This window comes from Lepidochelys kempii, chromosome 11 (genome assembly GCF_965140265.1).
Source record: "Lepidochelys kempii isolate rLepKem1 chromosome 11, rLepKem1.hap2, whole genome shotgun sequence".
In the NCBI taxonomy this organism is placed as follows: Eukaryota; Metazoa; Chordata; order Testudines; family Cheloniidae; genus Lepidochelys; species Lepidochelys kempii.
The window spans coordinates 864366-1001552 of record NC_133266.1 but is presented as its reverse complement, the minus strand read 5'-3'; the positions used below and the strand labels follow the sequence as shown (position 1 = coordinate 1001552).

Below are 137187 nucleotides of genomic sequence, written 5' to 3'. Positions count from 1 at the left end.
ACCGTGGCTAAACAACAAAGTAAAAGAAGCAGGGAGAGGCAAAAAGGCATCCTTTAAGAAGTGGAAGTTAAATCCTAATGAGGAAAATAGAAAGGAGCACAAACTCTGGCAAATGAAATGTAAAAGTATAATTAGGAAGGCCAAAAAAGAATTTGAAGAACAACTAGCCAAAGACTCAAAAAGTAATAGCAAAAAACATTTTAAGTACATCAGAAGCAAGAAGCCTACTAAACAGCCAGTGGGGCCACTGGACGATCAAGGTGCTAAAGGAGCACTCAAAGACAATAAGGTCATTGCGGAGAAACTAAATGAATTCTTTGCATTGATCTTCACGGCTGAGGATGTGAGGGAGATTCCCAAACTTGAGCCATTCTTTTTAGGTGATAAATCTGAGGAACTGTCCCAGATTGAGGGGTCAGTGAGAGGTGGTTTTGGAACAAACTGATAAACTAATCAGTAATAAGTCACCAGGACCAGATGGGGTTCACTTAACAGTTCTGAAGGAGTTCAGATATGAAATTGCAGGAAGACTAATTGTCATCTGTAACCGATAATTTAAATCGGCTTCTGTACCAAATGGCTGGACGATAGCTAATGTGACGCCAATTTTTAAAAATGGCTCCAGAGGCGACCCTGGCAATTACAGGCCGGTAAGCCTGACTTCAGTACCGGGCAAACTGGTTGAAACTAAAGAACAAAATTGTCAGACACAGAGATGAACGTAATTTGTTGGGGGGAATCAAAATAGTTTTTGTAAAGGGAAATCAGGCCTCACCAATCTACTAGAATTCTTTGAGGGGGTCAACATGCATGTGGACAAGGGGGGGATATAGTGTACTTAGATTTTCAGAAAATGGCCACTGTTGGAAGACGGGATACTGGGCCAGATGGACCTTTGGTCTGACCCCGTGCGGCTGTTCTTATGAGGACTTAGGTACCATGTGTCTGCATCCACAACAGCCTCAGCCACATGTTTCCCTGGCCTCCCTCCACAACTGGGCAGGGACCTCCCAGCTCTGGGCCTAAAGCCACCTGCCTCCTTATTCGGCCCCCTCCTTCCGGCGGCGTGTTGGTGCAGATTGGTATTACTATCTGTACCGATGCCGAAACAGAGGGGCCATGCGACTACCGTACTGTAACCCCATCAGTCCTTGCCCCCACCCCTCGGCGCCCCCGTCCTTTGGGCAGAAACCACAGCTGCCTGCCTCTCCAGTAAGGCACCTGTCGTAGACTCACCATAGTAGAGCACCTCCTTGTGGCGAGAGCCAGCGTCACAGTCCCTCTGCCTCTTGCTCCCGACCCTGCAGTGAGTTCCCCTCCAGGGTATGTTGACTCCGCAGCCGGGGGAGGGCTCCCCGGCCCAGACAGCCACTAGCTTTGCTGAAGGCCGCATCCTAAAGCGAGCAGCCTAGCCGGGGGCAGCACAAGCTAGCTGTTTGCGTACATGCCCAGGGCGTCCGTGTCACTTTGTACGCAGGTGGATTGCCCCAGTACCTGCCCACGATGCTACCCTAGCAACACTGCTGTTCTTAGCACCTGAGCTCAAGCTGGGAAGCACAGGCCCGGGGCAGTACAGATCCGCTCTCAGAGCCCTGCCCCCTCTGAGGTGACAACATCCCAACTGAGAGGAATGAAAACACTCCCTCCCTTCCTGGGCTCCGTCCGCCAGTCCTCTCCTGGCCTCTGCAAACTTCCCCCTCGCTCTGCTACCCAGCCCTGCCCCCACGGCTCTCTCCCCAGCACCTCCCAAGCCACCCACCCTCAGGGCTTCTCCCCCACTGTCTTTCTCCTTCTCCCTTTAGAGACAGTCCCAGTGTACAGCCACCTTCCCAAACACCCCTTTGGGTTCCTGTCCTAGAGAGAGAACTAGGACTCCCCACCCCATGGCCCTCAGTCCTTCCTTTATAGGAACCAGCCAGGCTGGTTCTCTCCAGCTGGATCTAACCCTTAATTAAGGGCTAATTGGCCTTTCCTTTTACCCTCTCACTGTCAGTGTGGCTGAGGTTTATACACCCTGGTGCAGTGTCTCGGACACTGTGATTTGCTCTAACATACTGTAATAACGCTGCAGAGTTGGGAGGACAGTGCAGAGGGGCGGGGTGGGGCGCATCAGTGAGAGGTGCCATTCGGGGGCTGCACCAAGCGGCAGGGGGGTGAGAGAGTCACAGGTGGATTTCTGAACAGTGGCTGGGTTGAGGTCAGAACCTGTGTGAGCTGGACAAATGGACAAGGACTTGGGACAGACGGACCATACAGGCTCGGTTAGGATGGTGCGGGTAAGAGAGAACAGAGGGATCTGGCCGAGGTCGTCTGCTCAACGTGAGGTACGGGCTGCAGCAGGTCTGAGTGAGGAGGTGGCTCACTCTGGGACCTGCAGGCTGGCCGTTCTTCTCAGTGCCATTCATTGCCTTTCCCCCCTAGATTCCCTGCTGGCCTCGGCACAGGACCCCACCCACCATGGTGGAGTACTATGAAGCCCTGGGCATTCCCCGCAGCGCCTCCTCTGACGACATAAAGAAGGCGTAAGTCCCGCTTCCTTGGAGCAACTGCAGCCCCATCCCTACACATCCCGATGGCACCGTTCCTCTGTGCTTGCCCGCGCTGTCCCCCAGGGGCTCTGGACTTAGGGCGTCTAGCGAGCTCTGTGGCCCACAAAGGAAGAAGGCAGCACTGAGTCCCACTGTCACGTAACAGAACCATGGACATACAGTCTTCGCTACAGGGACCATGCCGCCCTGTCGGGAAAGGGGGCAGTTCTCGGCCTGTGCCCTGCAGGGCTCAGACTAGATGGTCCCAACGGGCCTTGGAATCTAGGAATCGATGCTGAGGTGGCTGCAGGGCCAGGAGGGCGGTGGAGGTGGAGAGGGGGTGTCTGCCAGTGTGTGGTGTGAGCCGGGACACGTGGTGGGGTGGGAGTGGCTGGGAGCTGGCTCCTCTGTAGTACCCTGTGCTGTGCCTAGGTATCCCGTTAGGGGCTGCTCTTTCCCCACTGAGCTGTGATAGAGACAGGGAGGGCGATGGGAGGGCAAAGGTGACCAGACCCCCTGCAGTTGGAGTTACCATGGGAGCCCTGCCTTTGACCTCGAGCCTGCTGCTCCTGAAATCAGGGTCCAAACACCCGTCAGTGGGAGCAGGCAAGGCCCTCTGCAGCAGGGCTGTGGTTCCACCTAGCCACCATTCGCTCACCGCCACGCTGGGCCCTGAGATCCCATCATTACCGTGGCCCGGGGTTGTAGAAAGCCACGTGAGGAGACTGACACGTGTTTGAGGGGAGAGGGCCCTCCTTCCTGGGCAGATCCTCCCGTGGTGTCCAGCACGAACCATCCCTGGTCCCTGCTGGGGTGCCGTAGCATGGCAGAGTTATTGTCATTCCTTAAAGCAGAGGTTCTCAAACTGGGGGGCTGTTTTGGCTTGTGTGAGAAGCTTTAGGGAAAAAACAAACAAACCCTTACTGCGCACATTTTGCTCACAGCAATCAACAGGCATCTACTTAAATCGCGGAGAAATCACACATTTTTTGCAGGTTGGTCAGGGGGTAAAGAGCCAGTTTCGCGGCTGTGTTCCTACAGTTGTATGTTCCATGCCACCCTGACTTCTACGCTGCGGCTGGCGGGGCGCTGCCTTCAGAGTTGGGTGCCTGGCCAGCAGCTGCCGCTCTCCCACCGCTCAGCTCTGAAGGCTGTGCAGAAGTAAGGGTGGCAATACCGCGACCCCCCTACAATTGGGTTGCGACCCCTTTTGGGTCGGGACCCGCAGTTTGAGAAATGCTACTCTAGAAGGCCCTGTGCGTTTTGATGGATTTCTGTTAAGCTTGCACAGCATTATACGAAGTTGTTGCCATCGGTATGTTAATCCGTTTGCTGTGAGGTGCTGTGCACATTTCGTTGTAAGCATGGACCACAAGCACAGTTTTACTTGTGCTGTTATTACAATGGATCGTTGGCTCATTCGTGCAACAGAAAAGAACAAAACAAAAAAACTAGCTCAAGTGAAAAACAAAGAAGCCAAAACAGATCCAAGTGAAGCCCCGCTGCGGGTGGGAGATATTGAGAAGCGAGCCACACAAACAGTGAAGCGTGGTACAGATAAGGCTGTGACATGTGTAGTCCGTTGGGGGAGTGGCCCCTCTCTCTCCAAGTCTGTGGGTGGCCAATCCACCCCACTGTGTCTCCAGGGGTCGCCCAGCGTGGGGAATCAGCGGGCGTCGGGAGATGTGGGTGCAGGTCTGTGATCGGGGCTGAATGACAAACATGGTTACAGAGTCCAGCCCCTGGTCAGGGCGGGGCAGTGAAGAATCTCTGGCTCAGGCTGGCCCACAGGCTGGGCAGCAAACAGTCGGGCCCCCTAGATCTGGCGGGGGGCCGACAAGTGCAGGCGTCTTGCCTAAGGGAGGGGGAGGCTGCCCCCCACGGCTGGGAGTGGCAGGGGGGATGCAGGCCCACCCACTCCACTGCGTCCTGGCCCAGAGTCCTAGCAGTGGGAGAGCGGTCTGGCGCTGGGTCACGGGGATCCTGACTGTAACATGCTGACTCAGAGTCGGCTACCCCTGGGCCACTTCCCAGCTCCCCCTCTGGGCGTAGCTGCCTCGGGAGAGGGTCATCCTAGTCGTTGGGGAAGAGGGTCTGTAAATGGCCCTGGCCAGTCCTCGGCTCCCTCATTGTCTGCAGCAGCCTCCCGGCTCAGGAGCTCACAGGAGGCATCTGACATCTCCGGCGGCTGCCTCCCAACTGAGTTCTCTGGCACACCTTTTATACTTCTAGTCCCGCCCACTGACTTCTGGTGGGAGGGTTGAGCGAGGTGTGGCTCCGCCCACCAGGGTTCAGTGAGGGGTCCCTTGCCCTCCGGGTCTGTGGGCGGCCAATCCGCCTCACTACACATGGCATAAAGTCAAGTGGAGGAAATACCGAGAGGAATACACACAATACGGCTTCCCCCACTTGCTGATTGGAAATGTGGCGCACCCACGGTGTGTTCTGTGCTCAGAAGAGCTTGCACAAGATAGCTTAAAACTCGTAAAGCTGCAGCAGCATCTGCAGCCTAAAGACGCCACGCATGCCGATAAGCCAACAATGCATTTCCAGCGGAAAGAATGAGACCTTAAAGGTTGATGGGATGTTATGAACAACCAACCAACCCCAGAAAAAGCACAAATGGCTTCCCACAGTTTCCTACCTAATTGTTAAATGTAAAAAAGCCCCACACAGTGGGCGAATCATCATTCTCCGGTCGCAGTAGCAATGTGTTGCATTATGCACAGTGACAAATTTGCAACTCCACTTCTAGCCCTTCCGTTGTCCAATGATACAGTGGCATGTCGCACTGATGATATTGCTAACGACATGAAGGTTCAGCTGATCGAATGGTTTAAACATAGCCCCAAATACGCCTTACAACTCGATGGGTCTACAGGCATCTCTAATCCAGCTCAGCTGCTTGTGTACGTCAGTTACTGCTGCAACAGGAAGCTGTAAGAAGATTTATTATTTTGCAATTCTCTTCAAGGAGAGACAATGGGACAAGAAGTATTTTGCAATCTTGACAACTTCATGCATGAAGAAGGACTGGAGTGGTTATGCTGAGTTGGTGTATGTACAGATGGGGCCCGTGCTATGGGGGGAAAAGTTGGAGTAAAAGCAAGTTTGGGGATTGGTGCCGCATGTTATTTTCACGCAGTATGTACACGCAGGGAAACTCTGGCTTCCAAGACACTCAAACCAGAACTTGATTGTGTTCTGCTAACTGCAATCAAAATAGTGAACTTTGTTAAGTCTTGTTCCCTGAACTTGAGATTGTTCTCAAGTTTATGTAGAGATGGGGTCAGAACAGGAGAAATCTGGGGGCTACCTTGAGAAAAGATCCTGATGCGTGTATTTGAGCTGATAGATGAACTCCACTTGTTCCTTCTTGATGCCGGCTCACCTTACGCAGAACTTCTGTCTGATTCCAAATGGCTTTCAAACCTAGCATATTTAGCAGACATTTCTGAGGAGCTGAATGTTTCACTTCAAGGTGCCACCTTGAACCTTCTGCTATTAAATGATAAAATTGACGACTTCTTGAAGAAATGTACTCACTGGAAGGAGTGCCTGGAAGGTGGGATGGCAGAAATGTTTCCAGTGTTGGCAGAGTTTTGGGAGGAGAACGAGCTTGAACTTGAAACAGTAAAACCAATCACGGCTCGTCATCTCGCAGGCTCAATAGCTCCTTTCAGAAATGTTTTGAGGATTTGACTCTCGATCAATATGACCGGGTTTGACAACCTTGTCAGGTGACCCATCACTGAAGACAATATTTGCTTCCACCCCACTAAGTGAGTTCTGGCCATCAATCGCCGGGGTATCCAGTGTTACCCGAAGCTGCAATGAATCTCTTAATTCCTTTCACATCAACCTGCTAATATGAAACAGCCTTTTCTGCCCTAGCTTACGTCAAAAACAAAGCCCAATCTCGGCTCCAGGTAGAAGGGAACCCTCCGGATTGGTCTCAGTCACCCAGCCCAGGAGGGAATTGATCTGCTCCAAAAAGCCCCCAGCACACTAGTGACAACAGTGTGATGCCCCTAAGCAGGAGTAACATTTCCATGACTCTCTACTTCAGTGGCTCTGTCTGAGCCAATGCCTTACGGGTTTTAATAGTTAGTGAGAATCGCATATTGATTTGGTTTATCGGTATATGTACTGATGTGGTGGGGTGGGGGATACAAACACCTACAGACACAAAGAAGGGGGGTGCAATCAAAGAAGTTTGAGAACTACTGCCTTAAAGGGTGCTTGTGCCCCTCCTGGCACTTCAGGGAAAAACCCACGACCACCATCAAAGGGCAGCTTGTCCGAACAAACCCCAGGGCGGGAAACATGTCCAGAGCAGGGAGTCATAGCCAGGAGACACTGCCTGCCCCCCGAGCCAGGAAGCACCCTGGTGTCTCCGACCAGCACTGCTGTCCGGGCCGTTAAAAGTCCGGTCGGCGGTGCAGCAGGGCTAAGGCAGGCTCCCTGCCTGCCCTAGCTCCACACACCTCCTGGAAGCAGTGGCATGTCTCTGTGGCCCCTAGGTGCAGAGGTGGCCAGGGAGGCTCTGTGCGCTGCCCCCGCCCTGAGCGCCGGCTCTGCAGCTCCCATTGGCTGGGAACTGTGGCCAATGGAAGCTGCAGGGGCAGTGCCCTCGGGTGCAGGCAGCACGCAGAGCCCCCTGGCTGCCCCTACGTCTAGGAACTGGACATATCAGCTGCTCCTGGGAGCTGGCTGAGGTAAGCACTGCCTGACCAGAGCCTGCACTCCGAACCCCCTGCCCCAGCCCTGAGGCCCTTCCCACACCCCAACCCCAGCCCTGACCCCCCTCCCGCACCCCAACCCCTGCCCCAGCCCTGAGCCCCCTCCCACACCCAAACTCCCTCCCAGAGCCCCCACCCCAACCCCCTGCCCCAGCCCTGAGCCCCCTCCCACACCCAAACTCCCTCCCAGAGCCTGCACCCCAACCCCCTCCCCAGCCCAGAGCCCCCTCCCACATCCTGAACCCCTCATTTGTGGCTCCATCCTGGAGCCTGCCCCTCCTTCCAGAGCCCTCACCCACTCCCAATCCCAGCCCTGTTAAAGTGGTGGAGGGTGGGGGAGGGTGAGCGATGGAGGGAGGACGAATGGTGTGAGCAGGAGGCGGGGCCTCAGAGAAGAGGCTGGGCAGGGGCGGGGCCTCGGGGCAGGGGGGCGCAGGGGGTGGGGCAAGGGTGTTCGGTAGCCGCTCTGGATCCCGTGAGGAGTCACAGCAGGAAGAAAGTCGTCCCCCGTGTCCAAATGGAGCAGAGGTGACGTCCATGGGGTTGATCCGGACGCACGGATCAGGCTGGGCAAGGCCTGACTGGAGACGTGGGGCAGCCTAAGGGACCGGGGCACTGCTGCGCTTGCCGGGGCATCTCCAGAGCCGAACCCGGCTCTCTAGGAAGATCCAGCCCTGCTTTCTGGTGGAGCAGAGCTTTGGGGAAGGAGGGGACAAGGGGATGATTCGACAGGGCGCAGCCCCTGGTGACCAGCACACTCAGGGATCACTGCTTACTGCTGTCTCTCTGGACCTGTGCAGGTACAGGAAGGCGGCACTGAAATGGCATCCGGATAAGAACCCGGGGAACAAGGAACACGCCGAGCGGAAGTTCAAAGAGATCGCGGAGGCCTACGAAGTGCTGTCGGACAGTAAGGGGCCGGCGTCTCCCCTCCCTGCGGGCTCAGTGTGGGTCCTGGCAGAGGGGGCCGGCGTCTCCCCTCCCTGCGGGCTCAGTGTGGGTCCTGGCAGAGGGGGCCGGTGTCTCCCCTTCCTCCGGGCTCAGTGTGGGTCCTGGCAGAGGGGGCCGGCGTCTCCCCTCCCTGCGGGCTCAGTGTGGGTCCTGGCAGTGGGGGCCGGCGTCTCCCCTCCTTCCGGGCTCAGTGTGGGTCCTGGCAGTGGGGGCCGGCGTCTCCCCTCCCTCCGGGCTCAGTGTGGGTCCTGGCAGTGAGGGCCGGCGTCTCCCCTCCCTGCGGACTCAGTGTGGGTCCAGGCAGTGGGGGCACACTCCCTGCACAGGGCAGGGTGGCCATGGGTCAGAGCAGGCTCTCACGTCCTCTTGCTGCGCTTGGAAGAAGGGTTTGTTCTCTCTGTTGCCCGCTGGGTTGCTTCCAGCGCTGTGTGTCTCACCCGTAGACGGGACAACTGTGTTACCCAGTGGCCCAGTGTGCCGCTGTCCTCTCACCAGCCGCCCCAGTCGCTGGCTGCCAGGTGCTTCCAAGCCTGCAGGGCCTGGGGAGAGTCTAGTCACTAGTTCTAGCTATGGGTCTAAAGGGCGCACTCCAGGGCCCAGACCTCTCATCCAGCTTCTTCCCACCACTGTCCAGCCATCCTAGACCTCAAAATCCATGTCTGAGCCCTCCGGAACCCCCCAGTGCTCATTTGCCCTCCCGCCGAGCTCCACGGGGGCTGCGGGCACTCTTGCCTTCCCATTCAGCCCCCTTGGGGACAACGTGGCAAGAAAGCAAAGAACCCAGACGGTGCAGGCGAGGTTCCTAACTCCAGTGACATCAGCCTTAGAGCCTTCGAGAGTCACAGATCCCTAAAAACTACGAAAGCCGTGAGACACCCGCTGCCCCGGGCTGAGCTAATCTGAGGTTCATCAGCGTTTCCGGCTGGACAGCGTCCCCGCTCTCTCCCCAAGCCCTTTGCTCCTGGGGTGAACCCCCTGCACAGAGCCAGACCCCGCACCCACAGCGGGCCCGGGGCTCTGCACCGTGTGCACAGGCTGGGAAGATCCAGCTCCACCAGGCAGGCTTGCCCTCCCTTTGCGGCCTCTGTGTAGAAAGGCCATTGTCCTGGGGGGCTCGGCCAGCTCCCCCCTATAAATGCCGCAGCGAAATGGCTGTAGCATGGACACTTGCTATCGCCACAGAAGGGGGTTTCCCATCGCTGTGTAAATCCACACCCGTCCCCCGAGGGGCGGGAGCTGGGTCAATGGAATCGTTCTACCGTTGATCCTACGCCGGGGCTGAGACTGGCTTAACTCCATCTCGCTGGGCCGACCCAGGCTGTGGGTGTGGACCAGTCAGTCCGAGGCGATTCCAGGCAGCTTGACAGCTGTCAGTGATGGCCCTTCAGTGAGGTGTCCACTGCCTGGCCCCGGCGGGGCAGCTGCCTGGAATGCAGCACAACAGGCTGCCCTGGGCCCGCCAAGCTCCTGCGCCAGGCTGCCAACATTTCAACACAGGCACTCAACAGAGACTCCGTAATCTACCGTCGCCCGCTGCTCCAGCTGGGCCCTCAGGCGTCCCGTGGCTCTCCCTCTGCCATCACCTCTCCTGCGTAGCTGCCGCCCCTAGGACGGGGCAAGGTGCCGTTTGCCAGGCTGGGACGGTAGAAGGGAAGCCTGGTGGAGCAATGCCTCCTGCCTCCTCTCTGCCCCCGGCCCAGGAGTCCCATGCAGGAATCCGTCTGGCTACTGTGGTGCCCCTGATCCCATGCTGAGCAGGGGCTGGGAGCCTGGAGCCCTGTGATGACCCCTGAGGTGCAGGATTGCTCCCCTCTGAACATGCCCACATGTAATGCCCCAAAGGTGGGGGCTCCCACCCCTCGCCCTGGGGACAGTTCCAGAGCCCAGCCCCTCCCTCAGACAGGAGCTGCTTCCGGATAGTCAGCCTCCATCTTCTCCCCTTGTGCCCTAGTCACAGCCCTGGCACACCCTAAATCCCTGTCCCTTCCCAGCAGCCGCACCCTCCCCATAGCTGCCGGCTTTGGGCAAGTCCCTCGTTAGCTGTCTTTGGGCTGAGCTAGGATGAAGCCCCATTAACCCTTCTTCAGGATCCCCAGGCTGGTCTCCACTGAAAACTGAGGTCAGCGTGTGAAAAATCCACCCCCCGGAGAGACGTCGCTGTGCCGAGCTCACCCTCCGGTTGCCAGCGCTGGCCGATGGAAGTTCTTCCGTCAACCTTGCTGTCGCCTCCGGGGCGGTGGGTTAGCGACTGCGAAGGGAGCCCCCCGCCGTGTCTGCACTGACGTGGGGCAGCAGTTTCAGTGCAGACATAGCCCAGTCCCCGGATGGTTCCTATTGTGCAGCTCCGAGTCCCCTGGGGTTTGCCCTGGAGCTCTCCAAAGCAGGCCCGGGCGGGAGTCGCCATGTTCTGGGCAGGAGGTGGTCTGCAAGGACAGGAACGCCAGCGTCATTTGGCTGTTTGGTGATTTCATTCCCCGGCAGAGATCGGGACATTTAACTTCCCCGCACGCACCGAGCACCGGGGCTGGGAGACTGGTCTCGTTCTACAGTCCTGCGGGGTGGCAGCGTGTACCTGTGGGTTTTCCCGTGTCGGTCATGCCCGTGTGTGCTGCCATCTTCTCTCAGCATCACCAGCCCGTCTGTTCCACAGCCCAGCCTCATCCCTGGCTGGTACCTGACACTACCCAAACTGTCCCGCCTTTTGCTCACCCAACAGCCTGTCAGCTCCCTCCTGTCCCGGCGTCCCCGGGCGATGCTCTGGAACTGCTCCCTATGAAGCCAGGCAGGACTCTGAGGTAGTCGCCTTTCTGTGAGCAGACTGTCCCCAGGACACACAGCTCACCCGGCTTCCACCTTCCTGGGTCTGACCTCGGAGCATTCAGCATCCTCTGCCCCTCCGTGCGCTTTCCACCATGAGTTCACCCAGGCGGGGTCCTGGGAAAGCCAGAGGGTCCTGCACCCCAACTTCGCAGTCAGATGGGACTCTCAGCCAGCCAGCAAAACAGAAGGTTTATTAGACAGTCTAACACAGAGCTTGTAGGTACAGAGAACAGGACTCCTCAGCGGGGTCCATTTTGGGGGGCAGTGAGCCAGACAACCCTGTCTGCACTTCACTCCATGTCCCCAGCCCCAAACTGAAACTCTCCAGCCACTCCTCCTCTGGGCTTTGTCCCTTTCCCGGGCCAGGAGGTCACCGGATTCCTTTGTTCTCCAACCCTTTAGCTCTCACCTTGCAGGGGGGAAGAGCCAGGCCATCAGTTGCCAGGAGACAGAGCATTGGCCATTTATGTACCCTGGCCCTTTGCTCTGCAACAATTACACCCACTTATTCCACCCCCCAGAGACTTAAGAAATGCCTAGGGGAAACTGAGGCACCCCTACAGTATTCAGAGGAAATATTAAGAACAGTCCCACTTCGTCACACCTCCTCTGCCAGTCTGGGTTCTGCTTGGTGTGTTCACCGGTTCCCTCCGCTGCCAGTCTGGGTTCTGCCTGGTGCGCTCACCGCCTTACAGGCCTGCATGGCTCCCTTGATGCCAAGGCTGCCTCGCTGTCCCAAGCCGCGGACTCCGGGGTCACACAGGTCAGAGGAGCAGGCCCTCCCCAGGTGAAGTTGAGAACTGATCACTGTTTCTGCAGCCCCCTGGGGATCCTCTGGAAACCTGCTCTCCCGTCCCTTACTAGATGGGCAGGGAGCCCTGACATAGGCACTGGCCCAGGCAAGCCTGTGGCAGTCCCATGTCTGTTCCTCTGGCTGCTTCCCCATTTGCGGGCAGGCACCCTCTGGCCCTTTGCTGGGGCTGAGGGTCAGCCTGGTGAAAGGGCCACTGTGTCTGCAATGAGACCCGCACTTGGCTGAAGATGGGCTGGGTGACCTCTTGCTCCTTCTTCTTTCCAGAGAGCAAGCGCGACCTCTACGACCGCTACGGCAAGGACGGGCTCACGGGGGCAGGTGAGTGACCCACTCAAGAGAAGTGGCCTTTCCCGCGGACCAGCACTGGATTCCAAGGGACTGGTCTATCCGTGGGTGCGGTTCTCCAGCCCGGGGTCTGTATGCACGCCCTGGCTTAGGGGGCCTCCTTCCTGGTTCGGCATGAAGCACCTGTCACGGAGTCCCCGGGCAATGCTCTGGAACTGCTCCCTATGAAGCCAGGCAGGACTCTGGGGAAGTCTCCTCTCGGGGAGCAGCCTGTCTGCAGGACACACAGCTCACCCGGCTTCCACCTTCCTGGGTCTGACCTCGGAGCATTCAGCCTCCTCTGCCCCTCTGTGCGCTTCCCACAGCGAGTCCGCCCAGGCAGGGTCCTGGGGAAGCCAGAGGGTCCTGCCCCCCAGCTCCGCAGTCAGACGGGACTCTCAGCCAGCCAGTAAAACAGAAGGTTTATTAGACGACAGGAACATGGTCTAAAACAGAGTTTGTAGGTACAGAGAACAGGACCCCTCAGCTGGGTCCATTTTAGGGGGCAGTGAGCCAGACAAGCCCGTCTGCCCTTCACTCCATGTCCCCAGGCAGCCCCAAACTGACTCCCACTCCAGCCCCTCCTCCTCTGGGCTTTGTCCCTTTCCTGGGCACCGGATTCCTTTGTTCTCCAACCCTTTAGCTCTCATCTTGCAGAGGGAACGGCCCAGGCCATCAGTTGCCAGGAGACAGAGTGTCAGCCATTTATATACCCAGGCCCTTTGCTCTGCAACAATTACACCCCCTTATCCCACCCCCTAGAGACTTAAGAAATGCCTAGGGGAAACTGAGGCACCCCTACAATATTCAGAGGAAACATTAAGAACAGTCCCACCTCGTCACAGCACTCTTGGTGCCCTGCCCCAGCCATTCCTCTGAAAAAGCCTCCCGAGGTACAGCATGGTCCTGAGACTGCAGCTACCATTTTAGTGGGGCACACAGAAAAAATCTGAGCTCTCCCTTACCTGGTGCGAATTTAGTGGAGTCACTTAATTCTTCCTGGAGCTGGGCCCAGCCCCACCAGCCTCCTCGGAGACACTGGTGCTCAGACAGCGGAGTGTGGGGGCAGGGGCGGATGGCTCCAGACCCCCTGGGAGATTCTCCCCATGGGCGTTAAGGGCTGGGCTGACCCTTTGTATGGTCAGGGAAGCTCTCCCAACCAGAGATCCCCATGGGAACCGCCTCGGACACCGAAGGCATTGCATCCTGAGATCCATAGTGTCCAGAGGCCACAGTTCTGGGTGAAGGTCTTTCCGTCTGGCTACAGAGCTCTGGGGATTCCAGCCTTGCCAGCCCCCAATGACCTCCTGTTCTCCTTCCCTGGGAAGGCAGGTTTGTAATGGCCAGTGTCTGCTTTTCCCCCAGGGACCGGGGATCCCCGGGGTGGTGCCGGAGCTCCGGGCTTCACCTTCACCTTCCGCGGCGCAGACGAGGTCTTCAGAGAGTTCTTTGGGGGCCGAGATCCTTTCGCCGACTTCTTTGGTGAGCATTAGCCCAGTCTGGCCTCCTCCTGAGGTGAGGTGGGCCCAGCCGTCCCCACGGCCCATCTGCTGCCCTGGGGGAGTGAGCTGGGGGCCTGATGTCCTGCCTGCGCAGGTCCTGTCAGCTGGAATACAACCAGACCTGGGAGCGCTGCTGGAACAGCCAGTGGGAGAGCTCATCCCTTCAGCCCCGATGGATCTCGCCCTGGCCCAGCCCCGAGTGTCACGCCCCCTCGGGAGAGCCGGGGGTGACTGGACTCTCCACAGGAGTGGGTGTGACACCCTCCCACCCTGAGATTTCACCCTGCCAGGCTCCAGGTGACTCATGGCTTGGGTCCAGCACCAAACCAGGACTCATGTTACCAGGCAGAAAGGTCTGGCTCAGTAACTCTCCCACCCCTCGGTGCTGAGGGCCAGTGGCAGAGCCCCCAGGCATCGTTGCCGTTGGCGAGATCAGGCTCCGGTACAGAGAGACAGGGCTCATTTCCTCCGGTTCATGTTCCACCACGGAGCTGGGCTGTGGCCCAGCCCAGGCCACGGCCCCGGTCACTGCTCAGGCTGTACATTCCCTGTAGCCCCAGTGGGATGCTCACGGCCTCTGGTCACCCCCCATGGCCCCACACAACCATTCAGCACTTCCCCTTGTAGATTCATAGATACTAAGGTCAGAAGGGACCATTATGATCATCTAGTCTGACCTCCTGCACAACGCAGGCCACAGAATCTCACCCACCCACTCCTGCGAAAAACCTCTCACCTATGTCTGAGCTACTGAAGTCCTCAAATCGTGGTTTAAAGACTTCAAGGAGCAGAGAATCCTCCAGCAAGTGACCCGTGCCCCATGCTACAGAGGAAGGCGAAAAACTTCCAGGGCCTCTTCCAATCTGCCCTGGAGGAAAATTCCTTCCCGACCCCAAATATGGGATCAGCTGAAACCCTGAGCATATGGGCAAGATTCACCAGCCAGATACCCAGGAAAGAATTTTCTGTAGTAACTCAGATCCCACCCCTTGTTTCACCCCTTCCCTGTGTGGTCCCCCCACTTGTCCCCACTCCGAGCTGATGCTCTATCCTGCTTGTGCAGATCATATTAGAAGCGCCTCCAGGCAGGGACCTTGCTTTGTTCCTGTCTGTGCTGCTCTGTATGTCGCCCTAGATAAACGCCACTGTGCTGGGAAGAAATTAGTCAGCAAATCATTGTGAGCTGAGAGATTTCAGGCAGCCAAATCCTGCACCCCCAAACCCCCTTCCCACCTTGGAGCCATCAATCCATGGCCAACTCCTTTCCCTGCCCCATTCCCTTCTCAGGAGCAGGTGCCTTCTCCCCACCCCTAGGCAGCAGTAATGCCTCTTGGGACTGCCCGAACCTGCCCCTCAGCTGCATCCCAGAGACGCAGACAAACACGGCTTTGGCGTTCAGTTCTCAGCACGTGCCCTGCACCCAGAGTCCTCCCGGAACAGGCTCAGCTTTGTACCCGCTCCTGCCCTCAGAACGTCCATGGCATAACCTCGACAAGGGCGCCAGGACGTAACCCACGGGCCCTGTGCAGCGTCGGAGCCTTTCACAGCCATGTGTGGGCACGTTTCCGTGTGCGCTTGGGCTGTGCACGGCAGGGCTGCTTTACCCTCTCGCTCAGCCAGAGTAAGTATCAGCTCCTGGCCCCACAGCGCAGGGTGTGTCTCCGTCGGCCTTGGCAGTCCCTCTTGCTGAGGGCTATCTCCGGGCTGCAGGCCCCCTCTGGCACACTACACGCCTGCTAGCTCGCCCTGGACTGTACAGACCAGAGAGCTGCAGGACAAATGGCGCTTGGAGCTGAGCAGGGAGGAGGAGAGAGGGCTCTGACAGACCCAGCTCCCAGCTGGCTTAGATTCTTGGCAGGGAAGAGCCCAGCTCCCCTGTGGAGTTAGCACCAGACAGAAGATTTGATGGTCCTGGATGACCACAATGGACCTTAGTTTTCACACCATCAGCGACTCTGAACAGCCCCTCAAGTCACTGGAAGAGAAGTACCTACATGGGACCAAGAGCTCAGCTCTCAGAGGCCTCTGTGGTCCTGCCCCCAAAGGCAGAGGGGGATCCACTGGCAAGGGGGGAAGTGAGCTAGATTCAGACTAGCAAGGAAGGTGCAAACGGTGCGGGGAACTAGCCCTGGGGCCAGCTCACCCAGGGATCTCGCTCAGTGTCTTCAGTCCAAGACGGGGCGGCTCCAGGAGACTCTGCAGCCCAGCGGGGAGCGGTGGGTGTGACACGGACATCTCTGGGCTATGCAGGGGGTTGGGCGATGGTCCCTTCTGGCCTTGCAATCCTTGAATGAAATGACCCCCTGCGCCAGCCTGCTGCGCCCGCCCCGTTGCTGGGAGGAGGAGCAGTGCAGCCATCTCCCAGCCGGCACTCGGTCGCCATTCAGCCCTACCTGGCTCATGCCTGCTGGAGCGTGATATTAGTACTGACACAGCGCCCCAAATCTTCAAGAGCACCGAAGCAAGGCCCCTGCCCCACAGAGCCTGGGCTCTCCGTGGACGGGGGCAGGAGCCCCAGGGCTGGAGCGCGGCCTGCAGCAGGAGTCCCAGCAGCTCCATGCTACGGGTTTGGGTGGCTCTGTTGTGTCTGTCCTTGGCGGGCGGGGGCAGAGTTCCAGGCTGTGCTCCCATCACGGCCCCCCCGGAGAGCCCCCTAGTGGCGGTGACCCCTCCCCCTGCCCTTCCCGTTAGCTACCGGGCCGAATTACCCACCCATGTCCTGCTTTCCAGATGATGTGGGCCTGTTCTCAGATCTGCATGCCGGAGGGCCCCGGGGCCACGGACGGGGGGGCCCCTCTGTTGCCTACTCCTTCTGCTCCTATGCCTTTCCAGAGCAGTCAGGTAAGGGGGCAGGGGGTGCCAGCAGACCAGCTTTGGGCTCCCCGTCGCCACGGATTCTTCCTCTGGCTCCAAATTGTAGCCCAGCCCCATTGTCCTCAGCTTCCCCCCCCCCGTCCTTCCTCTGAGTCCTGGCCCTGTCTGAGCCCTGCACATCTAGCGCCATTCCCCTGCTCTGCCCAGCCCAAACCTTCTCCCCTCGGCTCCAGCTCCCCTGCCCGGCCCGGCCCAAACCTCCTCCCCTTAGCTCCAGCTCCCCATCCAGCCCAAACCTCCTCCCCCTAACTCCGGATCCCCTGCCCGGCCCAAACCTCCTCCCCATGCCTCCATTCCCCTGCCCGGCCCGGCCCAAACGACACTCTCGCCCTGCGACTCCTAGACAGATATTTCCTATCCCAGTTTCACACCCGCCCTGCAGTGCATCCCCTGGCTGACCCATTACCACCCCGTCACCCTCTCACACCTGGCCAAGGACCCCCTGTGATCCCGCGGGGCTCCCCGGTGCCTGGCCCAGGCTGGGGGCTCCTGCTGTGAGGTTGTCACCCTGTTTTTCAGATTTCTTCTCCTCGTCCTTCAGCCCTGGCACCGACCCCGGAATTGGCTTCCGCTCAGTTTCCACCTCCACCACCTTCGTCAACGGCAAACGCATCACCACGAAGAGGTAGGGAGGAGCCAGCGCGGACTGGCCAGTGGCCAAGCTAGCCTGTCTCCCAGCAACACGGCAGCTGCTCCAGGGGACCAGATCATGGAGCCCCCAGTCCCGTGTCCCACCACCCACCATGCCAGAGCCCTCCATGGGGCCAGCCAGGCTGGTGTCCTGCTTTCAGCAGTGGCTCCCTGCCCCGTCTCAGGAGTGAACCTGAGCTGAACTCCTGCAGGGTGAGGGGGAGCCCAGCAATCCCCGGAGTCACACAAATGACCCTGACTCTGGATGCATTCCCAGTGCCATTGTCTCATGCTCTGGAGGGCTGGGGGACGGAGGGAGGGTGCAGCAGCTTCCGGGTGCGTGGAACGTGTGAGCTCCCATGGGGCACGGCCCTGAGGGAACGGGGCACAGTATGCTCACAGCTGCGCATTTTGCGAGGTGGGAGGCAGTGCTGGGTGCCCAGGGGTAGCAGCAGCCTCCCCACCTGCTGAGTGTGTGTGGCCAGGGCTGGCGGGTTTCCTTTCCTTGGGGTTCCCACTGCCTGGGGCATGGGGCAAAGTGCTCACGTGCTCAGAGAATCCGGGATCCAGGGGGCCTGTGGCAATGTACAAGCGAAGGGTGTGCGGGCGGGCGGGGGGGGGGGGAGCAGGTGCGTGGGTGTCTCTTAGAGCGGGCCGTGTGGGTGGGAAATGGGGAGGAGGAGTGAGTTTCCTCTCTGCTGGACCCATATGCTCTGTGCCCGGGATGTGCCACACTGACAATGCCACGCTCAGGGCAGGTACACCAGAGCTGGTGGTTTGCTCTGTAACTAGATGCCCCAGGCCCATAACGAAAGCGCTGCATCGAGTCCTCCCCGCCAGTCCCCTCTGCGCAGTCCAGCCCTTGGCTCCCAGCCAGACTACCCGGTCCCATGTAGCGAGGGACGATTGAAAAACCATTTCCCTGTATGTGAGTTTCTACTAATCCCAAAGGGCCAGACACTTACCCCAGGTCAGTATGAATCTCAGATCTTACCCACGTATCACCCTGCCAGCCCATCCTTAGTGAGCTAACGAACGGTTTATTCAGGAAAGAAAAGCAGAGAGTTACAAATGGGTAACAGATCATATACGGACAAGTGATGGCGAAGTCCTTAGACAGGGCTGTAGCAGGGATGCAACAGACGGGTCGCTTGCAAAGTCTCTCTGGCACCTTCCCATAGATTGGCAGGTCTTCGGTCTACATTCAAGATGCTCCTTTGAGTTGTAAATCCACAGTCCATAGAACTAGGACAGGAAAGAGGCAACATGGAGATGTCTCAGGGGTCTTTTATATCCTTTGCCGTGTGCGTGGAAATGTCCTGTCCCAAACAAAGCCCACAGCCCTGATGCATGGAAAGTTACTGCCCAAGATGGAGTCCAGGGGCACATGGGCAGATCACATCCCTCACGTGGCTTGCTGACTCCCAGGGGCTGCCACTGCCCATCTTCTCTCTGAGGGGTCTTCAGGAAAGGCTTACGGTGCAGGATGTGTGTCTTCAACGGCCTGTTGTGAGCCAAGTGTCCTTGATGGGCCATGAACACACAGCTGTCTGGCCCTGCTGTAAACCCATCTGGAGGCATCACCCACGAACAAAACACCGGCTGGAGATACACAGCCCATATTCCTCACTTCCGATACAAATCTGATAGGTGGATTTCACCAGGATAATCGCACTCGATAGATTATAGTGTTTCCATTGACACCGGACATGAGACACTTTGTGCAAGACTTGTTGCAAATGCACCACAGTGATAATATCAGGAATAGAAATGGTCATCTCCACGCATACAGCACCCCCTCCTCTGTTCCCCAGGATCATCGAGAACGGCCAGGAGCGGGTGGAAATCGAGGAGGACGGAGAGCTGAAAGCTACAGAGGTGAATGGTGAGGAGCAGAGCTTCTGGGCCTCCGGATGGGGGTTGCGCAGGGCCGGTAACTTGTGAGGCCATGCTGTGTGCCTACCCTGGCCGGTGCAATTACCAGGGAGACTGGGGGGAAGTCTGACGGGAGAGGGAACTTAGCCCACAGGGGCCTGGAATGTAGAGTCTGCCTGGTGCAGAAAATGGGAACCAGAGCAGTTCAGTAAGTAGCCCGGGCTAGCCCCGCCCAATGCTGGGTGAGCAGACTGGCGTCGGGAGCGTCTGCGGGAGAGGGGAGCGCCCGACGCAGAGACGGGGCTCCTGGGACATGGCCCGACGCTGCATCCCCACCTGGTGCTGCCAGACAGGCAATCTCCCCTCGGCCGTTGGCCCTGGGGGACATGTCCCTCGCACCTGGGGCTAACTGGCCCCTTATTGGCAGTGTCAGCAGAGGGGCGCCAGGGAGCTCCCCCAGCTGGAGGTGGGGTGGGGGGTTCTGGGCAGGGGCTGTGGGGAACTCCACTTGCCCACACTGTGCCCGTCTGAGCACAGAGGAATTCGCTCTCTGGGGCTGTGGATCCCTCTTACCAGAACCTGCAATGCCACACTGGGGCAAGGAGCCGAGGCCCATCTGGACACTGAATCTGGGCCCCTGCTTCCCTGGCTGGGGGCTGGCCCCGGGTCCTGGGGACGCTCTGGCCGGGTCCCTCTCCCGTTACTCTGGTTCGGGTGCTTTTCTTACAGACATAGCCAACAGTGTGGAGCCTCAGGTAGGGCTGCACCGCCAGGAACAGCACGACATCCTGAGCTCTGCGTCCGACTCCCCCACCCCGCAGCGCCCCCCAAGCACGGCCTCCTCCTATGTGCTCCCCGAAGAGGAGGACAAAGATCTGCACCGGGCCATGGCCTACAGCCTGTCGGAGCTGGAGGACATGGGGCAGCATCGAGTGGACGCCCGCGGCTCCAAGAAGAGACGGGTCAGTACGCGGCGGGCCCGCAAGGGGGCCAGCGAGGAGGCGGGCGCTGCCCTGGCGCCTCAGAGCCGGGCCAAGGGAGCAGAGAGCCCCGGCGGAGGAGACAGCGCAAAGGAGGGGGAGGAGAGGGCGGCCGAGCTGCAGAAGGTGGGGAGCATTCCTGGAGCCATGGGGGGCGGGTTGGTGCCAGACGAGAGCGAGTCGGTGCCGGACAAGAGCCGGTTCACGCTCAGCGACCTCAAGTCAGCGCTTGCCGAGATCGAGTCTGCTCCCGACGAGATGGAGTCGGTCGTGTGTGTCCTCCTGTGACGGTGGCCACGGGGAGCCCTCAGCACGCGGGGATCTGCTGGGACTGCACCAGGCAGTGGCTAGTAAAGGTCAACATCAGCGCTCCGAGCCTGCGTCTTTATCATTCACTGAGTCAGGAGCCACTCAGGCAGGGCGAGAGCAAAGCCCGCCGGGCCAGGGTCTGCCTGGTCTCCAGCCCCATTGCCCTGGGAGCTGCTCGGGGCCCCGTGGCCCTGGGGTTGTTTGGCGCTCCCCGTCTCTTTCTCTGGGACCATCTGTCCAGGGTGGAGGCGCAGCGCTTTGGGAGGACCATAGTCCCAGGGCAAGAGAAGGCGCATTGGTTAGTCCCCTCCGGGGGCTTGGGGTTCAGCTGCATGCCCCTTGCTGAGGGGCATCTGTGATCTGCATGCCCAGGTGAGAGGCTTTTCTCAGCTACTCCCTGGAAACCAGTGTCAGAAGGGTGTGCTGTGGGACCCTGGCTAGCAGCATTAGTCCTGGGAGCAGATGGAAGGGGTCAGAGAAGAGCAACAAAAATGATCGAGGGGCTGGAGCAATTGGCTTATGTGGAGACACTAAAGGAGCCAAACCTGCAGCTTGGCCAGAGGAGAGCAGGGTGGACGTGAGAGCTGGCTCCACAGAGCTGGAGGAGGAGCCCCGCTAGTGTTAGCATGTACACGGGGAGTAGTGGGAGTAGCAGAGTGAAACTAACCAGGGAGACGCTCCTTCTGAATAGCAGGGAAAGCTGCCAGCAGGCAGATGGACCAAGCTGGGGGATCCTTTCCCCCAGGGAGGGCGGAAAGCCCGAGACCCCGCCTGCTGCGTGCGAGATGAATCCAGCTGCGAGCACGATCTGTCCATCAGCACACAGAGCTACAGCCAGTCCCTGGCAAGGCTTCCTGCTGCCCCCTCTCTCCTGTGCACAGGAGGCACCAAAGCAAGCCCGTGTGCGTTCCAGAACAAGACCCCACCCAGGAGAGCCCAGGCAGTGGAGAGGAACTCTGTGAGGGGGCTAGAGGGCTGCTCTGCCTCCAATACCCTCTCCCATCCATGGGTCACGTGTGGAGCATCCCACTCCCCAAACATAAGTTGGGGCAGAGTCAACACGACGTTTGTAAGGGAGATCAGGCCTCACCGAGTCATTAGAATTTTCTGAGGGCTCAACAAACATGGACCAGGGGGATCCAGTGGCTATAGGGTACTTGGACTTTCAGAAAGCCTTTGACAAGGTCCCTCACCAAAGGCTCTTCAGCAAAGTAAGCTGTCATGGGGTAAGAGGGAAGGTTCTCTCCTGGACTGATAACTGGCTAAAAGACAGGAAACAAAGGGTAGGAATAAATGGTCGGTTTTCAGAATGGAAAGAGGTAAATAGCAGGGTCCCCCAAGGGTCTGTTGTCACGGAGTCCCTGGGCGATGCTCTGGAACTGCTCCCCATGAAGCCAGTCAGGACTCTGGGGCAGTCGCCTTTTTGTGAGCAGCCTGTCTGCAGGACACACAGCTCACACTGCTTCCACCTCCCTGGGTCTGACCTCGGAGCATTCAGCATCCTCTGCCCCTCCGTGTGCTTCCCCCAGCGAGTCCGCTCAGGCAGGGCTCCTGGGGAAGTCAGAGGGTCCTGCACCCCAACTTCGCAGTCAGACGGGACTCTCAGCCAGCCAGTAAAACAGAAGGTTTATTAGATGACAGGAACATGGTCTAACACAGAGCTTGCAGGTGCAGAGAACAGGACCCCTCAGCTGGGTCCATTTTGGGGGGCAGTGAGCCAGACAACCCCGTCTGCCTTTTACTCCATGTCCCAGCCAGCCCCAAACTGAAACTCCCTCCAGCCCCTCCTCCTCTGGGCTTTGTTCCTTTCCTGGGCCAGGTGGTCACCTGATTCCTTTGTTCTCCAACCCTTCAGCTTTCACCTTGCAGGGGTGGGGGGAAGGGCCCAGGCCATCAGTTGCCAGGAAACAGGGTGTCGGCCAGTCTCTATGTCCAGACCCCTGCACACACCTGCCCTCTAGGGCTCTGCAATGATCATACACCCTTACCCCACCACCTAGATACTTAAGAACTGCATAGGGGAAACTGAGGCACCCCCACAATATTCGGAGGAAACATTAAGAACAGTCCCACTTCGTCACATCTGTACCTGGACCAGCCCTTTTCAACATATTCATAAGTGATCTGGAAAAAGGGGTGAACAGGGAATTTGCAAGCAGATGGTACAAAACTACTCAAGATAGTAAAGACCCAGGCAGATTGCGAAGAGCTACAAAGGGATCTCTCAAAACTCGATGACTGGGCAACACAATGGCAGATGAAATTCAATGTTGATAAATGCAAAGTAATGCACATTGGAAAACAGAATCCCAACTAGACATATACAATGATGGGGTCTAAATTAGCTGTTACCACTCAAGAGAGAGATCTTGGGTCACTGTGGATAGTTCTCTGAAAACATCCACTCAATGGGCAGCGGCAGCCAAAAAAGCCAACAGAATGTTGGGAATCATTAAGAAAGGGAGAGAGAATGAGACAAAAAGATATACTGGAATTGGAAAAAGTACACAGAAGAACAACAAAAATGATTAGGGGATGGAACAGCTTCTGTATGAGGAGAGAGTAAAAAGCAGAGACTGTTTAGCTTGGAAAGGAGATGGGTAATGGGGGAGGATAGGATAGAAGTCTATAAATACATGACTGGTGTGGAGAAAGTGAATAGGGAAGTGTTATTTACCCCTCCACATAAGATAAGAACTAGGGGTCATCCAATGAAATTAATAGGCAGATGGTTTAAAACAAACAGAAGGAAGTATTTCTTCAGACAACGCACAGATAACTTGTGGAACTCATTGCCAGGGGATGTTGTGAAGGCCAAAACTATAACTGGGTTCAAAAAAGAACTAGATACGTTCCTGGAGGATAAGGCCATCAGTGGCTATTAGCCAAGATGGGCAGGGTCAGAACCCCCTGCTCTGGGTGTCCCTAAGCCTCTGACTGCCAGACTCTGGGACTGGACAACAGGGGATGGATCACATGATAATTGCCCTGTGCTGTTCATTCCCCCGGAAGCACCTGGCCCCGGCCACAGTCAGAGACAGGGCACAGGGCCGGAGGGACCCTTGGGCTGACCCAGCCTTGCCGTTCTGTTCCAAACCACCCCTGCCACCTGATGTCCCTTTTCCCTGCCGGCTCGGGACTCCAGTCCCTTGCCTGGCTGGAGCCAGACCCACCAGCCTGATGCAAACACAGACCCAGGTCTGAACCACGTCCCCCACAAGCTGCAGGCTTAACTGAAAACAGCTGAAGAAGTGCTCCTGTCTCCCGCACTCAGATACCCAAACAAATCCGTTTTACCCTGTAGAAAGCTTATACAGGCTAAACTCATAAATTGTTCGCACTCTATAACACTGATAGATATGCCCAGCTGTTCCCCCCCCCCCCAAGTATTAATACATACTCTGGGTTAATTAATAAGTAAAAAGTGATTTTATTAAATATAAAAAGTAGGATTTAAGTGGTTCCAAGTAATAACAGACAGAACAAAGTGAATTACCAAGCAAAATAAAATAAAACACGCAAGTCTAAGGCTAATACAGTAAGAAAATTGAATACAGATAAAATCTCACCCTCAGAGATGTTACAATAAGCTTCTTTCACAGACTGGACGCCTTCCTAGACTGGGCCCAATCTTTTCCCCGGTACAGCCCTTGTTCCAGCTCAGGTGGTAGCTAGGGGATTCCTCATGATTGCAGCCCCCTTTGTCCTGTTCCACCCCCTCACAGAGCTTTTGCACAAGGCGGGAACCCTTTGTCCCTCTCTGGGTTCCCACCCCTCCTTCTCATGGAAAAGCACCAGGTTAAAGATAGGTTTCAGAGGAACAGCCGTGTTAGTCTGTATTCGCAAAAAGAAAAGGAGTACTTAGTCTCTAAGGTGCCACAAGTACTCCTTTTCTTTTTGCAGGTTAAAGATGGATTCCAGGTCAGGTGACATGATCACAAGTCACTGTAAGACTTCATTACCCACTTGCCAGCCCACAGTAGACAGGAAGACTTACAAGTAAACAGATTTCAGAGGAACAGCCGTGTTAGTCTGTATTCGCAAAAAGAAAAGGAGGACTTGTGGCACCTTAGAGACTAACCAATTTATTTGAGCATAAGCTTTCGTGAGCTACAGCTCACTTCATCAGAGGCATTTGCAGTCAATTGTCCTGGTTAATGGGAGCCATCAAGATTCCAAACCACCATTAATGGCCCACACTTTGCATCATTACAATAGGTCCTCAGAGTTATATTTCATATTTCCAGTCTCAGATACGAGAACGATACATTCATACAAATGGGATGACCACACTCAGTAGATTAGAAGCTTTGTAATGACACCTTACAAGCCACCTTTTGCATGAAGCATATTCCAGTTACGTCATATTCACACTCATTAGCATATTTTCATAAAATCATAGAGAGTGCAACCTCACACTCCCCACTGGCCAGGACACCAGGAGCTGGGCCGAGCACAGCACTGGGCTAATTCCCCCCCTCGGTCCCTCTGGGTCCTGGGACTTGCCTCATCCCCACCAGGCTCCCTGCTAGCCATGGTGGGGCCCAACCATAACCCAGCGGGAAAGTGCAGAGTCAGCTCAGCTGGCCCCTCCCTCCGAGCGGCTGCCCCCTCCCTCCGAGCGGCTGCCCTGAGGCGGGGGTCAGCAGTTGCTCTGTGCTCAGCAGCCACCTGATAGCCACAACAGCCACTTTCCAGCATTTGCTGGGGCCTGTCTGCTGACTCTGCCGCTCCCCTCCATGTCTCTCGTTCCTGGACACAGACCGACCCCGCTGGGCCTGGGGAGCCCTGGGCCTGGCACAGCAGTGCCAGGATTCACCGTCTCAGAGCCCAGGCTCTCTGGGCTCCCCAGTATCAGGGTCTCCCTACTGCAATTCCCAGGATTCCCAGGCCCCGAGTGCCGTAGGATCCACCCATGGGGTAACTGCACAGTGCTTACATTCACTGGCCCTTCGATGCACTAGTGCTGCGTTCACACGCCGGCCCTTCGATGCACTAGTGCGGGGTTCACACGCCGGCCCTTCGATGCACTAGTGCAGGGTTCACACGCCGGCCCTTCGATGCACTAGTGCGGGGTTCACACGCCGGCCCTTCGATGCACTAGTCTGCATTCACACGCCGGCCCTTAGATGCACTAGTGCGGGGTTCACACGCCGGCCCTTTGATGCACTAGTGCTGCGTTCACACGCCGGCCCTTCGATGCACTAGTGCGGGGTTCACACGCCGGCCCTTCGATGCACTAGTGCGGGGTTCACACGCCGGCCCTTCGATGCACTAGTGCTGCGTTCACACGCCGGCCCTTAGATGCACTAGTGCGGGGTTCACACGCCGGCCCTTCGGTGCACTAGTGCTGCGTTCACACGCCGGCCCTTTGATGCACTAGTGCTGCGTTCACACGCTGGCCCTTCGATGCACTAGTGCTGCGTTCACACGCCGGCCCTTTGATGCACTAGTGCAGGGTTCACACGCCGGCCCTTCGATGCACTAGTGCGGGGTTCACACGCCGGCCCTTCGATGCACTAGTGCGGAGCTCACACTCCCTGCCCCTGAAGGGCAGTAGAATGCACACCCTGGATCCGTAGTGCAGGGCGCATGCTCTCGGGCTCTGGGTGCCACGGGAAACGCACACCGCCTCTAGGTGGGAGCGGGAGAGGAAGCGACATGGAGCTGGAATCCACGGATCTCCCTGCAGAGGCGAGCCCCGTCAGGGCCGGACAGGCGAGCTCTCCTGACCTCTCATCACCATGGCTGCTGGCTTCTCTTGGGGGATCTCTTGCCAAGGCCAGCCCAGAGCACCTGCCTCGTGGTTTTACGCAGCCCTCCCTCAAGTGGGGCTGTGCCCGCGTAAAGCCCTCCTGGTCTGGCCCAGCCCTCACACTGGGTATGTGGTGCTGCCCCTCAGAGTGGGAGGGGAACGTGGCCGAGGAGCTACCCCCAGCTGCCCCCCAAAGGGTCAGAGGGGTCTAGCACCTGCACAGACCAGACAGGGTCACACAGGCAAACTGCCTTGGGCTCCATGGGCCTGGATCAGCCTTGGTGAGGGGCCATTAGATGATCCGAGCTGCACTGGGGGGGGGGCAGGGGACACCCAGCCCAGCTCATGCACTTGGGACTCAACCCAGTGCTGCATCGGGGCAGCTCACTGCATCGGATGCATCCTGTGGAAAATACAGAAGATGTTTTGTGTTTGGTGTTTTTCCTAAGCTCCCAGCTGCTGGAGTCAGGTGATGCGTTAGGTGGGAATTGCAGCCTTCCTTTAAAAAACCAGCCAATTCCTTGTCCGGGGTGGGGGAGAATGGCGGGAAAAGGGGACCTGAGTGAGCCGCAATGGCTGCAGGCAAGCCTGGAGGGTTGCCAGATGTCTAGTTTTCAACCGAACACCCGTCGAAAAGGGACCCTCCCCAGCCAGGTGAAAAAGGTGAGGGTGGGGGAGAGCGCAAGGGAGTGGGGCGGGGCCTTGGAGAAGGGGCGGGGCAAGGGAGTTCAGTTTTGTTGGGTCACAAAGTTGGCAACCCCCCGCCCCCTGGCTCCTCACCTTTGGGTGCCTGGGGCTGGCTGGACGGGGGAGGCGAGGCGCCCACCTCCAAGCTGCACCCTCCGGCTGGAACCCCAGTGCTGTGAGCTTCCTCGCAGCAGTGCCCTGGCAGCCAGCCTGAACCCCAACCAGGAGTGACCCAGGCCTTGATTTCCATCCACGTGGCCACGCGAGGGGAGCCCCCCGGGGTGGGGGGGCCAGTGGGCGGGGGGCCGTGCCCGGGAGCCCCGGGGGTCGAGGGAGGGGCGGGGCCAAGGGGGGGCGGGGCTCTGAGCTTGTGTTTCGTGACCTCATCAGTTCAGAGTGCAGAGCCCTGACGTCACAATCGGCCCGGGCTCCCCATTGGCGCTAGGCGCTGTCCGTCACACAGCGGAGGGGTGTGACGGGCCGGGAGCGAGTTCATGTCCCGCCCCAGGCCCGCAGCTGCAGCTGGGCTGAGCCGCGCTCGGAGCGTGGGGAGCGGGGCCGCTGCGCCGCGGGGAGGTACGGGGGGGGCCCGGGGGCGGGGCGCTGGGGGGCGCCGTGGGGGGCCCGGGGGCGGGGCGCTGGGGGGCGCCGTGGGGGGCAGGGATCCCCGGGGGGCGCGGGGGGGGCCCGGGGGGCGGGGCGCTGGGGGGCGCAGGGATCCCCGGGGGGCGGGGCGCTGGGGGGCGCCGTGGGGGGCAGGGATCCCCGGGGGGCGCGGTGGGGGGGGCCCGGGGGCGGGGCGCTGGGGGGCGCCGTGGGGGGCAGGGATCCCCGGGGGGCGCGGTGGGGGGGGCCCGGGGGCGGGGCGCTGGGGGGCGCCGTGGGGGGCAGGGATCCCCGGGGGGCGCGGTGGGGGGTGCAGTGGGGCGCAGGGCAGGGATCTCCCCCGGGGGGCGCGGTGGGGAGGCCCGGGGGGCGGGGTGCTGGTGGGTGCAGTGGGGGCGCAGGGCAGGGATCCCGGGGGGCGCGGTGGGGGGGGGCCCAGGGGGCGGGGTGCTGGGGAGTGCAGTGGGGCGCAGGGCAGGGATCCCCGGGGGGCGCGGTGGGGGGGTGCAGTGGGGTGCAGGGCAGGGATCCCCGGGGGGTGCGGTGGGGGGGTGCAGTGGGGTGCAGGGCAGGGATCCCCGGGGGGCGCGGTGGGGGGGGTGCAGTGGGGTGCAGGGCAGGGATCCCCCGGGGGGCGCGGTGGGGGCCGCTCCTGCGGCGGTGTCGGGCCTGGGGAGACCCCCGGGGTCAGGAGGTTGCGGAGCGGCTGGGGCAGGGGTTGGGCCCCGACGGGATCGGGCCCCGGAATCGGGCCCCAGGCCTGGGGGCCGGTGGCTTGCGCCGGGTGTGGCCAGAGGCGGGGGCGGGGCAGGGGCCGGTGTGCGAGGGCCCAGCCCGCCCTGTGCCCCCGATGTGCCCAGGCCGCTCCGCGCCGGGGGCGGGACGCCAGCCTGGGCCCGCGGAGCCTGGGGCTGCTGGTGGCTCAGGGCCCCTCCCGCGCGGGGCTGGGGCCCGGGCACGTCGGGGGCACAGGGCGGGCTGGGCCCTCGCACACCAGACCCCTGCCCACATCTGGCCAGAGATGAGCTCCCTGGGTTGGCAGCAGGACGCCCGGCGCTGCGCCCGGTTTCGAACCCAGGGCCAGGCGCGGGGGAGCAGGGAGCCCTGGGGTCCAGGGGGAGGTGTGACTCGCCTGGTCTCCCTTGCCCTGGGTGTTTGCCCCTCCTCGGGGTCGCCCTGGGTCTGTGCCTGCTCAGCACCCTTGGGCCGGGCTCGGAGCCCCCCCCCCCCCCCCCGGTGCACCCCAGGAAAAGTGAGAATTGAAGTTTGTGTTTTTGCTTTCAAAGGCAGAAAATCACACGCTGGGGTTGCAAAATCCCTTATTTACCAACAGAACCGAGCTGGGGCTCGAGGCGGCCCTGGGAACTGCTGACCACAAGCGGGGGGCGGGGTGGGGGGGAGAGCGAATTAGTGTCCGGCATGTGCTGAATGTGCAGGGGAGGGGAGGGTGCAAAGCAGCCCCCTGGATAAAGGGAACAGAAGAGGGGTGTTGCATGGGGCAGCAGGCGTCCTCCCCACCGTGCTGTCTGCTTCGGGGCCTGTCCCCCCTGAAATGGGAAAGGCCCAGAGAAGGGCAGCAAGCAGGGTGGGGCTGAGAGGGGCAGAGTCAGTGCGCCAGGCGAGGGGCCGGCTGCGGGAGCAGGTGTGGGGGCGGTGGGGGGCCGTGTGAGATGAGCCGGGAGCGGCGAGGGTGTGAAGGCAACGGTGAGGCACCTGGATGTAATGCGTCTGGAAATGGGGAGCCAGTGGAGGAGTTCAGAGGCCGGGGCCGTGACCACGGCAGCTGCAGGTCGAATGGATTCAGGGGTGCAGGAGTGCCAGCCAGGAGGAGGCTGCAGCGTAGAACTAACCTGTGGAACTGGCTGCCGTGGGGAAAGCTCACAGCTGTGACTGAGGCCAGGGCCCCCAAGTAAACAAATGGCCCGATTTCCTGAGGAGCCAGGCGCCCTCCGCTGCCCTCGACCCCGGTGTGGGTCACTGACGGGGGCGGGCAGCCTCCCCTCCCGGCAGAGCTATTCTTACTCCTCCCGGGTGGCGGGTGGCGGCGGGATTAGATGTTCATAGTAGCTGCTAAGCTCCTTAATGCGGACAGGCTGACTAGGGAGGGGCTGGGCCCCGCTCTGTCCCGGGGTGAGATTCCCTGTTCTCTGGTCCCCTGCTCACTGCGCAGTCCCCCCCCCCTCCCTGCCCACATTGACCCCGTCCAGCCGGGGAGGGCATCTGCAGCACCCCCTACGGGCCAAGGCTGAGACTCCCACCTAGGCCTGGCCTCCAGCCCCCCAGCTCCCTCGTTAGGCATCAAGGGCCAGGTTTGTAACGGGATGTCGGTGCCTAACTCCCACTGGGAGTAAACTGCCTGTAAAACCCTGGGCTCTAGAGACTTGCAGAAGGGGGGAGCGATGGGGGCTGGGGGCGCTCGGCCCCTCTGCATAAATCCGGCCACTTCCTCGGGGGCCTGAATGCTGAGCTGGGCGGGCCCCCGTGGTGAGGGGCGGTGTTCTGTGGTGATGGCCCCCGGGGCCCGTCGGGCTGGGCCCTGCCCAGGCACATGGGGAGGGTGGTCCTGGGCTCCCTGGTATGGGTTGACGCCGGCAGTGCCCCCGCGCCCCCCCCCACCGGCTGCGGAGCGGGTTCTAGCAGGGACCCCCCCCTCGTCACCCCCCCAGTGCCGGAGGCCGGGCAGGGTGGGGGCACGTGCTGAGGGGGTGCCCGAATGCCGGCCCCAGAGTTCCCCACCCCAGCTACCCCAGTCATCACCACAGGGAGCTCTCCCGGGCACCTGATTAACATCCCCCCCCACCCCCCTGGGGTGAGACCCTGAGGGCAGCTGGGTGCTTTGAGGGACTGGGGTGGGACAAGCAGCCAGCCTGGTCTCTGCTCCTCCCCTTTGCTGCTCCCTGAAGAGCCGGTGTGGGGTGGCTGGCCCTGGCTGCTGGGGTGTCTCCCTGTGGGCAGGTCAGTGTGGGGGGAGCCCCATGGTGGAGAGGGAGAATGGGGGGGGTCAGACATGAGGGAGAATGGGGGGGGTCAGACATGGAGAGGAGCAGAAGCAAACCTCCCGCGGGGAGGCACCTCCCTTCGGCTCAGCAAGGGCGAGGGACTCGGGTGAGGAGGGGGTGGCCCAGTGGGGCTGAGGTCCTGCAGTTGCATAGGTGGAGCATAGCCCTGCCCCCGAGTGGCTCTGGGAGGGCTGGGACCCTCTGGGGTGCCAAGAGGCAGGGTCCCTTGAAGACTCGGCAGCTGGTGCCGTCCCTGCGCTCGGGCTGTGACAGAGACAAGTGCCCCTGGGGCTCTGGCTGCCGGCGCCTGACGTGGGTGGGGCCTGCCAGCCTCTGTGCCACAAATAACCCCCTTGCATTCCCGCTGCCCGGGCAGGGGCAGAGAGGCTGAGCCCGAGGAGGGGCGGCAGTGTCAAAGTGAGGGGGCGAGCCGGGGGACCCCGTCCTGGCTCAGACACGCTGCTCGGCACGACAGCCCATCGGCTGGGAGGCAGGGACTGAGGGCAGATGGGGCCCAGTGTCCCCACTCTGCCTGCTGCCTGAGCAAAGGGGGTGGGACGTCCCCCTCCGGATCTGGTAGCGCTGTTGGGCCCCAGTGGGTCTCTGCGTTTGCCGGGCTGGCCCTCTCTGGCAGGGGACAGACAGCCCAGTTGCTGCTCTTCGGGACCTGGGGACGGGCGGCTGTTTCTGGCTGATGCTCTGTCCTGAGCAGCCAGCACAGTCCCGGGCCGCTCGCTCTGCTCCCCCGGGCATCTCCAGGTATGCCTGACGTTGCCCTTCCTCCCCAGCTGCACCGCCGGCCCCTGACGGACGGACAGGCGCCATGGTGGAGTACTACGAAGTGCTGGGCGTGCCCCGAAACGCCTCCTCGGACGACATCAAGAAGGCGTAAGTCCTGCCCCCGCCCGAGTCACTTTGCTTTCCACTAGCAGCTGCTGCCCTGCCGGGGCCCCCCTCAGGGTAGAGTGGGGCTGGACGAGCGCTCAAGGGGCAGTGGGGCCTAGTGGGGAGGGCCCTGGGCTCGTGCTCGGGAACCCTGGGATCCGGCCCTGCTCTGCCACTGATCAGCTGCGAGCTTGGCCAAGTCCCTTCCCCTCGGGCCTCGCTTCCACGGCTGGGCGAAGGCGGCGACAGGCCATCCGTGGGCAGTTGGCATTGCACCCCGCCCCCAGCAACCTGCCCCATCTCCCTCCCCGATCTTGCGCTGTGATCACAGGCCCTGCTTGGGGGGGGCAGGGTGAGATGGTGGGGGGCTGTTCAAGGGCAAAGGGAGTGTCCCAGGAGCTAAGAGCAGCTCTCTAAGGAAGCCCCTGGACACCAGGCTGTGCCCGGGTGCTGGCGGGAACCTGGTGCGGTGGGGTCCAGCCTGGCACGGGTGGCTGTGCACCATCGATTGGTCTCGGGGTTGGCTGGCACGGGGGGGGGGGGGAATGGCACCTGCCGACGGCAGAGCTGTGGGGTCACCGACTATCCCTGGGCACTGTGCAGGTACAGGAAGGCGGCGCTGAAATGGCACCCGGATAAGAACCCGGAGAACAAGGAGCACGCCGAGCGGAAGTTCAAAGAGATCGCGGAGGCCTACGAAGTGCTGTCGGACAGTAAGGGGCCGGTGTCTCCCCTCCCGCTTCGTTTCGGGACACCTGGTGCTTGTAGCCATGGGGCTAGAAGGGACCTCAAGGGGTCGCTTAGTTCAGCCCCTGCACCACGGCAGGGCCAAGTGGCCGTAGCCCAGCCCTGACGGGTTTGTTGCTTAAACCTCCAGGGATGGGGGTTCAGTGGCCCCCGGGAAGCCTGCTCCTCAGTGTAGCTCCCCGGAGTGCTGGAAACTTTTCCCGCAATTGCCCCAAGTGCCCCGTGCGGCAGATCAAACCCGGCACTTCCTGTGCAGCCTGCAGTGGACGTGCAGCACGACTGGGGTGTCCACCCTGCAGTGTAGACCCGGGGCTGGGCCGTGGACTCCAGCATCCCCACTGTGCGGCAAACCAGGGCCGGGCCCGGCTCTCTCAGCCAGGCTAAGGCGGCCACACCACACTCTGCAGCCCTTCTGACCCGGGGCTGGGGCTTGTGCTGCGTCCACACTGCAAAGTGACAGGGCTTGGACCTCGCCCAGCAGGGCCCTAGGGCTCCGACTCAGGGACCGAGTGGCTCGGCAGCAGTTCTGCAGAAAAGGACCTAGGGGTGATAGTGGACGAGAAGCTGGATATGAGTCAACAGTGTGCCCTTGTTGCCAAGAAGGCCAATGGCATTTTGGGCTGTATAAGTAGGGGCATAGCGAGCAGATCGAGGGACGTGATCGTTCCCCTCTATTCGACATTGGTGAGGCCTCATCTGGAGTACTGTGTCCAGTTTTGGGCCCCACACTTCAAGAAGGATGTGGATAAATTGGAGAGAGTCCAGCGAAGGGCAACAAAAATGATTAGGGGACTGGAACACATGAGTTATGAGGAGAGGCTGAGGGAGCTGGGATTGTTTAGCCTGCAGAAGAGAAGAATGAGGGGGGATTGATAGCTGCTTTCAACTACCTGAGAGGTGGATCCAAAGAGGATGGTTCTAGACTATTCTCAGCGGTAGAAGATGACAGAACGAGGAGTAATGGTCTCAAGTTGCAGTGGGGGAGGTTTAGGTTGGATATTAGGAAAAACTTTTTCACTAGGAGGGTGGTGAAACACTGGAATGCGTTACCTAGGGAGGTGGTGGAATCTCCTTCCTTAGAAGTTTTTAAGGTCAGGCTTGACAAAGCCCTGGCTGGGATGATTTAATTGGGGATTGGTCCTGCTTTGAGCAGGGGGTTGGACTAGATAACCACCTGAGGTCCCTTCCAACCCTGATATTCTATGATTCTGTGACTCACCCCCTGAGGGTTTGCTGAGCTGTCTGACTGGTGTGTGTGTGGACGGAACGTGGGCTCGAGCCGGGGTCAGAGCCCAGCCTTAGAGTGCAGCATAGACAGACCCTTAATCCCCCTCCTCTAGAGAAGAGCCCTTCACGGACCTGGAGCCTGGTCTCCGTCGTGTTGTCTGCAGACTGAACGCGCCCAGGTATTAACTCTCCCTCACAGGGCAGGTTTCTAAAGCTTTGATCAGGTTTGTTGCTCTCCGACTGGTTCACATCTTCCCTGACGTGCGGTCCCCAGCCCTGCCGCAGCCCTGCTGCTGAGGCCTCCCCAGTGCCGAGCAAAGCGGGCCAATGACCTCCTGTGCCTTACGGATGGCGCTCCCGTTAACACACCCCAGCACGAGCAGCCTTCCCGTAGCCGCGTCCCGTTGTGGACCTAGTCGGCGTGTGATCCATGGGGATCCCCAGATCCTGCCCAGCCGGTTCCCCCATTTGGCGTTTAGGGGAGCTGCTGTGCTCTGTATGGACGGTGTCCCCGTCGCGCCCAGCTGTGTGTGTGCCCCTGGGCTGTAGGCAGGACAGAGCTGCTGCCCTGGTTTCTTGCCCCTTTGCAAGCAGCCTCCAGCCCAGCTGCATCCTGCCCCGGTGCAGGGCAGGGGTGCACAGAGACCGCGGCTGTTCCTACTTGTGGTCAATGGGCCCCTCCCTCTGCCCAGGATCCCCGGCACAGGTGCGCTCTGCCCCACCCCTCCCCCCTGGGCCAGGCCCGGTCCCTGCACTAGGGAACGCTGAGCTTCCGGAGCCCCCTTTGCGCCCCCTGAGCTGCTCAGGGGGAAGGCGGGGGGGGGGAGTCTGGCCAGTCTGCGCCTCTCTACCTCTCTTTGCGGGAGAGGCTCTTGTTAACCCTCTGCTCTCAGAGCCACACGCACCTTTTCGTGTTCCTTTGCCTCTCTCCCTGGGGGCTGTAGTCGGGGTGCGGGGAGGGGTCCCCAGGACTCTCTGGCCATGTCCAGCCCCATGCATTGCGCACGACTCGCTAGATTCGTTCATTCCCCACAGACTCGCTCTTATCCCGGGCGAGCTGTCGGAGCTTGGCCCTCGCTGCTGAGCCCCCAGACCTGGGGTAGCCCCATGCATCCCATGGATCTAGGGGGGCTGGCTTAGATCACATCGCCTGGAGCCGCTGAGATCCGACGCTGCTTAGAGACCCCGTGAGCCTGGAGTGGGACACCTAAAGAGCCGGCCAAGGGACAGCCCCACCCACCCCCCACACCAGCCCCAAGGGTCCCAGAGCAACGACACTAGGTCGAAAATCCCCAGACTTTTCAAAGGAAGTGTTGGGTTCTCATCTGCGCCCTGTGTCTGAGCCCTGGGGGTTGCCGTCCCCCCAGGCTTTGCTCTGCAGCCAGGAAGGGGAGGAAACAGCAGCTGACAGTCTTGCCCCATCCCATGACTCCAAGAGCTGGGGCTTTAGGAGTACTCCCAATGGCACGAGAGCTGGCGATGCCACCTGCCCACGCAGCGGGAGATGCTCCCCCTTAGCTAGGGGCCGCCCCTTCCCCAGCCCAGCCCTGCTGGAGCGGTGGGGGCCGGCTAACTCTTCCTCTTCTCCCCGCAGAGGAGAAGCGTGACATCTACGACCGCTATGGCAAGGAAGGCCTCATGGGAGCAGGTGAGCTGGCCGTGCTGTGGGGGAGGAGCCTGGCCTGGGGGAGCTGAAATCGGGGAGGGAGGGGGACCTTGCTCCTGAAATCTGGGCTGAGGGGAATAAAGTCTGACAATCCCAGCCTCTGCTGTTGCGTGGCGTGTGCCCACAACGGGGTGCTGTCCTGCCAGCTCTCGCCGGGAGCCTAAGGGACAGCCACGCTTCGCCCGCACACCGTGGGCATGAGCAAGACGGCAAAGCCCTACGCGGCCGAGCCCCCCAGGTGCAGCCCCACGGGGCTCGCGGCCCCCCGAGCAGGGCCTCCCACCCTCTGCGCGGCCGAGCCCCCCCAGGTGCGGCCCCCCGGGGCTCGTGCCCCCCCCCGAGCAGGGCCTCCCACTCTCTGCGCGGCCAAGCCCCCCAGGTGCGGCCCCACGGGGCTCGCGGCCCCCCGAAAAGGGCCTCCCACTCTGCACAGCCGAGCCCCCCCAGGTGCGGCCCCACGGGGCTCGCGGCCCCCCGAAAAGGGCCTCCCACTCTGCACGGCCGAGCCCCCCCAGGTGCAGCCCCACGGGGCTCGCGGCCCCCCCGAGCAGGGCCTCCCACCCTCTGCGCGGCCGAGCCCCCCCAGGTGCGGCCCCGCGGGGCTCGCGGCCCCCCGAGCAGGGCTTCCCACCCTCTGCGTGGCCGAGCCCCCCAGGTGCGGCCCCGCGGGGCTCGCGGCCCCCCGAGCAGGGCTTCCCACCCTCTGCGTGGCCGACCCCCCCCAGGTGCGGCCCCCCCGAGCAGGGCCTCCCACCCTCTGCGCGGCCGAGCCCCCCCAGGTGCGGCCCTGCGGGGCTCGCGGCCCCCCCGAGCAGGGCCTCCCACCCTCTGCGCGGCCGAGCCCCCCCAGGTGCGGCCCCGTGGGGCTCGCGGCCCCCCCGGTGTGGTGTGGTGTGTCTGTGCTCCACCCACCCCTCAGAGCTGCAGGCGTTCGGGGTGGAACTTGCCCTGGGCTGGGTGCCGGCTCTTGACCCAGGGGCAAATTGCACCCACTACAAATATTTGCAGGGGAACCCGAGAGAGAGCGGCCCTGGGAGCGCGTCATGTCCTATTGCATGCTGGGACCTGTAGTTTTCACAGCCCCAAGCTAACAGAGCACCTTTAACCTGGCGCGTCTCTCCAGCGGGCGGGGACCCCAGCCTGCTTCTCTCACGCGGTTCAGACTGGGATCTCGGTGATAGCGTCCTGTGTCTGCTTTTCCCCAGCAGGGCCTGGGGGATCAAGAGCCGGCGCAGGAGTCCCCGAATTCACCTTCTCCTTCCGCAGCGCCCACGACGTCTTCCGGGAGTTCTTCGGCGGGCGGGATCCCTTCTCTGAGCTCTTTGGTGAGTTTTGGCCCACAGCTCTCCTGGGGGCCCTGGAGGAGGGAGGGGAGAGTGGGCCCAACCCAGTGCACGTTTTGATTCTTTGTGGCCAGAGAAGTGGGGATTGGTGAGAGACCCCAGAGGCTATGTTGTGTGTCACGGGTCCTGTACTGCTGAAAGCTCATGGAGATTCGCTTTTGACTCAAGTGGCGTGGCCTGGGCTTTTGGCTCGGGAGGGGCTGAGTTTGAACTTCTGGGTGACAGCAGGGGCAGGAGTCGCCAGCCGAGGAGCAGCTGTGACCCCTCCGGTTAGTACGGTGCCTTCCACCGCGTCGGCTCCCTGCCCCACAGCTGGAGCAGCAGCTTCCTCCAGTGCCTGCCGTGCCGGTGGTGCGGAGGCCGGTGACGCCATCCAAGGACTGTCCCACGCTTTCAGCAGGCCCGGTCCAAGCAGACGCTGGTCCCTGTGCCAGAGGACGCAGGGGAGGAGCGAGGGAGGCCGGTAGCTGAAGGAGAGAGGCTGGGAAGTGTTGGTGGTCTGGGCTCGGTCGCTTTGGGGAGGCTTGGCTCCGATGCAGCCGGGGATGACGCTGGGGGAGAGCGTCCATGATGCGGGAGGCAGCCCCGCTTGCTCCTGGGCTGAATACACAGGACAGAAGGATCCGTGCGTGGGAGGGGCTGATCCGTGAGGAAGGGTGAAGAGCCGTGACTGGCGGTGGGTGGTCGACACCGACGACTGATGGAGCTGGCCTAGGTGCTGGGCCCAGGCTTGTGGTAGGAATTGAACTCGAGTCCCAGGGCCGTGCCCTAGCTGCTGGCCCAGGGCTCGCTGCGGGTGCTGGCAGGGGGCGGCTGGAAGCAGCATGCTGCCGTTATGAGGGGGGCAGGTAGGCTGCCTATCGGGAATCCTCTCCCAAGGGCTGCAGGGAGCCTCAGGACACGTGAACTGAGAGAGGCCAGAGCAGTGCCCGCTGGCTGCCAGCCCTCGGCAGCGTGTGGCCCTGTCAGAGCGACTAGCACCCAGGCCCTGCCCCCTGTGTGGGCCTGATCCCTCAGCGCCCGGGGCAGGAGAGCCACTCTAGCCGGGGGCTGCTGGATCTTCAGCTTCTCTTCCTGCAACTCAGCAGCTGGACACACGGAAGAGCCAGCTCCATAGGCCTCCGGAGACCGCCCCCCAGAGCCCCCTTTGGGGCCTGCTGCTCTGGGGCCCATGGGTGTCCTGCCCCCAGGGTGGACTGGCTGCACTCTGGAGTTGTGTGGCTGGCGCGGCCTTGCCTGGCGTCCTGCGAGGGAGAGTCTCGGGCTGTGCTCACGCCACGATCCCTGCCTTCCAGATGAGATGCTGCCGTTCTCAGAACTGCGGGGAGCTGGCCTTGGACACCCCGGACCAGGCTCCTTCTTCTCGTCTTTCCCGGCATCCTCAGGTAGGTGGCAGCCTGCCTGTCGCTGCCAGCACCGTCCTCCCTGGGCACCTGCCGCACGCACCTGTGTGGTCCCAGCTCCAGCTTTCTCCCGAGTCGCTCCTCCTCCCCTCGGTGCCAGATCCCTGGCTGGCCCAAACCACCTCCCCTCGGCTATGGCGATTCAAGAACAGTCTTGCCCTGTGTCACGGAGTCCCCGGGCAACGCTCCGGAGCTGCTCCCTATGAAGCCAGGCAGGACTCTGGGGAAGTCTCCTCTCGGGGAGCAGCCTGTCTGCAGGACACACAGCTCCCCCGGCTCCACCTTCCTGGGTCTGACCTCGGAGCATTCAGCCTCCTCTGCCCCTCTGTGCGCTTCCCACAGCGAGTCCACCCAGGTGGGGACTTGGGGAAGCCAGAGGGTCCTGCCCCCCAACTCCGCAGTCAGACGTGACTCTGAGCCAGTCAGTAAAACAGAAGGTTTATTAGACGACAGGAACATGGTCTAACACAGAGCTTGTAGGTGCAGAGAACAGGACCCCTCAGCTGGGTCCATTTTGGGGGGCCGTGAGCCAGACAACCCCGTCTGCCCTTCACTCCTCGTCCCCAGCCAGCCCCAAACTGAAACTCCCTCCAGCCCCCCCCCTCTGGGCTTTGTCCCTTTCCCGGGCCAGGAGGTCACCTGATTCCTTTGTTCTCCAGCCCTTTAGCTCTCACCTTGAAGGGGGGAAGGGCTCAGGCCATCAGTTGCCAGGAGACAGAGTGTCGCCATTTATGTACCCTGTCCCTTTGTTCTGCAACAATCACATCCCCTTATCCCACCCCCTAGAGACTTAGGAACTGCCTAGGGGAAACTGAGGCACCCTTACAGTATTCAGAGGAAACATTAAGAACAGTCCCACTTCATCACACCCTGTGACTCCTGGACAGACATTTCACTGCAGTGCATCCCCCTGGCTGACCCGTTACCACCCTGTCATCCTCTCACAACTGGCCAAGGACCCCTGTGATCCCTTGAGGCTCCCTGGGGCCTGGCCCAGGCTGGGGGCTCCTGCTGTGAGGTTGTCACCCTGTTTTTCAGATTTCTTCTCCTCGTCCTTCAGCCCTGGCACCGACCCCGGAATCGGCTTCCGCTCGGTTTCCACCTCCACCACCTTCGTCAATGGCAAACGCATCACCACGAAGAGGTAGGGAGGGGCCACTGGGGACTGGGCCATGGCCAAGCCAGCCAGTCTCCCAGCAACACGGCAGCTGCTCCAGGGGACCAGATCATGGGGCCAGCCAGGCTGGTGCCCCACCTTCCCCCATGCCAGAGCCCTCCATGGGGCCAGCCAGGCTGGTGCCTCACCACTCGTCACGCCAGAGCCCTCCATGGGGCCTGCTAGTATGGTGTCCCCCCACACCAGAACTCTCCATGGGGCCAGCCAGTGCCATGTCCCGCCACGCCAGAGCCCACCCTTCCTGGGGCCCAGCTGTGTCCAGGCAGGGTCCCCCCATCTCTGCTGGCTCCTGCAGCAGCTGCTGTTTGACCTGCTGTCAATGGCCAAAGACCCGGCCCGAACAGCGCAGCGTCTGCCCTTCATAACCTCCCAGCCCCTCTGCGGGTGACGCCTCGATCAGCCCCAGCCGGGGAGCCCAGAGTCCTACCAGGAGGCTTTGTTGCTAGGCCACCTGTCGCCGCAGTGCTGGGTGGGGAGAGCACTTTAAATCAACAGCCTGCACCCCGGGAAGCGTAGCTCGTGCCCGAGGTCAGAAGACCAGAATGGAGGTGGCAGCTGCCCCCGACGCACATGGAGCCCGTAGCCTGGCACAGTCCCTAGATGGCACCGCACAGTGCCCCACCCCATCCCGAATCTGCCCCGTGGGGTGCCGCCCTGGCCGGCTGGGTGACTTGTGCTGGCTCTTTCTCTGCAGGATTGTGGAGAACGGGCAGGAGCGGGTGGAGGTGGAAGAGGACGGGCAGCTGAAATCAATCCACGTTAACGGTGAGGAGTGGGGTGGGAGGGGTCTCTGGGGACCAGGGTGCCCCCTGTATGTTGGCTGAGCCCTGCCCCCTGGGAGGCGGTGGGGCAGGGTTCTCCCCAGTTCACAGACAGCGGCACTGAGACCCAGATCAGATGACTGGGCAGACGGGGACAGGCCTAGGAACTGTGTCTCCGGGGGGCACAGCCCCCTCCTCCCACGGCCAGGCCAGGCCCGGGGACAGCGTGCCTGGGGCCTGACCCTTGTGCCTCCTTCCCGTCAGGTGTCCCTGACGACATGGCGCTGGGGCTGGAGCTGAGCCGCCGGGAGCAGCAGGCTCTGCCGGGCCGGGCCTCGCACTCGCCCCCCGCACCGCCGCGGCCCCGCGGCTCGTCCCCGGTCTGCCTGTACACGGACAGCGAGGAGGAGGACGAGGATCTGCAGCTGGCCATGGCCTACAGCCTGTCTGAGATGGAGGCCGCGGGGCAGCACAGAGCAGGTGTGCATGGCGCCAGCAGGCAGCAGGGCGGCGCCCAGCAGGAGGCGCAAGGGGGGAGCCGGTGCAGCGAGGGGAGCCGGACACAGAGCCCGGGGGCAGGGGGCGGGCAGGAGGGGGCAGCGCCCGAGCCAGCAGCGGGGACAGAGCCTGCTTCCAAGCCGAAGCAGCCCCACTGTCGCCTGCTGTGAACCGGGCTGGGGCTGGGGGCCCGGGCAGCTGGAGGATCCCAGCCCCAGGGGAGCAGAGGCGCCGGGCTGCCTGAGAACCCAGCGGGGCCGGGGGGCTCAGTAAAGGGCTGGAGAGGAGCCTCCCTCTGGTGTGTGCCGTTGCAGAGCGAGGAGCTGCCCCCGCAGGGCGCGGACCCAACGCTTCCCCTGGGGCGTCCTGGGGGGGTCGCGTGGGGCCCTGGCACCGTCATACACTCAGCTGCTTGTCCATGCCATGTCCGTCCGTCCCCCCATCCCCCCCGCAGGGGGTGTCCCTCCCCCAGGCCAGCACTGCTCCTGGCTCAGCTGTGTGCGAGGACCTGCCCAGGTTCAGTGGGAGCTGGTCTGCCCCTAGGGTCTCCTCCCAGAACCCCCCTGCTGGTCCAGGCTGTCTGGGAGGGGTGTAGGGGTCACGGCCTGGCAGGGGAGGGCTGCCCAGGGGTGTGGGCTCAGGTCCTTCGCCAGGGCTGCTCTAGAGGAGGCGGGGTAGGGTGTCCCTCGGGGGGCGGGGGATGCTGCAAGGAAGGTAACAGGGGTGTTGGGGGGCAGGGGCTGGGTGCTCGTTCTTGCCCTCACTGTTGCTGCTCTGGATCCTGCTGCTTACCCCACCCCCCACCTCCACTGCTCTGGCTGCAGCCCCTGCCTGACACCCCTGCCCCCCAGGTAACCCCTGTCCCACTTCCACAGGGCCAGGGGCCACCCAGCTGGGGCATCAGGGCCCAGCACCCCTCCCTCCTGCGCCTCAGAGCACCCGGGCTGGCAGGAGCCTCGGGTGAGTCCTGCCCCAGGAATGGGGCTGGAGCCCCCCAGCCCGAGGGGCGCTGGTGCCCTGGCCTGCACGTGCCCTGGCTGTCACGCTCACAAGGCTTGATTCATCCGTGTCGTCCGTCCCCCTCCCCTCTGCTTGTCTCCCCAGGTGTGTTCTGAGGGACGCGCCGCGGGGACCCTGCCATGTGCAGTCGCCCAGGGAGGCTGGTCACACCCGGACATCGCTCTGTTTCCGCACTCCCCCCCTCCCCCCCAGTACCCCCGGGCTGCGTAGTGGGGGGTCTCTCCTGTCACTGTCTGCTGAGCAGTGTGTAGTCGGCTGTAGCTAGTGAGGAGGGGGCACGGCATCTGTGCTGGGGCCTGACGGGGCAATGCCCTGCCCGTGGGGCCCTGACAGCTCTGCAGGGCAGCTGTGCCAGGGGGCCCCGGTGGGAGGGGGGCTGGGGGACAGAGCCCTGGGCACCTCCAGCCCAGTCCTGCTCTGCTGGGGGTTGCAGCTGGAAGAGGGCTGACTGCAGGGATGGAGGCAGCCCAGGGGAAGGAGTAAGGGCCCCCCCAACCCCCATGGGGGAGGGAGCTGCAGCTGGAAGAGATGGAGGATTCTCCTTCAGGGCCTGCACAGGGGGAGGAGACTTACTCCAGCAGCCTCCCCACCCCCCCTTCCCCTTACAGCTGGGCAGGAGCTGCTCTAAGGCTGCGGATGCAGGGGGGTGGAAGGAGGGTGCCTGTGCCCTGCGGGTCCTGCTGTGCAACCCCCTTGCTGCTGTGGGGCTGCGCCAGCCACCAGGGAGCGGACCCTGCTGTCAGTCAATAAACTGTTTGCAATAGAGGCGGTGTGTGAGGGGGGCTCTCTGAGGGGGGAGGGCAGGGGCTGGAGCCCTGTGTGGGGCGGGAGGGTGATTAAGCTCCTACAAGAGGGGCAGGGCAGGCCTGGGAAATTCCGCCCTGGGGGGGCTGGGGCTGGGCCAGTCACCAGGCTGGGTCCCCAGTCTCAAGCAGAGTTTTCCCTGGGGGAGGGTAGGTCCAGGTTGTTCCCATTGGCAGGACTGGTGCAGGGGGGTACCCGGGGCCCCTTGCCTAGCTCTAACCCCCAGCTCTCAGCTGCTGGCGGCGGGGTATGGAGCAAGTTGGCATCTGCTCAAACTGCTGCCTCCCCCACCCTGGGGGGTGGGTGCAGTGAGGGTGTGATGAAGTGAGCCTGTTCTTAAATATGTCAAACTAGAAACTTAAATCTGTTCCTCTCACATGTTTGCCCTCAAGGTGTTTCTTTCCATAATTGCAAATTATCCAAGGACTTGCTCAGGCTGGGGTGCGAAGTGCTACTCCCGAGGGCATTCTGTGCCAAAAAATAAAAATTCTGTGCACAGTTGTCACGGAGTCCCCGGACGATGCTCTGGAGCTGCTCCCCATGAAGCCAGTCAGGACTCTGGGGTAGTCGCCTTTCTGTGAGCAGACTGTCCCCAGGACACACAGCTCACACAGCTTCCACCTTCCTGGGTCTGGCCTCGGAGCATTCAGCCTCCTCTGCCCCTCCGTGCGCTTCCCACAGCGAGTCCGCTCAGGCAGGGCTCCTGGGGAAGCCAGAGGGTCCTGCCCCCCAACTCCGCAGTCAGATGTGACTCTCAGCCAGCCAGTAACACAGAAGGTTTATTAGACGACAGGAACATGGTCTAACACAGAGCTTGTAGGTGCAGAGAACAGGACCCCTCAAAAAGCTGGGTCCATTTTGGGGGGCAGTGAGCCAGACAACCACATCTGCCCTTCACTCCATGTCCCAGCCAGCCCCAAACTGAAACTCTCTCCACTCCCTCCTCCTCTGGGCTTTGTTCCTTTCCTGGGCCAGGAGGTCACCTGATTCCTTTGTTCTCCAACCCTTCAGCTCTCACCTTTGGCGGGGGAAGGGCCCAGGCCATCAGTGGCCAGGAAACTGAGGCACCCCCACACTATTCGGAGGAAACATTAAGAACAGGCCCACTTTGTCACAGAGGGGCACAACCCTGCCCTCAGCACAGTAACCCCCTCCCAGAGACGGTCCTGGCTGGAGGGTGCAGGGAGGGCACAGCCCCAGGCAGGGAACCACCCACAGAGACAGGCCAGGCTGGGCTGCAGCTGCACAAACGCGACACGAGAACTTTATTCACATCAAGATACAAAATTATATTTCTCTAGAAATTTCTCTTCTGCTCAACTGATGCTGATTGACCCACACAGGGGGTGTTGGGGGGAGGGGAGGGTTCCCCCGCCGGGCTGCCACACCCAAGGGCTTGGCTGGGTGGGCCCCTGGCATCAGCAGAGCAGGGGGGCCCTCAGCCCAGCAAGGATTGTTCCAGCTGCATCACCTCTTGCCCTGGGAACGGGGGGGGGGCAGGGGCAGGGACAGGAGCTGGGCAGGTTGGGGCCAGCCTGGCGAGAGCTGCAGGGCCCCCGCCCCCAGAGGAAGGGCGCAGAGCTCCTGGGGGTAGGAGAAGCAAAGGCAGCGGCTGCTCCCAGGCCCCTCCCGGCCCAGCAGCTGCAGGCTCCTGGCAGAGCTCAGAACCGCCCCGTGCTGGGTCAGACCTTCCCTGGCCGTGGGCAGGGCCTGGGTACCTGGGGGGCTGGGCGGGGGCAGCGTGACTAGACACACACACGGGGAGGAGCCCGTGGCAGGGGCAGTGCGTGGGCACCTGTACACAGGAGGCAGGTGGGCACTGGGCATGCAGGGGCAGCTGTGGGGGGGGCAGCATGGTCCCATCTTAACCTCTCGGTGCAGCCCCCGTCCCCCCGCGGGTTCAGGCTGCCTGTGCCTGCTGTCAGCATGAATCCTCCTCCGGGCCCAGCCGCTCCCAGCAGGAGGTGGCAGCCAGACGAGGCCCGGGCAGCCCAGGGGGGCGAGGGCGGACGGGGGAGACGACCAGCATCACAGACACGACGTTACACGGGCGAGCAGCCCCGGCAGGCGGGCGCTCAAAGCACACGGGCGTGAGGGGGCCAGAGGCGAGGTGAGCGGGTCACTGGGGCAGTGCCTTCAGGATGGCATTGACCTCCTCTGCCACGGCCGTCAGCGCAAACTCAAACTGGTCCTGCCGAGGGGAGAGCAGGGTGGTGAGACCCACCCCAGGGGAGCACAGTGCCTGCCCAGTGTGAGGGGGCAGGGCTGTGCCCCCCCCGGCCATCACTCCCCTGTGCTGCCCGCAGCCGCCAGTGCCCACCCAGCTTATGGGCAGGGCCGCCCAGTGCCAGGGCCGCCCAGCGCCAGGGCCCTGCTTCCTGGAGGCTGGCCCCAGCAGAATGGAGGAACCCGCCGCCCTGGGAAGGGGCAGCCCCATTGTGCCCCCCGTGCTGGGAAGGAAGCCAGCGGCCCAGGATCTTTGCCCCCGTTGGGAGCACTAGCCAGTGCCTGGGTGGGGGCACAGCGGCTGTGGGGCCAGGTGCTGTCTGGGTGCAGCGAGCGATGTCAGAGGGGAGAAGGGCTGTATGCCCGCCCGCCACTGCCCCATAGGGGGGCCCTGCCCCTTCCCTGCAGGGGGGCTGGGCTGGCCCCGGGGCTGACCTGCTGTGGGTGCTGGCCTGGGCCTAGCTCGGGGAAGGGGCGCACCTTAGTCTGCACCATGCCGGGCCTCTGGTCGCGGACGTGCTCCAGCGTGGCAGCGATGTCAATCTCCTTCACGCCTAGGGCAGAGCACACGAGGGGTCAGGGGGCCCGCAGCCAGGGCTGGGCCCCGGAGCACATGCGGGGATGTGGAGGGGAGGATGCGGGGCAGAGCAGACGAGGGGCAGAGCTAGGGGACGGCCAGAGGGACAGGTGCCGAGGGCAGGGCAGCATGGGGGGGCCAGGGAGAACGGGGCCGGGGCTGGGCGCCAGGACCAGGCGACATGAGGCTCCAACGCGTGTTGGACGCAGGGGGGCTGGGGGGGCTGGGGGGGCCACGGCCGCACTCACCTTTGGCCATTCGGTTTAATACCATGTCGATGAGGATGTAGGTCCCGGTCCTGCCCGCCCCGTCACTGGAAGAGACACAGACGCAGCTCCAGGGACGCGCCCTCAACCCACTGCACAGGGGGGACACCTGGCTCCCAGCAGTATGGGGGTGGTGGGGGGAGGGGAGAGCCACTGTAGGCTTCTCGGGGGTCCCCACTGTGCTGCATATGCTCTTCCCTCGCCCGCCCTGGCAGGGGAACGGGCCCCAGGCCAGCCTGGGTGGGGCGTCCCACGGAGGGCGGAGGGGGCAGCGTGAGCGAACCCCTGCTAGGATGGAGACTGCCCTAGGCAGGGTGGCAGCCGTGGCCCCCCGGGCAGGGCCGAGCGGCGCTCAACGCGGACGGAGGGGCCGTTACCTGCAGTGCACGATGACAGGGCAGGAGCGACCCCGGTAGCACTTGTTGACCTTCCTGCAAGGACAAGGAGAGAGCAGGTGAGAACAGCCAGCGCCCAGCCAGCCAGCCCTGCCTCCAGACCCCCGCAGCCCAGAGCAGAGCCCTGCCCCGGGGCACACACAGGGCTGGTCAGGGGTCACGTCCTGGGGCCTGGCGACCCAGTGGGAAGGACCCAGAGCCGAGGGCTCTCCATGGTGGGGCCGGCAATGTGCTCTGCCCGCTGCTCAGCCCCAGCCGCCTCACCCCGGGGGCCGTTCCTGCAGCGACGGGCACACTCTCCCCTGCCCCGGCCGGGAGGGCTGGGGTCCCGGCTCCCAACAGGCCTGGCTGGGGCGTCTCTGCAGGAGGCCGCACGCAGCAGAGGGGGCCAGGGCATTCACAGACGGGTGGGGAGGGGAGCCAGCCCCGGCCCTGGGCGCGGATCCTCCAGCCCAGCTCCCTGGAGCACGTGGGCTCTAGCAACCCCCCCCCCCCCCCGCGGTCTCTGCCGGGGAGCAGCCCCGTGGGGCGGGGGCTGGAGACAGGCCCACAGCAGCGTCCCGTGCCCGGCGCTCTGCACCGAAGTGGGGCGCTGGCGGGAGTCCAGGGGCCCGGGCTCCATGCAGCAGACACGGCTGCCAATGCTCACTTTTGTGACTATGCAACTGGACCCAGATTACTAGCTGCAAATCACAAAAATGCCACTGGCAGCTGCACGAGAGAGAGAAGGGGGCAGACCGTGCGCGCGGAGATCCCAGCCGGGCTGTGGGGCCCTGCCCCACAGAGGGGCCCGGGGGCAGCACAGACGGCCACAACCAACATGAGGCTTCAAAACACAGCCCGCCCCCCGCCCCCCCCCGAGGCCAAGGTGGCGCAGCAGCGGGTGCTCCTCTCCGGTCCAGCCCGGTGATGTGGCGCACGCAGACCCCCACGCCTGGCGCTGGGGGGGCCTGGGGAAGACGCGTCTCTGACAGCAGTTAGAGCCAGAGACGGGCTGGCTGCAGACCCCGCCTGGCAGGGAGCCGGTAACACCGTCAGCCCCACGGGACGCCAGGGAGGGGCGGTGCCCGCGACCCGCCCTGCTTCCCCCAGCTCTGAGTGCCGTGGGTTGCGCCCACTCTCCTCCCCACACCCAATGCCACAGCGGGCGCAGGGGGGAACCCATGGCCACAGCCCCCCGCCTGCACTCCTGCCCCAAGCTAACCGAGACGCGCGGCACCGTTCGTCAGCAAGAGGCTGGTACGAGAACCGGGCCTGCTCTCTATGGGGGGAGACATGCCTCAAGCCCAGGTACCCACCAGCCACACCCGCCAGGGCCCAGCCCAGCAGGCAGGGGCTGGAAATCACCTCCCTGCCAGCCTGGAGCGCAGTAACCGTGCCCCACCCGCGGAGACCGGCCCCCCTGCGGGTCTAGCTCTCCTGCAGCGCCCCCCAAGCACTGAGCCAAAGCCCTGGCTGCAGGCCTCCTCTGGCTGCAGGCCTCCTCTGGCCCAGCCCTGGGGCCAGGGCAGGGGTCCTCACAGACCCCCCAGCCATCGGGATCCCAGAGGAGGGCCTGCTCCACTGCACCCCCCCCCAGTCCAGAATCCTCCTTGAGCCCTGGGTCTGGAGAGCCCAGTGTCCTGCCCCCCAGCAATCCCCTCCCCCAGCCATGCAGCCCCCAAGAGGGGACTGCGACCCTCTGGCTGGGGCCAACAAAGCCCAAGAACTCAGGACTCACCTCCCTTCGCTGCAGGGTGGGAGGCCCCTGTGCACGCAGGCCCAGGTCAAACCAGGCTTTGGGCTCCCATCTGCAGTGGGGAACTAGGGTCTCATCCCCTGCCCCCCCAGACTCCCTGTTCCCCCACAGGGCTTCCCGCAGGGAGCAGCTCTCTCTGCCCCAGCTGCAATAGCTGAGCTGGCCCCCACCCTAGTCTTTCCGGGCCCTTCGCCCAGGGCCTGGTTTCTCTGCCAGAACGTTCAGAACTCCTCCCGCTTCCGCATCCCACGCCAACGGCAGGGCAGGGCACCGTCCCCCGCCCGCACTCCCATGCCCTTTGGCCAGAGCCCCATGCTGCTCGGGGGCAGTTTGCCCCAGGACATTCAGGGCCTTTTCCCTCCGCCATTTCCCCATCGCCCACAGGCAGAGACTGGGATGAGGACCATTGTCAGGGTCCCCTCCCCACTTCTCACGGCCGGCCCATGCTGGCCCAGCTCCAGCTCTGCAAGTCGGCACACCCGCTTGTGACAAAGTGGGACTGTTTCCTCTGAACAGTGTGGGGGTGCCTCAGTTTCCCCTAGGCAGTTCTTAAGTATCTAGGGGATAGGGTAAGGGTGTATGATCGTTGCAGAGCCCTAGAGGGCGGGTGTGTGCAGGGGTCTGGACACAGAGAATGGCCGACACCCTGTTTCCTGGCCACTGATGGCCTGGGCCCTTCCCCCCTGCAAGGTGAGAGCTGAAGGGTTGGAGAACAAAGGAATCCGGTGACCTCCTGGCCCGGGAAAGGAACAAAGCCCAGAGGAGGAGGGGCTGGAGAGAGTTTCAGTTTGGGGCTGGCTGGAGACATGGAGTGAAGGGCAGACGGGGTTGTCTGGTTCACTGGCCCCAAAATGGACCCAGTTGAGGGGGTCCTGTTCTCTGCACCTGCAAGCTCTGTGTTAGACCATGTTCCTGTCGTCTAATAAACCTTCTGTTTCCCCGGCTGGCTGAGAGTCCCGTCTGACTGCGGAGTTGGGGGCAGGACCCTCTGGCCCCCCCAGGACCCCGCCTGGGCGGACTGGCTGTGGGAAGCGCAGGGAGGGGCAGAGGAGGCTGAAGGCTCCGAGGTCAGACCCAGGAAGGTGGAGCCGGGTGAGCTGTGTGTCCTGCAGACAGGCTGCTCCCCGAGAGGAGACTTCCCCAGAGCCCTGCCTGGTTTCATGAGGAGCAGGTCCAGAGCATCGCCCGGGGACTCCGTGACACCGCTCCCCAGCCTCCCAGACCCACGGAGCCCCGAGGGACTTACAAGCACAGCCCCCTCCGAGTGGGCATCCACGCGCCCTGGCTGCCCTGATTGCCCCTGGGGCCCCAGCTGACTGGGCATCCTACAGGGCTGAGCACCAGCCCCTCCCAGAGCCACCCCTGGGACCCAGGCCGGTGCTTTCCCTGACGGCTCCCAAAGCAGGCCTGGCTTTGCCAGCCCATCTGCCCTGAGCCTGCGGCCCGGCCCACTCCTAGCCAGGCTGGGAGGAGACTGCCCCTTACCTGCGGAAGTCCAGGAGGGGGCGGGTGGTGGTGGGGATGCCCTCGGCTGGCCAGCTCAGGAAGTGGAACTGGGTCAGAGTGCGGGTCTCCTGCGACTGCACGTTCTTCAGATAGAAGCTGCGCACCAAGAAGTCCTCACACCAGATGTGCTCCGAGACCAGGTTCACCTGCACGGAGAGGCCCAGGGAGTCACGGCCCAGCCAGCCCCAGCTCCGTCCCGGGGGCTGCACGCTCAGCCGGGCCTGCGCTCTGCCCGCTGCACCCCATGGGCCATGCCCCCGCCCACCCCGCCACTTGCCTCGTAGATGTGGTAGAGGGAGGAGCCTTCGTCGGGCCAGTACCGATCGCACTGCTTGACGCTGTCCTCCACCAGCGGGCTCAGCATGACGATCACCGTGCAGCCGTTCTCCCACACCATCTGCACGCAGGGCACATGCCGTCAGCAGCGGGTGCCGGCAGGCCGGGCCCAGGCTCAGGGGTGCTGGCTGAAGGGGCTCTGCTGGGAGAGCCAGTGGGGACTGCGAGGAGCCCAGGGAGGGCAGAGCTCAGCGGCCAAAGCCTGGGGTCCCAGCCTGCACCTGCTGAGCCTGTCCAGAGACTCCTCTGGGTCCTCTTGGCAAGGGGACTGGGCTCTCTTTGGGGGAGCAGCCCCAGCAGGCCCCCAGCAGCCAGCACTGGGCACCTCCCTGCTGCTTCCTGCCCCTGGCTCAGGAAACCGGGGCACCCCAGGGCACAGTAAGGTCCGGCCCAGATGATGCTCACCCGCCATCCTCACACATGCCTGCCTGAGGCCCTGTGACCCAGCGCTCCAGGGAGCCTGCCCACTGACAGGAGGGGGATTCAGAGCCGAGCAAGGGCAGATGCAAGGGGAGCCCCCTGCCAGGCAGTGCCGATGGGACAGGGCCACCGGTCCCTCCAAGCTGTGCGCGTGTGTGCCCACACAGCACCGAAGCCCCGGGCACACGGTGAAACCCCGCACGCACAGACGCACAACAGTTTGCACAGAAGACATTTTGTGTGCACGCGGCCTGCCAAAAATTAGAGGGAACTTTGGACAGCACCCTGCTGTGGGCACCTCTGTGCCCAGCCGGGGCTAACGCCGCAAAGCCAGGGGTGGGGAGGGTCCCGCTCCAGCACCCGGCGGCCAGCACTCACCTGCCAGAAGTCGGCGATGGTGTGCGAGAGGGGCCCCTGCGTGGCGATGTACGCTGGCATCCGCGGGTCGTGCTCAATCTGGGCCAGGAGACAGCGCGTCAGACACTTCCCTCAACAGCACGATGGGGGTGCAGCGGGGGCCCCCCAGGAAACGGACACCTCAGGTGGCACCAGGCGAGCAGGCACACACGAGTGTCGGTACAGGGCGGGGAGAGGGGTGCGTACACGAGTGTAACGGGGAGAACCCCGCTCTGAGGAACACCCCGGTCGCCCCGGGGCAGGCGGGCTGGGGGGCAGGGCCGGCACATGGGGCCCAGGCGAGCTCTCACTTACGATAGGGCTGGCGTTGATGAAGTCGCTGCGGGATGGGTTGCTCTCGGCCTTCAGCTTGATCCGGGCGTGGTCGTCTGGGAAATCACCGCACAAGGGGAGCCGTGAGCGAGCAAGACGGGGCTGGGCCATGGGCCATGCACCCCGGGATCCGCTGGGCCTCAGATCTGCCCGCGGCTCTGCTCCTGGGGGCAGGGGAGAGAACCGGTTCTCCCTGTCCAAGCCATGCCGGTCGGCACACCCCCATGCCCCCGCTGGCTGGGCTCCCCCAGCCTGTATGGCCCCCTCTATCCGTGTCAGACCCCACCATACCCCGAGGACCCTTGGTGCGACACCGGCTGGGCTGGCAGCTCTTTGGGTCACAGCCCGCTGGGAGGGGGGCGCGCCGAGGGGGCAGGGCACTCACAGGGCACGTAGTCGGGGTTGCGGTTCTTCTTGAGGTTGGCTTCGCTCTGGGCGGCAGTGCAGACGCTGGGCTCCGCCTGGTAGGCGCACAGGGCCTGCCACTCCTTGGCCAGCCGGTCCCGGTTCCTCAGGTGGTCTTCCATGTAGGCCTGTGGGGGCGGCTCGCGGGTCAGCGCCGGCTGGGAGCGCAGCCGGGCAGGGCCCACCCAGGCAGGGCGACGGGCCGTGGGGAGGGCAGCCTCCCTGGGGCCGGACGCAGAGAAGAGGCCACACGGGCAGGGGAGGGAGCCCCTGGGGCGGGGACGTTTGGGCCAGCAGCAGGAGGCATCTCCTCCAGCAGGGGGCAGTGCACACACACACGGGGACGGGGACACACACCCCGGGGCTCACCGTCTCCAGCAGGGGGCAGTGCACACACACACGGGGACGGGGACACACACCCCAGGGCTCACCGTCTCCAGCAGGGGGCAGTGCACACACACACGGGGATGGGGGCAGTGCACACACACACCCCGGGGCTCATCTCCTCCAGCAGGGGGCAGTGCACACACACACGGGGATGGGGACACACACCACGGCTCACCGTCTCCAGCAGGGGGCAGTGCACACACACACGGGGATGGGGGCAGTGCACACACACACCCCGGGGCTCATCTCCTCCAGCAGGGGGCAGTGCACACACACACGGGGATGGGGACACACACCACGGCTCACCGTCTCCAGCAGGGGGCAGTGCACACACACACGGGGATGGGGACACACACCCCGGGGCTCATCTCCTCCAGCAGGGGGCAGTGCACACACACACGGGGATGGGGACACACACCCTGGGGCTCACCGTCTCCAGCAGGGGGCAATGCACACACACACGGGGATGGGGACACACACCCCAGGGCTCACCGTCTCCAGCAGGGGGCAGTGCACACACACACGGGGACGGGGACACACACCCCAGGGCTCACCGTCTCCAGCAGGGGGCAGTGCACACGCACCCCAGGGCTCACCGTCTCCAGCAGGGGGCAGTGCACACACACACGGGGACGGGGACACACACCCCGGGGCTCACCGTCTCCAGCAGGGGGCAGTGCACGCCCCCCCCCACGCCCCTCTCCCCCCGCCCCGCCCCGCCCCGCCCCGCAGCTCACCAGGATCATGTGGCCGGTGGAGATGTCCATGTTGGACTGCACTGGCTCCTCGCACCAGGACGGCGTGCTGCTGTGAGAACTGGGGCTGGCCTGGGGGGCGTCGCTGAACTGGGACGAGACGCTGCTGACCCGGGAGTTCTCTGCCGGGGCCGGGGGGGCTTCCGCGCGGCCAAAGAGCGACTTGGCGGCCATGTGCTGCCGGCACAGCTCCTGGGGGGCGGGGGCGAGATCAGTTGCCCCTCGGCACTGAGCCCGCAGCATCCCCCACCCCCCCGCCCAGCCCGCCCCTCCGAGCCAAGCCCCGGCCGTTTCAGGCCCCGAGGACTCGGTCCCCGCTGTGTCCCCCCCCGCCCCCCCCCGGCGCTGCCCGGGCCCTACCTGGTACTCGAAGGTGCTGTCCCCGGTGCCCTCGGGCCCCAGGGCCGCCAGCCGGTCCTTCTCGCGCTGCTTGGCGTGCTGCCGCAGGCAGGCGGCGATGCCGGCGGCGATGCCCACGCCCGCCACGCAGGCCAGGGCCAGGAAGGTGAGCAGCACCGAGTGGAAGGTGTCGCCGAAGTGCGAGGGGTGCGGGAACGGGGCGGCCTCATTGCGCTGGGGGCGGGGGGGCACCGTTAGCGCAGGGGGCCGGGGGTGACCGCGGGGCCCACCGGGCAGCAGTCAGCCCCTGCACCCTGCGCGGCGGGGGGGACCCCCCGAGTCAGGAGACGCCCCGGGGCCAGACAGTGGGAGGAGGGCCCGGGCTCTGCAGAGAGCTCAGGGCCGAGAGCCAGCAAGGGGCAGGCCCTGAGCCCCCCGGCTAGCCCCCCGCAGCTTGCGGGTCTCGAGGCTGCATGCGCCAGCGGGGGAGGAGCAGGGCGGGGGAGCCCCGCCAGGAAGGGGGAGCCCCATTGTCCCTTCTGCTCCGGCCTGGGGAGGTAACCATGGGAACGGGCAGGAGCGCACACAGGCCGGCTCAGCGGGGCACCGGGGAGCAGGCTGGAGTTACCGTGGCAACGGCGCAATGCCAGCTGCAGCGATGCCCGGGGCCGAGGCGGGTGCGGCTGACGCTGGGGAGGGAGCCCCGCGCAGGGACGGCCCCCCCATCCCGGCCCCGGCCCCGGCCCGGAGCACCCCTCCGGGGGACGAGAGCCCGCTGCCAGCAGATGGCCGCAGCTTGGAGTCACTCCAGACCCGGGTGGGAGCCGGCGCCCCCGAGAGGGGACAGGTCCCTGCCCCATTCCCCGCCCCCCCTGAGCCAGCCAGGCCCCAGCCTGGGGCCGGGAGCCAGCGCCCCCGAGAGGGGACAGGTCCCTGCCCCATTCCCCGCCCCCCCTGAGCCAGCCAGGCCCCAGCCTGGGGCCGGGAGCCAGCGCCCCCGAGAGGGGACAGGTCCCTGCCCCATTCCCCGCCCCCCCTGAGCCAGCCAGGCCCCAGGAGCCAGCGCCCCCGAGAGGGGACAGGTCCCTGCCCCATTCCCCGCCCCCCCCTGAGCCAGCCAGGCCCCAGCCTGGGGCTGGGAGCCAGCGCCCCCGAGAGGGGACAGGTCCCTGCCCCATTCCCCGCCCCCCCTGAGCCAGCCAGGCCCCAGCCTGGGGCCGGGAGCCAGCGCCCCCGAGAGGGGACAGGTCCCTGCCCCATTCCCCGCCCCCCCTGAGCCAGCCAGGCCCCAGCCTGGGGCCGGGAGCCAGCGCCCCCGAGAGGGGACAGGTCCCTGCCCCATTCCCCGCCCCCCCTGAGCCAGCCAGGCCCCAGCCTGGGGCCGGGAGCCAGCGCCCCCGAGAGGGGACAGGTCCCTGCCCCATTCCCCGCCCCCCCTGAGCCAGCCAGGCCCCAGCCTGGGGCCGGGAGCCAGCGCCCCCGAGAGGGGACAGGTCCCTGCCCCATTCCCCGCCCCCCCTGAGCCAGCCAGGCCCCAGCCTGGGGCCGGGAGCCAGCGCCCCCGAGAGGGGACAGGTCCCTGCCCCATTCCCCGCCCCCCCTGAGCCAGCCAGGCCCCAGCCTGGGGCCGGGAGCCAGCGCCCCCGAGAGGGGACAGGTCCCTGCCCCATTCCCCGCCCCCCCCTGAGCCAGCCCCCGCATCCGCTCGGCTGTTTCTGTCTCAGGATTCAGGCCCAGCTGATCTGCCCTCCCAGGAGGCGGGGGTGGGGCAGGGTGGGGCAGCAGGAGGGCAGAGGGAGGACCCATGCTGCTGGGCTCCTCTCCCCTGACTCCCTGAGCTTCCAAGTCCCTCTTCTGAGGGCTCCCCCCTCAGCCCCTCCTGTCCACCTCCCCTGCCCACTGTCAGCCCCCAGCGAAATCCGAACCCAGCTCCCCTGCCTCATCACTGCCAGCAACCGCCCCCCTGCCCCCCTCAGGCTTGTGTCATCTGTGCCGAAGCGGGACTGTTCTTAATGTTTCCTCTGAATACTGTAGGGGTGCCTCAGTTTCCCCTGGGCAGTTCTTAAGTCTCTAGGGGGTGGGATAAGGAGGTGTAATTGTTGCAGAGCAAAGGGCCAGGGTACATAAATGTTCCACGCTCTGTCTCCTGACCACTGATGGCCTGGGCCTTCCCCCTGCAAGGTGAGAGCTGAAGGGTTGGAGAACAAAGGAATCAGGTGACCTCCTGGCCCGGGAAAGGGACAAAGCCCAGAGGAGGAGGGAGTGGAGAGAGTTTCAGTTTGGGGCTGGCTGGGACATGGAGTGAAGGGCAGATGTGGTTGTCTGGCTCACTGCCCCCCAAAATGGACCCAGCTGAGGGGTCCCGTTCTCTGCACCTGCAAGCTCTGTGTTAGACCATGTTCCTGTCGTCTAATAAACCTTCTGTTTTACTGGCTGGCTCAGAGTCCCGTCTGACTGCGGAGTTGAGGGGCAGGACCCTCTGGCCCCCCCAGGACCCTGCCTGGGCGGACTCGCTGTGGGAAGCACAGGGAGGGGCAGAGGAGGCTGAATGCTCCGAGGTCAGACCCAGGAAGGTGGAAGCCGGGTGAGCTGTGTGTCCTGCAGACAGGCTGCTCCCCGAGAGGAGACTCCCCCAGAGTCCTGCCTGGCTTCGTAGGGAGCAGCTCCAGAGCATCGCCCGCGTGACAGCATCACACCCTCCCCCCAACCCCCAAGGCCTCGCACATTGCTGTTCCTGCCCCACCTCCGTCACTGCAGCCCCCCTTTAATACACCCCAACCGCAGCCCCTGAGATATCTCCCTGGCCCTAGCACCCAGTCCAGGCTGCCTGTCCTCTCCGCAGCCTGGCATTGCTCCCGTCGCTGGCCCCACCCCACTGGGCCCAGTGGTGAGATGCCAGGTGTGCTGCCCCTGTGCCCAGACAGAGACCAGGCTCCCTGCAGGCAGGGCCCTGCAGCGAGCAATGGAGCGCCCAGCGAGAGGATTCACCCAGAGCTGCTCAGCCCTTGGCAACGAGCCGGCTCTCGTTCCCGGGGCACCATCACCGGAGCACCACAGTGCCCACTCTGGGGCCTTCCCCTCAGGCTGCGCTGGGCAGTGGAGTCCCTGAGACCTGCCCCATTTGGGGAGCTGGGGTGATCCTCGGGCAGCTGATGCACTGCCAAGGTGACAATCCTTGGGGGAAGGGCCCTCTCCCCTCACACCACAGACCCCTTGACGGAGTGGGAATTTTTCATAATATTTTGTTTGAGGACTGTGCATGCCTCAGTTTCCCCTATGTGCTGCACAGTTAACTAGGTAGGGGAAAAAGCTGTCTGGAGTCTGGGCCCAGACCATGGCCTGGCCATTTGGTATCTATCCACTAATGCCGGGGGGCGGGGGGGGCACCAAGCTGGGACTAGTTGGAGAACTAGCCAGCTGGGACTAGATGGAGAACAAAAGGACTAAAGAAGAGGGCCAGGTGACCACGTTCACCCAGAGACACGAAAAAGGAGGGCCCTTTGGGGCTGTTACGTATGGGCCTCTGGAAGCAGGATGCTCTTCCACGGGGACGGGAGAGGGGCTGGAGGGTTCTGGGCTCAGGCTGACCCAGCTGGACGCTGCTGTCACTGTGTTAACCTAAGGACTCTACACTGTGTCCAGACATCCAATAACCTTCCTGGTTGTAGCCCGCTGGCGGAGAGTCACTGCAGAGTCAGGGAGGTGGGGGTGCTTTGCTCCCTCAGGGTGGGCAAGGCTCCCTCAGGTGTTCAACCCAGTAGACTTGCTGAGGGGAGCTCACGGTGTGACCCAGGGGTGCTGAAGGCTCCGACCCAGGAGGCGGGGAAGCCAAGGGGCTGACCCCAGTGAGTGTGACCCTCAGGGGCTGGTGCACTGCAGGGCTCCCACCACCGCTTCCCTAGGAGGGTGGGAGCTAGAGATCCCGATGTCCCACCTCCCACCAGCCAAGGGGCTCACACCCCATCCTCGGCACAGCCTGGGAGCCCTCCAAGCGGCACAGCCCCCAGGACCCAGCCAGGCCAGCTACCCCGCTGCACAAAGCAGGGACGCTCTAGGTCCAAACAGCTACACCCATGTCAGGGCGGGCAGGAGCAGCAGCCAGCTGTCCTGCAGCCTCCTCCAGGGGAGAGCACGGTGGTGTGTGAGCCACCGCCGTGTCATCCCCGGGAGTTGGACTGGATCCTGTTCCCAGCAGCCAGCAGGGACCACGAGATCAGCTGGCCTGAGCTCCTGGACAGCCCTGACCCAAGGATTCCCCCCCAGGCACCCCGTAGTGAGCCCAATAGCCTGGCTGGGGTAAAGCGGCTGCCAGGAAGGCACCAGGCCGGATGTGAAGCCACGGCGAGCTGGAGAAGCCCCCGCTGCCCATGGGAGTTTGTTAATCAGCCGCACTGTTAACAATGGGTGCCTAATTTCTAACCGGAAGTTGTCTGGCTTCAGCTTCTAGCCATTTGCTCTTGTTTGGCCTCTCTCTGGTCTCTGGGGTTCGCGACCCATTCTGTGCAGCTGTAACAGACGGGTTGTGCCAGGGACCCAGATTGAGCCAGGAGCGTCTTTAAAATCCGTGAAGGCAGAAGCTCCTTTCCCTGGGTTCGATGCCCCGGGTTTGTTGCTGGGCATCCCCACACCCAGGTAGTGGCTCTGGTTTGTTTCTCAGAGCACCTGTGAGGCAGGGATTGGTCAGGTTTGTTTCTCAGGGAGAAAGTCTGTATTAGTGTGAAGGTTCCTTCATGGGAAGGAAGCAGCAGGTGCTAACGGATTCGTTAATCTAGTGGAGCCGGGCAGAACAAAAGCCAACAGCTGGAAGCTGAAGCCAGACAAATTCCAAAGGGAAATGAGGTACAACCTGTTAACAGGGCAGGCGATTAACCACTGGACCAAGCGCCCAGGCCACCAGTGGCTTCATGTCCAGCTTCGCTGATGCTTTAGCCAAATCAGTGGCTGGGTAAAAGCAGTAAAGCAGGGCTGGCCCCACCGAGCCTCTAAGCCACGTCCCTCAACACCGTGCCCTGGCCACTCCGACGGATCACCCGCTGTGTGGACCTGGCCTGAGCCCACCGGCGCTCACGCGGGACCGGCGCCCACTCCAACTTCACAGTGTGGAAACAGGGGTAAAGGATTTAAACATAGGCCTCTTGGTTGTAAGAAACAGAGTAACTGTCATGGTAAGTCTTAGCCTAATATCGGGACCTGTAGAAGCAGGACTCACGTCAGAAGCGGGTGGGAAGATAGCAGAGTAAAGTCAGCATGACCCAGCCCTAAAATAGCAATGTTTTAAAAACAAAAGTAAAAAAATACAGGAAGGGGCAGGAGACTGGCCCTTATAACATAAACAAACTGCAAATGTTTTTAATTAATGCATGCCACTAAAACGTATAAATGCTTGTAAGATATTGCTTGTACTTTGAAGAAACCGAGGCAGAGATGCTCTCTGCCCGCTGTATTCTTCCCTTGCAATTGCTCGGATAAAGCGGTCTCTGATTTTGTTGCTTCCAGCCTGAGAATGGAGTCTGTTTTCTTCCACAACAGCAAGCCCCAGGCTGCAGGGCGCTAATCAGGGCCCTTCAGAAACAGCCGGAGCCACATGACGACAACACAGCCCTGAGCGCCAGGCCCTGGCCTCGCAAGGGCAGCACGGAGAGAGCACTCAGCAGGTGGCTGGCTCCATCCCAAAGGAGCCCCCGGGGCCACAGCCCCCAGCCCGGGGCCCCGGGCCAGGAGCGAGATGCAGGGCTGGCTCCAACCACTGACCACACTGACCAGGGCGAAACCCCACCCTGCAGGAATACAGACCCTGCCACCTGGTGCAGAACCGGGCGGGGCCCCTGCCACAGGGACCAGGCCACCCCCCCACACACACACTGCCACCAAGCAGAGCCAGGCCAGTCTCCCAGCCCCCTGTTCACCGCCCCCTGAGCAGAGCGCCACCTCGGCCCAACCCCTCCAGAGGGCACGAGGTGGGTCAGAAACTAACCCCAACCGCAAACAAGACCCACTGCTACGGCATCGCTCCCTTGGCACGACCCCAACCAGGGCGCAAACAGCCCTGCCCCAAAGCAGAATAAGCCCTGGTCTGAGACACTAACGTCCACATCAAAGGCTGCTTGAGATCCCCGCACAGCCCTGCCTGGCCCCAGTGATGCAGGCAGAGCTAGGCTGGGCCAGGGGCAAATTCGCACCACCCACAGAATCAGGGCCCAGGAACCAGGGGTCGGGAATGGGGGAGAGCCAGCAGGCCAGGAGGGGCTGGGGCTGGACAACACAGGAACAGGGCAAGGCCGCCTCGTCCCAGGGATGAGCAGACTGTCGAAAAGCCACAGGTAGAACCAGGCCTGGCAGAAGAGCAGTATCACACCATGGGGCAGGAATGGCCCCGGGGGCTCAAAGCCCACACCCAGGGGGAGGGAACCCCGACAGAGATGGGGTTCTGCCTCAGTGACACCTGGCAGCATGCAGGCAGCTGGCCATGGCAGGGAAGTTTCATTTTAATGTAAGTGATCTGTGCCCCATGGGGTAGGTGCGGATCATCGACATGTATCCCAAGTGCCAGTCTGCCCAGGCCACCCCCTTTGCCATGGCAGCCCCCCCCCGTGCCTCATTTCAGGATATTCTGGCCATTGCTCCAAATCTCTGGCCCCAGGACAGGAGCCTGAGAACTCATCCAGCCCCATCTCCACCCCCACCATCCTGGTGCCCAGAGAGCAAATCCCCCAGGCCCCTCCTTTGAGCCCTCAGCCCACGTGGTGCCCGGTGCGGAGGGGAGCGGTGACGGCAGCCATTCCTCTGCAGGAGACGTCTCTGCGCTGAGATCAGCATCCCCCCAGAAACTGATTCTCCCCCACCCAGCTGGGACATGCACCTCGGCCCCTTCCCTCCCAGCATAAGCCAGGGGTGTTTCCCAGGGCAGGGGCTAGTGGACTCCGTAGTCCGTGCTGCCGCAAGGGAAATTGCCCCGTTCCCCAGAGAGTCAGAGGCTGGCTGGCTGTGCCAGTCACTGCACACACTGCCCCGAGTCCTGCCCCACTCCTCAAGGCTCTGCTGAGGCCAGCCCCCATCCTGTGGGATTTTCACCTCAATCAATGGGGGGGCAGGGCTAGAGCCCTGCTTCAGAGCATGGTGCCAAGCAGAGGGGCCCGGGGTACATCCCGGAGCTCAGCCAGGGCAGGGGGACTGGCTTCATGGCCATGGGACTGTGGGGCTCGCCCCAGCTTCACTTATGAGGGGGCATCTGTACTCCCCCACTCCCAACAGAGCTGAGGGAGGTTTGTGCTGAGAACCGCAAACTCGTGTCACTTATGTTCTAAGAGTGGGTGGGAACAGGGCCACGGGGGATGACGGGAAGAATGGCCCCCTGGAAGGGCACCAGCCCGGTACCCCAGAGACCTGGGCTCAAGTCCCAGCTCCCTGGCTCCAGCCTGTGCAATGGGGCGACAGTGCCGCCCCGCTGCTGGGGGCTGCCAGGCCCTGGCCCTTGGGGGGCCCTGCCCCATGCCAGTCAGGCCTCACCCCTGGGGGCTGGGGTTACCTGTATGCCAGCCCCCGTCGCTGGGGGTGCAAACAGCCCCATCGCAGTCACGAGCGGCTGGGGAAGGGAATTGGGGGCCTCGCGCTGGGGGTCACCGGGAGGGCCGGGGAAGCCAGGCAAGGCCCAGGGCTCCACGGGTTGCTGATGGAGACAGGCTGCCTCCATGGCCAGGGCACCCCCAGCTCAGCCCAAGCAGCCCCACGCTCAGCCCCCCTACGAAGGGGGGCCCGGCTCAGCAGCAGGAAACCCCCTTTCACCTCCTGCTGGAGACCAGCACAAAGGGGCTGGTGAGTGGCCTGGCCCCCAGGCATCCCCCACCCCTCTGCACGCTCAGGGGTGCTCCCAGCTCACACCACACCCCCCTCCCTCCGCCCCGCCCGGGGAGAGCTGGGGCTGGGCCACGGTGGGCAGGAGCCAGCTCCATGCCTCCGAATGCCCCACCAGGGGCTCAGCACCTGCTGCACCCCAACCCTGCCAGGCCTGCCTGGGACCAAGGCTCAACACCCGTTGTTAGGCAGGGATGTGGGAGCCAGGGCTGGATTCAGGCCATTCACAGCGCCAAAGCCTGCCCCCCCGCCCCACAGCTTGGCCATGGTTTAGGGCCCCATCCCCTGCTGCACTCCAGGAGCCCCAGACCCAGAGATGGACAGGAAGAAGGTCTGATCTCCTGGCACTAAACCCTGAAGTGGAGGAGCTGGGGTCCCTGCACAGGCTGCTCCAGCCCCAGGAAACAGCCCTGGCCCCTGCCACACACCTGGCCCCGCAACCCCAGGAGACAGCCTGTCTCGGCCTCCCCGGGCCATGCTCTGGGACTGCTCCCCACGCAGCCAGGCAGGACTCTGGGGGAGTCTCCTCTCGGGGAGCAGCCTGTCTGCAGGACACACAGCTCCCCCGGCTTCCCCCTTCCTGGGTCTGACCTCGGAGCCTTCAGCCTCCTCTGCCCCTCCGTGCGCTTCCCACAGCGAGTCCGCCCAGGCGGGGTCCTGGGGGGCCAGAGGGTCCTGCCCCCCAACTCCACAGTCAGACGGGACTCTCAGCCAGCCAGTAACACAGAAGGTTTATTAGACGACAGGAACACAGCCCAAAACAGAGCTTGTAGGTGCAGAGAACAGGACCCCTCAGTCAGGTCCAGCTTGCAGGGCAGGGAGGCCAGAGCCCCATCTGGGCCTCCCTCCATTTCCGCAGCCAGCTCCAAACTCAAACTCTCCAGCCCCTTGTCTGGCCTTTGTCCCTTTCCTGGGCCAGGAGGCCACCTGGTCTCTGTTCTCCAACCCCTTCAGTTGGCCCCTTTGCAGAGGAGGGACCCAGGCCATCAGTGGCCAAGGGACAGGGTGTCGGCCATTCTCTGTGCAGACCCCATCACACTGGCCCTCTAGGGCTCTGCCACAATCACACCCCCCGATCCCTCCGCCTGAATACTTAAGAACTGCCTAGGGGAAACTGAGGCACCCCCACAGTATTCAGAGGAAACATTAAGAACAGTCCCGCTTCGTCACACAGCCCCACGCCCTGCTGCACCAAGACTCAGCCTTACCCCTCCCCGCCCAAGATCCCAACCCCCAGGACGCTGGTACTGGGGCATGGCCATGCCCCCAGTCACTCAGCTGTTCAGTGGGGAGCCCGTCGTGCGTCTCCGGCAGGGTCGCTGCCTTACCTGCCCCACGCCCGTCTGCACAATCTTCAGCCCCAGCTCGGCCTCCAGCTCCGACTTCACCATCGCTGCAGAGAGCGGAGAGGTCGGGGGGAGCTCACGGGTCCAGCAGACGCAAGTGGGGTGAATCGCCGAGGGCCTGCCCCGGATCATGGGGGCATCGCCCTGCTTCCCAGCTCCCATCTGGGCGCAGGCCCACCCCCCGCTGCCTGCCCTGCAGCGTGGGGCGCAGATCACAGCAGGCACTCACATCTGGGAGGGGCCGTGGGCGAAGGGATCAGTGAATCACTCGCCTCGGGGCCAGCCCCGCCCACCTGAGCCCCCCACTCCATGCACTGGGGCCCTGGCCTGTGCCCCACGCAGCCGCCCCTCACCTAGGTGGTGCAGGCCTAGCCCCCAGAGCCCCCAGCCGCACCCCACTCACCGGCCTGATTGGTCACATCTGCCAGCGACAGGTTCTGGTGGTTCTGCCGGATCCGGAAGGTGAGAGCAGGGCCCACGACGCTGCAGGGAGCAGAGAGGCCTGGGTGTCACGAGCCAGGGAGGGGCCAGACCCCAGCCAAGGGGGCCATGCCCCCCACCCAGACCCCACCCCGGATCCCTGTGCCTGGCCTAACCGAGCCACGGAGTTTGGGGGCAGGGCAGCTGCTGACGTGTTGCAAAGAGGGGCCAGCAACTGCAGATGAACTGGGGTGAGACCTCAACCCCTTGGCCCCATGCTGCCCCCCACTGCACTCACCCCAAGCCAGCCCATCCCCCACAGTGCCCCTATCACCCCACCCCCTCCAGGGATGCCACACCCTTCCCAGGATGTATTGCTCTGCCCCCCCCCACCCACACTGGACACTCTGCTGACGCCCCCTCTGGGGCGGCCCCTGGCCCCACCTGATGTTGATGAAGCTGGCCGTGGACAGGTGGACGTGCTCGGCCAGGATCTCCAGCAGCCGGACGCCGGCAGCGAGGCCCAGCGGTCTGGAGGGGAGCAGAGATGGGCACAGCTCACGGACGGGCTGGGAGCCCCAAGGAGACGCCGCGCTCACAACCTCCCCCAGCATCCGAGGCGGGTCAAGGGCCCCGAGGGTGGCCGGCTGGGTGTCTGAGCAAGCCAGCAACGGGGGGTCCCAGCCCTGCCAGGCCCCCGCCGTGCAGAGGAGCTGGAAGGAAGGGGCGTGGAGATGGGTCAGGGGGCAGCTAGGCGGGCATGCCAGGCGGGCGGGGGGTGCTTTCTCCATCTCCAGAGGGAGGGGAGGAGTCTGGTGCATGGACGTGTGAGCTGGGGGTTAGGAGCATTTACCCAGCTTGCATGTGTGGCCATCGTGTGCAGGGGCTGCCGGCCCGCACGTCGCACGGCCCCTGGGCTGCTCCCACCAGTCAGAACCAGGCGTTATCGCTGCCCGAGGAACAAGCTCCCCATACGCACCGCACCCTGCAGAGCCCCCCCGGGGGGCAGGACAAGGGGCCACGCCAGAACCCCGACAGTCAGAACCAGGTGCCACCCCCTGCCTGAGGAACAAGGTCCTGCCTGCAGGCACCCCGGAGAATCGTCCGCAGACCGGCCACCGGGGCAGGGGCCAGAGCCGGGAACGCTGCCCCCCCCACGGCAACAGGCAGGGCAGCCACACAAGCCAGGAAGCCACATGCTCTGGCCCTTTCACCCCCCAGCCCAGCCCCCATCCGCAGCTCTCACTTCTGGTCGGTGACAATGTAGCCGTACTCCTCAGCAGGCCGGGGCTCCAGCGGCTCCCCCTTCCCGCCATGGCCCCTCGGCTCCGTGGAGCTCTTCTTCTCCACTGGGCCTGGCTTGTGGAGACGGAGCACGTCGCCCGCGGCGGGGTCCCTGGGCGCAGCCTGCCCCGGGGCCTGCGGTTCAGCCTGGGACACCGCCGGAGGCCTGGCACTGCCCCACGCCGGGCCAGCCGCCTCCTCCCATCTCGGCCCCTCCGTCCAGGAGGAGGCGCTGGCTGGATTCTCAGGGGGAGGCACCGTGGAGGGGGGCGGCTCCGGCTCCTCTCCGTGCTGCATTTCCCCTTCTGTCACCTGGGGCAGAGGGCGGCACGTTACCCACGGGGCAGCCGGGCCTGGCTCATGGCAGAGTCTGCCCCACCTGGGGAAATGGGGCCTCACAGCTCCAGTGACCTCCCCTCACCCAGCCCTTGGCCAGAATCCCAGTCTCCTCGTGACCTTGGCAAGACCTCTCAGAGGAGGCAGACAGCTCTGGCTGGGACAGGTGGCAGGAGATGCTGTGCAAGACTCACCCTGGAGTTTTGCTGTCGCCCTCGAATCTCAGCCTGCCGCTCCCCGTAACAGGGTGCCAATAAATATTTGCAGATGGAGAGAGCACACTCGGGCTAGTTTGCTCTCAGCAAACCCATTCTGTTTGCACCCTGGGGCCCGGAGGCCCAGCCCCTGGGGCACTGGACTGTGAAGACCCCTCTGAAGAGCCAGCTGGTCCAAGGGAATGGAGGGCGGTACAGGACACACCTGTGGAAGGCTGCTTGGCCCAACCGGGAAGAAAATTAAGCTTGCCCACAAAAAGCTCTCCAACTGTCCGAGGAAGATGGACGATCCTGGTCAGGGATTCTATACTAGGAAGATCTACAAGGGCCAGGAGGACCACAGGACGATGTGCTGCCTTCCCGGAACCAGGCTGCAAGATGTCGCTAAGATCTGACAGGTTTCTGCAGTCAACGGGGACGGTCCGCTCTCATGACAGAGCTCGGTGGGATCTCACACAGATTACACAGGCCCTTCCAGTTCCCTGAAGAACATCCAAGCGATCTTCTCGGAGATCCTGCCTGTCCTACAAGCAAAGTAGGACAGAATAGAAGATTCTGGGGGTGAACTGCTGGCTAGGTGCTAGGAGACAGGGTTGCAGAGTTTGGCTGGCCTCCAGCTCCGCAGAAAGAGGGCCAATCTCTTTGGGGACAGGCTGGCTAGAGTAGTCAAGAAGGGATTAAACTAACAAGGGGAAGATGACAACGGGGAGGAAATGAGAACAGAGTTGTGATGCTGAGAACATCCTCGCCAAGACACCAGAGGACATGAAGAGCAGAAATTCTTTAACTACCTGGACACCAAGGGTAGGAGCCTGGCGAACAAACCAGAGGAACTGAAATTGCTCATTTGTGAGCATAAATTTGATCCAGTTGTTTTGACTGGCGGGAAGATTTGGGTGACTGGCATGGCAAAAAACAATGGTTACAACCGACTGAGGAAGGATCAAGTGGCCCAAAGGTGAGGGGGAGTGGCACTGTCAAAAATAGCATGACCTCTTTCCGATATCAAATGCTTATGGCTCAATAGCCTAAGAGAGAAAGCACAAGATGGGGTGTTGGTTGGTGTCTGCTGCAGAGCCCCAGATCCCACTAGGGAACAGGGTGACTGGCTTCTCAGGCACCCAGTTAGGGAAGAGAGCCACATGATCATGGGGGGACTTCAGTCTGAAGGACACACACTGGTTGTCTCGTGCTGCCAGGACTAAAATATCCTCAGAACTTCTAAACATTACAGAATTTCCTAACTCAAGCCAGTGCTGAATCCAACATGGGGGAATTCTGCATTAGGCCTCACCCAGAGGGGCAAAGAGGAATGATCAAAGATATAAAAATTAGTTGCAGCTTAGGTACAAGTTAGGACTTGATCACATTTGTTACGTGCCAACAGAATAAAGTCTGAACCGGTAAAACATAGATACCCAGCGGTTTAACAAGGGACAATTTCATAAAGCTCAAAACAATTACGAGCCAAATCAGCTGGGAGAAAGCGTTCAAACAGAACAGTGTGAATGATAATTGTGAATGGTTTAAGAATGTTTTACTAGATGCTCAAAAAGCTACAATTCAAGAAAGAAGACTGCACTGGTTAAAAACCCACCAACTTGGCTTACAGTGGAAGTGAAGGCAGCTATTAAAAATATAAAACAGGGAAGAAAAGAGAAGTTGACACTAATGAACTATACATCAGAAGCTCGGCACTGTAGAAAATGAATAAGGGAAGCAAAAGGACACCATGAATAATGAGAGGTTTCAGAGGAGCAGCCGTGTTAGTCTGTCTTCGCAAAAAGAAAAGGAGGACTCGTGGCACCTTAGAGACTAACCAATTTATTTGAGCATAAGCTTTCGTGAGCTACAGCTCACTTCATCGGATGCACAATGTGGAAAGTGTAGAAGATCTTTTTATACACACAGACCATGAAAAAAAGTGTGTGTTTATCACTACAAAAGGTTCTCTCTCCCCCCACCCCACTCTCCTGCTGGTAATAGCTTGTCTAAGGTGATCACTCTCCTTACAATGTGTATGCACATTAGATCACCTTGTGATAAGTTATTATCAGCAGGAGAGTGGGGTGGGGGGAGAGAAAACCTTTTGTAGTGATAAACACACATTTTTTCATGGTCTGTGTGTATAAAAACATCCTCTGTATTTTCCACAGTATGCATCCGATGAAGTGAGCTGCAGCTCACGAAAGCTCATGCTCAAATAAATTGGTTAGTCTCTAAGGTGCCACAAGTCCTCCTTTTCTTTTTACCATGAATAATGTACATCCAGCAGAGTTAAGGATAATAAAGAGTTTAAGTATACTAGAAACAAAGGAATCCTAACAATTATATCTGTCCATTACTAAATGGAAGTGGTGGAATTGTCAATAATAATGCAGAAGAGGCAGAAGTTCAATACATTTTTGTTCTGTATTTGGGGGAGGGAAAATGATGTAGTCATATCACATGGTGATGAAATACTTTACATTCCAACACTAACTCAGGAGGATGTTAAACAGCAGCTAGTGAAGTCAGACATTTTTAAACTCAGCAGCTTTGGACAGTTTGCTTTCAAGAGTTTTAAAAGAGCTAGATGAGGAGCTCACTGAACCATTAATGTTGATTTTTCCATAACTCTTGGAACACCAGCGAAGTTCCAGCAGACTGGAAGAAAGCAAATGTGCCTCTATTTAAAAAGGGTAAGTGGGATGGCCCAGGTAATTATAGGCATGTGTGACGAAGTGGGACTGTTCTTAATGGTTCCTCTGAATAGTGTGGGGGTGCCTCAGTTTCCCCTATGCAGTTCTTAAGTATCTAGGTGGGGGGATAAGGGTGTATGATCGTTGCAGAGCCCTAGAGGGCAGGTGTGTGCAGGGGTCTGGACACAGAGAATGGCCGACACCCTGTTTCCTGGCCACTGATGGTCTGGGCCCTTCCCCCCTGCAAGGTGAGAGCTGAAGGGTTGGAGAACAAAGGAGGAGTCCTGCAGGGATCAGTTCTTGGCCCTGCGCTATTTAAGGTTTTTATCATTGACCTGGAAGAAAACATAAAATCCATCTCTAATAAAGTTTGCAGCAGACACAGAAATTGGGGGAAGTGGGAAATAACAAAGAGGACGGGTCACTGATACAGAGTGATCTGATCACTTGGTAAACTGGGCTCAAGACAACAATACACATTTTAATAAGGCCAAAGGTGAAGTCAGATATCTAGGAAAAGAACGTCGGCCGTACTTACAGGATAGGGGATTCGATCCTGGGGGACAGGGACTCTGAAAAGGACTTGGAGTCACGGCGGATACTTAGCTGAACACGAGATCCCAGTGTGACCAACGCAGCCAAAAGAGCTAATGCGATCCTGGGCTGCATCAACAGGGGAATCCCGAGGAGAAGCAGGAAGGTGATTTTACCTCTGTATTGGGCACTGGTGCGACTGCTGCTGGAATCGTGTGTCCAGTTCTGGTGCCCACAGCTCAAGGAGGATGTTGATAAATTGGAGAGGGGGCAGAGAAGAACCACGAGAAGGATTAGAGGACTGGAAAACCTGCCTTCGAGCAACAGACTCATGGAGCAGAATCTACGTAGCTTAACAAAGAGAAGCTTCAGGGATGACGTGATCCCAGTCTGTAAGTACCTTCATGGGGAACAAATATTTGCTCACTGGCTTGTCTGCCTAGCAGCGGAAGATCTAACACAACCCAGCATCTGGAGGTTGAAGCTAGACACATGCAGACTGGCAGTCAGACCAGTGTTTAGAGGGAGGGTGATTAATCGCTGGAACAACTCACCAAGGGCCGGGGTGGATTGTCCATCACCAGCAGTTTCTGAATCCAGGATGGATGTTTTTCTAAGCCACCTGCTCTCGCTCAGACAGGCCTGAACTCAGGGCAGGGCTCAGGCTAGGTGGCCACAACGGTCTCTGCTGGCCTTCAGATGTCTGACTCTGTGAACCCTTCCTGACCACTGGGGGCTGTGGACGCTGTGATGAAGCGGGACTGTTCTTAATGTTTTCTCCGAATACTGTGGGGGTGCCTCAGTTTCCCCTATGCCTTTCTTAAGTATCTAGGTGGGGGGATCAGGGGGTGTGATTGTGGCAGAGCCCTAGAGGGCCAGTGTGATGGGGTCTGCACAGAGAATGGCCGACACCCTGTTCCCTGGCCACTGATGGCCTGGGCCCTTCCCCCCTGCAAAGGGGCCAACTGAAGGGGTTGGAGAACAAAGATCAGGTGGCCTCCTGGCCTGGGAAAGAGGCAAACCAAATGAGGGGCTGGAGAGTTTCAGTTTGGAGCTGGATGGGGAAAAGAGAGGGAGGCCCAGACCTCTGGTCTGGCCTCCCTGCCCCCAAGATGGACCTGACTGAGGGGTCCTGTTCTCTGCACCTACAAGCTCTGTGTTAGACCATGTTCCTATCGGCTAATAAACCTTCTGTTTCCCCGGCTGGCTGAGAGTCCCGTCTGACTACGGAGTTGGGGGGCAGGACCCTCTGGGCCCCCCCCCCCAGGACCCCGCCTGGGTGGACTGGCTGTGGGAAGCGCACGGAGGGGCAGAGGAGGCTGAATGCTCCGAGGTCAGACCCAGGAAGGGGGAAGCCGGGGGAGCTGTGTGTCCTGCAGACAGGCTGCTCCCCGAGAGGAGACTTCCCCAGAGTCCTGCCTGGCTTCGTAGGGAGCAGTTCCAGAGCATCGCCATGACAGACCCCCCCAGCAACAGACCTCTCGAGTCTCAGCACAGCCCTGGGAATGGGGCTGGGATGCTGCCCTGTGCGGCAGGGAATGGCCGGACTTACCCGCTTGGCCTCCGGAGCCTCCTGGCCAAAGCCACCTGCCGGGAGAGAAAAGGACATTTTGTGTTGGCACAACCAAGGCTCACGCACTGCTCCAGGCACAAAGAAAGCACCCGGGGTGCGGGGGGAGGAATCAGGCAGATTCGAGGATGGGGCAACGTACTCCCCCCCTCCTGGGGGGAACCGGCAGCACATCCCACAGTAGATGTAGTGCTGGCATCTCTCACCTCTCTGCCCCCCGCCCCACTGCCCATCCTCCCGCCTGCCAAAGTCAGCCCCACTCACCGGGGTGCTGGAGCAGCTGCAGCAGGGTGGAGAGGCTGCCGAGCTGCTGGGGACTCAGGTCCTGCAGCCCCACCCCGTAGTCGGCCAGCACCGCCACCAGTCTCTGCAGGGCTGCATCTGCGGGAGGGAGACAGCGCTCGCTTTGGGATCCTGCCCACGGAGCAACAGGCAGCCCAGCGCCAGGCACCTGCCAGCTGGCAGGGGGCTGGACTCAATGGAGGCGACAGGGAGGAGTAGGGAATGCCTGCTAGGTGAGAGAAATCGTGGCCTGGGTCGGGAGGGGACACCTCAGCCAAGTGTCTGCCCTCGCTGGGCCAGAGAGGTCAGGATCCGGGGGGGGGGGGGGGGGAGGGACAGGAGCCACCTGCTGGGGCAGGGCAGAGCCCCCACCCCGGGGCCCAGAGGAGGAAGGGGAGAGGGAGCTGCATGACTAAGGCTAAGATTTAGTCAAAGTCATGGACAGGTCTCATGCAATAAGCAAATAAGCAAAAAATTCATGCCAGTGACCTGTCCATAGCTTTTACTATAAATACTCGTTGACTAAAACTTAGCAGCTCCTGGGGCCACGGGGGTGCTGCTGCGCTGGGTTGCCCCAAGGGCTGATAGCTGGCCCCTGCTTGGAGGCGGGGGGGGGGGGGGAGAAGAGGCTGACTGTCCCCTGACACCCTGAGACCCCCAGGGGCTGCTGCTGCTCGGGCGGCCCTGGGGTCAGCCGCTTTGGCAGCTGCGGAAGTCATGGAGGCCCCGGAAAGTCACGGAATCTGTGACAGACTCGCAGCTTTATGCAAGAGCTGTTTAAGACTCGTAGTAATGGGGAACTTAACTACCCTGACATCTGCTGGAAAAATCACACGGCAAAACCCAACTGTGACAAATGGGAATATTTTATGAGCCTGATGTGTGCCTCAGTTTCCCCTATATTTCTCATGGCTACCCAGGGGGAGCGGGGTTGGGGAGGACTGTTTGTACTGAGACATAGGAGTGAATGGCGCCCAGCTCTTCTGAGCCGGGCTGAGTCACTGGAAAAGGACTGTCCAAAGCTGACCCCAAATCAATGGTGAATCTGAGAAGACAATGGCAAATCCAGTCACTGGGCCATTGACATCTAGCAACCACAAACCCAGGGGGAGACGGCGTGACACTGGCTGAACTGGTACCAGCTCACGGCAAGATCCCCATGGTTCAAATCCGTGGCTGGAACCGGCTTGGCTCCCCTGTGCATTAGTGCTGGTAAAACAGGCATTAGAAGCCTGAGGAGGGCGTTCTGCTTCGTGTTTATGGATTGCCGGCGAGTGGCTGCCAGCATCAATCTCACTTACCGCAAGTGCATCCCATACGGTACGGTGGTAGTTAAGCATTTGTGTTGTGAGCCTGGGAGTGTGTCAATCACCAGCCAGGAGAGACAGTAACTCGTGCGAAGGGCCGGTCTCCGACAGCAGGTGTTAGGTCCTGCCACCAGGGAAGGCCCCTTGACGCCTGACGGACTATTGAGGGATGTGAAAGGACAAAAGCCTGTCGCTCTGCTCTTCCCTCCCACTGGGGACGAGTCGTGCAAGTGGATTCCTCCCCTCAGTTGAGTTGCCAGCTCAGAGCACATGGGAGGAAGGGAATAAAAGCCCCGCCCCAGGAGGAGCCGGATCTCTGGGCCGCTCGGACCCTGGGGGGCAAGGTTTCTAGGCATCAGCAAATGACCCCCAGCCACTTAGCTGGGGTTAGCACTGAAGGTCATACAGACCTTGCTTATTACCGCAGTTTCTATTACCTTTGGAAACTTAAGATGGTAACCATTGGTGTAGCTATGGTTACCTGCTTTAACCTTGTAAATAACACGTTTCCTTTGCCTGTTTAATAGATCAGTAGATCGCGTATTAGAGGCTTGGCTACAAGCATTGACTTTGGTGAGAGACCCCAGCTTAGTTGTGTGACAAAGTGTTTTCTTGGTTTTCCTGTGGGTTGCATGCAGAGGGGGTGGGACTCAGTTTCCCTGGGTGTTACGGGTTTAACGAGGGGATGGGAGAGGGAGTTTGTTGGGACACAGGGCCGGCGAGGGAACTTGGGACCCCGGCCAATGGCCTGGAGAACGGAGACCCCAGCGACTGGGGACCGGGAGGCCCAGCTCAGGAGTCCCAGCCGGGTCTGGCCAGCGGGAGGACAATGGGCTGAGAAGAGGGGACCCCGGTGACCTGACCAGCCAGGTCCAGCCAGAGGGGCCAGAGCACAGAAGCAGGGAGAGGGGGCCCAGGCGACCCTGTTTACCTGGAGAGAAGACAATGGATGGGGGCGGGCTTGGGGCTGGTGATCTCAGCTGCAAAGCAGGGGGGCTCTGGGCTGGAGGGAGGGGGCAGGCAGAACCCCCCTGGATGCAGGAGAGACTGGGATGTGCTGGGCTGAGGGAGGCCAGGCCGGAGGCTGGAGAGAGTTTCCTGTGCTGTGTTCAGATGCTCAAACCCTCCTGTGTTACGCCGGCTGAGAGTCACTCTGGTCTAGAGACCAAGGCGGGGCGGGGGGGGGATTATTCCCTCTGGGAGTGCAGGTCCCAGGGGTCCAGAGCGACGGGGCCCATGGCAGAGACAGGTGTGCTAATGCTCAGAAAGGTGCGGTTCCAGGAGATGGAGGGGCTTAACCCCCGAGAGAGAGAGTGGCCTCTGAGAAGGGCTGTCGCACTGGCAGGGGTTCCCCCCAGGAACCGCACGGGGCCAAGAGTGGGCACGACCTGGGAATCCGTGACAAGTTGCACCTGAGATAAGTGACTGGTGCTTTGGGACTGGGTGTAGCAGGAATAGGGCTGCGATCCTTGGTGTCAGGGAGCATCTGGCACAGAGGTGAGGCAGACAGATGGAGGTACCCAAGCAGAATGGATCCCACGCCCCGTTTGGGCAGTGAGCATGCCCAAGGCATTCACACTTAACTGGCTGGCGAACTCTCAGTATGGAACTCACAGCCAATGTGGGGTTTGTACCTGCCCTGAGGCTGGTCCCCACGCCCGAGTCACAGCAGGACAGCGTGATGGATGGTTCCCCCCGCCCTCGGAGGAAGGCTGAGCACTAGGCCCCAGCTCGAGAACAGAGGACGGGCAAGGGGTGAGGGGGAGAAGAGCTGGCTGCTGGAGGATCAAGTAAGCAAGGTCGGGCAGAGCCAGAGAGGTGAACCTGGCGCTCACGACAGCTGGGCCAGGCTCTGGGCTGACCAGAAGGGAGGGGGAGGATGCTTTGACCGGCCTTTCCCTGACCCAACCGAAGGACATCCTGTGCTGTGTGCCAGTGAACGAAAACCTGACTGTTTCAACAGCGCTGTAGCCGCCAATGCTGGGTGAGGGGCATTAATCCCGGGGAGTCTTGCCTCGGTCTGTCTCAGCTGGATTTGCTGAATGGCACTCACGCTGCAAAGCAGGGGGGCTGGAGCCCCAGAGGTTCAGCCTCAGGTGGTGGTGAGGCCGCATGGTTTCCCCTGGAGGAAGAGTGAGACCCTTTCGGGGCCTGGCCCACCAACTGGTTCCTTCGAGAGACTGTTCCAAAGCTGGGGGCATAGCACCGATCGTGGGGATCCGGGACACCAACATTTCTAATAAATCCTTGGAATGTCTGGGGGACAACTTTTTGTTTCAGAAAGTGGAGGAAGTAACCCAGGGGACAGCCCTTGTAGAGTTGATTCTGGCCAACAGGGAGGAATTGGTAGCAAATCTGAAGGAGGAGGCAGTTTGGGTGACAGTGATCATGAAAGGAGAGATGTCATGATTCCGAGGAAAGGAGGAGAGAGAGCAGCAGAACGAGGACAATGGATTCCAGAAACCAGACGTGAACTAACGCAGAGAATGGGAGGTGAGGTCCATGGGCAGAGACTCTAAGGGGTTTAGGAGAGCTGGCAGTTTTCCCAGGAGACAATAGTCACGTTACAACTGCAGATGAGCCCGATGCAAAGGAAAGATGGGAAGAACTGTAAGAGGCCAATGTGACTCCCCCAGGAGCTCTTTAATGACCCGAAACTCAAAAAGGAATCTTACAAAAAGCGGAGACATGGATGAATTGCTCAGGAGGGGCACAAAGGAACAGCACAGTCTAGTAGGAGCAAAATCAGAAAGGCCAAGGCACAAAATGAGTTACAGATACCAAGGGACATAAAAGGCAACAAGAAGAGGTTCTTTAAATACATTAGGAGCAAGAGAAAGACAGAAGCAAGTGCAGGTCCTCTGCTTAGTGGGGAAGGAGAGCTAATACCGGATGACATCAAGACGAGCGCGGTGTTTAAGGCCTATTTGGGTTCAGTCTTCACTAGAAAGGTTCATGATGACCAGACACTCAACATATTTATCACTAACAAGGGGGAAGGAACAAGCCGAAATAGGGGACAAACTGGTTAAAGTCTATTTAGAGGAGTTGCATGTATTCAGGTTGGCAGGGCCTGAAGGCATTCATCCCAGGCTACTTAAGGGACTAGCTGAAGCCATCTCTGAACCCTTAGCAATTATCTTCAGGAACTCCTGGAGGACGGGTGAGGGCCCAGAGGACTGGAGAAGGGCAGACACAGCCCCTGTCTGTAAAATGGGGAACAAGGAGGACCCAGGGAATTTGATACCTGGAAAGATACTGGAACAAAATATTAACCAGTTTGTGAGCACCTTGAGGCTAACTGGTTTAGAAGGAGTAGCCAGCATGGCTTTGCCAAGAACAAATCACGGCAAACCAACCGAACTTCCTCCTTTGACAGGGTCACTGGCCCAGTGGCTGGGGGAAGCAGTGGACGGGATATATCTGGATGTCAGTAAGGCTTTTGGCACAGTCCCACGTGACATTCTCCTAAACAAACTAGGGCAATGTGGTCTAGATGAAATTACTATCCGGGGGGTGCACAACTGGCTGAAAGGCCATACCCTAAGAGTAGTTATCCAGGGTTCATTGTCAAACTGGGAGTGTGGATCTGGTGGGGTTCTGCAGGGGTCAGCCCTGGGTCTGGCACTATTCAATATTTTCAGTCATGACGTGGATAATGGAGTGGAGAGGATGCTTATGAAATGTGCAGATGACACCAAGCTGGGAGAGGTCACAAGCACTTTGGAGGCAGGATTAGAATCCAAAGCGACCTTGACATTGGAGAACTGGTCTGAAATCAACAAGACAAATTCAATAGAGACAAGAGCAAAGTACCACGTGTAGGGAGGAAAACTCAGCACAAACTGGGGACTAACTGGCTCAGTGATAGCCCTGCTGGACAGGAGCTGGGGGTTACACTGGATCACAAATTGAAGAAGAATCAGCAATGTGATACAGCTGTGAGACAGGCGAGTCTCATCTGAGTGCATTAACAGGAGCGTCGTATGGAAGACATGGGAGGTCACTGTCCCGCTCTGCTCAACGCTGGCGAGGCCTCAGCTGGACTCCTGTGTCCCGTTCTGGGCACCACACTTTAGGAAAGATGCAGATAAATTGGAGAGAGTCCAGAGGAGAGCAACAAACCTGATGAAAGGTTTAGAAAACCTGCCCTCTGAAGAAAGGTTAAAAACCAGGGCATGTTTAGTCTGGAGAAAAGGCAACTGAGGGGGGCCTGAGAACAGGCTTCCAATATGCTAAGGGCTGTTACGAAAAGGCCGGAGATCAATAGTCCGGCCTACTGGACACGGAGAACAAGCAGCAATGGGCTTAACCTGCAGCCAGGGGGACTGCGGTTAGCAACCAGGAAAAACTTTCAAATGCTCAGGGGAGTCACGCTCCGGAGCAGGCTCCCAAGGGGGGCTGGGGAATCTCCCTTGTCAGAACAAGCTGGACAAACTCCTGGCTGGGCCGGTCCAGGTGTCCTAGGAGTCTGTGGGTGACTGGCTGGAAGGCAGGGGTTACCTGACTGCACCTGGGGACCCAGGGCTGGCTGCTGCTGTCTGTTCTCTTCATCGGGCTCGGCGTAGTCCCGGGGGAGCCCCTGGCTGTGCTGGGCCCTCGTGCTGGCAGGGGCCAACCGGATCGCCTTCTCTCTCGGCGAGTAGAACATGCCCAGGTCCTGGAAGAGGTGCCCTCCATCCAGCCCTGGCTGCCCCCCATAGGAAGGGATGGGGCTGGCCCCAAAGAGGGCTTGGGAGGCCTGGGCAGGGGCCCTGCCAAGGAGAGCAGGGAGCTCAGGGCTCTGCCTGGCCGAATTGCCCTGGATAGGGCTCAGCTGCTGTGTACCATCCTGGTAGCCAAACTGTAACCAAAGCACAGAACCATCACACCCTCAGTGCCAGGAACAGCCCCCCTGGAGAGCAATCTACCATGGGCTACAGTGCTAACAACATCCTCCCCAAAACCCTAGAGAAGAGGGACCCCTCGCCCAGTGCGGAGATGCAGCCACCTCTGGGGCGGGGTGTGGCCACTGGTTAACAGCCACATTGCACAGCGGTTTAGACAAGCTGGTGAGACAGAATCTTGTGTCCATCAGGAACATGGGGGGCTGGGCCTGCCTAGGGTGTCTGTCTGATCTGCGTCTGTCTGTCCCACTCTGCCCCACCCACCCAAGGCCTCCTGGGCTCGCGTCAGGGCCGGAGGAAGGTGGCCTGCCCCCCACTCACCTTGTGGTACGAATAGGGATGCAGCAGTCCTTCCTCATAGCCCAGCTCAGGTGGGGGGCCCAGCAACAGGAGCTCCAGGTATCGCTGCAGCAGGGTGGGGGGTAGCGGGGGCTGTGGTTCCAGGTGTGGGGCCTTCTCGGCGCTGGCGGGCAGCAGGCGTGGAGCCATATGCAGGGCACTGCCCGGCTGGCTGGGCTGTGATGGGAACAGGGCCATCCGGGGAGCGGCACGCAGTGGTGAGAACCTTAGAGACACAGCAGCCCTGGAGAGTGACATGGCGGGGCTGGGCTCCCCCTTCTTCCCCACTACCCCCGAGAAGCAGGAGAGCAGGGGCCTGGGGCCCCTGGAAACACAGGCTGCAGGCATGACCCTATGCCCCATATTCTTCGTAGAGAGATTGTTATGATGTGAATATGGCATAACAAAGATATGTTTTATGCAAGATGGCTCATGTGAGCTCTCATTGGAAAGGCTGCGATTTACTGAATGGGATTATCCAGTGGGTATCCCTGTATCATTTCTGTGTCTGAAGTTAGGAATATTGACTATGTAACAATTACAAGTGGGTTTTCATCGGGGGAACGCCCACCAGACAGAATACCATCAGCCTGGATGGGCCATCAGGGAGAACGACAGGACTTTGAAGGTGCTAACCTCCCAACTTCCTGAGAAGCTGCTTTGACACGGCAGGGTCATGTGATCATGTCATCTGGTACTGGACTCCATCTTGGGCTGCTGGTATTTTTCCACTAGTAGGGGGTGGGGAACAAACTGGGAAACGAAGGATTCCTGCCATATGTAAATCCTATTTAAGGCTGAGAAGTTAATCAGGGTCAGTTCTTCACTGAATCCCCACCCAGGATGATGGCCGAGAACATCTAAAACAAGGACTGAGGGGAGGAGAAGAGCTGAGCCCGGGCCGGAAAAGGTGTCTGGCCTGTGACAGAAATACCTGGAGTTTTAAGCTGCAAGCAAGAGCAGAAACTCTGCAACCTCCTTAAAACAACATTTAGGATGAGAAATGACTACTTGTAGCCAGTTTCTTTAGTGTGTTAAGTTTAGTTTGCGTGTTTGCTTTATTTGCTCAGTGATCTGCTTTGATCTGTTTGCAATCCCTTATCATCACTTACAATCTCTCTTTTGTAGCTAATAAACTTGTTTTGTTTTCTTTAAACCAGTTTGAGCAATTCATGGGGGGGGCTCCTAAAAGCTGTGCATATCTTCCTCCACATCGAGGGAGGGGGTGATTTTCATGAGCTTACACTGTGTAGATTTCTGTGCAGCTCAAGACAATACAATTTTGGGGTGCAGTACTGGGCAATCCTCAAGCTGACTCTTCCCATGCAGAGCAGATCTCAGTGCTTGTGTCTTTCTGCAGCGGGGCATGTCCCTGCCTGCGTGTTGCTGGAGGGGGCTTGAGGGCCTGGCTCAGCAGGACAGGGTGAGGGAGCCCAGGCTGGTGGAACAGGCGGGCTCAGTGGGACCCCAGTACATCACTCGGAGGGGATCGACCCGTCACAGCAGGCTCCTGTGCCTGACCAGCCAGCTCCTGGGGTCACACAGGAAGCTGCTGTGGGATGCAGGAGAGGGGCTCTCTTTTTGAATGCTGGGGGTGGCCCTGGGCAGCAGGGGTTGGGGAAGCCCCGGGACCGGAGCCCTGTGGGGGCCAGCTGGGGTAAGCCAGACGCTCCCATCACAGATCCCCTGCTGTGCCTAGCTCTCCCCAGGGCGCGGGTCTGGCTGCTGCTTCCCCAGCGGGTGCCAGCAGCTCACTCAGCCGCAGCAAGCAATGCCCACCAACGGGGGGGGAGCCCCAGCCAGAGCGGGCACATGACACCCAGCTGCGCCCTTCGTGCCACCCTGGTAGGGCTGCGTGTGGGGTGGGAGCTGCTGGGAGGAGGGTGGCACAGGCTCTGGGGTGCCCCTGGCCTGGGGCGGGGCGGGCAGCCCAGCCGTACCTCTCCTTGGCCGCGGGCTCCCGTGCGAGGGGCGGACGCAGCCTGGGGATCCGCTCCATCTCCTGGGCGATCACGTATTGCGTGAGGTCATCCCGCCACGACAGCCCTGTCCGCGGGGAGAGAGGCAGCCAGTCAGAGCACAGAGACGAAGGGGCGGGAGCCAGTTCCCAGGGAGTCGCCGTGGCGAGAGGAAACGGGCCATCCTGGCACCGACCGCCCAGGCTGACCTGCCCCTGCCCCAGGGCCACCTGGGTCCCACCCTGCTCCCAGCCCCCCGCCCGCCGGGGCTCACCTTGGGCCGTGAGGCGGTGCAGCACGTCCTGCAGGCGCTGAAGTACGGGCGAGGTGACCTGGAAGTAGGGGCTGTCGCGGGCCGCGCTCTCCTGGCACTGCCCAAACAGGCCATCTAGGAGCAGAGCAGAGAGGGTGCCAGCCTGGGGGCTCAGCGTTGGGCCCAGGGGAGCCCAGGGGCAGTGAGCTCAGCTCCGGTGGGCCAGGCTGGGGGGGAGGGGGGGCCGTGGGCCTGGCCCCTGGTTCCCCCCCCTCATTCACCCTGCTACGGAGCAGCCACCGGCCGCCCAAGGTGGTGGTGGGGGCAGGACACTGCAGCCAGCACCGGCCCCACGGGGCAGCCCAAAGTCACTGGTGGAGGAGGGGAGCTGGGGGCAGTTTTACCCCACCCTAACCTGTCTTCCACCTGCCCCCTCGGGCCCCCCCTGCACCAGGTGCTGCAGCCTCAGCAGTTCCCCCCCCCCGGGGTCGCCTTTCACGGCTGGGGCATCACCACAGCAAGGCCCCAGGTCGCGGCAGGACTCAGCCTCACCCCACCGAGCCACAGGGCACTGCCCCCCTTCCCCGACACCGAGCCGATAGGGGGCCGGCCCCCCCCTCCCAGGGCCCCAGGTCACTTACCCTGCACACAGACCTCCTCCTGGGAGCAGAGTCTCCTGTCGAACAGGCAGCCTGGGACAGACACGGGGACAGTTAGCGTCCCCCAAACAGACAAACAGCCAGCATGTAGGGAGGGAGTGGGGGGAGCCTTCCAGGGGCAGGACCCCCCCCAGCGACTCCACCCCCAACATGCACTGCGTGGGCACACGGCATGCTGACCCCCCACTCCCCCCTGCTCCATTAGCTGCCTGTGACAAAGGTTATGGGAAATGTTTATGATCTTGTGTGCCTCAGTTTCCCCTATATGCTGCATTGTTTTCCAGTGGGGGCGGAGGGGGACCATTTGCCCTCAGGGCAAGCTAAGAGACAGGTGTGGGTGGCCCCAGCCTTCAGAGCCAGGATGGGTCATCTCTAAGGCTACAATTATGTCACGGAGGTCATGGAATCCGTGACTTCCAGCAACCTCTGTGACACCTTCTGCCCGGGGCTAGAGCTATCAGCTGGGGGGGCCCCTGCCCGCAGCTGGTAGCCACTGGGCAGCAGGAGGACCCAGGAGCTCCCAGCTGGCCCCCTGCAGCTTCCAGACCCAGCCCTGCTGTGGGGACCCTGGAGCTCCTCGCCTCCCCGGGCGGTGGGGGGACCCCAGAGCTCCCAGCCACTGCGCAGGGGACCTGCTCCCACTCACCGCAGCAGCAGTGGGGGACCCTGGAGCCCCAGGAGCAGTGGGTGCTGAACTCTCCTCCCTCCCTATTTTGACAGGGCTACTTTTAGTGAAAGTCAGGGGCAGGTCACGGGCTTCCCTGAATTTGTGTTTATTGCCCATGACCCTGTCCCTGACCTTTACTAAAACTATCCCTAATTCTTAGCCTCAGTCATCACAAGGGACTGGCCCAGGTCAGTGGAGAATCCCAGAGGAGAACAGCAAATGCAGTCACCAGGACATTCGCCTCGAGCAAACAGCATGGGGGACGGGGGATTTCCCCACCTCTCAGCCGGGAGGCTGGGCGCAATCCCCCAGGACAAAGGGCTGGCGGCTGGAAGGAGGCAGGGGCTCTCACCTGGGTTCTGACCAGGACGGTGAGATGGAGACACAGACGCAGCTTGGACCGAGGGAGTCACTGCAGCTGGGCTGGGCTCTGGGCTGACCAGAGCGGACTTAGGGGAGCACAGGGAACTGAAGGTTAAAGCACCGCCCAAAGATGGCCTGTGACGTAGGCTGCCCGAGAGCCACGGCAACCACTGGCTGAGCTGCGGTAACCCCTGCAGAGTGGACGGCGTCCGTCTCAGTGGGACTTGCTGAACAGAGCTTGCAGCGTGAAGCAGGAGGGCTGGACCCCCAGAGGTTCAGTCTCAGGAGCCGGTGAGGCCGCAAGGCCTAACCCTGAAGGAAGAATGAGACCCCCAGGGGGTCTGGCGCATGGAAGGGGTTGCTCCAAGAGACTGTTCCGAGGCTGGGGTCATAGCACTGATCCTGTGGATCCATGACTGTTGGTGGCAGCAGTGGGATGCTGAATGCACTAGCAGTATTTTACAATAAGTGACTTGCAGAAGTAAAACAAGGGTAGTCAAAGGAAATGTCCTATAACCACCTCCCTAAGAAGGGCATCGCATAACCATCTCCCTGCACAGGTTTACATGGGTAAGCTCAACAAGGCACAACTGATTAAGCTCAACCAGGCTCCCCACCAATAGATCTGAAGTGGTGGGTGTTGGAGCGGAGAGCAAAGGAGCTCGCTGACGGCGAGAGGGAGCGAGAGCATGAGGAAGAACAGTGGAAGAACCAAGAGAACCAGCAAAAGCCTGAACTGGAGCTGGAGAAGCCAAGGGGCAAGAGATCCCACCAAGGGGTGAGTGAGGAAAGGCCCCAGGATACCAATTCCACGGGCAGCCTAGATACCAAACTGCTGCCCCAGTTTAAGAGGGGAGATATCGATACCTGCTTCACTGGCTTGTGATCTGAACCAGGCTGACTCTGTGGATGGGCTACACTATCTCACCCCCAACTTGGCCCCGGAGCCATGGGGCGCACGGCCAGACGGATGGGTGGAGATGGGGACTAGGAGCTGTTTACAAAGGCTCCATGCGTAGGTTGGAGTGGACCCCTGGGGCATATGGGAGACGGTTTTGGGGTGTGCAAAGATGTCAGCCCCGACCCTGCAGGGAGAATCTCTGCGCCTGGGGTCAGTGTCACCATGCCAGAGGATCAGTGTAACCCGGCTGGGCTGGAGCAGGTCTGAGATCTGTCCCCACGAGCTGAGCATGGGGCCAGTGGCCAGGAAGCCCGAGGGTCTGGCAGGGCAGGTCGGCTGGCAGAGGAGTCTGGGGACAGTAGGTCTGGGGATGGAAAGAGACCCAAGGGGACTGGCCTAAGCCTGGGTCCATGGAAAGGGACCCAGAGCAGGCACCCCAGAAGCAGGATTCAGGGAAACCCAAAGGTGGGGGAGCAACCGACCCCGGTGAGGGGTCACGCAGACCGGGGGGCAGCAGCGAAGGGTAAAGCCGCTGTAAGACTGCTGCTGGTACCAGAGACGCCTGGTCCGAGGGTGGCCACAGCAGGGTCTCCCCAAGAGACCCCGAACCCTGGCCCATGGGGGGGGGGCTCTGTCCTGGGGGTGAGGGCAGCAGGTTAACCCCAAGAGGGGAGATGGGCTCCTCGCATAGGCATAGCCCTGACGTTCGGGGGCCTGCCGATGTGAGGGAGAACCCTGCACCCCGGCCTCCTCAGCCCCTGGGGCAAGACCAAATGCTCCTGGGGTCACGGCCTACCCCAGCCTAGGGGCAAGGACACTGTGTACTGCAGCCAGGACGGCTGGCCCATGGAGGTGGGGGGGTCGCTGCCCCGCTCACACCCTGGCAGACCAAAGCCAAAGGTTTTGTGGTGGCAAAAGGGCTGGGGGACCGCAGGAACCCCCCCATGCCCTGCTGGTGCCGTCAGCCAGACCCGACCGGAGGGAGGACGTGACCCTGCTCTGAGCCGCGTAAGGTTCAGTGATTAGCAACGGAGCTGGGAGAGGCCTGGAAGTGCCGGACGGGACAGTGACCGAGGGCAGGGGAAAGATGCCGCGACACCACTGAACATTGGTGGGTTCAAACTGCCCCAGGTCACTGCTCAGAGCGACCCTGCTCCGTTCAGTCCCCAAGGGGCAGGGGGCCCCGATATGCTGCACTGGTACAGTCGGGGAGGACAGTTTGCCTGAGCCGGGATGGGGCATTAACAAGGACTGGCCCAGCCCAACCCCGGGAAGACGACAGCAAAGCCAGTCACAGGACACCGACACCCACGACACCCACTGTGCGCACCCCCGCTCTGCAGGGAAGCGGAGCACAATCCCCCAGCTGGAGAACAAGGCCGGGGAAGGGGGGAGTTGGGGGCTCTCACCTGGGAACTGACCGAGGCGCGGCTGGGCTCTGGCTGACCTGGGTGCCCGGTGCTTTAACCTTCCTTCCTCTGGCCTGACCTCAGGCCTCCCTGTGCTGCGTCCCGCTGAGTAACAAACCTGACTTCCGCCTGCACTGGCTGCGTGGCCCTGCAGACGCTGGGCGAGGCACACTGATCCCTGCGCGGGGACAAGTCTCTGCCCAGGGTCGGTCTCAGTGGGGCTCGCTGCCTGGAGCCCACCATGGGAAGCAGGGGGGCTGGAGCCCCAGAGGTTCAGTCGCAGGAGGGCATGTGGCTGACCCTGGAGGAAGAGACGCCTCAGGGGTCTGGCACACAGACGGGTCCTCCAAGAGACGGTCCCAAACCTGGGGGCAGAGCTCTGACCCTGTGATTGGTGCCAGTGCCCAGCGAGGGGGGCCCCAGCCCCCAACTGGGCAAGCTTGTGTCTTGCTCTGTCCGAGGCCCCGAGGCAGGATGGTCCCTGCAGCCTGTTCTCCAGGGTTCAGCCCAACCCAGCTCGAGAGCTGCCCCCCATCCCCTCCCCCCAGGCTGGGGAGGTCAGTACAGGGCAGAGGGTGAGAGAGAAATGAAGGGTGTGATAACTGTCCCCCCAGCAGGACTGGGGACATCAGACCTGTGGCTGGCCCTGGGGGGCTCAACCCCCACATCTCCCCGTAGGGCAGGGGACAGCCAAGACAAGACCTTCGCCAGTGTGTCCAAGGAACCGCCAGGCAGGCCGGACAGGGCCTGCCCCATGCAGCCAAAGGAGGAGTGGCGTGGGGAGGTGCTGGCGGAGGGCAGGCCCGGGCTTGGAAAGGGGGAAGCATGTGAAGCTGCAGGGAAAGGCGGGTGGGAAGAGGGGACAGGACAGAGATGGGGAAGCCAGAGCAGGCCGGGGAGAGACGTGGGGACACAGGGGGCTTGGACCTCGGAGGGGAGCCAGGCTCGGGTCGCTGCAGGGCTGCTCCCACAGCCTGGCCCACGCACGTCACTCAGTAGCCTGCTGGCCCAGCATGAGGAGAGGGGGCCTGCCTGACGCAGGGATGGGGAGGGGCAGAGACAACGCACCAGCTGCCGTCCGCCGCAGAAGCTGCCAGCCCAGCCCACTCCCTTCTGCCCCCTCACAAGAGCAGCGTCAGGAGTGGGGGGGGGGCACAACATGGGCCTGATGGGCAGATTCCCCCCCCCCCACCGCTTCCCTCAGCCCAGCTGCAGCCGATGACTCAGCCAGAGAAGGGCCAGCAAGGCAGGAATGAGAAAGCTGGCGGGAGGGGTCTGGCCGGCCTGGAGCAAAGCGCCCCTCTGCCGCCGGCCTTGGGCGCCAGGCTGGGGCTGCTCTGCCCGGGACACCCAGCCCCACACACGGGCTCTCGCCTGGGAGCCCGACTGAACCCGGCACTGCTGCCACATGCAGCAGAAGGGCCCCATCCCCACAGACAGGGCCTGCCCTCCAAGGGGCTAAACAGGGCAGGGGCGGGAGGGACAGACACAGCCAGGGCACTGGACACGGGAGCAATGGGAAATTCAAGCTGCAGCTCCCAGGGAGAGGGATCCGGCTGGGAATCCCTCCAGGGGCAGGGCTGGGGGCCCGCTGCCCCTGGCCAGGAGCCAGAGCCGGCTGGGGAAACGTTCCCCAAGGGAAGGGGCAGCAGCTCCAGTGCCAGGGAGCAAGCAAGCCCCCTGGAAAGGGCTGGCGCGAGTGACCCTGCCCTGGATCAATCGCCCAGGGTCTCCTGTGTGTGCTGACCCCTGGCGGCTCACCCCTCTCCAAAAGGAGACACACCACAGGCCTGCTGCGCCCGTCTGCCCCGGGGGCATCAGCGCAGGGCCCGTCTGCCCCGGGGGCATCAGCGCAGGGCCCGTCTGCCCCGGGGGCATCAGCGCAGGGCCCGTCTGCCCCGGGGGCATCAGCGCAGGGCCCGTCTGCCCCGGGGGCATCAGCGCAGGGCCCGTCTGCCCCGGGGGCATCAGGTCCCAAAGCACCGCACACGAGGCCTGTCTCATGGCAAAGGAGCCAAGCCCCCCCCACCCGCCTGCTGGGAGCTGCCCATGGTGCTGAACTGCCCAGCCCCATGTGAAACAAACCAGGGCCCCACAATAGGCCCAGCCACGACCCCTGTGGGGCAGGGACCCCCCTTCCATTCAGCGACATGCAGCGCCCAGCACCACGGGGCCCCGACACGCTACCACAGCCCCAGCAAACAAACGGCTGCCCTGAACCGCGGTGCTCCCTCCCCGGCGGGGCGGAGGAAGCCAGGCTGCCAACGAGCAGCGGGACGGCGGCGTGAAGGCACCAGGGCAGGAGAATCGCAACCCACCAGGGCCACCCGCCCTGGTGAGCCTGGAGTCTGCCCAGCTTCAGCGTCCAGCCCCTGGCACCTGCTCGCCTCTCCCCGCCCAGGCTGAGCCACCACGGCCACGTCAACATTCGCGACACACTGAACCTCACTCTGCTGCCGGCCAGCGCTTCCGCCAGCCTCCCACTCCTCGGGGGGCACCTTTCCGCAGCCTCCAACCACCACCTACGGCCGCCGGGGGCAGGTCTCCCCAGGGGATATCCCCTCCCTGCTCCTGCTCCCCTCCCCGTACAGCCCTGGATCGCAGCCCCCTAAATCCCGCGCCGAGTCCCTGCTCTCCTGGGACTGGCCGTTCCGTCATGGCCTGCACTCTGCCAACAGCAGCCCAGCGCACGGCGCCAGGCCCTGTACACACAGGGACACGGCCTGCTCCGGAGCTGGCAAGGCACACAGGGCGGGAGAAGGGCTCGTTACCCCACTGCACAGCTGGGAACCAGGAACGGAGCCAGGCAGGGTCTCACCCGGGGAGCCTGGGCTGGAGCTCGGACCTGACCCCGGGCGGTAGAGCGTCAGCCTCCGGGGGGGCCAATCCAGCCCCTGCTGCCTGCCAGGGATTTACTCAGTCGCTAAAACATCCAAGCCCTGGTTCCCGTGTCACCATTAACGCAGCCCCCGCACGCCAGCACGCGCTGCACGAGGGGACTGCAGCGCTGGGTGCATGTGCGATGCCGCGACTCACGCTAGGGCAGACAGCTCAGGCTGGGAGGAGCCCAGGCAGTCAGGGCCCCCCGGGGCCGGTGGCCTGATGGCTTCTGCAGACCCCAGCTGGCCAGGCCCAGCCTCCCACCAACCAAAGCCAGCAGCAGGGCCTGGGGTGCCAGCAGCTGCCGCGGGTTCAGGACGGACTGGCCCAGCCTGGGCTCGCCTGCAGGGAGGCCTTCTGCGAAGAGCAGCAGCTTGCGGCGTCCCATGCGCCTCCTGACGCCCCCAGCCGGCGCCCCTTGGGGCAGGGACGGTGACCGGGGCACTGTGGGAGGAGGCTGCACAGCAGGGCCTGCGATGGACCCTCAGGAGGAGTGAGCTGGCAGGCGCCTCCGACTCCCGGAGCCCTGTTGCTGGACCCATCAAAATCCAGCCCCAGCCCCAGGCAGGGCTGGGGACGACCCATCTGTCCCAGCCATCTCCCATCCCGGGGTTCTGGCCAGCCCCAGAGCCATTCTGACGGACGCTTCCCAGCCACGTTTCCACCCGTCCCCGCGGGTCCCTTCCCGTGTCTCCGGCAGGCACGCCCCGGATGGGGCCGCTAGCTGGCTGCGCAGGAAGAGGGCCAGCTACTCTCCTGAGCTCACGTGGGGGGCTGGCACAGGGCGCGACCCAGCTGCCCGCTCACGCCTCCTGAACCAGGAACATTCAATGGGGGCCCCAAATCGATCTGACCAAGCACCCCGCAAAGTCGCCTCCTCTCCAGCATAGGGGTGCCCCCCCAAATCCCAGAATACAATGCTCCAGCCTGGCCAATCTGCAGGCCACAACACTCTCCAGGTTGGGGGGTTTGGGGCTGCAATCCGCTCCACTGGGGTGGCCCTTGGGCTCCTGGCACATTGCTGACACAGCCCCCAGCTCACCACAGCTCTGCCCGTGCCAGGCCAGGGCCCAGCTCTCTGCACCCCTGCCCCCAGAGAGCTGGGGCACGAGGGGGGCACAGGCTACGAAGGAGACTGGGGAGGGCTGGCAGCTGCCAGCAGGGCATCGGGAGGTGGCCACGGGGACAGCCTGCGCTGACCCACCAGGGAGATGGGCCCTTCCCGGCTCTAGCCGAGGGGGGAGGGGAAGCCACGCCAGGAGCCGGGGAATCCCCAGACAGACAGGGGAGCCCTGCCCACCCCTCCTACCACCACTGCAGGGAGGGAGAACCACGGGGGATCCATAGGACACTGAGTCCCTGAGACAGCTGCAGGCCTGGGGTACTGCAGGGATCTCCCCTTACATCCCCCGCAACCCAAACAGCCCAGACACACGCTGCACCCAGGCCCCCCACCCCAACACAGCCCCCCGGAGCCAGCCCAGCGAACTATCAAGTGACCTAGGTGCTCCAAGCCAGAGTAAAACACAGAGCTAAAGACAGAGCTACATGCCCACCCTGGCCAAGTACAAGAGACTCTGCCCCAGCCCCCACCGGGGCACTGCCCTCAGCCCCCGCAGAAACCCCCAGGAGAAGCCCAACCCCACCGGAATACAGGTGCACCCCCGCAGTCAGTCACCTCCTCCCTGCCCAGGGGACAGCTCCCTCCGAAGGCTCCTGTGCCAGGTGGGCACCCAGCTGCTGCGGGGCTGGGGCAGCCTAGCCATACAGACGTGGTGGCAGCGAGCTCCCGGTGGAAGAGGAGATGGCTGCCCCACGTGAGCGAGACGCAGGGCAGCAGATGGCTCGGGAGAGGGGCAGGTCCCCCGGAGGGAGCGAGCCCCGTTTGGGACCCGATCGGACCTGGGACCCTCGCGAGCAGGCAGGGCAGAGCTGAGCAGAGACAGGAGCGTGCAGCAGCCCAGGTGCCCGGGGCCTGGTGAGTCACAGGCAGACGCAGGGCATCAGCTGTGACATCCTCAGCAGTGAGTCAGCGGCCTCCCGAGGCAGGAGAATCCGCCCATGGCAGCCCAGCGCAGGACGGGGCTACAGGGCTGCTGGGCTGACCGCGCTCTGTACGGCCACCTGCCTCCACCCCAGGGCGGGGATTCACCGCCCCCCACCGCAGCATCTCCGCCAGGGGAGCAACACGGGGCTCCGGGAGCAGCACTCGGGCCTGTCCTGCCCCAGGGACGCTGGCTCCAGCCTCCCACCGCAGCCCCGGGGCCTGTGCCAGCCCAAAGACAGAGCGAGGGTGCCAGGCCGCATCTTGGACAGGGAGAGGCTGGCATGACCCGGAAGATGCCCCTTTTCTAGTCACCTCACAGCTAGCCGGGGAGGAGCTAGCAGCCCTGCCCCCCCACCCCCACGCTGGCTTGTCCCGGCGCACAGGGCCTGTGGGCAGCTCCCACGGGCGATCGATGGCAGAGGCGAGTCCTTGAAGCTGTCCAGACGCCCACCTCTCTCACACGGCCAGCCCGGGACAGCCACCAGCCCAGCCGGGGCTTTGGAAGGGGGTCGGGCTGAAGGCCACAGGCCTGCACCCACAGCCTGCTCACGCCCTCTGTGCAGGGGCTCAGGGTCAGCCGGGAGTAACGGAGCCCCACTGCCCTTCGGTGTCACTAGGACAGCACCTCCCCGACCTCCATAAGGTCCCGGGTGCCCTGCTCGGAGACAAGGTGCCCCCAGTCTAGTGAGGCCACCGCATCCTCTGGGCTCCCCGGCCCCTCATTCCCCCACACACCCCAGGGCATCACCAGGGGAGCAGAACTGACTACAGGACATGAGAGCAATTTCAGCCGCCAGTCACACCCCCAGCCCAGCCCCACACCAACGGTGGGGCCCACAGCACCTTCTGTGCCAGGCTCCGACGGGCCCATGATCGTTCCCATGGGAGCCAACACGGCTTGGTCCCTCCCTGTCCTGAGGGGAGGAGGAATGGCCCCAGAAGACGCTGCAGGGGCAGAGCCAGGCATGCGGTGGGCACCCTGGTTACACAGCCTGGGTACGCCAAGCCCCCGGCCTACTCAGGCCGACTCGAGCCTGCTGGGCGTCATGTCCACAATATTTGGATTTTAGAGGCTTCAAGGTCCCGGAGGAGGAAGATAAAGTGCAGGGCAGCTTTGGAGCTGGCCCCCTGCACCCTGGGTCTGCCCAAGCACTCCCTCCCTCTACACCCCCCCTCCAATGCCCCAAAGCCTCACCCCCCCTTCCCGAGGGCTCTAAGGAACCCTGGGGTGCTGGGCAGAGACCACTCTTTACCCAGGGGCATGTGCCAAATATGCCCTTAAGACAGGACGCACCGTCACTCCTCTCGCTGCCCAGCTCTGCCCCCAGAGAGCAGGGTGGGTGGGGGGCGTCAGGGCCAACCAGACATGGAACATTTCACCATCAGGGCCCCAGCCGCCACCGGACTCTCTCTGCCCTCACCAGAGGCTGGAGCCTTCCCAAGCCCAGCACGGGTCCCCGCACAGCCTGGCCTCCAGCCGCACCCCTGCGCCGAGGGACTGCCGTGAGCAACGCCCGTGCCTCCAGCAAACCCACTGCATCCAGCTCAGAGCTGCCCTGGCTGCAAAGCGCTCTAGATCCCAGCTCCGGCCGGCCCTCCTCTCCAGCTCCTCTGTCCCCCATCTCTGCCACCTCCTCTCAGGCAGCATCCCCATTGTTCTCTGCTCCCCTCAAACAGCCTCCCCTGGCTCAGGGCTGAGGCACCCCCCGGTCAGGAGCAGCCAGAGCCCAGCAGGGCTGCAGGTGGCTCCACACAGGGGCGCTGAGTCCCGGGGTCCCAGACGCACCACCTGCCTGAGCTCCCAGCACAGGTCTAGATACACTCAGGGCACTGGCTCCTACCCCATTTCACAGGCGCTCCCTGGGCAGCGGGCAGCCCTCAGGGGAGAGCGGCAGGCCTGGGGGAGCCCCCTGGCACCTACTGGCCAGTGTGTTACGGGAAGGAGCAGAGCTGGGCGGTGCAGGAACAAACCCCGCTGGGGCACAAGGAGAGCCCCCACGCGAGACCCAGCCCAGACAGGGGCCTGGCGGGGACAGCCCAGCCCTGCGGGCAGACAGAGACGCACCGAGCATCTCCAGCTCTATCCCTAGCATCGTGGAGGGGACTCCGGATTGGGCCCTTTGAGCAGCAGGCCTGGGAAACACAGGAAGCCCAGCTCAGTCCCACTACTGCGGGGAACCCAAATATCGGCAGGCCTGGCACCCCCTAGCTCGGCTCTCACCATTGGGGCACAAGAGCCCCAGGTTGGGGGGTGGAGAGGAGAGGCTGCTTGGGCAGGGGGCGTCTGGCACATCCCCCGAGAGCAGCGTCACCGGCACCTGCCACGAAACCCCTTGGGCTCCAGGGACCTCGCCCGGCGAGGGAAGGCACCAGCCTGCGTATCTCTGTGTGCAGGCGCCCAGCTGGACCCCGCAGCTGATGCCACAAAGGGGAAGAAGCCTTGGGCAGGGCGACGGGGCCCTGGACAGGAGAGGCGCGCTGGAAACCGAAGGGCAGGGGGTCGGCAGCCCGGCTGGAAAAGGAAGCAGCTGGGATGGCGTCAGCAAAGAAGGGGAGGCATTCCCCCAGCGCTGGCAGGCAGGGACCGAGCAACGTCTGCAGCTGAGCAGAGGAGGAATAATGCCTGAGACAGAAGATCAGAGCATCCTAAGGAGCAGGGCGAGCGATGAGCTAAGGGGGTCCACAGGGCTGGGCTTGCGAGCTCCATGACGTGCCTCGTGACAGGCAGCCACGCAAAGGGATGACATCATTGTCCTGCTGGGAGCAGGGGGGTCCAGCTAGATACCTGGAATTGGGGGGTGGGGGGGCAGGTTCATCCCACCCCCAGAGTCTGGGCTCTGCTTGTGCTCCTAGCTGCATTCCTTGGGGGGTTGTTTGCAAAGACTCAGGCTGGATCTGGCCCCCCAACCCTCATCCCTGTCAGTGCTGCCCGTGCTCCCAGCCCTCAGGGGAGCAGGATTAGGGTTTCCAGGTGCAGCCCATGGGGTCACTCCTGCTTGGGCAGCCAGCGACTTCCCAGGGCTCTGCCCAGCCTGGGATGGAAACCAGAGTGTGGAATGAGCCGGGGTGCAGAGCCCAGGGGCCTGGGAGGGAAATCACCACCGAACTGACTCTGCTCCCCGAGAGGAAGCTAACAGCAGTGCAGGGAGCCTGGGGGGTGCAGCCCTGGGACTGTCAACACATCACAGAGGGGATCCCACTTTCTCCCCCACCACATGCACACAGTGACCCCCCCCAAAAGCCACAATGGAGCATCGCAGCCCAGGTGCGCAGGGCAAGTGCATAGGCGACAGCTGGCCCCCCCAATCCATGCACTGCTGGGGGCCCAGTCCACAGGCCGGGGGGAGAGAGACGACCTCTCTCTCTCTCTCCCCCCCGCCTCGATAGTTGGGGTCCGAGCAGCAGCACCCCGTGCATGGGGGTCCAGCAGAGAGAAGACGCTGGGTGCCCAGAGAGCAACCACACCCGACCCTCACACAGCCCCCATTGGCTGTAACCCACCTCCCCCCAGCCCCAGTCCCCGCCGGACCCCCGTCCCGGCTTCCCAGCCAACGCTGCCCCGATAGCCCTCCCCCAGCCCAGGTCTCACCGTGGGTCCTGGCCGGGCCAGTCCCCCCAGCTCAGCTCAGCTCTCCCCAGCCCACCCCCGCCAGTCTGGCTCCCCGGTGCCCGGCCCGACCCCCAGCCCCTCCCCATGGGTCCCGGTCTCCCCGGCACCCCCCAGCCCAACCCCCCCCATGGGTCCCAGGGCCCCCCAGCCCAACCCAGTCCCCCCCCAGCGCAGCCCCCCCATGGGTCCCAGTCCCCCCGGGGCCCCCCAGCCCAACCCAGCCCCCCCAGCGCAGCCCCCCCATGGGTCCCAGTCCCCCCGGGGCCCCCCAGCCCAACCCAGCCCCCCCAGCGCAGCCCCCCCATGGGTCCCAGTCCCCCCGGGGCCCCCAGCGCAGCCCCCCCATGGGTCCCGGTCCCCCCGGCGCCCCCCAGCTCAGCCCAGTCCCCCCCAGCGCAGCCCCCCATGGGTCCCGGCGCCCCCCAGCCCAGCCCAGCCCAGCCCCCCCCGTGGGTCCCGGTCCCCCCAGCCCAGCCCCGCCCCCCCCATGGGTCCCGGCGCCCCCCGGCTCAGCCCCCCCCATGGGTCCCGGCCCGGCCCTCACCGTGGGGCCCGGCGCCCCCGGCCCGCAGCAGGCGGCCGGCCACGAGCAGGAGGCAGAGAAGCGCCCGCAGCAGCCGCCGCCCCATCGTGGCCGCTCCGCGCCGCACCATGCCGGGCCCGCAGCGCCCCCCGCCGGCCGGCCGCGCCCCGCCCCGCCCCAGCGCCGGCCCCGCCCCCGCGGGAGGGGCCAATCACAGCCCGGCGCCCGGACACGCCCCCTCGGGAACCACCATTCGCCGCCTGCCGCTCGGACACGCCCCCAAGCGGGGAGCCAATCGCAACCTGCGTCCCGGACACGCCCCTCTGGCTCAAGTTAATTGTGCAGGGGCCCGCCCCTTGCGAATAGCCCCGCCCCTTTTGGGATACACCAATCACGGTGCTCGCTAGAGACCCGCCCTTCGACACAGGGACCAACCGCCTCTCGCAAGCGGGGTTAAACCCTGGGGCTGCCCCAAGCGCACTTGGCCATAGGACACGCCCCTCTCCGAGGAGCCACGCCCACTGCCGATGACATCAACCACAGCCCAGGCGGAGGGCACAAGAGACCCGCCCCCTGCGTAACAGACCAATCACAGCCCAGCCCTGGGACATGCCCTCACACCAGGTGGGCCAATGGGATGGTTGGGGTCTGGACTCCCAGGAGTGGGACCAGGGGGCTTCCCAAGCCTGCTTGCCCCTGTCTGGGGGGTGCAGGAAACCATGGGGTGGGGCAGCCAGTGGGGCAGGGCGAGGCAAGGGGGCAGGATGGGCAATGGGGCAGGACAGGGCAAAGCTGACAATGGGGCAGGGCAGGGTAAGGCAATGGGGCAGGGCAATGGGGCAGGACGGGGCAAAGCTGACAATGGGGCAGGACAGGATATGGGGCAGGGCAGGGTAAGGCAATGGGGCAGGGCAATGGGGCAGTGTGAGGATGTCACTCAGCAGGGAGGGGGGCGTGTTGACCTGGGAATGTGCCCTGGGGATGGGAGACCTGAGAACCTGTCACCTGAGCCAGGAGGGGGACGGGGAGGTGACACCTCTGCCCGGGAATGTGAACAGGGGCTGCAGCAGGGAACCTGCTGGGTGGGTTTAGTTTCAGTTCGGGGCTGGGGGGAGGAACACAGGGAACCCCAGGGCTGGGGTCTAAGCTCCCTGCTCCCCCAGAAGGACGTGATTGAGGGGTCCTGGTTGTACCCACAAGCTCTGTTTTGGACTGTGTTCCTGTTGTCCAATAAACCTTCTGTTTTACTGGCTGGCTGAGAGTCTCAGTGGATCCCAGGAAGAGGGGTGCAGGGCCTGGACTCCCCCACACTCCGTGACAACTGGTGGCAGCGGTGGGATCTACTGCACCCCGTGAACGGCGCTTCCTGCAGTAAGTGACTGGGGAGCAGTAAAACGAAGGGGAATTGACGGGGACCAGGCGTGCTGAAGATTCAGAGAGAGACGGTTTCGGGGGGCGGTTAACCCCTAGGAATGTGTGACCAGAGAGAAGGACTTTTGCAGTAACAGGGTCCCCCGGGGGATTGCAGCGAGTGGTCCCAGGGGCGGAGGAGTCTGCAGCTCGACCCTGGCAAAGAGTCGGTGACCTCGAGAAGGACTGGCACACGAGGGGCTTTTCCTGGAAACCGTGGGAAGCTGCCCGGCCTGCGAGTGGCCAGCAGGGAGATGTACGCTAAACGCCTGAAGAGCGACCTGGTGGAGCTGTGCAGGCAGAGGGGGCTGCGCATCGGGAGGTCCACCAAGGAACAGCTGATTGCCCAGCTGGAGGAGAGGGATCGCTTGGATGACCCGATCCCTGTCCCTGAGGGAAGCCGCCCGGTGGACGCAGCGTGGGCCCTGGGGCCTGACTGGGCTGGGAGGGGTCAGACTGCTGTTGAGGACATCCCGAGACCCTTCCTACCTATGTCTGGGGGAGGGGTTGGGGGAAGCCCAGCGAATACCGAGGGCACCCTGACCCCGGCACCCAGGAGGGGATCCTCCCGGCGGAGCTCCCCATCCCTGGAGCGGAGGCGGCTGGAATGGGAGAGGGAGATGAAAATGAGGGAGCTGGAGGATCATGAAAAACAACGTCAACATGAGGAGAAACAACGTCAACATGAGCAGGAGGAGAAGGAGAGGGAGCGTCAGGAGAAGGAGAAACAAAGACAGCATGAACTGGAGCTGGCCAGGCTGAAGAGCAGTGGGGCCCCGGCTGCGGTGAGTGCGGGGGGGCCCAAGACTGCAAGGAGCTTTGATAAGTGCTTCCTGGCCCAGCGGAAGGAGGGGGAGGACATGGATAGCTTCCTGACGGCCTTTGAGAATGCCTGTGAGCTGCACAGGGTTGACCCTGCAGACAGGCTCCAGTTCCTCACCCCCTTACTGGACCCCAAAGCCGTGGAGGTGTACAGCCGGATGACAGGGCCGGAGGCAGGGGACTATGAACTGTTCAAACAGGCCCTGCTCCGTGAGTTTGGGCTGACCCCCGAGATGTACCGGAGAAGGTTCCGGAGTCAGCGTAAAACGCCTGAGGTCACCTACCTACAACGGGCCAACCGGATGCAGGGATATGCCCGCAAGTGGACAGCTGGGGCCCGAGCTAAAGAGGACCTGCTTGACCTAATCGTACTGGAGCAACTGTATGATCAGTGCCCCTCCGACCCGCTCGAGGGGACCAACGTGACCGGAGCTGCTATCACTGTGGCCAGAGAGGCCACGTACGGTCCCAGTGCCCCGGGCTCAGGGACAGACTGAGCAGACCCAACCTACCCAGGGTTAACTGGGTAGGGACCCAGCTGGACGAGGGGCAGACGACCCAGGAAAGGGGGCCTACCAGTTTACCACCTGCCCCGGAGGGAAGAGTACCCCAGGCCAGCTCCGCCAGAGGGCTGGAGGCTCTGGACTCAGGGTGCTCAGTTTACAGGGTGGGTGCGGGGCTGTCCCTCCGGAGAGAGTGCCTTGTTCCCCTGGAGGTGGATGGGAGGAAGGTCAATGGATACTGGGATACGGGCGCGGAGGTGACGCTGGCCCGGCCCGAGGTGGTGGCCCCAGATCGGGTGGTGCCCAACACCTATCTGACCCTGACAGGGGTGGGCGGAACCCCATTTAAGGTGCCCGTGGCAAGGGTACACCTGAAATGGGGGGCCAGGGAGGGCCCCAAGGATGTGGGGGTACACCACCATTTGCCCACTGAAGTTTTGATGGGGGGAGACCTAGAGGACTGGCCAAGCAAGCCCCAGGCCGCCCTGGTTGTGACGCGTGGCCAGAGCCGGCGAGGGGCACTGCGCCCTGACCTCGGGGAGGGTATCACACCGGAGGCGCAGGACCCTACCCTGGTGGGGAGGGAGCGCCGAGGGGCACGGCTCAGAGAGGCGGAGGCCTCAGACCTGGCCAGCGAGAGGGAACCGGGCCCCGTCCCTGCCCCAGCCGCTGAGTTCCAGGCCGAGTTGAGGAAAGATCCCTCCTTGCGGAAGCTCAGGGACCTGGCCGACCTTGGTGTGGTACGGACCATGAGGAGAGGCTGCCAGGAGAGGTTCCTGTGGGAGAAGGGGTTCCTGTACCGAGAATGGGCTCCCACAAGGGAAGTAGAGTCCTGTGGGATCAGGAGGCAGCTGGTGGTCCCCCAGAAGTATCGCCGCAGGCTCCTGTCCCTGGCCCATGACATCCCCCTCGCAGGGCACCAGGGAATCCGGCGCACCCGGCAGAGGTTGCTACAGAACTTTTACTGGCCCGGGGTCTTTACCACGGTCCGGCAGTATTGCCGATCCTGTGACCCCTGTCAGAGGGTGGGGAAGGCCCGGGACAAGGGGAAAGCGGCTTTGAGACCTTTGCCCATCATAGAGGAGCCTTTCCAGAAGGTGGCCATGGACATCGTGGGGCCTCTCAGCAGGACGACCCGGTCGGGGAAGAAATACATTCTGGTGGTGGTAGATTTTGCCACCCGCTACCCCGAGGCAGTGCCCTTAGCTTCCATTGAAGCCGACACCGTGGCCGATGCTCCTGACCATTTTCAGCCGAGTGGGGTTCCCCAAGGAAGTCTTGACAGACCAAGGCTCCAACTTCATATCGGCCCTGCTCCGGTGCTTGTGGGAGAAATGTGGGGTCCGGCACGACTGGGCCTCAGCTTATCACCCCCAGTCCAACGGGCTGGTGGAGAGGTTCAATGGGACGCTAAAGATGATGCTGAAAACCTTTATGAACCAGCACCCGCAGGACTGGGACAAGTACTTACCTCACCTGCTGTTCGCGTACAGGGAGGTGCCCCAGGAGTCGACCGGATTTTCGCCTTTCGAACTGTTATATGGCAGGAGGGTGAGGGGCCCCCTGGACCTGATGAGAGACGAGTGGGAGGGGAAGGCCACTCCCGATGGAGAGTCAGTGGTGGAGTATGTCCTGATCTTCCGAGAGAGACTGGCCGAACTCATGGGCCTGGCCAGGGAGAATCTGGCCAGAGCCCAGAGGAAGCAGAAGGTCTGGTATGACCGCACGGCGCGGGCCCGTGCCTATGCCACCGGGGATCAGGTGATGGTTCTCATCCCAGTGAGAAAGAACAAACTACAGGCCGCCTGGGAGGGCCCTTTCAAGGTCGTCAAGCAGCTCAATGAGGTAAACTATGTGGTGGAGCTGTCGAACCGGGCGCACCACCGCCGGGTGTACCATGTGAATATGATGAAGCCATATTATGCCAGGGGGAATGTGGTGTTGGCCGTGTGTGGACAGTGGGAGGAGCAGGGAGATGACCCTTTAGTAGATCTATTCCCTGGGACCAGAGCTGGTTCCCCCCTGGAAACAATTCCCCTCTCGGATCAGCTAACCCCTGCCCAGCAAGCTGAGGTCAGGGAGGTGCTGCATCCGTACCGACAGCTGTTTTCCAACCAGCCTGGCCGCACTAATCTGACTGTCCACCGGGTGCAGACAGGGTCACACCCACCGATAAGATGCTCCCCCTTCCGAGTCACAGGGAAAACTGCTCAGGACCTGGAAAGAGAGGTCCGGGACATGCTGGCTTTGGGGGTGATCCAGCCATCTGCCAGCCCTTGGGCCTCGCCGGTGGTGCTGGTCCCCAAAAAGGATGGGTCGGTCCGGTTCTGTGTGGACTATCGGAAGCTCAATGCCATCACTGTATCTGATGCCTACCCCATGCCCAGGCCGGACGAGCTCCTAGACAAGCTGGGAGGAGCTCGGTACCTCACCACCATGGACCTTACAAAGGGCTACTGGCAAGTGCCGCTGGATGCAGATGCCCGACTGAAATCGGCCTTTATCACCCCTCTGGGGCTCTATGAGTTCCTGACCCTGCCTTTCGGCCTCAAGGGAGCGCCGGCCACCTTCCAGCGCCTGGTGGACCAGCTCCTGAGGGGGATGGAGAGTTTTGCCGTGGCGTATATTGATGACATCTGTGTCTTTAGCCAGACGTGGGAGGACCACGTGTCCCAGGTTAGACAAGTGCTGGACTGACTCCAGGGGGCTGGGCTGACTGTAAAAGCGGAGAAGTGCAAGGTGGGGATGGCGGAAGTATCTTACCTGGGCCATCGGGTGGGGAGCGGCCGCCTAAAGCCGGAACCAGCCAAGGTGGAGGTGATCAGAGACTGGCCCGCTCCCCACACCAAAAAGCAGGTCCAAGCCTTTATTGGGATGGCAGGATACTACCGAAGATTTGTGCCCCACTTTAGCGCCATAGCCACCCCCGTCACTGAGCTATGCAAGAAGGGGAAGCCAGACAAGGTGGTCTGGACCGAGCAGTGCCAGGTGGCTTTCCGGGCGCTGAAGGAGGCTCTGGTCAGTGGCCCAGTTCTGGCAAACCCAGACTTTGACAAGCCCTTTGTGGTGTTCACCGACGCCTCAGACACGGGACTGGGGGCGGTGTTAATGCAGGAGGATGAAAAGGGGGAGAGACACCCCATCATGTACCTGAGCAAGAAGTTGCTGCCCCGGGAGCAACACTACGCGGCCATCGAGAAGGAGTGCCTGGCCATGGTGTGGGCCCTCAAGAAACTAGAGCCCTATCTCTTCGGGCGACACTTCACCGTCTACACCGACCCCTCTCCCCTGACCTGGCTGCACCAGATGAAAGGAGCCAACGCCAAACTCCTGAGATGGAGCCTGCTCCTGCAGGATTACGACATGGACGTGGTCCACGTGAAGGGAAGTGCCAACCTGATAGCGGATGCGCTGTCCCGGAGAGGGGGCCCCGAACTTCCCCAGGTCACTGGTCAGCGTGACCCCGCTCAGTTCAGTCTCGAAGGGGGGAGAGATGTGACGCAGCAGGGAGGGGGGAGTGTTGACCTGGGAATGTGCCCTGGGGATGGGAGACCTGAGAGCCTGTCACCTGAGCCAGGAGGGGGACGGGGAGGTGACACCTCTGCCCAGGAATGTGAACAGAGGCTGCAGGAGGGGGCCTGCTGGGGGGGGTTAGTTCAGTTTGGGGCTGGGTGGAGGAACACAGGGAACCCCAGGGCTGGGGTCTAAGCTCCCTGCTCCCCCAGAAGGACGTGACTGAGTGGTCCTGGGGGTACCCACAAGCTCTGTTTTGGACTGTGTTCCTGGTGTCCAATAAACCTTCTGTTTTACTGGCTGGCTGAGAGTCTCAGTGGAACCCAGGAAGAGGGGTGCAGGGCCTGGACTCCCCCACACTCCGTGACAGGCAGGACGGGGTGTGACGAAGTGGGCCTGTTCTTAATGTTTCCTCCGAATATTGTGGGGGTGCCTCAGTTTCCCCTATGCAGTTCTTAAGTATCTAGGGGGTGGGGTAAGGGTGTATGATCATTGCAAAGCCCTAGAGGGCAGGTGTGTGCAGGGGTCTGGACACAGAGAATGGCCAACACCCTGTTTCCTGGCAACTGATGGCCTGGGCCCTTCCCCCCCTGCAAGGTGAGAGCTGAAGGGTTGGAGAACAAAGGAATCAGGTGACCTCCTGGCCCGGGAAAGGAACAAAGCCCAGAGGAGGAGGGGCTGGAGGGAGTTTCAGTTTGGGGCTGGCTGGGACATGGAGTGAAGTGCAGACGTGGTTGTCTGGCTCACTGCCCCCCAAAATGGACCCAGCTGAGGGGTCCCGTTCTCTGCACCTGCAAGCTCTGTTTTAGACCATGTTCCTGTCGTCTAATAAACCTTCTGTTTTACTGGCTGGCTGAGAGTCACGTCTGACTGCGAAGTTGGGGTGCAGGACCCTCTGGCTTCCCCAGGAGCCCCGCCTGAGCGGACTCGCTGGGGGGAAGCACACGGAGGGGCAGAGGATGCTGAATGCTCCGAGGTCAGACCCAGGAAGGTGGAAGCCGGGTGAGCTGTGTGTCCTGAAGACAGGCTGCTCACAGAAAGGCGACTACCCCAGAGTCCTGACTGGCTTCATGGGGAGCAGTTCCAGAGCATCGCCCAGGGACTCCGTGACACGGGGCAAAGCTGACAATGGGGCAGGACAGGATATGGGGCAGGGCAGGGTAAGGCAATGGGGCAGGATGGGCAATGGGGCAGGACAGGGCAAAGCTGACAATGGGGCAGGGCAGGACGGGCAATGCGGGAATCAGACAATAATTATTGGATGTTGCGAGTGGCAGCTCACTCCCACGCCCGTTGTGGGCATCCCGTGGCTCTGTCTGAGGGGACCAGCCTCCGCTAACACTGGGGTCCGTTCTCCGGCAGAGTTTCTCCCCCAGGGCCCAGCTGGGCCTGCCAGGGACGCGCGCTGGCGATGTGTTTTTGTGGGTGTGCGCGTATCCGCTGAAATCGGCCTTCGACCTTTCCCGCTGACTCTCTAATCCTGCCGAGCCGGCCGACAGCGTCCAAGAACCCATTAGCCGCGACGGCTCCTCAGCACCTCCCCCCTGAGCAGGTTCGGAGCCTAATGCCGCAGGCGGCATTGCCAGGCCCCTGCTAACGCGACAGCATCTCCCTGCCTGCATCGTGCGTCTCTCCGGCCTGATCCCACGTTCCCTCGCCCCACCCAGCGACAGGCATTCTCCTGGCCCGCCGCGTTCACCACATCACCCCTCTTGTTGCCCCCTCCCCAGCTCGCTCCTCTCCATTGCATCAAACATCAGCTACTTGCCTGGCCTGCAGAATACTGCCGCCCCCTCATCGTCTCCCATTCCCTCCCGGGCTGTTCCTGCCAGGGGTCAGCCCCCAACCCCACCAGGCCAGCCCTCCAGGCCTCACCGGCCCTGCTGTCCCTCTGCAGGTTAGCCATGCGCACACACCAACCTTCAAGCCCTGCAAGCGGCCCCGCAGTGCTCAGCTCCTGGTCCACTGGATGCCCCTGGCTTGCACAGCCCCTGGCATGCCAGGGACGCCTTGGGCTCACTGCTCTGTTTGACACACACACACTGGCTACCCACGCACCCCAGAACCTCGACTTGCTACCGTCACGTCCTGTAGTACTGCTCAGCAGCGAGGCTCATCACCACAGCTGGGATCCCTCATCCACGAACTGCCATGCTCTCAGCTTGGCTCCTCACTGCAGGGACCGAAGTGTCTCCTTGCAGCCCCCTGAGACACCAGCCTGATTCGCTGACCTGTCGTAAACAGGCCACCCTCCCGTTGTGTGTTTCTTCCTGGCAGTTTTGTGGTCTCTTGCCAACTTCGCAATCTTGATGAGCCGGTGGTTCCCTGTGAGGACAGACTGACATTGTGAGACACACAGTGGACCAGGACCCGCCAGGGAGAGGAGTGTCTCCTACCCCTTTGAACGATGCTGCCTCTGGCGGGACACAACGGTGAGTGTCAATTCAGGACAAATTGCTTCGAGCAGGGCAGTCACAGCCCAGGGCTGGGGTTTCTATGCCCACCCAGGCAAACCAAACCAGCCAGACAGAGAGGACTTCGGTCTCGCCCCACTGGCTAACCACACGTCACACAAGCAATTCCCTTAGACACCCCAGTTTCCCAGTATCCCCACCAGCACCACTCGGTATGGGGACAGATGGTTGTGAAAACCAACACCCCAGTAAAAGAACAAAGGTTCTCTCGATCCCAAAGGACCAAGCCCCAGACCCAGGTCAATATACAAATCAGATCTTACCCACAAATCACACTGTTGCCAATCCTTTAGAATCTAAAATCTAAAGGTTTATCCACAAAAAGAAAGAAATAGAGATGAGAGCTAGAATTGGTTAAAGGAATCAATGACATACAGTAACGGCAAAGTTCTTGGTTCAGGCTTGTAGCAGTGATGGAATAAACGGCAGGTTTAAATCAAGTCTCTGGAGAACATCCCCAGCTGGGATGGGTCCTTCAGTCCTTGGTTCAAAGCTTCAGTTTGTAGCAAGGTTCCTTCAGAGGTCAGAAGCAGGATTGAAGACAAGATGGAGGGGTTTTCAGGGCCTTTTATATCCTCTGCCCTGTGGAAGGACCCCTTTGTTCTGACTGTGGAAGATCACAGCAGGAAGATGGAGTCTGGAGTCACATGGGCGAGTCACATGTCCGAGCATGACTCAGTTTGCAGGCCGGGATGCCATTGTTTACATGTGAGTTTGAACCTTCCCAGGAAGGCTCAGGTGTGGATTGGCGTCTCCCAAAGTCCATTGTCAGTTAAGTGTTTCCTGATTGGGCACTTACTGAGAATTGCCCTTGCTCAAGGAGCTGACCAAATGCTTCCCTGAGGCTACTTAGAATCAAACACATTGAGATACAAGTGCAGAGCCAATATCCAAACGTCAACTACAAAATGGTACACACATACAGACAGCATCATCCTACCCAGCGAATCACAACCTCTCCATGGACACCGTCCTAGACCTCCTTTGTACAAGATTTGGTGCAACTGCAGGACCTTGATTGCAACAATGATCTACACGGTCAGAGTTTATGTCAATAACTTGGTTTTGTGGTCTCTTGCCAACTTTGCAGGTTTGATGAGCCGGGGGGTTCCCTGTGTGGACAGACTGACATTGTGAGACACACAGTGGACAAGGACCCGCCAGGGAGAGGAGTGTCTCCTACCCCTGCCCAACCAGGACCTGTCTGTCACCTGCTGGTGACCCGTCTGAATTCGCACACCTTAAGAACGCGGCTTCCAGGGTAGATACATCACTTTGTGACTAGCTGTACCTACCTGTCACACTGACTGTGGTGACCAGAGCTTTACGGGCTCTTGGGAGAGCCCCCATGCCAGCCTGCGGCACACTATTCTAAAGCCATCAGACCCAGAGGACACCTGCAAACCCCTGTGCACCCCTCATGCCCCCTGCCAGTTGGCTCCAAGCAGTTCCTGGGTCACAGAGGTGCACCCCATAAACACCCCCAAAGCTACCTCATCGTCCACCTTCCTCAAAGCGCTCCTTTGCCAAGAGCCCGACAGAAACGACCTCGCTAGGCTGCAGTGTGCTGAGCCCACAGCCTGCCAAGCTGCCAAGCTCCTTGTTCCTGGCACTCCCTAGCTGTCCACCCCATCTCTTGTCTCTTCCTCAGAGCGTCAGCTTGCTGGAGCAGGACCTGCCCCTTTGCTCTCCGTCTGAACGGCGGACGGGGGTTCTGCTGCATGATGAGGGCTCGTAGGCAGTGATATAAATAGAGAGCCTCATCCCTATTAAACCACAGACCACCTCAGGCCTGGATCTTCATACAGATTCTAGCAGGCCCCACGCCCAGTGCAGGCCAGCACCACCTCCCTGGGCAAGGGCTTGCCCACTGCAGGGGGGACAGGGACCGGGAGCACTGGCAGCTGTCTACAGATCATTTGCCAATATCTGCCCCAGGGAGGGTTTGAACTCACAGCACGTTGGGGCAGCTCAAGTTCCATAACCATAACCTGGGCTTGGTGCACAAGTACGTGCCAGTCTCAAAGCCAGGCTGGTCTAGAAGCCAGGCTCTGCCTTTATTGCGCCCCCAGAGGGGCGGCTGGGAGAAATGCCGAGCGACTGAGACCGGCTGGGGCCTGATCTGAGCCGCAGCTGGAGCTCCGGCGGGTGCCCAAAGCAGAACCAATTGATTTGGGAACACGGTGCTTCTAGGGGAATGTAGCTCAGACACCCCTAGCTCAGAGGACCCCAAAGCCGGACCCCTCACCCGACCCTGCCCCAGGGAGGTCCTGCCCTTTTCAAGGCGAGCGGAATCAACGTGAGGAGTTTAGAGCCGGAAACAGAAAGAGCCTCTCAGCTTCCCTGGAGCCGAGCGGCCGCTCTACGGAACTAATTGGCCCGCTACAAGCATTAGCCAACGGCTCCTCGCCTCCAGGGCTGGGACGCGGCCTGGCCACGGGCGATGGCCGAGCACGGGCAGGGGCAGAGGCGGGCTGAGAAGCCAGGCAGGTCATGTCCGAATACTGGCACGTGGCTGGAGGCAGGTTCAGAGCCAGCGGCTGGCAGAGCCATTCAGGGGTGGCCCCTCCGGGCCGAGCCGGTGCCCTACGAGGGGAGGAATCGCCGAACACGGCTTTTGTCTAACAGGACCAAGGAATTTTGTTAGACAGGAGGGAGAGTCTCGGCCTACAGCAGCTCCCTCCCATCCTTGCTGCCCCACCCCACGCTGCAGGGTGAAAGGAGCAGTTAAAGCCAGGAGCGTCTTTCAGCTCCCGTGTCTGGCTGCTCCGGCCTGCGCTGATCTGGCACCCCACAAGCAGCTGAGCTGGGCTGGGGGTCGCCCCACAGCTCAGCAGTTAACATGGAGGCTGTTGGCTGGCAAACGCCCCTGGCAGTGGGCAATGCAGCCCCCTGCACCTGGGGGCACAGGGGCGAGACACTGCCAATCCGCACCCCCAAGAGCCTGGCCCCCCGAGTGGTGTGTTGCTCAGGACCGTGGGCGGCGAGGGGCACTCGAGGCAGGGCGCCCCGTCCGCCACCGCTGGGTTTATGCCTGAAGGACGAGGTTGATACCCGTGGCCAGAGCCGCTCACAGAACAGCCAGGCCCTGCCCCCCTGAGCTCGCCGGCCAGGGGTTTGTCCAAGGCAAGGAGTCGGACGCTCCTGTTTTCGGACACAAGGCAACGCTCCTGGCGCCCGGAGGTCGGACCAAGGAGACCAGCGTCTGCCCGCAGCTGCTGCTGGCTGTTACGGCGGAGCGTCCGCACGGCCCCGGCTGCAGGCGGCTGCCGATTTCATAGAGCGTCACGGCCACGTCCAGATCCCTGCGCAGCCCGGGGGCCGGTACCGTAGCAGTGACCTACAGCCCCCGGCTCCTTCGCGAGTGCAGCGCTGGGCTGGGGCAGGTCAGGGCAAGCAAAGCAGCCAGCGGATGAGGCTTCCCAGCAAGCCATGCTCCGGGGATCAAACCTGGTGCCAAGAGGCCAGAAGGGTCAAGGAGCAGGCAGCCACCCTCCTGGCCTCTTCTCCCTGCCCCACAGCCTGCAGGCCAGGGCCCAGAGCTCACCGCCCGAGGGCCGCTCCCAGCAGCTGGGGCTGAGCGAAGCCAGGAGAGCAGGCGGAGGGGAGTAGCTGCGGCTCACCCCATCCCTGCCCGATCACAGAGCAGAAACCTCCGGGCCCCAAGGGGACGAGGCTGCGTCTCTAGAGGGGAAACGTTCGGCCCTTAAGGAGAGAGAGCCCTTTGCCAAGCCCTGGCTGCTGGGACATCGACCCAGCTTGCGGCCCAAGGGGGCTCTAAACCGGGGGCTCCCCCCCACGTGGGAGGGGGATGCTCATTCTGGGAGCAGGATGCACAGCAAAAGCCGTGGCTCGCCCGTCCTGCCAGCTCAGCCTGGAGGCACGGCCAGAGCAGGGCCCTCACCCGCTCTGTCCCTGAGGGGCCCCGTGCCCAGTGGTACTCCGCTAAACCACTCCCCTGGGGCTGGGGGGCACGGACAAGGGTGCCGCTTCGCTCTGACCCTGGGGGGCCAAGCCACAAGCCGAGGGCGAGCAGCCCCCCACGCTGACGCTGCACCAGGACCGGCTCCCAGGGCAGTTCGAAACAAACGTTCCCCTCCGGACGTGCAACCCCTGCCTGTCTGAGACCCCCAAAACGACCCAGGGCCCTTCCGATTCCCCCCCAGCAGAGGCACCCTCGCTCCCTTCTCCCCAGCTGCCCCCTCTCCTGTATTAGGGACTGAACGTTTTGGGACCTGCCCCTTTAGAGTCGCAGCTTGTCCCCCAGCAGCCCTACTGGAGCTGGAGGTTTCTGCCGCCAGGAGCAGCAGCTAACAAGTCTGTCCTTTCACCTGTCATCATTAGGTTCCAGAGTTAAAGAGACAGAGACACAGATCGCAAGGCTGGAAGGGATCACTGTGGATGTAGTCTGAGCCCTGCACAGCACAGGCCAGCGACCTGCCCTGCAATCACCCCTAGAGCAGCTGGTTTAGGGACACAGCCCCTCTGGATGTTAAGGTCAGGGATGGAGAACCCGCCGTGCCCCCGGGGAGCAGTTCCAAGTAAATTCCTCTCACCCGTAAAACTTCTTTCCTGCCTGAATGTCTCGCTTCGGGTCCAGCTAGTCCTGTGTCTGCACGGTGACGCCCCTGGTTTGCAGGGGTGGGTTTGTGTCCCAGCTGGGCTCTGGGGAGGGGACAGGCTGGCGTTCCCAGAGGGAGGCAGGGGGCCCTGCACAGCCCCTCAGGGCGGCTGAAGCCAGAGAGGAAGCCACGGCCCCGTGCTGGGGCTCCAGCCAGCGGACCAGCGAGTGCCAGTCATGTCCCATTCCCCACTGCGCCTCCCTACTGCCGGCCAGCTCAGGGGTGGGAGCCCCAGCAGCAGCCACCTCTGCAGCCAGGCGCCCCGCCTTGAGCCCCTGGGACTGGCTGGGGGTGGGAGAAGGCTCTGCCCTGGCAGCTGTGGTCCAGCCACTCCAACGGTCTGCAGGTTCGGAACGAGGTTTGGTTTCGGTGAAAGCTCAAATGCTCCAGGAGCTGCCACAATCCAGAGGGGCTGCCCCCCCCCCACCGCTCCCCAAATTGCCAGGACCCCCGGGTGAAGCCGGCCCAGAGAGCAGCTGTCAGGTCTGCAGCAGCCAGGCCAGGCCGATCTCCCTCTGCCACCCCAAAGGGGGTTGGTGGTGGTGGTGGGGGGGTCCCTGCTCTGCACAGAGGGTTCAGTCTGTGATTCCCCCAGTTCCTCCCCCTCTGGGGGCTTGGAGGGAGGGGGCTCTTCTCTTCCCCTCCTGCCCCTTCCTGAGGGGGAGGGTCCCCACTAACACCTGCTCCCCCCGAGGTGGGACCAGGTGCTGATGAACCAGCCAGGGTCTGGTTGTGTGGGTCAAAACACACGTGCGGGGGTCCCCTCCTCTGAAACTGGCCAGGATAGGGGGGGGCGCCCACTTCCCACCCTAGGCAGGGTGGAGAGGCCAGCAGCTCAGGGGGTCTGGACGCCAGTTATCCCACCGGGCACTCCTGGGGGGAAGTTCGCAGCCCCCGCGGGAGCTCATGACATCACTCCCGCTCCCCTACCCCGCCCAGAGCCACACTCCGTGAATGGTGAATGCACTTTAATAGCCCCTGGGCGGCTCGGGAAGGGCCCGGCTCAGCCCCCGACCCCACGCTGCTCAGTCCACCAGCAGGCCGCGGCTCACCTCGGGGAAGAGGCTGAAGAAGCCCTGGAAGGAGAGAGGCAGAGATCAGGGCTGGGGCCAGGGCCGGGTCAGACCAGCCAGGGAGCCCGGGGGGGGGGGGGGGGGGGGGGGGGGGGGGGCTGGGGGAGGAACAGCTGCTCCCCGTTCAGTTATACAAGCGTTACCATGGCAACCAGCTACTCACTTCGTGCTGGATGATGTTGCCATAGTAACCAATCACTGACTCAAGGCCACTGCAGGTTGCTATGGTAACCATTCAGGGATGAAAATGGCCAGGGAGGGGCTGGAGCAGGGGGGGGGGGAGGGGGGGGCAAGGGCAGCAGGACCTGGCTGAATGTCCACAGAGCGTCAGCACATGTGTGGGGTGGGGACCCAGGGGCTGCAGGGGACCCTGGTACTTAACCCGGAAGCACCCTGAGATGGAAGGGATGCGGGGGGATGGGTCGGGGGCAGAGGAGTGCAGGGGGACAGGGTGGGGGGGGATGGGCTTTAGGGATGGGGTGCAGGGGGACAGGGTGGGGGGGGATGGGCTTCGGGGGTGGGGTGCAGGGGGACAGGGGGGTGGGGGGTGGGCTGCAGGGGGGTGGGGCGCAGGGGGTGCTCTCACCTGGAAGAGGGGGATGCTCTGCAGTCCCTGGAGCTGTAGGGGTGCAGGGGGACAGGGGGTGGGGGGAAGGGCTTCGGGGGTGGGGTGTGGAGGGACAGGGGGTGGGGGGGCAGAGGGGGTGGGGCGATGGGCTGCAGGGGGGTGGCGCGCAGGGGGTGCTCTCACCTGGAAGAGGGGGATGCTCTGCAGTCCCTGGAGCTGTACGGGTGCAGGGGGACGGGGGTGGGGTGCAGGGGGACAGGGGGGTGGGGGGTGGGCTGCAGGGGGGTGGGGCGCAGGGGGTGCTCTCACCTGGAAGAGGGGGATACTCTGCAGTCCCTGGAGCTGTAGGGGTGCAGGGGGACAGGGGGTGGGGGGAAGGGCTTCGGGGGTGGGGTGTGGAGGGACGGGGGGTGGGGGGGCAGAGGGGGTGGGGTGATGGGCTGCAGGGGGGTGGCGCGCAGGGGGTGCTCTCACCTGGAAGAGGGGGATGCTCTGCAGTCCCTGGAGCTGTACGGGTGCAGGGGGACAGGGGGTGGGGTGCAGGGGGGCAGAGGGGGTGGGGGGATGGGCTGCAGGGGGGTGGGGCACAGAGGGTGCTCTCACCTGGAAGAGGGGGATGCTCTGCAGTCCCTGGAGCTGTAGGGGTGCAGGGGGACAAGGGGTGGGGTGTGGGGGGGCAGAGGGGGTGGGGGATGGGCTACAGGGGGGTGGGGCGCAGGGGGTGCTCTCACCTGGAAGAGGGGGATGCTCTGCAGTCCCTGGAGCTGTAGGGGTGCAGGGGGGACAGGGGGTGGGGGGGATGGGCTGCAGGGGGGTGGGGCGCAGGGGGTGCTCTCACCTGGAAGAGGGGGATGCTCTGCAGTCCCTGGAGCTGTAGGGGTGCAGGGGGGACAGGGGGTGGGCTGTGGGGGGACAGGGGGGTGGGGGGATGGGCTGCAGGGGGGTGGGGCGCAGGGGGTGCTCTCACCTGGAAGAGGGGGATGCTCTGCAGTCCCTGGAGCTGTAGGGGTGCAGGGGGGACAGGGGGTGGGCTGTGGGGGGACAGGGGGGTGGGGCGCAGGGGGTGCTCTCACCTGGAAGAGGGGGATGCTCTGCAGTCCCTGGAGCTGTAGGGGTGCAGGGGGGACAGGGGGTGGGCTGTGGGGGGACAGGGGGGTGGGGGGATGGGCTGCAGGGGGGTGGGGCGCAGGGGGTGCTCTCACCTGGAAGAGGGTGATGCTCTGCAGCACGCTGGAGGTGCAGCACATCTCGCGGATCGAGTGCATGGCCAGCTGCGGGCAGCCGATGTCCAGGACCCGCAGCCCCAGGCGGGAGGCCAGGATGGGCCCGATGGTGGTCCCGCAGGGCACATCGTTCCGCACCATGAACTCCTGGGACGGGCAGAAGAACAGGGGGGGCGGGGGGAAGAGTAAGGACCATTCCCCCAACTCCTCAGCCCCCATGAGTGCCTTGGGGAGCAGCCCCAGGCAGGCTGGGCTCCCAGCTAACCATGGCCTTGGCATTCCACTGACGAGCCCAGATAACGACCCTCGGGGCTCAGTGCAGACCCGACATCCTGGAGCAGGCGGGCTGTGAGCCCCTCAGCGCTGCCCCCTCCCGCCCCAGGCTGCCCCAGGGGAGGGGGCAACAGAGCAGGGGAGCAGAGGTTCCTCGCCGGGCAGCCATTCATCTGGGGGGCTTCCCTGGGCTGCCCTGCTACCCCAGTGACTCGGGTGGGGGGGCACGCAGACCCCTCCTGGTTGCTATAGAAACCCCACGGCGAGCAAGGAGGGAGGGGATGGCATGGAAGGGGCAGTGCAGGGTGAACCAGCCCCTGGGGAATGGGAGCATCTGGCCCCATCGCTTCCCTCCTTGCCGGCCCTTGGCTCGGGCTGGGGTGTCCTCTCCCTCGGACTGCGTTCAGCCCTGGGGGTCTCGGCTCTGCAGCCAGCACTGCGGGTCCCCTCATGGGGTGTAAGCGGCAGAGCCGCCGCACAGACACCCACGGACGAGGGGCGTCCCCCAGCCCTGCCATCCCACTGGGGGGGGAGCGGGGGGCAACAAGGGACGTGCACCAGCACCCCCTGCAGACGAGTGTGGGAATGTTTTGAGCTTGCTCTAGGACGACCGTGGGGCTGTTCTCCGGCCTGTGCCGTACAGGGGGTCAGAAGAGATGGTCCCCCAAGTGCCTTCTGGCCTTGGAACCTGGGACTATTCCAGCTCTGGGCCTATCCCCTCGGCAGCGCCCCCCCATGGTGGGGAAGAACCGGGGGCTCCCCGGGACACGGAGAGCAGGCCAGGCATTCGGGGGCAGCCACTGAGGCTGCCTGGGCTGGAACCAGCATCTCTGAACGGAAACCTCAGTGACCGAGCACTGACTACGGCAAGTTACTGCCCTGCACGCCTCTCGGCAGGCCGGGCTGGAGAACAAAGGCAGAAGGGGTCCGAAGAGAGGCTAGGCAGGAGGGGAGGCCAGCCCAGGGGAGCTAGGGAAGCAGGGCACGGGGGGCTTCCATCCCCAGGAACTCAGGAAAGAACCCTACAAAAAGTAGAACCCAACCGATGACTAAGGAGCATGGAACAGCCCACGCCGGAGCCACAGGCTGAGCTCACGGAGCAGGGGCATGACAAGCAGCACAAGGAGGGGCTGCGAACACATTCGGAGCAAGGGCAGGTCCTCTGCCGAGCGGGGAAGGCACCAGTAACTGGTGCTCAAGAAGCTGAGGTGTTTAATGTCTATTTTGCTTCAGGCTTCACTAGAAAGGTTCACGGTGACCAGACACTCCACACAATCACTGTGAGCAACAAGGGGGACGGACGAAGCCAGCAGAGGGAAGGAGCAGGTTCGTGACGATTTGGAGGAGTTGGGCTTATCCAGGCCGGCAGGGGCTGTGACATTCAGCCGAGGCTACTTAAGGAGTTAGCCGAAGCAATCGGAACGGTGAGCAACTATTTCTGAAAGCTCCTGGAGGGCTGGAGAAGGGAAGACATGTAAAAAGGGGAGTAAGAGAACCTGGGGAGTTACAGACCCGTCAGTCTCACTTCCAGACCTGGGGAGATCCTGGAACAAATTATGAAACAATCAGTTTGTCAGCACCTGGAGGCTACTGGGGTTATAAGGAGTAGCCAGCATGGATTTGTCAAGAAAATCACGTCAAACCGACTGAACTTCCTCCTTTGACAGGGTCACTGGCCCAGTGGCTGGGGGAAGCAGTGGGCGGGATATATCTGGATGTCAGTAAGGCTTTTGGCACAGTCCCACGTGACATTCTCCTAAACAAACTAGGGCAATGTGGTCTGGATGAAATTACTATCCGGGGGGTGCACAACTGGCTGAAAGGCCATACCCTAAGAGTAGTTATCCAGGGTTCATTGTCAAACTGGGAGTGTGGATCTGGTGGGGTTCTGCAGGGGTCAGCCCTGGGTCTGGCACTATTCAATATTTTCAGTCATGACGTGGATAATGGAGTGGAGAGGATGCTTATGAAATGTGCAGAGGACACCAAGCTGGGAGAGGTCACAAGCACTTTGGAGGCAGGATTAGAATCCAAAGCGACCTTGAGAACTGCAGAACTGGTCTGAAATCAACAAGACGAATTCAATAGAGACAAGTGCAAAGTACCACGCGTAGGGAGGAAAACTCAGATGCACAAGTACAAACTGGGGACTAACTGGCTCAGTGGTCGCACTGCTGAAAAGGCCTGGGGGTCACAATGGAAGCGATGCAACGGCGAACAGGAGCATCGTGTGTAGACACTGGAGGTCCCAGTGCTGCTCTGCTTGGCATGGTGAGGCCTCAGCGGCAGCGCTGTACCCAGCTCCGTGCGCTGCCCGTGAGGAAAGATGGGGGGAGCCCAGTGCCCAGCAACAAACCTGATCAAAGGTTTAGAAACCCTGATTTGTGAGCAAAGACTAAAGAGCCTGGACATGCCCAGTGTGGAGAAAGGAAGCTTGCAGGGGCCTGAGAACTGGCTTCCAATTCGTTGGGGGCTGTTCGAAAGAGCTCGGGGACCGGTTGTTCTCCGTGTCCAGAAGGCAGGACAAGCAGCAGTGGGCTGAACCTGCAGCCAGGGGGACTGAGGTTAGCGACCGGGAAAAGCTTTCCAATGCTCAGGGGAGTCACGCTCCGGAGCAGGCTCCCAAGGGGGGCTGGGGAATCCCCTTCACTGCGGGTTTTGAAGAAAAGGGCTGAACAAACTCCTGTCTCAGATGCTCGAGGCTCCCTTGGTTCAGTCACAGAGCAGGGATTGGGATGTCTGCAGGGCTGTCCAGCCTCACTGCAGACACCAGTTGGGAGCACTGAGCCCCCAGGCCTCACTGCAGACACTGTCTGGGAGCACTGAGCCCCCAGGGCTGCCAGGCCTCACGGCAGACACTGTCTGGGAGCACTGCACCCCAGGGCTGTCCAGCCTCACTGCAGACACTGTCTCGGATCACTGCACCCCCAGGGCTGCCAGGTATCACTGCATACACTGACTGGGAGCACTGCACCCCCAGGGTTGCCTGACCTCACTGCAGACACTGGCTTGGAGCACTGCACCCCAAAGGGGAGAACAAAGCCTCCTGCGGGTGTCTGGCCTGGCTGGACTTGTTGCAGGAAGCCATGAAAAGAGCAGGGATCACCGGTGCCCGAAGGCAGTCTGGGAGTGGTGCAGGCCAAAGGCTGGCCCTGTGGAAGTGTGGGGGGGCCTTGGGGCACTCCTGGGAGGCTGGGCACAGACCAGACCCTGTGGTTCCCTGACTTGGAGATTCCCCAGGCAGGGAGACCATTCTGCCAGTGACCACGGGGTGTGACCGATTCATGGCCACAGCCCACAAGAGTGGGATCCCCTGGCGGCGCTCAGGCTGGCCAGGGCCAGGGCACTTACCTGCAGGGGGACGTCGACGCGGCCCGCGATCTCCCGGATCACTGCCTCGGTGACAGCCGTGGAGGCATAGCGCTGGTTACTGTTCACCTTGATCACGGGGCCCTGTGCAAACATCCAGACTCAGCCTGGCCCTGACCCCTAGCTGGGAGAGCAGCACCCCCTGGCAGCGGGACCTGCCCCAGTTCCCAGCAAAGCTGCCTGCCCTCGGCCTCCCTGAGCAGGGGTGCGGCACTGGTGTCCCATGACTGGCAAGGCTGAGGTCCTTCCCCAATCCCCTGGAGCGCCCGTGCTCTGCAGCCCAATGGGGCGCCGGCTGGGCCACACACCCAGGAACCCCGCGGGGGGCTGGCTCAAGGCTCAGCACAGGCTGCGGCGGTCTCAGAGCAGCCAGCAGACGGGGGCTTCGTGCCAAGCCAGGATCGGGGGCCCCAGGCAGCTGGCCGGAGCAAGGCAAGCACTGGGGAAGGGCCCTGGATCTGAAGAGCCTGGCCCTTGTCAGGGGGTGCAGGGAGAGCTCCCCCCAGCCCCCGCCCCGAGGGAGCCCCCAGTCCCTGCCGCAGGGAGGGGGCTGCACTCACCTTGTGGAAGGCCGGCCGGTGATTCTCCTCATGCTTGTCCCTGCAACAGAAGCGGAGCATTAGTCCTGGGCTGCCCCCAGGCCCCATCTGCTCCCCAGCCAGCCCTGGGGGCAAACTGCCCTCCCCCCGCGAGGCCTTCCCGTGCCGCTCCCCCCGGTCACTCACAGGTAGTTGGGGTGGGCAGCGTGGGCCATGTCGGCGCTGATCAGGTAGGACTTGGCCAGGGACTCCTCGAAGGCCGTCAGGTTCTGGGGTGTGGCCGAGATGCGGCGCAGGACCAGCTCCGTCAGCAGGGACTCGGCGCCCTGCGCGCTCTCCGAGCCCACCTGCAGGGAGGGCCTGGTCAGCGCGGCTGGCAGCAGGGGGCCTCGGACCCACCCCCAGGGCAGCCCATTCGCGGCCTGCCCCAGGACCACACAGGAACGGCGCCCCGTTTCCCCCAGGCTGTTCCTGGCCCCACGTCCCAGTAGGAGCCAGATCCCCACTCCGTGGGAACGCACCTCCCTCTGCGGCTGCAACGCCAGCCTCCTGCCCCTCACTCCCGACCCGCAGCCCCCTGCTAGCCCGGCCCTGGGCTCCCCCACAGCCCCGCCAGTGCCCCTCACTCCCGACCCGCAGCCCCCTGCTAGCCCGGCCCTGGGCTCCCCCACAGCCCCGCCAGTGCCCCTCACTCCCGACCCACAGCCCCCTGCTAGCCCGGCCCTGGGCTCCCCCACAGCCCTGCCAGTGCCCCTCACTCCCGACCCGCAGCCCCCTGCTAGCCCGGCCCTGGGCTCCCTCCAGTGACGTTATTGACATGAACTGGGACCGTATAGACCATCGTTGCAACCAAGGTCCTGTAGTGGCACCAAATCTTGTACAAAGGGGGTCAAATATAGTGTTTAAGACAAGGTTATGACTTGCTGGTTAGGATGATGCTGTCTGTCTGTGGGTATCATTTTTGTATTTAAAGTTACAAGTATTGGCTCTGTACTGTCTGTATTTCAAACTTGTGCTCTGCTTCTGGGGGACACCCCAGACAAGTTGGGGTCAGCTCTGCCTAGCCTGCTGGGTGGCCCATTAAGGACCATCAGCAACACAACTGACCCACTGAGAGCAGGCAGACACGCCTGGGGACTCAGCCAGGTGTGCAGGGCCCTGCCTAGGGACAGAACTTGATGCATGTGTGCGTAATTGATGAGCCATGCATATATTTTTAAATTTTTTTGTGCAGAAAAAAGCTTCTGCCAAAATGTTGCTGCAGTTCTGCCTTTTGCCCACCAGAGGGCGCTGTGGCACAAGAACAGAGCAGCAGCTCCCCGCAGAAAATAACGTCTGCCCTTCCATGTTTTGCCCACCAGAGAGTGCTGTGGTGACAGAACACAGCAGCAGCTCCCAGCCAGCGAGGGAAGAAAAAGAGTCTGCCTTCTCCACAGCAGGCCAGGTCAGGAGACAGGAGCTTTGCGGAGACGGACAGCGTGGGGTGCCTGGGGGATGGTCATACAGGGGCTCATGAGGGCTAGCAGGGGAGGACAGACTGGGGCAGGGGCTAAATGGGAGTGGAGGCACAGGGCCACAGGGGGGAGGGGGTGCAAAGAGCTACATAGCAACAGGGGAGTGGCTGGGGGGCACAGAGACTCATGGGGACGGGGGAGGGAGTACTGGGATACATAGGCACAGGGGTGGCTGAGTGGGGGCACAGAGACACATGGGGAAGGGGAGGAGGTACAGAGCTACATGGGGACAGGGGGAGGGGTGCAGGACCACATGGGGATGTGGGGAGTGGGTGTCTGAGTAGGGGTGCAAGAACACATGGGGACAGCGGCACATGTGCCTGACTGAATGGGAAAGGCTAGGGGTTAGCCAGGGTCTGCATGGGGGAAGCTCCCTAACAGTCTCTCCCCGCCCCCTCAAAAAACCTGTTCCATACTTTTCACACCCATACTCAACAACCCTCCAAGTTCACACCCAGGCTCCTTCCCAGCAATTTACTTCCCTCTACCTCAGCTCCTCCGTTACCTCTGACTCCCCCAAGCCTTTACACTGCTTCTGAGGGGTGTGGGAAATACAGTTCTGTATTGTAGTTTAAATGAATTATTACTCAGAGTCCTGCATTAATATGCCTAGTAAGGAATCTATTTGTCAAAAAACATTTCCTGAATCTTTTTTGTTGTCTGTATTGTTACAGACATACTTGCTGACAAGTATTTTGAAATAAATTACCAAAAATAATTGAAACTGCTGTGATTATATTGTGTTATTCTGACAAATAAAATATGCAGAATTTTAAAATATTGTGAACAGAATTTTTAATTTTTTGGCACAGAATTCCCCCAGGAGTAGTGGAGGGGAAGGACGGTTTGCTCTCAGGGAGGCTAAGAGACATCCATGTGCATGTCGCCTGGCTGTCTGAGCAGGGATGGGTCATTAAAAAACACTGGTGGAGCCTGACCCCATATCAATGGGGAATCCCAGAAGACACAATGGCAAAGCCAGTCACAGGACACTGGCACCCACAACCAGCGCCCGAGAGGGGGTGGATTTCCTGACCTCCCCCCAGGGAGGCTGGGGAACATCCTCCAGTTTGAGGACAGAGGATGGGGGAGGAGTGAGGTAGGGGATCAGAGCAGGCTGCTGGCAGGAGTCAGGGCTCACCTGGACTCTGCCCAAGGAGGCCAGACAGAGACAGATGGAGTCTGAACAGTGGGGTTCACTACAGCTGGGATGGGCGCTGGCTGACCAGAACGGACGATGCTTTAACCTTTAATTCTCTGGGCTGAGCTAAGGTGTCCCTGTGTTGGTCCAGGTGACAAACCTGCCTGTTGGCCTGCGCTGGCTGTGTGTCCCTGCAGATCCTGGGGGAGGGGGTGCTGCCCCCCAAGATGGTACAAGTCTCCATCGGGGTCTGTCTCAGGGGGACTTGCTGCCTGGAGCTCATGGTGGGGGTGCAGGGAGGCTACAGGCCCAAAGGTCCAGCCCCAGGAGGCGGTGAAGTTGCGTGGCTTCTCCTGGAGGCGGAGACAGACCCCTTGGGGGCCTCTCTCACCGCCAGGGCCTGTCCCCACGCTGGGGCCCTGGCCCTGATCCTGGGGGTCCGTGACACCCAACATGGGATGAGTGTGCCTGGGCTATTGCCCGGCTGGTGCAGGGAAAGGCACCGGCAGTGGCTGCCCTGGGAATCTCCGGACGTGGGGGTTGGGGTGGAGGTGGGGGGGAGAGAAGATGGATCTGCTCCTCCCAGTCCCTGCCCTGCTGGGGGCGCTGTGCTGTGAAGTGCTTCAGGAGGGGGAAGAGTGCAGGTTCCCCCCTCCCAATCTCCCCGCCCCCAGCTCAGTTCTCAGCTGGAGCACGTCACCGCCCCACGTCCGCTCACCTCCTCGTTGTCGTACAGCGCGATCAGGCGGACGTTGGGCTCCCGGGAGAGGGAGCCGGGAGCCTCACAGGAGCTGATCAGGGCCTGCAGGGGACAGAACATGGGGCATTCCTGGGGCAGAGCCCACAGAGCCACCGGCCGAGCAAGCGCCGGGCAAACAGCCCCTCCACCCCGACATGTGCCTGGCCCCGCCGCCGTCCTGCCAGAAGGGGAGTCCCCACAGGGCCCTGCTGACACCCCGCCCCCCAGAGACGGGTGCAGCCGCGACCCCAGAGAGGAGCGCAGAGTCGGGGTTGGGGTGGGGCACAGTCTCCCCGGGGCAGCCCCCACTCACCTGCAGGGCGCAGTAGCAGCTGTGCAGATTGTCCAGGCGGGGGGAGAAGATGAACTCATCGAAGGCGCCACCTAATGTCTGAAAGGGAGCGAGCAAACGGAGTCCGTCATGCGGGCTGGGGGACCTGGCGGAGCCGGGCAGTCCCATCCTAGCAGGGCTCTGGGCCCAGTTCCCACCGGCGCCCCGGCTGGGCCCCTGCACGCATGCACAGAGCCAGGTGCTTGGGCGCTGCCCCACCACGCCCTGGGCAAGTCCCACCCTCCAGGAGCGGGGCTGCAGGGGTACCGGCACCCTGGGGAGCCCGGCTCCTGCCCCAGCTGCACACCGCCTGAGGACTGACCCCAGCCCTGCTTGGGGATTGCCCTGGGGGCTCTGCTGCAGGGAGTGGGGGGCAGCCTCCGAGGCGGGCACAAGCTGGGGACTGGCTTGGCTGGGACCTCAGGGCACGTGTGGATGAGCCGCGGGCGTCCCTCCATGCCAGGCTCCCGAGCGCTCACTCCCAGAGGTTGGGGGCCGCAGACATTCGGCCTGAGGAGTGCAGACACCAGGCCCTGAAGGCTGGGGGGGCGCAGCAGAGGCTGCTCCCAGGGGAAGTGCACAGCAGCCACACTGGCCCCAGGAGGGAGCTGGTGCGGGAAGGACAGTGGGGGACGGTGGAGCCCCGCGGGGAGGTCAAGAGCAGGGACCCCACGTCACCATCAGCAGCAGAGCAGGCAGCCTAGTCGCAACCCTGGCCACACAGATGCAGTGTCTGCAGCAGTCCAGTGTGCCTCCTAGAATCACAGACTATCCGGGTGGGAAGGGACCTCAGCAGGTATCTAGTCCAACCCCTGCTCAAAGCAGGATCAACCCCAACTAAATCATCCCAGCCAGGGCTTTGTCAAGCCGGGCCTTAAACACCTCAAAGGATGGAGACTCCACCTCCTCCCTAGGGAAATCGATGAGGTTCAACAAGGACAAGTGCAGAGTCCTGCACTTAGGACGGAAGAACCCAATGCACAGCTACAGACTAGGGACCGAATGGCTCGGCAGCAGTTCTGCAGAAAAGGACCTAGGGGTGACAGTGGACGAGAAGCTGGATATGAGTCAGCAGTGTGCCCTTGTTGCCAAGAAGGCCAATGGCATTTTGGGATGTATAAGTAGGGGCATTGCCAGCAGATCGAGGGACGTGATCATTCCCCTCTATTCGACATTGGTGAGGCCTCATCTGGAGTACTGTGTCCAGTTTTGGGCCCCTCACTACAAGAAGGATGTGGAAAAATTGGAAAGCGTCCAGCGGAGGGCAACAAAAATGATTAGGGGTCTGGAACACAAGACTTATGAGGAGAGGCTGAGGGAGCTGGGATTGTTTAGCCTGCAGAAGAGAAGAATGAGGGGGGATTCGATAGCTGCTTTCAACTACCTGAAAGGGGGTTCCAGAGAGGATGGATCTAGGCTGTTCTCAGTGGTGGCAGATGACAGAACAAGGAGTAATGGTCTCAAGTTGCAGTGAGGAGGTCTAGGTTGGATATTAGGAAAAACTTTCACGAGGAGGGTGGTGACGCACTGGAATGCGTTGCCTAGGGAGGTGGTGGAATCTCCTTCCTTAGAGGTTTTTAAGGTCCGGTTTGACAAAGCCCTGGCTGGGATGATTTAGTGGGGATTGGTCCTGCTTTGAGCAGGGGGTTGGACTAGATACCTCCTGAGGTCCCTTCCAGCCCTGATCTCTGATTCTATGGGGCTGGGGGAGGCACCCTCCTCCTGAGCAGCGCACTGCTCCCTCCCAGGTGTCTCAGCTGGACTTGCTGGGCGGGGTGCAGCAGGAGGCTGGCGCCCACAGGTCCAGCCTAGGAGGTGGGGAGGCCGCGTGGGTCATCCCAGGGAAAGAGTGGGACCCTGGGGGGTCTGGCCCATCACACCAAGGGACTGACCCAAAGCTGGGGGCATAGCCCCGATCCTGTGGATCTGTGACAACATGAAGGATGGTCCCTGCCTCCTCCCAACCCAGGCAGCTCATCACCAGCAGGGCAGGGACCCTTGCAGCAGATTTTACCCTCAGCCCTGTGCCAGTCAGCCTGGGGCTGGAGGGAGAAGCCGCTGCCTTGCCATTGCCTGGCCCCCCCGGCTGGGTCCTGGTCACTCACCGCTGGCTGCGTATCCGCCAGACACAGCTCCATCTCCACGATCTGCTCCGGCTTCACGCCCAGCTGGGAGCAGAGCAGGGATAGCAGGACGGGGGCATGCCGCTCCGTCTGGGGAGAGAGCAGAGCCCCCCACGGGAGGTGAATGCTGTGGACAGGCCACGAGACCCCCGTCCCCGCAGGGCAGCACCGCCCGGCCCCAGTCCCCCCGGCTCTCCCAGGAACACTGCAGCTCCTGGCTGGGTTTCCCCTGTCCCAGGGCCCCCCGGCATGCCGAGCAGGGGACACTCGGTGCACAAAACCCACATGATGGGGAGCTGGGCTCTGACACCCCCAGGGGACCTCCTGCCTCACCTGGGCATCAGCAGTGCAGGGAGCCCCAGCCTTGGGTGCCCCCTTCTCCAGCTCCTCCTGGATGGTAGTGGCCAGGATGGGCACCCTGCGGGGAAAAGGGCTTGGTTGGTCACCTGGGCATTTCCAACCCTGCTCGGCTGCTCCCACATCCTGGGGCAATCGCCAGAGCAAGCCCTTCCCCGGGCGCGCCCTTGCCCTGCTCCCCAGGGGCTCACCAGCCAACTGGCAGAGAAAGGGGTGTCAGACGCCGATGCCCTGGGAGTGACTGAGGGGGAAGCCCTGCCCCAGGCCTGCGATCCACCCCCCATCTCTGTGCCCCCCACGGTACCCTGCGCCTCCCAGGCAGCCCCCCAGACCTGGCAGCATGTGCTCCGGGAACACCTGGGCTGTGAGCTGGCTGGAGAGGGTCCCACCACACAGGGCAAGAGCAGGAAGCTCCGCCAGGCCGTGGAGCCCTCTCGGCACACAGCCGGGCCAGGCCCCTGGGGAGAGCACGGGGAACATTAGTGCCCATGCTCTGGCGTGGGATGGGGACGCCTGCCCCACTGAACCCTCCTGCTCTGGGCGAGCCCCGGGGGGCGGCTCACAGGTGCTGCTCCGTGTTGGGCCCAAAGCTCTCGTTGACACTGCGCTGCAGGTGGATGGCCAGGTTGGGGATGCGCAGGACGGGCCGCTCCACCCACACCAGCCGCTGCTCCAGCCGCCCCGCAGCCAGCTCCTGAAAGCACAGCAGGGAGGGCGGGTCAGGGAGCCCTTCCCAGGGACCTCCCCATGCCCACCCACAGGAGTCAGCCCTCCTCCAGGGGAAGGGCAGGGATGGGGGCTGGAAGGATCTAATCCATGGGGTGAGGGTCTTTGCCTGCCTGGGGCGTTCCCTCTGCACCTGCCTGCCCAGCTGCCCACCATGTGGGGTGAAGAGGGCGGCAGTGCCGGACCCCTGCCCATATCCCTGCAGACGGGGGAGGTGTGTGTTCCCCGCGTGGGGTAGGGAGTCGGAACCTGCTGACTTCCGAGGGGGAGCGTGGGTGTGACAGATGGACAGACGGACTCTAGGATCCGGGATGCGTGGACGGGAGTGGATCCCACCACGAGCTGTGACCTGCAGACACGGAGCTGCGGGCCGGGAGCGGCTCCCAGCCCAGCCCAGGCTCACCTTTACGATCACCCGCCCGGCCACAGTCAGGTCCCGGTCGAACCACGTGTTCCAAATCCCACCTCCATAGGTCTCCACGCCCACCTGCACCAGGCCCACGTGGCCTCTCTTGGAGCGACGCTTCACCTGTGCGAGAGCCAGCAGCCCATCACCAGCCAGCGGGCCGGGCACTGCTCATGAGGGGGGCACCTTTGGCTCAGCCCCCCGGGCCCTGGCAGCAGCAGTGGGGAGGCCACCAAGGACGGGGCTCTGGGATGGGCATGAAGCCAGGCCCTGGGGGCGGGAGAGCGAGGCTCCATGAGATCCTGCCCCACGGCAATCCCAGCCTGGGTGAGGCCCCAGAGCCGGGCAGGGCTGGGTGTCCAGCACCCGGCAGGGTAGGGGGTGCTCCAGAGGGACCCGGGGGAAGGGATCCAGGCAGAGGCCAGGGAGTGGCGGGTGATGGGGCAGGCAAGGACGGAGCCCCAGGGAAACCAGCGTGGGTCAGGCTGGACGCGCCCCAGAGGAACCAGCACGGGTGGAGCTGGGGAACCGGGGCCGGTCGGGTCGGGCTGGACACGCCCCAGGGGAACCGGGGCGGGGCGGGCCGGGTGAGGCTGGAGGCGCCCCAGGGGAACCGGGGCGGGGCGGGAGGAGGCAGCTGGCGTCCCGGGTGCGAGGGGTCCCTCACCCTGAGGCAGGGGCTGTCCGTGTGGGCGCCAATCAGACTGAAGCCGTTGCCAGGCTGGTACCGGCCCCCGACGGCGAAGGCGATCAGGGTGGAGTGGTTCCGGGTCACGAAGTACTGAGAGAAAAGGGGAGAGGCAGCAGTGGTGGTGTTGGCCTAAGCCCATCCCAATGGCTTCGGGGCCAGGGCCCCCTCAGCCCTTTCCTGGAGGTGGGGAGAAGTTGGGCCCACCCCACCAAGCTGCCCCCTCCCCCCACAAATGCACTGTGCCCCCAAAGCCACAGGCCAGGGCAACAAGAGCACCCCATGTCCCCAGCCCGTGCCCTAGGCAGCCCCCTACCCTACCTTGTGCTCGGGCTGGATGTCCCAGTGCTCAGCCTCCTTCAGCTCCCAGAACCCCGCCTGCAGCAGGCGGCTCCGGCATTCGGCAACCACTGCGGGGAACCACACAAACCGCCACGCTTACTGCTTATAGTCACTTAAAGTCTACCGTTCTGCACCCCAAAGCAACACCCTGGCCTCCCCAGATTTGCCACAGCGATAGGACGATGATGCGTTTGGTACGAAGTCTGCCTTGTGAGGTGTCATTTTAAAAGTCTTGATCTGTTGCCCATGACTCTCCCGTTGGATTGTATGCGCTGTCATTGTATCTGGAGTCCGAATTGTATCCGTGTGAGCCTCTGAAACCTGCCGGGAGCTTAAAAACATCCACCAGCAGCCCTTCAGGTGCAACAATAAAAAGGCCAACCGGTGCTGACGGCCCACTGAGGGGAACACACACTCACAGGAACTGGGTACAGTGGAAACCCCTCGGAGAGCGACTACACAACAGGGACTGTTGGACTCCTAGCAAAGGATCTTTCCAGCAAGCTGGAAGAAGCCATAAAAGGGGGGAAGCGACATCATCACTGGCATCACTCCCCCCTCAACTCAGCTCCTGGAAAGATGCCTGGAAAACCAAGGACTGTGTGGGGGCAGGGGGCCCAGCGGAAGGAGGGAATCCCAGCCTGTGTATGGAAGATTGGTGAGCCGCTTGTACCAGTGGGATGCTTGGGTCAAATCCTCTCTAGTTTATAACTCGCAGCTTGCCGTTTGGTTCTGCTTCTTAGGTGATCTACTCTGATCTGTCCCCTTATTGCTTAGAATCACTTAAAATCTACCTTTCTGTCGTCAAAAAATCTGTTTTGTATTTTTTACCTAAGACAGTGCGCGCAGGGAAATCTGCTCAGGAACAGGGGCTGGTGCAGGACACCTCCACATGGAGGTAGGGGTGGACTGGGTCATAACTAACACTGGCCAGGCTTCTGCCCAGGGCTTGATGGTACAGTTCTGGGGCGCAAAGCTGGGAAGCTGGGGGGCACTGGCTGGGGCCTCTCTATTGAGGGTTCATGAGTGGGTAGGAGAAGCATTCCTGTAACTCAGCAAAGCGCGTGCCTGCCTGGGGATGGCTGTGTGAGTGCAGGACCTGGAGGGGTCTGCAGCTTGTCACAGCATCACAGTGGGATAGGGAGCCCAGGCTGGTGAGACAGAGGACTCCGCAGTACCCCAGTTCCAGGTTGCACCCCGGGGAAGTCCGTCACAATGGGCAGCATGGAGACTGAGCCCATCCCTGGGCCATGCCAGCCCCTCCCCCGTAGGGGGCAGTGGGCACCGACGGCAGGAAAGTGGTTCTGCTCCTCTGCCAGCCGGTGCCTCGCCAGGGTGCTGTGCCTGAGCGGGTGTGAGAAGGGTCCATACAGAGCAGCGCATGGGCATCGCAGCCCCCGCCCCCTTGGGCCATCCCCACTCAGCCCCACAGCCCCACTGTCTGGAGGGGAGGGATTTTGCAGGGTCCTCTGCAGGGGAGTGCAGACTCTCCAGTCGGGGCAGGCGGTTAAGAGGGCAGCTCCCCCCGCACAGCACCTGGCTCGGGTGCCAAGCACCTGGGGAATCGGCCCTGCCTGTGCTGATAAGAGTCTGGGAGTGGACTTTGCTTCGGGTCAGGGAGTGGGGAGCAAGGAGGAAACAGCCTCCCCCCCAAACCCCCGCCACCCCGGATCCTCATGCACTCAGCAGGGCTGGGCAGCTGGCACTGGGAGCCCCCCGGCTTGGAATTCCCAACCTGCTCTGTCACCAAACCTTCCCCCCCACCCCCCCAGACTGCACACTCTGCGGCTGCTGCCCGGGGGGGGATGGGGGGACTCCACCCTGCCGCGTCCCGCAGGCTTCTGATAAACAAGTGGGGACGCTGGCTCCTTGCAGCCCTGCCGCGTCCCCTGCCTGGCTGCAGGCCCTGGCTCCGGGCAGGGGGAGCGGGCACCTAGGGGAGAGAGGCGGGGGGCGGAGGGGGGCAGCCTGGGGCAGGAGAACAGGCGTTGCGACACCGGGGTGCGGAGGGAGCCGTGCCAGGGCAGTGTGAGAAATGGGCCCGGTGCCCAGGAGCCGGGCGTGGGCAGCAGTGTCCCAGGTTTAACACCCTGGTGAGTCTGGCCAGTCTCTCCCCCTACCCCACCAGCTGGGGAGTGTCTGCTACCCCCACCAGCCCCATGGGAATAGAGGCTTGAGCCGGGAGGGGGCGAAGGGGCCCCCGGAGGGGTGTGGGTAGCTCGGTGTTGCCGTCCAGCTCCAACAGGCACTGCCAGGGGGCAGCTCTCTGTCGATGGGGTGACAGCCTGGACAGGGCAGCAGCTGCAGGCTCAGGGGGGCCCCGCCGCGGGCGCAACCCCCTTTCCCCCAGGCTCCCCCAGCCCCTTACCATGGTAGGGGGAGGGGCCCCGATTCACAAAGTTCAGGAACTTCTGGGCCGCCGCCTGCACGGAGTCCTTGGCCACGGACGCCTGGTGGGCACAGGGGCGCGTTACTGCGGCGAACAGGGACGGAGGGACCCCCTGCCTGGCCCCCCACTGACGGGTGAGGCGATACCGGGCTCACACAGCCCCATGGCACACAGCCCCAAGGCGGGCCCCCGAGCGCATCGCCCACGGACCAACCCGGCACCAACGGGTCGCGAGTCAACCTCGTCCCAACGGCAGCCTCTGGCCGTGCCCAGCCCGAACACCCCTGGGGTCCGCACCCAACCTGCGCCCAGCCCGAACCCCCCGTGTGACCCCCCGGGGGCCACACCCAGCCCGCGCCCAGCCCGAACCCCCCGTGTGACCCCCCGGGGGCCACACCCAGCCCGAACCCCCCGTGGGACCCCCCGGGGGCCACACCCAGCCCGCGCCCAGCCCGAACCCCCCGGGGGACCCCCCGGGGGCCACACCCAGCCCGCGCCCAGCCCGAACCCCCCGTGGGACCCCCCCGGGGGCCACACCCAGCCCGCGCCCAGCCCGAACCCCCCGTGGGACCCCCCTGGGGGCCGCACCCAGCCCGTGCCCAGCCCAACCCCCCCGTGTAAACCCCCAGGGAGCCGTGCCCGGACCGTGCCCAGCTCGAACCCCCCGTGGGACCCCCTGGGGGCCGCACCCAACCCGCGCCCAGCCCGAACCCCCCGGGGGCCACACCCAGCCCGCGCCCAGCCCGAACCCCCCGTGGGACCCCCCCGGGGGCCACACCCAGCCCGAACCCCCCGTGGGACCCCCCCGGGGGCCACACCCAGCCCGAACCCCCCGTGGGACCCCCCCGGGGGCCACACCCAGCCCGCGCCCAGCCCGAACCCCCCGTGGGACCCCCCCGGGGGCCACACCCGGACCGCGCCCAGCCCGAACCCCCCGTGGGACCCCCCCGGGGGCCACACCCAGCCCGTGCCCAGCCCAACCCCCCCGTGTAAACCCCCAGGGAGCCGTGCCCGGACCATGCCCAGCCCGAACCCCCCCGGGGGCCACACCCAGCCCGCGCCCAGCCCGAACCCCCCGTGGGACCCCCCTGGGGGCCGCACCCAACCCGCGCCCAGCCTGAACCCCCCGTGGGACCCCCCAGGGACCATGCCCGGACCGCGCCCAGCCCGAACCCCCGTGGAACCCCCCTGGGGGCCACACCCAGCCCGCGCCCAGCCCAACCCCCCCGTGTAAACCCCCAGGGAGCCGTGCCCGGACCGTGCCCAGCCCGAACCCCCCCGGGGGCCACACCCAGCCTGAACCCCCCGTGGGACCCTCCCGGGGGCCACACCCAGCCCGCGCCCAGCCCGAACCCCCCATGGGACCCCCCTGGGGGCCGCCCCCAGCCCGCGCCCAGCCCGAACCCCCCGTGGGACCCCCCGGGGCCGCGCCCGGACCGCGCCCAGCCCGAACCCCCCGTGGGACCCCCCGGGGCCGCGCCCGGACCGCGCCCAGCCCGAACCCCCCGTGGGACCCCCCGGGGCCGCGCCAGGGGGTCCCCAAGGGTCGGCTCCGTCCCCGGCACCTGCATGATCCCGGCCCCGGCTCCGCCCCGGACACCGGCGCCGAGCGGGGCGGGCTCCGGGGCCCCCTGCGGGCCGGGAGGAGCAAACACAGCCCCGGGCCCCATAGATCCGCCCCATGGACCGCCCCCATCGCCCCCCCCGGAGCCCCCCCCCGCCCCGTGGAGCCCCCCCGGCCCCCCTCGCCCCACGGACCTGCCCCATGTCTCCCCATTGCCAGATGGGGCCCCCAGCCTGCCCCCCACCCCTGGGCTGCCCATGTCCCCCCACAGCCCCATAGACCCCACCCCAGCCTGGCCTATGTCCCCACACTGCCCTATATACCCCCCAGCCTGCCCCACACACCCCCTCCAGCCTGCCCCATGTCTCTCCCCCGCCCTATCGAGCCCCCCGGGCTGCCCCCCATGTCCCCCCACAACCCCATAGACCCCACCCCAGCCTGGCCTATGTCCCCACACTGCCCTATATACCCCCCAGCCTGCCCCACACCCCCCCTCCAGCCTGCCCCATGTCTCTCCCCCGCCCTATCGAGCCCCCCGGGCTGCCCCCCATGTCCCCCCACAACCCCATAGACCCCACCCCAGCCTGGCCTATGTCCCCACACTGCCCTATATACCCCCCAGCCTGCCCCACACCCCCCCTCCAGCCTGCCCCATGTCTCTCCCCCGCCCTATCGAGCCCCCCGGGCTGCCCCCCATGTCCCCCCACTACCCCATAGACCCCACCCCAGCCTGCCCCATGTCCCCACACTGCCCTATATACCCCCCAGCCTGCCCCATATCTTCCCACCACCCTATCGACCCCCCCCGGGCTGCCTCCCATGTCCACACCACATAGGCCCCCTGGCCTGCCCCACAGACCACCCAGGGCCACCCCATGTTCCCCGACACTGGCCTGGAGATGGGGGACCCGGGGTCTGGTGACCGGGAGGCCCAGCCCAGCTTGGGAGCAGCCGGGTCTGGGCAGTGGGAGGACAAAGGGCTGAGGAGAGAGGGGGCCAGGCGGCCTGTTTGCCTGGACCGAGGACACGGGACAGAGGGGGGCTGTTGGGGGAGGGGATTTAGGGGGCTCGGCGGGAGGGAGGGGGCTGCTGGAATGGAGCCATCCCTCCTTTTCCCGGAGACTGAGTTTGTCGGTTAGCTGTCTCTCCTCCCCAGAGTACTGAGGGGTTGGAAGCTCCCCTCCTGATGGGATAAGGGCATGCATATGGGCGTTCTCAGCCTGAGGGGATGGCAGGGTGGCAGCATGCTTAGCCTCTCTATCTGCCCGGGCATTACCTCTGGCCACATCTTGATCTTCCCTTTGATGGGCTTTACAGTGTACCACCGCCACTTCCGAGGGGAGTTGTACGGCTTCTAGGAGCCGGAGGATTTGGGGCCCGTACTTGACTGGGGAGCCTTGGGCTGTCAGCATTCCCCTTTGCTTCCATAGGCCAGCATGAGCATGCAGCACCCCAAAAGCATACTTTGAATCAGTAAAAATGTTGACCCGCTTTCCTTTTGACAGTTCAAGTGCACGGGTCAGGGCTATTAGTTCGGCAAGCTGGGCAGAGGTCCCAGCAGGCAAACCTTCAGCTTCCACAGTGTCATGAAGGTCACAACAGCATAACCCGCCCTCCTTTGCCCATCTATTACAGTACTGCTACCATCAGTGTACCACTCATAATCTGCATTTGGGAGGGGTACATCCTTTAAATCCGGACGGCTGGAGTACTGGGCATCTATGATCTCTAAACAGTCATGTTCCTGTTCCTCTGTTTCTGGCAAGAGAGTGGCTGGGTTAAGGGAGCGGCAAGGCTGTAGGGTGACTTCAGAGTTCTCTAACAGCTTAGCCTGGTACCGAGCAATCCGAGCCTGGGTGAGCCAGAGCCCTCCCTTTGCAGCCAATAAGGCTCGGACCATATGGGGAGTGTAGATTTGCATAACCCCTCCCAATGTTAGCTTCTCGCTTCCTCAAGCACTAGGGCAGTAGCTGCGACCGCCCGTAAACATGCCGGCCAACCCTTTGCAACCTGATCCAATTGCTTAGAAAAATAAGCCACAGGACGCGTCCATGCTCCTAACAGCTGTGTAAGCACTCCTAGCGCCACCCCCCTTCGTTCATGTACATACAACTGAAACGGCTTAGAGAGATCCGGCAGGCCCAGAGCTGGGGCTTCCATCAATTTTCTTTTCAGGATTTTAAATGCCCTGTCAGCCTCTGGGGTCCAATAGAAGGGGTCATGATCTGCTCCTTTTACACAGTCGTACAGGGGTGTAGCCCACAGTCCAAACTCTGGGATCCATATCCTGCAAAAGCCTGCCATACCCAGAAATGCCCTGAGCCGCTTACAGTTACTTGGGGTAGGAACTTGACAGATAGCTTCCTTTCTTTCGCTTGAAAGCTGACGCTCCCCTTGCCGTATGTGAAACCCGAGGTACCGTACCTCTGGGAGGGCAATTTGAGCCTTACTCCGTGCTACACGATATCCCCGAAGTCCAATAAAATTCAGGAGGCTCACGGTGGCTTTAAGACAGGGTTTTTGGCCCACAGTGGCAATTAACAAATCATCTACATACTGCAGAAGGAGAGCCTCCTTATTATCCCACTCCTGTAGGTCCCTGGCCAGAGCCTGGCCAAAAAGGGTGGGAGAGTTTTTAAATCCCTGGGCCAACACTGTCCAGCAAAGTTGCTTTTTAACCCTTTTTCGGTCCTCCCACTCGAAGGAGAAGATCTCCTGTGATGGGGTGGCAACTGGGATGGTAAAGAAAGCATCTTTCAGATCAAGGACTGAAAAATGGGTATACTGTCCCCCTATAGAAGCCAATAAGGTGTACGGGTTAGGGACAAGAGGGTGCAGAGTCTTAACCCGTACATTGACTGCCCTTAGGTCCTGTACCAGCCGATACGTGCCATCAGGCTTCTGTACGGGTAGAATGGGAGTGTTCCAGGCTGACTGACATTCCCGGAGAATACCATACATTAGGAATTGATTTATAGTTTCCTGTAAACCTTCTCTGGCTTCCCTCTTGATTGGATACTGTTTTACTTGCACTGGGCCTTTCCCTGGTATGAGCTGAATAGTAATAGGGGTCTGGTGGGTGGCCTTTCCTGGAATCCCTGATGCCCACACGAGGGGGTACACCTGGTCTTCCCACGGGCTCCATTCTGGGGCTTGCATGGCTGAGGGCTCAACTGCAAGGGTCATGATCCAGGCATTCTCAGGGGGTAAGGTAAGGGTTATTTCGTCCTCAGTAAAATGCAGGGTGGCACCGAGGCGACAAAGTAGATCCCGTCCCAGCAGAGGTGTTGGACACTCAGGGAGGTATACCAGCTTGTGGGATATAGTCCTGTCTCCCAAAGCACATTCCGCTGGGGCATACACTGGGCACTTGGTGTCCCTGCCTGTGGCTCCCACCACAGTAAGGGAATCTGCTACTGGCAACTGAAGAGGCTGATTTACGGCAGTTCGGGCCGCTCCAGAGTCCACTAAAAAATCTATTTCTGAGCTTCCCACCCGCATCTTTACTCGGGGTTCCGGGGGTAGGGTGGTCCGTCTCCCCTGACACCCCTATTCCTGCTCCACCATCGCCATCATAGGGGCACCCCCCTTTTCTTTCCTCTTTGGGCACTCATTTTTCCAGTGTCCCTCCTGTCGACACAGGGCACACTGGTTGCGACCCAGTCGTCTCTCCTGCAGGCCCGGACGGTCGCGTCCACGGCCCCTTCCTCCCCGGCCACTTCTCTTAGTGCCGGCCTGTACCGCTGTTACCATCAATCTCACTTGCTTTCTCTCCTTCTCTGTCTCTCTCAGACTATAAGCTCGGTTTGCAGTCTCTAAAATTTGTGCCATGGTCATACCCATTAAATCCTCCTTTTTCTGTAACTTTCTCTTAATATCAGGGGCTGCTCTGCTCGTAAAAATTCCCTTAATAATTGACTCAGTTGCCTGATCATCGGGGTCTGCATTAGTGTTCTGTCGAATGGTGTCCCGAATACGCTGTAGAAAGGCCCCTGGGCTTTCTTTTAAATCCTGCATTACTTCATATGGCTTTGCCCAATTATTATGTCGGACAGCCGAGTGACGGAGTCCATGCAAAAGCAACTCCTTATAGGAGGTAAGGCGGGTCATATCCCCATGATCATTTGGATCCCACCTGGGGTCTGCTCGGGGGACTTGTGCATCCGGGTCAGGGACATTAATACGATCCCGGTCGTACCGTCTCTGTGCCTCCTCCCTTGCCTTGGACACAACCTGTTGTCTTTCAACCTCAGACAATAGGGTTCGCAGGAGGACGTTACAATCATCCCAGTCCGGCTTGTGACTACTGAGGCACCCCTCAAAGACTGATATAAACCTGCTTGGGTTGGTGGAAAACTCTCCTGCCTGTGCTTTGAAAGCAGCCAAATCCACAGGATTAAAGGGCACATGAGTATAAACCTGCATAGTTGTGGCAGGACGCCTGTCTGATCCAGACCGGGCGACTTTAGTTTCAGTGATTAAGGGGTATAGGCCAACCATTGGGGACTTACAAGGTGTGGGTGTAGGGGCCGAAGGGGACACCGGCTCTGCCATTACAGTGGGGGTGGGGGTCTGGGGACTAACATTAGCTGCTACCAAACCAGTTGGAGTCAGATTACAGCGCTGTAAAATATCTGGTCGAGTACATAAAGTCAGAAACAAATGCGCATACATATGTTCATTCCATTTCCTTGTTCTCTGACAGAACAGGAGTAACTGAAGGATCGTGTTGTAATTAATTGACCCTCCTGGTGGCCACCACTCCTGGTCCTCGAGTTGATATTGAGGCCAGTCAACTGTACAGAATCGTTTTAATTGGCTCTTAGTCATCGGATCCGCACCAAATACCTTCCAGTTTGCTAGAATGCACTCTAGGGGCGTACACCGTGCCCTAACCTCTGAGCTCTGTCCCTGTCCCATACCTACAGGGTAACTCTGGGCGTCCCCAGGTTCCAACAGAGCATATAATCCGGATTTTAAAAGGATCCTACCTGATCCAAGGAACCGGTTCTTCACCGTGGCCTGCAGCTGCTCCTCCCCCACGTCCAAGGGACCGGTTCTTCACCGTAGTCCACAACAGCTTCTCCACTATATGAGTGCGTTGCACCGTTGTGCCCTCTGGGGTCGATCAAATCGCGTCTCCTCCGAGGCCCCCGATGAACTCACCGGTGCGCGCTGGGCGTCGGTTCTCGCTGCAATCCTCGACCTCCAGGAGGGGTCCGGGCAAGGCTAAATTGCAGCCTCGAGCCCACCCAGGGACGCCAAAAGCTGTTGCCGGCACCCAGTGCCGAGAGGCTGAACAACAGCTTGAGTTGGTTCGTTACCCGGTGTGCTACACCCAATAATCACAACGGGGTGGAGAAGCAGAAAAGTTTATTTGAAGCTTCAAAAAGGTACAGGGAGAATAAAATCTCAAATCCTGCACAACAGAGCAGGAAGTTACACAGGCTTTTATACATCCTTTTTCCCAGCATACTTATCCAATAGCAAGCTGCTCCAAGTATCCATATAGCCAGCCAATCCAGTTCCCAGCTAGTTCCCTGATTCTCTGTATCATTTGTTAAACTATACATAAAGCTGCTTGATTCAGCATTGTTCTTCCATATCTCCCCTGTTTGGCCTTGCTTAGTTTCAGGCAGTCTGACTCTGCAACATACTGTTGCAGATTCTCAGCATAACTGCTGTGTGTGCCTCCAGGCGGGGGGGCCAAGGACACTTGGGCCTAGCACGCAGAGCTGCTGCGAGTGCCTCCAGGCAGGGGGGGGGGCAAGGACACAGGGGCCTAGTGCGAGGGGGCTTCATCGACACTCGTGGTCTTCCATCCCCTCGAGTTACCTAGTGGCCATGCCCCAGTGTTCCCAACAGCTGGGATGGGCAGGGATGGTGTCCCTAGCCTCTGTTTGCCAGGAGCTGGGAATGGGCGACAGGATGGATCACTGGGTGTTTCCCTGTTCTGTCCATTCCCTCTGGGGCACCTGGCCCTGGCCGCTGTCAGAGGACAGGACACTGGGCTAGGTGGACCTTTGGTCTGGCCCAGTCTGTCTGCTCTTTGGTTCCTCCCAGGGGCCCTACGGAACAGAGAGAGCCTGGGTCCTGGGGGTCCGTGACAACGTGGTAGCAGAGGATGGTTGGTGGATGCACCCTGTCGACAGTTGGCTGCAAGCGGGAGTCACCACCCTGCTGGGAGAATGTCTCTGCAAGTGGGGAAAGAGCGCGGGGGCCACTTCCGCGGAGGACGTGTATCACCTGGTGGGGCTGGATTGGCTGTAGAACATCTGTCCTCCAGACCTTAAAATGTGGTTAGTGGACCAGAAGCCTAAAGACCCGTGAAGAGCAGGTATGCTGGCAAACGAGTTTATGAACAGCAGATCTGAATGGGGGGAGACCCACGTCGGGGACTCAGAAGGGGAGTCCCCAGGAGTGGGGACTCTAGGAACCCCGATCTAGGGGTGCCCATGAACATAGGCACTGACTCCATGGGTGCTCTGGGGCTGCTCTGCACCCAGCAGGAGCCAAGCTCCCCTCCCCCCCAGCCCCACCTCCTCCCCTGAGCACGCTGTGTCCCCGCTTCTCCACCGTCTTCCCAGTGCTTCCCGCCCGGCTGCCACCAAACAGCTGTTTGGCAGCTCCAGGGGGTGGGGGGGATCGTAGCATGCTCAGGGGAGGAGGTGGGGAAGAGGTGGGGCTGGGGCAGGGATTTGGGGAAGGAGTCGGAATAGGGACAGGGAGGGGGCGGAGTTGGGGCAGAGACTTTGGACAGAGGATGTGGAAAAAGCTAATGTACTCAATGCTTTTTTTGCCTCTGTTTTCACTAACAAGGTCAGCTCTCAGACTGCTGCGCTGGGCATCACAAAATGCGGAAGAGATGGCCAGCCCTCTGTGGAGATAGAGGCGGTTAGGGACTATTTAGAAAAGCTGGACATGCACAAGTCCATGGGGCCGGACGAGTTGCATCCGAGAGTGCTGAAGGAATTGGCGGCTGTGATTGCAGAGCCACTGGCCATTATCTTTGAAAACTCGTGGCGAACCGGGGAAGTCCCGGATGACTGGAAAAAGGCTAATGTAGTGCCAATCTTTAAAAAAGGGAAGAAGGAAGATCCTGGGAACTACAGGCCAGTCAGCCTCACCTCAGTTCCTGGAAAAATCATGGAGCAGGTCCTCAAAGAATCAATCCTGAAGCACTTGCATGAGAGGAAAGTGATCAGGAACAGCCAGCATGGATTCACCAAGGGAAGGTCATGCCTGACTAATCTAATCACCTTTTATGATGAGATTACTGGTTCTGTGGATGAAGGGAAAGCAGTGGATGTATTGTTTCTTGACTTTAGCAAAGCTTTTGACACGGTCTCCCATAGTATTCTTGTCACCAAGTTAAGGAAGTATGGGCTGGATGAATGCACTATAAGGTGGGTAGAAAGCTGGCTAGATTGTCGGGCTCAACGGGTAGTGATCAATGGCTCCATGTCTAGTTGGCAGCCGGTATCAAGTGGAGTGCCCCAAGGGTTGGTCCTGGGGCCGGTTTTATTCAATATCTTCATAAATGATCTGGAGGATGGTGTGGATTGCACTCTCAGCAAATTTGCGGATGATACTAAACTGGGAGGAGAGGTAGATACGCTGGAGGGGAGGGATAGGATACAGAAGGACCTAGACCAATTGGAAGATTGGGCCAAAAGGAATCTGATGAGGTTCAATAAGGATAAGTGCAGGGTCCTGCACTTAGGACGGAAGAACCCAATGCACAGCTACAGACTAGGGACCGAATGGCTAGGCAGCAGTTCTGCGGAAAAGGACCTAGGGGTGACAGTGGACGAGAAGCTGGATATGAGTCAGCAGTGTGCCCTTGTTGCCAAGAAGGCCAATGGCATTTTGGGATGTATAAGTAGGGGCATAGCGAGCAGATCGAGGGACGTGATCGTTCCCCTCTATTCGACATTGGTGAGGCCTCATCTGGAGTACTGTGTCCAGTTTTGGGCCCCACACTTCAAGAAGGATGTGGATAAATTGGAGAGAGTCCAGCGAAGGGCAACAAAAATGATTAGGGGACTGGAACACATGAGTTACGAGGAGAGGCTGAGGGAGCTGGGATTGTTTAGCCTGCAGAAGAGAAGAATGAGGGGGGATTTGATAGCTGCTTTCAACTACCTGAAAGGGGGTTCCAAAGAGGATGGCTCTAGACTGTTCTCAATGGTAGCAGATGACAGAACGAGGAGTAATGGTCTCAAGTTGCAGTGGGGGAGGTTTAGACTGGATATTAGGAAAAACTTTTTCACTAAGAGGGTGGTGAAACACTGGAATGCGTTACCTAGGGAGGTGGTAGAATCTCCTTCCTTAGAGGTTTTTAAGGTCAGGCTTGACAAAGCCCTGGCTGGGATGATTTAACTGGGAATTGGTCCTGCTTTGAGCAGGGGGTTGGACTAGATGACCTTCTGGGGTCCCTTCCAACCCTGATATTCTATGATTCTATGATTCTAAGGGGTTGGAATGGGGGTGGGGGAGGGGTGGAGTCGGGGCAGGGCCGGGGTCAGAGGTGGGTCGAGCACCCACCGGTGGGAGCAGAAGTTGGGACCTATGCCTGTGAATGCTGGAGTAGTCAGACCCCTCCATGGGACCTGCGGGACCTGCGATGTAATTACTGTGCGCAAAAGGACACCAGGTGGTGCAATGCCCCAGAGTAAAGGAAATCTTGGCTGAAGAGAACCCTCAAAGGGTTACGGTAGCTTTGGGAAGCCGTGTGCCTGTCGCTTTGGAGGAATCAGTCACCCAGCCAGCTTCTGGGGCAGAGCCGGCCAGGGAAGGGGTGGAGGCAGACAGGCTTCCACCCCAAGCCCTGCAGGTCTGCTTGTGCCCCCTGGGATCAGGCTGCTCTGACCCCCAAGGGGAGTGGACAGGGGTACTCAATGGGGAAACATTCACAGAGTGGAGAGGTCCTGGGACCAAGAGACTCTTGTCAGTGTGATGCAACCCCACCAGATGCTGAGGGGCTATATGACTTGGGTGAGGGTCCCTAATATACAGCCATTCGCCCTGCCCCGGCTCAGATCCCTGTGCAGACACAGGAAGCATGGGGGGGCAGCAGTGCCGGTTTACAATGGTCCCAGTGGTGCCATGGAGCCGGGCCCATGCTCAGAAGGGGCCCCGGCCTGCTCCCCTTGCACTGTGCCCCGAGACCCCCCCCAGCCCACTGGCTTCCCCCCCCAACCCCACCCACCACTTACTCCTCTCGGCCCAGCTCAAGTAGGGCCCAATGCATACCTAGGCCTGAGGGGGGTGGTCAGACCCCTGGTTAAGGTCCTGTAGCAAGGTAACATCTGAAATGGGGGGCCAAAGGGGGCCCCAAAGAGATTTGGGTGCAGAGTTAGCTGCCTATGGAGGTGCTGATGGGGGATGGATTGGAGAACTGGCTGGGTGGCACCCCGGACCACAGCCAGTGAGGGCTGGGCTGAAACCCAGAGGTTGAATTCCAGACCGAGCCACAGAAGGATCCCTCCTTGAAGAAGCTGAGGGCCCTGGCTCCAGGCAAGAGCCCTGTAAGAAAAAGGATCCGGTACCAGGAAAGGGCTCCCTGAGGGAAAGCTGAACCTGGCAGGGTCAGGGGGCAGCTGGCGGTTCCCCAGACGTACCCCCAGTGGAGTGTCCCTCTCTCTGAACGTGAGCGGGTCCGGCATGCCGGGCGAGGGCCTGCAGAACTTTTATTGCCCCAGAAATTCACAAGGGTCCATCCTTGCAGGTGTATGGAAGGAGAGTGAGGGGACCCCTGGATCTGATGAGAGACGAATGGGAGAAGATAAATGGGATAAACGAGGTTGGAGTATGAACTATCATTCCAGGGAAAGCTCACTGAGCCCGTGGGCTTGGCCAAGAAGAACCTAGTGTAACGAGGCTGGTTCTGGCGGGACCCAACGGTGAGTGTCACTTCAGGACAAATTGCTTCGAGCAGGGCAGTTACCGCCCAAGGCTGGAGTTTCTGTGCCCACCCAGGCAAACCAAACTAGCCAGCCAGAGAGGACTTCAGTCGCACCCCCCTGGCTAACCACAAGTCACACAAGCAATTCCCTTAGACACCCCAGTTTCCCAGTATCCCCACCAGGGCCACTCGTTATGCGGACAGGTGGTTGTGAAAACCAACACCCCAGTAAAAGAACAAAGGTTCTCTCGATCCCAAAGGACGAAGCCCCAGACCCAGGTCAATATACAAGTCAGCTCTTACCCACAAATCACGCTGTTGCCAATCCTTTAGAATCTAAAATCTAAAGGTTTATTCAGAAAAGGAAAAAGATACAGACGGGAGCTAGAATTGGTGAAATGGAATCAATGACATCCAGTGATGGCCAAGTCCTTGGTTCAGGCCTGTAGCAGGGATGGAATAAATGGCAGGTTCAAATCAAGTCCCTGGAGAACATCCCCAGCTGGGATGGGTCCTTCAGTCCTTGGTTCAAAGCTTCAGTTTGTAGCCAAGTCCCTCCAGAGGTCGGAAGCAGGATTGAAGACAAGATGGAGGAGCCGCAGCAGCTTTGTATAGTCTCTTGCCATGTGGTCTCTGCTTTCTGTGTCCCAAGGACAAGCTGCCCATCCCATGGCCTGGAAACACCTCAGAGTCCTGTCCCTAGGCAGGTCCCTGAACACCTGGCTGAGTCCCCAGGCGTGTCTGCCTTCTCTCAGTGGGTCAGTTGTTTCGCTGATGGTCCCTAATGGGCCATCCAGCAGGCTAGGCAGAGCTGACCCCAACTTGTCTGGGGTGTCCCCCAGAAGCAGAGCAGAAGTTTGAACTACAGACAGTACAGAGCCAATATTCATAACTTCAACTACAAAATGATACCCGCATACAGCCAGCATCATCACAATCAGCCAACCATCACCTCGTCTGAGACACCTCATTTGACCCCCTTTATACAAGATTTGGTGCCACGACAGGACCTTGGTTGCAACCATGTTCTATATGGTCCCAGTTCAAGTCAATAATGTGACACTGAGCCAGGGGCCAAGGGAAGCAGAAGGGCTGGCATGACTGTGTGCCGGCTCCTCTGGCACCAAGGACTAGGAGAGGGGTCTCAGCTCAGTGCGAAGGGGCCCTGTGAAATCATGAACCAGCCAGGAAGGTGAGTCCTGTGCTGGAGCTGTGGGGCAGGGCGAGTGTCCCACGTGGACACGATGAATCCTACTTTGACAGGGAGAGACCTGGTGCTGCGCTGTGTGTGTGGCCAGGGGGAGAAGGGGGAAGATTCGCTAGTCGGTCTTTCCCCTGAGACAGGAGCCCGCCCCTTGCTGCAATCAATTCCCCGCTCTGCCCCGCTCACCTCTGCCCTGCAGGCAGGAAGCAGAGGGGCTGAGTTCTTCTCCGCAGCTGCTCTCCTGCCAGCCTGGGCTGACTAATCTAGCTGAGGGGAGGCGGGGGGGGAGAAGAAAATAACCCTCCCACCAGGTGTTCCCAGTTCAGAGTCATGGGGAACACAGTCCAGGCCCTGGAGAGAGAGCTCAGAAACCTGCTGGCTTTAGGGGTGGTCCAGCCGCCCACCAGCCCTGGGCCTCTCCCGTGGTGCTGCTCCCCAAGAAGGCTGGGTTGATCAGACCCGGTGTGGACGTCGGTGTGGACGTCGGAATATCAGTGCTGTCACCATGCCTACGGCTGACGAGATCATAGACAAGTTGGGGGGGTATTACCTCACTACCGGGGATGTCACCGAGCATAGGTGCCGACTCCGTGGGTGCTCCAGGGCTGGAGTGACCCCGCTCAGTTCAGACTTGAAGGCGGGAGAGATGTGACGAAGTGGGGGATTTTCTTAGTCTTTTGAATGAACCCTGTGTGTGCCTCAGTTTCCCTGTGTTCTGTGTGTGTAATGAGGGGTAGGAGCGGGGGTTGTCATTTCAGAGGACCAGGTGTGACTTCGCCCAGCAGCCTGGACCCTGGGCACCGGCCTGGAGATGGGGGAGCCGGGGGCTGGTGACTGGGAGGCCCAGCCCAGCTTGGCAGCCAGCCGGTACTGGCCCACAGGAGGACAAAGGGCTGAGGAGAGAGGAGCCCAGGTGACCTGTTTGCCTGGGACCGCAGACAAAGGACAGGGGAGGAGCTGTTGGGGGAGACGATTTCGGATGATCGGCTGGAAGGGGGGGGCGGCCAGAGCCCCCCTGGGTGCGGGACAGCCTAGATGTGCTGGGCTGAGACAGGCCAGGCCCGTGGGCCCGGAGAGCTTCCTGTGCTGGGGTCAGACGCTCAATAAACCTCCTGTTTTGCGCTGGATGAGAGTCGCGGCAGGTTAGACATCGGGGGGGCTTTGCTCCCTCTGGGGGTGGAGGTCCCGGGGTCCCAGAGTGAGGGGACTCCCCGTGGGGCCCACGGCAGAGACAAGCTGCTGGCGGCTCAGAGAGGTGCGGCTCCAGGAGGTGGAGGGGCTGGACCCCCGAGAGAGAGGACCCCCGAGAAGGGCTGTTGCGCTGAAGGGGGCACCCCCGGGGACCGCACGGGGCCGAGAGAGCCCGAGCCCTGGGAATCCGTGCCAGGGGACCCCTCCTCACAGCTAGAAATGCTCTGGGAGCTCCAGGCCGTGGCCAGGCCTGGAGGTGGTTCAGCCCAGCCCCGAGTCATGACTGGTCAGAAAGCCGTTCCCAGAGAGGAGTTCTCACGGGTCACAGTCAGACAGTGTGACGAAGCAGGACTGTCCTTAATGTTTCCTCTGAATAGTGTGGGGGTGCCTCAGTTTCCCCTAGTCAGTTCTTAAGTATCTAGGGGGTGGGGTAAGGGTGTCTGATCATTGCAGAGCCCTAGAGGGCAGGTGTGTGCAGGGGTCTGGACACAGAGAATGGCCGACACCCTGTTTCCTGGCCACTGATGGCCTGGGCCCTTCCCCCCTGCCAGGTGAGAGCTAAAGGGTTGGAGAACAAAGGAATCCGGTGACACCTCTGCCCGGGAAACTGGATAAAGGCTGCAGGAGGGGGCCTGCTGGGGGGGTTTAGTTTCAGTTTGGGGCTGGGTGGTGGAACGCAGGGAACCCCAAGGCTGGGGTCTAAGCTCCCTGCTCCCCCAGAAGGACGTGACTGAGGGGTCCTGGGGGTACCCACAAGCTCTGTTGTGGACTGTGTTCCTGGTGTCCAATAAACCTTCCTCTTTACTGGCTGGCTGAGAGTCTCGGTGAATCCCAGGAAGAGGGGTGCAGGCCCCGGACTCCCCCACACTCCGTGACACCAGGTTGTCAGAGCCCCATGGAGCTGGGGGCGCCCCACCTACAGCCCCCCGACCCCCAGGTGGCGTGCAGCGGCGCCCCCGCTGGGATTCCAGGAGAACGACAAAAGCTGGGGCTGTCTGTGCTGGGAGCTCGCACCAGCTCCTGGCCCCGAGGAACCCCCGGCTGCCACGCAGACAAACAGCTGCCGGGGGCTCCAGCTCCCCCATGGGCCAGGGCAGGAAAACGCCGGTCTCTGGCCCCTGGCCGGGGCCGGGAATAGGCCGAGCAGAGGCCCCGAGCGACACGGTCCCAGCAACAGCTGGCACGGCACTCACGGCCCCCAGGAGCCAGGGCCCAGCCCAACAGCTGCGGGGAGGCCCCAGGGCTATGGGGCATTGGGGTCAGCGCTGACGGCGAGAGAACAGCCCCCCACCGAGCCCCCCTGCAGCCCAGCACCCCTAGCGCTATGGGGCATTGGGGTCAGCGCTGACGGCAAGAGAACAGCCCCCTACAGAGCCCCCCTGTAGCCCAGCACCCCTAGCGCTATGGGGCATTGGGGTCAGTGCTGACGGCAAGAGAACAGCCCCCCACAGAGCCCCCCTGTAGCCCAGCGCCCCTAGCCCTATGGGGCATTGGGGTCAGCGCTGACGGCGAGAGAACAGCCCCCACCGAACCCCCCTGCAGCCCAGCGCCCCTAACCCTATGGGGCATTGGGGTCAGTGCTGACTGCGAGAGAACAGCCCCCCACCGAACCCCCCTGCAGCCCAGCGCCCCTAACCCTATGGGGCATTGGGGTCAGTGCTGACTGCGAGAGAACAGCCTCCCACCGAACCCCCCTGCAGCCCAGCGCCCCTAACCCTATGGGGCATTGGGGTCAGCGCTGACTGCGAGAGAACAGCCCCCCACCGAACCCCCCTGCAGCCCAGCGCCCCTAGCGCTATGGGGCATTGGGGTCAGCGCTGACGGCGAGAGAACAGCCCCCCACAGAGCC

General features: G+C 62.0%; 4 protein-coding genes across 7 annotated transcripts; 2 read left to right on the top strand and 2 right to left on the bottom strand.

Annotated features, from left to right (window-relative positions):
- Positions 1-2457: 2457 nt before the first annotated feature.
- LOC140895902 (dnaJ homolog subfamily B member 2-like) lies at positions 2458-21780 on the top strand. The gene is made up of 9 exons (XM_073306796.1): positions 2458-2522; positions 8071-8180; positions 12120-12173; positions 13545-13661; positions 15781-15897; positions 16412-16522; positions 17075-17180; positions 19000-19070; positions 19790-21780. Exons 1-9 carry the CDS (start codon positions 2458-2460, stop codon positions 20326-20328), a joined length of 1290 nt encoding a protein of 429 aa, XP_073162897.1. The 3' UTR covers positions 20329-21780.
- A 5476-nt stretch (positions 21781-27256) lies between these two features.
- On the top strand, positions 27257-41888 carry LOC140895360 (dnaJ homolog subfamily B member 2-like). Of its 2 annotated transcripts, none has more exons than XM_073304828.1 (10): positions 27257-27367; positions 31185-31284; positions 31885-31994; positions 34850-34903; positions 36130-36246; positions 37560-37649; positions 38706-38811; positions 39539-39609; positions 39870-40085; positions 41208-41888. In XM_073304828.1, the coding sequence occupies exons 1-10, from the start codon at positions 27286-27288 to the stop codon at positions 41216-41218; spliced, it is 957 nt and encodes a 318-aa protein (XP_073160929.1). In that variant the 5' UTR covers positions 27257-27285; the 3' UTR covers positions 41219-41888. The 2 variants fall into 2 exon arrangements, with proteins under 2 accessions (XP_073160929.1, XP_073160928.1); XM_073304827.1 differs by having other exon boundaries at positions 36127-36246.
- Positions 41889-43163: 1275 nt separating this feature from the next.
- On the bottom strand, positions 43164-90459 carry PTPRN (protein tyrosine phosphatase receptor type N). Of its 3 annotated transcripts, none has more exons than XM_073304823.1 (23): positions 90349-90459; positions 77910-77960; positions 77290-77403; positions 76998-77103; positions 75040-75301; positions 74336-74675; positions 68508-68624; positions 68226-68260; positions 62870-63219; positions 62068-62154; positions 61607-61686; positions 61186-61250; positions 52028-52240; positions 51650-51859; positions 50506-50653; positions 50103-50176; positions 49770-49847; positions 48913-49032; positions 48615-48781; positions 45374-45427; positions 44979-45043; positions 44634-44707; positions 43164-44118 (listed from the first exon to the last, which is right to left on the bottom strand). In XM_073304823.1, exons 1-23 carry the CDS (start codon positions 90455-90457, stop codon positions 44047-44049), a joined length of 2991 nt encoding a protein of 996 aa, XP_073160924.1. In that variant the 5' UTR covers positions 90458-90459; the 3' UTR covers positions 43164-44046. The 3 variants fall into 3 exon arrangements, 2 of the variants coding, with proteins under 2 accessions (XP_073160924.1, XP_073160926.1); XM_073304825.1 differs by having other exon boundaries at positions 75040-75283; XR_012154178.1 differs by lacking the exon at positions 44979-45043.
- Positions 90460-104624: 14165 nt separating this feature from the next.
- DNPEP (aspartyl aminopeptidase) lies at positions 104625-123142 on the bottom strand. The gene is made up of 15 exons (XM_073304822.1): positions 123038-123142; positions 121452-121533; positions 119063-119151; positions 118721-118834; positions 118051-118176; positions 117485-117615; positions 116898-116982; positions 116547-116654; positions 114424-114501; positions 114090-114173; positions 110903-111063; positions 110738-110777; positions 110160-110261; positions 106515-106682; positions 104625-104747 (listed from the first exon to the last, which is right to left on the bottom strand). Exons 1-15 carry the CDS (start codon positions 123140-123142, stop codon positions 104697-104699), a joined length of 1524 nt encoding a protein of 507 aa, XP_073160923.1. The 3' UTR covers positions 104625-104696.
- Between the last annotated feature and the right edge of the window lie 14045 nt (positions 123143-137187).

Coding starts and splice junctions, on each gene's coding strand:
- LOC140895902 (XM_073306796.1), top strand. CDS start 2,458: ATGGTGGAGTACTATGAAGCCCTGGGCATTCCCCGCAGCGCCTCCTCT. Junction 2,523..8,070: donor TCTGACGACATAAAGAAGGC/GTAAGTCCCGCT, acceptor GGACCTGTGCAG/GTACAGGAAGGCGGCACTGA. Junction 19,071..19,789: donor GAAAGCTACAGAGGTGAATG/GTGAGGAGCAGA, acceptor CTTTTCTTACAG/ACATAGCCAACAGTGTGGAG.
- LOC140895360 (XM_073304827.1), top strand. CDS start 27,286: ATGTCCCGCCCCAGGCCCGCAGCTGCAGCTGGGCTGAGCCGCGCTCGG. Junction 27,368..31,184: donor GGCCGCTGCGCCGCGGGGAG/GTACGGGGGGGG, acceptor CTTCCTCCCCAG/CTGCACCGCCGGCCCCTGAC. Junction 37,650..38,705: donor GTCTTTCCCGGCATCCTCAG/GTAGGTGGCAGC, acceptor CCTGTTTTTCAG/ATTTCTTCTCCTCGTCCTTC.
- PTPRN (XM_073304823.1), bottom strand. CDS start 90,457: ATGGTGCGGCGCGGAGCGGCCACGATGGGGCGGCGGCTGCTGCGGGCG. Junction 45,044..45,373: donor CCTGTCATCGTGCACTGCAG/GTAACGGCCCCT, acceptor TGTCTCTTCCAG/TGACGGGGCGGGCAGGACCG. Junction 44,708..44,978: donor ATTAAACCGAATGGCCAAAG/GTGAGTGCGGCC, acceptor GCTCTGCCCTAG/GCGTGAAGGAGATTGACATC.
- DNPEP (XM_073304822.1), bottom strand. CDS start 123,142: ATGGGGCCCGGGGCTGTGTTTGCTCCTCCCGGCCCGCAGGGGGCCCCG. Junction 118,835..119,062: donor ACATCCAGCCCGAGCACAAG/GTAGGGTAGGGG, acceptor CTTTTCTCTCAG/TACTTCGTGACCCGGAACCA. Junction 106,683..110,159: donor GCGTCGACGTCCCCCTGCAG/GTAAGTGCCCTG, acceptor TGCCCGTCCCAG/GAGTTCATGGTGCGGAACGA.